Source organism: Mus caroli, unplaced genomic scaffold, assembly GCF_978045245.1.
Source record: "Mus caroli unplaced genomic scaffold, Mus_caroli_1 scaffold_17, whole genome shotgun sequence".
In the NCBI taxonomy this organism is placed as follows: domain Eukaryota; kingdom Metazoa; phylum Chordata; class Mammalia; order Rodentia; family Muridae; genus Mus; species Mus caroli.
The window spans coordinates 87,104,522-87,248,700 of NW_028227272.1; the positions used below are offsets into that span (position 1 = coordinate 87,104,522).

General features: G+C 44.3%; 2 protein-coding genes and 1 long non-coding RNA gene across 14 annotated transcripts; 1 reads left to right on the forward strand and 2 right to left on the reverse strand.

Annotated features, from left to right (window-relative positions):
* Positions 1-17,036: 17,036 nt before the first annotated feature.
* On the reverse strand, positions 17,037-44,614 carry LOC115029553 (uncharacterized). Of its 2 annotated transcripts, XR_003835115.2 has the most exons (5): positions 44,465-44,614; positions 37,138-37,229; positions 35,425-35,516; positions 25,300-25,450; positions 24,979-25,209 (listed from the first exon to the last, which is right to left on the reverse strand). It is a non-coding gene; the product is annotated as an uncharacterized LOC115029553 (long non-coding RNA). The 2 variants fall into 2 exon arrangements; XR_015045709.1 differs by lacking the exons at positions 24,979-25,209; positions 25,300-25,450 and adding an exon at positions 17,037-17,439.
* A 3,294-nt stretch (positions 44,615-47,908) lies between these two features.
* Sod1 (superoxide dismutase 1) lies at positions 47,909-53,650 on the forward strand. The gene is made up of 5 exons (XM_021185540.3): positions 47,909-48,122; positions 49,985-50,081; positions 51,597-51,666; positions 52,378-52,495; positions 53,448-53,650. Exons 1-5 carry the CDS (start codon positions 48,051-48,053, stop codon positions 53,553-53,555), a joined length of 465 nt encoding a protein of 154 aa, XP_021041199.1. The 5' UTR covers positions 47,909-48,050; the 3' UTR covers positions 53,556-53,650.
* Positions 52,491-111,107, reverse strand: Scaf4 (SR-related CTD associated factor 4). 11 transcript variants are annotated; one of them, XM_085832220.1, is made up of 21 exons: positions 110,633-111,107; positions 90,259-90,342; positions 89,162-89,206; positions 87,487-87,648; positions 86,110-86,245; positions 85,385-85,524; positions 84,671-84,820; positions 79,749-79,942; positions 79,367-79,475; positions 77,486-77,869; positions 77,057-77,142; positions 75,920-76,110; positions 75,069-75,169; positions 74,592-74,705; positions 72,563-72,719; positions 71,537-71,694; positions 70,391-70,556; positions 70,215-70,301; positions 69,871-70,062; positions 57,163-57,663; positions 52,491-53,028 (listed from the first exon to the last, which is right to left on the reverse strand). In XM_085832220.1, exons 1-21 carry the CDS (start codon positions 110,660-110,662, stop codon positions 52,976-52,978), a joined length of 3,240 nt encoding a protein of 1,079 aa, XP_085688346.1. In that variant the 5' UTR covers positions 110,663-111,107; the 3' UTR covers positions 52,491-52,975. The 11 variants fall into 11 exon arrangements, with proteins under 11 accessions (XP_085688346.1, XP_085688345.1, XP_021041192.1 ...); XM_085832219.1 differs by lacking the exon at positions 52,491-53,028 and having other exon boundaries at positions 56,353-57,663; positions 77,069-77,142; positions 77,489-77,869; positions 84,671-84,814; XM_021185533.3 differs by lacking the exon at positions 52,491-53,028 and having other exon boundaries at positions 56,353-57,663; positions 84,671-84,814.
* Positions 111,108-144,179: the final 33,072 nt, after the last annotated feature.

The following is a 144,179-nucleotide window of genomic DNA, read 5'->3' on the forward strand; positions in this document are numbered from 1 at the left end:
CAAACAAACAAACCCACGATAAAAGCAGTTTACGTTAAGCATTTACGTCGGTTTGGTTTGGGAAGTCGCAGCACTAGGACCCTGAGACAAGTGGTCACCTTGTCTCCACAGTCACCAAGCACTGCAGAATGAATGCTGGTGTTCAGCTTGCTGTTTCCTTTATACTGAGTGGGATAATCGGCCCTCGGAATGCTGCTGCCCAGATATAGGGTGAGCTTGCATTACCTAATTAATCTAATCCTGAAACTCCCTCACAGAGGTGCTGAGGTGTTTCCATGGTGATGCTAAATCCTGTCACGTGGACAATCCAGATTGCCCACCACATCTCTGTGGAGTCTGTGGGTACAAAGGGGGAGTCCAACAGTGTCTGCAGAGACACCTCAACTGCACTGATTGTATCTGGGCCCTTAGAAACTCGAATTTGAAGCTCTGCTTGCTTTCTTTCTTTCTTTCGTTCTTTCTTTCTTTCTTTCTTTCTTTCTTTCTTTCTTTCTTTTAGATATTTTCTTCATTTACATTTCAAATGCTATCCCAAAAGTCCCCTATACCCTCCCTCCGCTCTGCTCCCCTACCCACCCACTCCTGCTTCTTGGCCCTGGCATTCCCCTGTACTGGTGCATATAAAATTTGCAAGACCAAGGGGCCTCTCTTCCTAATGATGGTCAACTAGGCCATCTTCTGCTACATATGCAGCTAGAGACACGAGCTCTGGGGGGTACTGATTAGTTCATATTGTTGTTCTACCTATAGGGTTGCAGACCCCTTCAGCTCTTGGGTACTTTCTCTAGCTCCTACATTGGGGGCCCTGTGTTCCATCCTATAGATGACTGTGAGCATCCTCTTCTGTATTTTCCAGGCACTGGCATAGCCTCACAAGAGACAGCTATATCAGGGTCCTTTCAGCAAAATCTTGCTTGCGTATGCAATAGTGTCTGCGTTTGGTAGCTGATTATGGGATAGATCCCCAGGTGGGGCAGTCTCTGGATGGTCCATCCTTTTAGAAGTCAGTTGATATGCACTCACTGATAAGTGGATATTAGCCCAGAAACCTAGGATATCCAAGATACAACTTCCCAAATACAAGAAAATCAAGAAGGAAGACCAACACATGGATACTTCATTCCTCCTTAGAATTGAGAATAAAATATCCATGGAAGGAGTTGCAGAGACAAAGTTTGGAGCTAAGACAAAGCTCTGCTTTCAACTCCCAACCTCTGACTACAGACTCTGGGAAGCAGGTTTAGGAAGAGAATTCTTAAGTCAGAAGCCAAAATCATAAGAAGGATGGGTGCTGGGGTTACCCCGCACATCTGGAACCCGTCCTGGGCTCCTCTCATCCCTAGGTCTCTAGCAGAGGCACCAGCTCCACGGCGTTAGCCGAAGCACTATCCACCTCCATTGGCATTGTCTTCACTGAATGTTGGGATGCTTAGAGGAAATTAATACTTTCCTGGGTTGGATGACATCCTGACACTTGAGGCTAGTGGGCAAAATCTGATATTTGAAATTTTACCAGAATAAATGTAAAATCTATCAAGGGCAGGCAAACAGCTGATCTCAGGAAAAGCACCCACAACCGTTCAGTTTCCCACAGCCTCAACCTGCGCCTCCAGGACGGGTGCATCTGCTCCCCTCAAGGGCCCAAAGCTGCTACTCTGTGAGCTTTGACAGTTGGCCAGAGCAAGACAAAAAGAATCCACGCTGAGCTCTGTTCTGGCCGCAGCTGCATCGCAAGCAAGAATGAGAGGAAGCAAAGGCAGACAAGGTCAAGACTGCCAAGCAAACTCAGGTGAGTGTCCCTGGTGAGTGTCATGAGGGTAGATAAGAAAACCAAGGATTCAGGGCTGGAGAGATGAATAGAGATACCCAACAAAATTGCTCCTGAAATCAGGTAGTGAAATGAAGAAGTTAAGAAGAGTTGTATAAGAATATTAAAGAGTGGGCTGGAGAGATGGCTCAGCGGCTAAGAGCATTGACTCATCTTCCAGAGGTCGTGAGTTCAAATCCCAGCAACCACATGGCCCTCTTCTGGTGTGTCTGCAGACAGCTACAGTGTACTCATATAAATAAATAAATTAAAAAAAAAAGAATATTAGTGAGGAGCTGGGATGTAGCTTAGTGGAGTACTTGTTTGGTATGGACAAAGCTCTGGGTTCCACTGCAAATACCACATACACCGGGCAGACACCGTAGTAATCACAGCACTCGGAGGCGTGGGCAGGAGGATCAGCAGTTCAAGGCCAGCTTAGGCTACATGAGATACTGTTTCAGGGGGAGGCAGAGAAAACACACACACACACACACACACACACACTGGCTTGAACACAACTGTGAAATCAGAACACAGATTGAGAAACACATGTCAGAGTTGAGAAACAATTCTGCACAAACAAAACTGTGCAGCAAAAAGGAAAAAAAGGAGAAGGAGGAAGAGGAGGGAAGAAACAAACACACACACACACACACATAGAGAGAGAAACACTATATTTCTATAGCCAGATTTGCCCTTTATGTTGGCCACATGCACAGCTATCTATGGCCTCCCATAGCCACAGATTTGGACACATCCTGAGAGCACCACCATTATCAAGTGTCAGCTGTCCCCCATGGTGTCTGTGAAGGCACTTGTGTAGGGGCTTCTGAGTGATAACATTGTCCAGAGTGAGGCCTGGTTAGCTGCTACTCAAGCGTGGATGTTAAACTAGCAAGCTGCAATATTTAAACAGCCGTGCACTTTGAAGGTTCCTCTTCAACAAAAAGCAAAGTCAAATCCTGGAGGGAACAGAGAAAGACCCAGGAGAAAGAAACCCTGAGGTTCAGAGTGGAAGTCCAGAGGAGGAGTTACTTGTGCGAGTGGCCTGAGCCACAACTATCCCCACTACACAGGAGGGCAAGGAAGGACCTTGAAGGCACTGATAATGATGCTAATTTAGTTGTTCACATGGAAGACAGTGTTCTGGGGGAATTTTAGAGTCACTTGTGGTGTAAGAATTAGTCATGGGAAACCAAGGGTGCCAATTTTCAGTTGGGTTTTTTGGGTCAGGGTATTATAGGTAGATCAGGCTAGCTACCACCTCCTACGTGCTGGCATTACAGGTGTGCATCTCCATGCCTGGTTTCTGTGGTGCTGAGGGTCACACCCAGGACTTCATGTGTGCTAGACAAGTACTCTATCAACTGGACCACATCCCTAGCCCAAGGGTACCAGCTTGGATATAGGTCAAGATATAATAAAGACACTCCACTCTCCAGGAACCTTCAGGAAACCATTCCAGAGTGGCCCAGTGTTCAGTAGCAGCCTTTGAGACCAGACTGGCAGGGAGCTTTACCATTTCCCACACGTAGCTGCATCTGCGATCTAAGCAATTGGCCTACAAGCTCATTAAGATCTCAGAAAAGGGGGCTGGAGAGAGGGCTCAGGGGTTTAAAAGGAGTGCTGTTCTCAAAAGGGAGTAAGGTTCTGTTGCCAGAACGGCTGTCACATGACTCTGTAACTCCAACCTCCTCAAGGCCCCCTTACCCATGGGTACATACCCACACATACATATAATAAAAAAATACATCTTAAAATTAAAAGATCATGAAAGTAACAAAGCAAGATTACATAAGCACCCGTGCACTGACTGTCAGCGCAAACATAGTGTCACACTTCGGACAAGCCCTGGAGCATTGACTCAGTGACCACCCCCAAGGGCGCTCCAAGACCCCCAGAGATGGCTGACACAGAACAGGACTGAACTCCACACACACCGGTTTCTCCTATACATGCCTGAGGTAAATACTGCCTTTTTTTTTTTCCTAGAGGAAGAAATTTAAAGCTTTTCTTTGGCACATTCAATTGTCAGTCATGTGATCAGAATACGTGATGTGCGCGCAGGGAAAATTGTTGGCATGGTTGACCGTGCACTCTGGCGCGTGAGACAGTTCATTTTCAGTGTCACCTGGAAGTGAAAACCTTCAGCGCAGCTGTGTGGATGTTCCCAGAAAGGCTTAGTTGAGGAGGGGAGACTCACTGTGAATGTGGGTGACACCGTGCATGGGTTGGGGGTCCCCAGCTGACTGAAAAGGAGAAAACCAGCAATGTGCTGACATTCATGCCTTCCAGCCTCCTGGCTGTGCACCCACTACTTCCTACTTCTTTTAAGATTTATTTTATGTCTATGAGTACACGGTCACAGACACACCAGAAGAGGGCATCAGATCCCATGACAGATGGTTGTGAGCCACCATGTGGTTGCTGGGATTTGAACTCAGGATCTCTGGAAGAGTAGCCAGTGCTCTTCGCCTCGGAGCCATCTCTCCAGCCCCCTGCTTCCTACTCTTGCTGTCAGGAGTTCCTCATGGAGATGGGTAGCCTCAAACCGTGAGATCCCATGACAGATGGTTGTGAGCCACCATGTGGTTGCTGGGATTTGAACTCAGGATCTCTGGAAGAGTAGCCAGTGCTCTTCGCCTCGGAGCCATCTCTCCAGCCCCCTGCTTCCTACTCTTGCTGTCAGGAGTTCCTCATGGAGATGGGTAGCCTCAAACCGTGAGTCAAAATAAACAAAGTAGCCAGGGAAGGGCCGAAGCTGAGTGAATGGAGGTTACTTAAATGTAACACTCAGCCCCACAAAAGTCAGCCTACTAACAAAAATGCCCAGGTTTGGAGACCAGACACTAGGCAAAGGGATGTTTCCAGACCCCAGGTAGGACAAGGCGGAGTGGCCCAAGGCTTCTAAATGCTCTCAAGCACCGTGTGCTGTTAAGAGTTTGTTAGGAATTATTTACATATGGGCCTTTCCACTTAATACTTCCAGACTGTGGGTGACGATCGATATGAAACCATAGAAAAGGGGGACAAGGTCTTCATATTATAGAACAGTGCGTGAGCCGTCTGGATGAAGACACTGTTATCTAGAGGATTCTCAGGATAAGACACAAAAGGTGATGACAGGAATCACACAGTGCCCTTTGTCCAGAACTAACTAACACTGTAGCCACTTCTCCTGCTGACGTTATTGTGAGAGTAACCTGGGTAGGCTGTGAAACACATCCCAGTGCAGCTAAATGCCTCCTGTTCAACCTAACGCTAAGCCCTGGCTTGACTCTGTGCTAAGGACTTCATCTCCCTTAGAGAAGGTTCTGTGTGTCAAAGCAAAGCGTCCTTGTGAGCCACCGTCCTTTTCTGCTAATGCTTTTCAACGCAGCATCGCGGCATCGTGGAACGGAGTGCAAAGTTGGCTTCAGGAATCTTACTGTTGCCATGGGTAACGTGAATTCAAAAGAGGGATGGAACAAAACAGCCTGCCGATATCCGCCCTCAAGTGGGAAGCTAAATGAAGTGCTGCAACACCTTAGAAAACAGGAGACACCTGGCAAGGGATGGGGCGGTACGACTCAGCCTCCATGTGCTAACAGCTGCTAAAAATATTCTCTCTGTATAATGCGCACAAGTGCTGGCAAATACCCAGAGAAAGGGAAATGGATGTTTGAAACTTTAGCCTGCACTATCCAATATACCAGCTATGGCCATGGGTAGCCATTTGGTAGTATTTGGTAGTCGCATGGGTTAGTATTTGAACCTGCGCAAAGTTGAAATTAAGACACGGAATTGAGGATATAGCTCAGTGTCCCTGAGTTCAATTCCTGGTTCCGAATATGAACAAAAATGTCATTTAAAAGCCAGATGTGGGGGCTGGAGATGGCTCCATGGTTAAGAGTACTTGCTATTCTTGCAAAGGACTGAAGCTTGATTTCCAGTACCCACACCAGGACCTCACAACCCCCTGAGACTCTACTTATCCCTGGCTCTCCTGGAACTCACTATGTAGACCAGGCTGGTCTTGAACTCACAGAGATGGTACTGCCTCTGCCTCCCGAGTGCTGGGATTAGAGGCATGCGCCACTATTTCCCAATACCCCTGAGGACTTCTTACATATCAAGAGCCTGCTGAGGGGGCTTTGAGCCTGGGGAGATTCAAATTCTTCAGTACAGGAAGCTACAGAGACCTCAAGTGGTATTTCTAGGAGAGGGTGCGATGCCGGTTTGAAATGAGTGAAAAGGAAGACATTAGAGCTTACATAAGAGAGCCTTGGTTTCTAAGGAGGAGAATGCGAGCCAGGCAAACAACAGAGCTATTAACGGGATGATTTTAAGTAGGAGTGAACGGAGGAGAACTTCCCTATTGACTTAGTGGGTCTACCACACCCAAGTGTTTTAAGCGGCAGATCCAAACCACAGTTTGTCCACACGGGCAGAGCTGTTGACTCATGGTGGTCAGGAAAATAGATACCAGCCCTTGATCATATCCACTCTCCCTCACACTCCCTCACTCCCCAACACACCCTCTCTACGTTTCACATCCTCCTTTCTCTTTCTTATGCATACGGGTGCTTTGCCTGCATGCATGTCTGTGCTGCATGTATGTCTGTGTATCCCATTCATGTATGTCTGTGTAGCTATGAAGATGTCAGATCTCCCAGAACTGAAGTCACAGACAGTTATGAGCCATCATGTGAGTGCTAAAAATTGAAGCCAGGTCCTCTGGAAGAGCAGCCAGTGTTCTTACCCCACAAGCTATCTTTTCTGAGACAGGATCTCACTATGTAGCCCTGGCTGGCCTGGAACTTACTATATTATATCAGGCTAGTCTTAAATTCACAAAGACCCACCTACCTCTTGCCTCCTCCGTGCTGAAATTAAAAGTCTCACCACAACCAAATATATCACTGACTCCAGCTGTACAGCCCAAATGTACAGGAGTACATGGGTATAGGATTATCTGCTGGCGCACAGGCAACCTACCAGCAGCCATATCCCAGGAAAAAATGAAGTCTCCATCAACTGCCAATAGCTCCTTAGTTAGAAGTGGGTCTGTGTGAACCCAGCCGCCATCCATGCTGGAACAGTGAATGGTTTGATCTTGTGCAGGCAAGCAGAGCTGCTATAAGATCATGAGTATAACAGCCATGTCATGTCCAGAAGACAGCATTTCACAGCTCCCCATTCACACTTTCCCGCAGGCAAGTCTTTCTGTGTAGCCCTGGCTGTCCTGGAACTTACTCTGTAGACCAGGCTGGCCTGGAGCTCAGAGATCTGCCTGCCTCTGCCTCCTGAGTGCTTGGGCATCTCTCAACTCTTACATTCTTTCTGTCTCTTCTCCCACATGTGTCTTAAGCCTTGAGGGAAGGGATTAACTTTCCCACTTAGGACTGAGCACTCGACAGCCACCCTCCGCTCTTGGACCAGTTACGAGTCTCCCTCCTCCCCTACTGCCAACCCCCACACCCTCCCTGCCATGGGACTGATGCTTTTGATATAACTATTATGAGCTGAAGTGTTATTTCACTAATGTTTTTTTCTCTCCTCACTTTTGTTCTTGTGGGTCCTAGGGAGTTGGAGAGAAAAGGCTAGGGAAAAAAAACAAAAACAAAAACAAAAAACAGTGCCTCCATTTTACACCCTGAGTCCCCTCATTCTGTCATAGCAGTGATCTGGAAGCCTGAAGAGAACAGGGAGGTGTGGAGTCTGTCCACTGTTCCTCAGCAGATGTACGGGGTGAGAGCAAACGGCTTAGAGGGTAGAGCAAGAGTTAGAAGCAAAGAGTTAGAAGCATCAAAGCTATCCACCAAAGTCAGACAACAGAGAGCAGCTCCACGGGAGAGAGAAGGGTGTCGGAACAAAGCATCGGGGGCTCAGTGCCAAGAAGCAGCCCCGTGGGACAGAGGAGCTTCAAGTCCATGGACTCAGGCTCAGACAGAGGAGCTTCGAGTCCAGGGACTCAGGCTCAGACAGAGGAGCTTCGAGTCCAGGGACTCAGGCTCGGACAGAGGTGGCCAAGCCATGGAGTTACTGAACCTTCTCAAATCTGACAGTTTTATTTGCCTCTGGAGGCAGAGAGATTTTCCAGACCTGACCTTAGCAATCTCTCCACTCCGCATATGTTGCTTAGAGTAAAACAGTCACCTTCCTACAATAGGACCTGAACCTGAAGCTCTGTGAGGGTTTGGTGAAAGGAAAGTCAGACAAGGGAATGGGCAAACGTGGCAACACAGGTTGAATTCAGGGTATGGGGCAGGCTGTGGAGCGGAGATCTCTAGTTGAAGGAACTGGAGAACCTGCCATCTACGTACAGGTTGGGGTAGATAAGGGGCCAACAAGGGAAAGGGGGAGGGGCCTGAACATGTTCCTTTTGGGCCTGTGGTTGACTGTCATTAGGGGCTAAGAAAACATGGCGAGTGGAGAGTCAAATGTCAGTGGGTTGGGTAAGCATCTCTCCAGGCCAGCCACTGTTGCAGGTGAGGAAGAACCGGGGCAGGGATCTAGAGGAACAATTGACTTTAGTCAGCTTCAGGGCCTGACGTTTATTCAACCAAAACCAAGGAGCTTTAAAGTGGCACACATTTGTCTGGGTTGCATATGGGACTGTCCATGACTTCCAGGTCTCCAAGGGTGTGGCTCCTAGGACACTCCCCCTAGGAAGATGCCTGGCAGGATGTTCAGACCCCAAGAAGAGCTTTCAGGTAGGTTGTGCCCTCTGGTGTCCCCAGATGAGGGTCTAGAGCCACCCAGCATTCATTACAAGGACAGAAGGGTCTGAGCCTGTCCTTGTTCTCTGACTTGAGCCTCTCTAGCATTCTGACGCTCTCCGGGGACGGCTCCAGAAAGTGTGGAGCAGAGGTCAGGCTCCTCTAAACACCAGAGAAATTGCAAACACAAGGTCACTGTGATTTTATAGCTTTTATAGCCTGAGTGATCATATACTTGTAGATAAGTTGGTAGATATAACAAAAAAACGACTCCAAGAAGTGTAAGGAGCAGCCATGGAGACCACCTAATGTGATACTTAAATATGATCATCAAAATCCTAGAGGTCGGGGCTGGAGAGATGGCTCAGCAGTTAAGAGCACTGACTGCTCTTCCGAAGGTACTGAGTTCAAATCCCAGCAACCACATGGTGGCTCACAACCATTCATAATGAGATCTGATGCCCTCTTCTGGTGTGTCTGAAGACAGCTACAGTGTACTTACATATAATAAATAAATAAATAATCTTAAAAAAAAATCCTAGAGGTCATTACCGTAGCCCAGACCGGGGCTCCATGGAGCCCAACAGGGTAAATTCTCTCTGGCCTGGGTAGAGACTTAATATTACAAGCTACCAATGCATGCGTTATCCAGCTGGGCTGGCTGGTCACCTGGCCTAGGTGACTCAAGAAGGGGGAGTTTACTTTAAGCTGTGCTAAAGGGATAGGGGGAAAATTACCCCTTTAATGAGACATACTTTTCCATCCTGGAACCTCTGTCCTCAGAGCTTTGATGAGGTTCTGTTGAGCGAGTCTGTCCACCTTTCTGAGTTCTAACTTTCCCTACTGCTTCCTCTCCACCGTGGGCCGCTTGTCCACCACGTGGTTGGCCTGCAAGCCAGCTTAACTCAAATACCATGACTCATTCTCTTTCTTCCCCACCTTCCTCTTCTGCGTGTCTGTCAAGGCTCATAGCTTGCCATCTCAAGTTTTTCTTTTAAATTCTAATAAAATCATCCTCAAGTTTTCTTTTGAGTCTGCCCTTAAATTCTCTCACTGATGAGACAGAGAATCCTGAGAGAGTCCCGTTATCTCTCCCATAACGTAAATGGTAATAACTATCACAATTGTCACTGAAATGGAAAGGGCCATAATTGGCTAGCTTGTTGGTCTTGGTCTGATGATCTCCACTCTTCCTTCCATCTATCCCTCACTCTCCCGGGACACCGCAGTCTTTCCGCTGTAACAAACTCAGCCTATGCGAGCTGCACCCATTGTCTTCTACCCAGAGGCAGGTGGAGGTTAGCACAGGATGTACGCTTACGTTATACGGAGCCCTTCTAGCTCCCTGGCCAAGCCCCACCCCACTGCTTGGCATCGCGGACCATTCACATCTTTATTTTCTTGACTTTGAAAGACCGTTCCCTTTGATCTAGAGCTGACCTTAGAATTCTTCCGAAGGCTCTCTGTTAAACCAGGCAGAGTCTGCCCGTGGATTGAGGCCAGGTGGAGTTGGCACACTTGGTTGGCAGTGTAAATCCCTTATCTGGGCGCCTCCTTTTCCTTTTATTTTACCATGGCCAGTGGAAACCTGCCACCAACTGCCAAGCCTCGTCGTTGTCCCAACATGCTCCAGGTGCGGGGAGCAGAGGTTCTCCACCCTTTCTGCAGGTGTTAGGTAACAGTGCCTCTCCCTACCCTCTCTACCGTGTCTCTGGAATGAGGTCTCTCCTGTAAAACAGCTCGCTCCTGCAGGTTTTCATCCTCTCTGAATCGAATTGCTAAACAAACCCAGTAACAGAAGCAAGTCTAAGGTCAAGCAAGCCACAGCAATGCTGTAACCATGGGAAGGAATCACTGCAGTTCAATGGCCACTGGATTCACACCAGCAGAGCCAAGAAAGCTTCCTCTGATGGTGATGGTGATGGTGACAGCTACCCCGGGAAAGTGTCAGATCTGTATCATGACTGGGAAAGTGTGTTAACTAAATATGCCAAAGAAAACTCCAGGCGCTGCCCAGTGTTCTTCCTTGGCCGTTAGAGGCTTGAAAGGAAAACAGTGTATTTCTGGAGCGGGACACAGTTGTGGTACAAGTCAAAACACAGTCCTGACTGAACACAAGGCTTACAAAACCCTCCCGTGAGCCAGGCTCACGAGCATCTCCATCCTCCCAGTAACTACTGGGTAGGTAGATGCTTTGATGTTTTATTTTTAATTATTTATTTTATGTATATGAATAGTATACTGTTGCTGTCTTCAGACACACCAGAGTAAGGCATTGGATCCCATTACAGATGGTTGTGAGCCACCATGTGGTTGCTGGGACTTGAACTCAGGACCTCTGGAAGAGCAGTCAGTGCTCTTAACCGCTGAGCCATCTCTCCAGCCCAGAATACGACATTTTAACCACTGGCTTCCCCTGTGGCATGTCTGTCTCCTGTGGTATGCAACAGGTACCAGACATTGCCTTGCTGCAGATGGCACACAGAAAACAAAGCCCATTATCATACACAGAGCAGTGCTGAGGTTCCATTTCATACAAGGCACTGTCTGCTTCTGCAGAGAATAAGAAATGGTGGAGACACACAACTGTCCTTACTGGGAGGTAAAGAAGGCTATCAGTGGCCGGGAGAGGCCTCAAGTGGTTAAAGTACTTGCCATCTGAACATGAGGACCAGGGTTTGGATCACAGAAACTGATATCTCAGCAGCAACCAGCACTGGAAGACAGAGACAGAGAATCAATCCTTCAGCAAGCACACTGGCCGTATGACTGAGACCTTACCTCAGCAAATAAAGTGGAAGGGCCATTGAGGACACTGACATCAACTTCAGACTTGCACATGAACATGGGTGATCACATACATGAAACAGACATGCACACATGTACACATGTACACACACACACACACACACACACACACTGGAAGAAACAAAAGAAAGGCATATCACTCCTACCTTGTTTTAAATTCCTACATACAGCCAGGCATGAAGATCAGGTGACAGACTGCATACATGAATGCTTGCATAAACGAAGCATGGACTTCAATCCCTGACACCGCATAAACTGGGTTTGGTGTTACACCTATATTCCCAACCCTTAGGAAGATCATAAATTCAAGGTCATCCTTAGCTACATAGGAAGTTCAAGGCCAGCCTGGGTCACTGAGATCCTGTCCAATTTATTTATTTTTTCATTTTAAAGGCTCCTGTATGCAATGCTGTGGAAATTCCCCATTCCTATCCACCCAGAACTCTGAATCAGCTCAACATCTGGAATATTCCTTTACAGCCGGTATCTCATCCTCTCCTTTTGCCCACCCCAGCCATGGAAAGTGGAGCAGGGATCCCATACACCAGGTGTGCTAGTGCGTGCCTATAATCCCAGCACTGGGATGTGCAGCACTGGGATGTGCAGCAGACAGGAAGATCAGAAGGTCAAGGTTGTCCTCCTCATCTACACAGCAAGCTTGAGGGCAACCTGGGGTGCATGAGACTGCCTTAAACAAACAAGGAAACAGAGCAGAGAAAACAGCAAGGAATGAGGGAACGACGCAATTCATAGAACGAGCGAGGAAAGCAGAGGCTTCAGTGCATGCCAACATGGGCAGAAGAGACCAAGGGGCCACGGCCCAGCTCCATGCTTCAATTTAAGAAGTACACAACCTCCCTGCAAAGTGCAAAGGCATACGTAAGAAGGAGAGGGTCAAGCTGGAGAGATGACTTGGTGGTTAAGAGCACTGACTGCTGCTCTTCCAGAGGTCCTGAGTTCAATTCCCAGTAACCACATGGTGGCTCAGAATCATCTGCAAAGAGATCCAATGCCCTCTGACCTCTTCTGGAGTGTCTGAAGACAGTCACTCTGTACTCACATATATAAATAAATAAATCTTGTGGGGGAGAAGGGGTGGGGGGGGGTGGAGAAATGTTTTGTCTGACTTGTGGGTACCAGGGTTCCACACTCAGCTTATTTGTGGTCATTTACACAGACTGACATAAACTACTGTTTTATTTTCTCAAAGTAGATTTGATAGGTAATTAAGAAGCTCCAGGTCGGCTAGGCATGGTGGCACACACCTTTAATCCCAGCACGCAGGACAGCCAGAGCTGTTACCCAGAGAACACCCCTGTCTCCACCCCCCATCCACAAAAAGCTCCAGTTCCATAATTGCCATATTTAAGCTTTCAATTTTCCATTTCCCGAAAACATAACCTTTTGACTAAGACACATGAGCTCACACGATGGAACATGAAAGATTTAGGAGGTTTGGGCCTAATATCGTCTGGAAGATTTTACAGCTGTGACCACGAATCCATCTTGTTAGTATCTGAGACGCTGAGAAGGGAAGCCAGGCTTGCAGGTTGGAGTTGGGCAGTTCGTCCCCACTGCACGTACGCACACATGCACACACGCATGCACAGACGGTACTTACAGTTTAAGGCTTCAGCTGACCATTTGACTCGAGTTTGCATACACAATCATCTCAAATGCAAAGAAAAAAAGGAAGCAAACACCAGTGGTGTGGCCTGGCTCCTAGGTTCTCTAAAGCTCCCGTGGCACTTCGGAGAGGTGGTGGGAAGTTTAGGGGTCAGGCTTATTAAGGAAGGTCACTGACAGAGCACATGCCTGTGAAGAAGTTTGCTCACTCACAGTGAAGACACTCAGGGTGGCCAATTTGGAGCATCGCTGCAGGGCTGGGGATGTAGGTCAGTTGGCGTGCTTTCGAGCATGAAGCCTTGAGCTGCATCCCTGGGAACGTTCTTACCACACAGCGAGGTGGGAGCAAACCACTAAAGCATGGAGGCTGTAATAGGAGCGGGCGAATGGGTTAAGAGTGGTGCCTACGGCCTTGCCAGATCTTCTCGCCCCCCCCCACATCTAACAAACACAAAAATAATGCACGCATATAATAGGCATATATTAAATGTCAAGTGTGTGTCATTTTACACTTCAAAATGACTCAGTTGCATTTTGTCACATTTTATTACTCACCCAGGATAGACTACATTTCCTGTGAAAATTTTGTCACCAATAAGCTCCTGGTGAGAAAAGTTGACCGTTCCAGAAATCCGGTCAATGACTGAGTAAACAGTTCAAGAAAATCCAGAGGCTCACACCCTCACTGTTAGCAAGAAGACCTACCTGTTGGGTTGTTGTTGTTCTTGGTGTTTTGTTTTGTTTACCAGGGTCTCACTATGTAGCTCTGGCTGGTCTGGAATTTGCTATATAAATCTGGCTCGCCTCTAAGTCACAGACAGGCCCTGCCTTTGCCTCTGTTTTTTTTTTTTTTCCTATTGTAATGTAAAGGAGGCAATCGCAGCAAGTGTTCCCTCTCTAAAGGAGCCCTCACAGCAATATACATTATACAGAGTCTCTATACAGAGCCTGGCTATCCTGAAACTATGTAGACCAGGCTGGCCTTGAACTCGGAGATAGACCTGCCTCGGCCTCCTTGAGTCCTGGGATCAAAGGTGTGTGCCATCACACCCAGCAGTGTTTTGTTGTTAGAGATTCAAAGTTCAAGGAAAGCACACGTTTAGAGGCAGATATCCAGGCTAGTCATCTTTAAGATCCAACGCTAGGAAGGCTGGAGTGGAGGGGAGGAGTGACTGTCTCCATTGTGTCCTAGTGGATTCTGAAGGACCAATCAGCGAGTCGGGGGCTCAAGACAACAGTGAAACCTTACTGCCACCTGCTGGCTACTTAAGCCATCGTTCTGGGACCTTTGAGGATCGGGAGCTAGCTTTTCTGGTATTTTGGATAGCCCATCTTTTCTCAGCACTTTTATGCTTGGCAGTTTATCTGAGCATTCTGGGCACCTGTCAATAAGAAGATGTGATTTCTTATGTCAAATCTGTATTATCATATTTGGTCTATAGTCCTAGGAAAACCCAATAAAACCTGTTTTCATAAGGCAGTGGTTGAAGAAGGTGAGTATATTCAAGTGTATTCATGAAGTTCTAATGCCAGTACATTCACCGACTGGGTGGCTTTGCCAAATTACTTCACTGTTCATAGCCTCCCTGTTCTCTGATTTAAAACAGAGCTGCTCACCAGGTCTGCAGACACCAGGGACAACCTTTCAAACAGAAGGGAGGTGCTTGCTCAGTTGACTCTGTCCCCGTCCATGAAGCTGTTCTCAGCTCCTGGGCATCCACCATCCATCTGGCAAGGGGGGCACTGTGCCCCAAGGTACTCAGAGGCACTCCTGAGGAGCTACCGAATTTCTGCCATTTCCCACAGTCCTTTGCTGTTCCTCATATCCTCTCATCTTGGCCACACTCCGAGGATGGGAGTCACCCCTGTTCATTGTATGCATGAATGTCTGTGTGTGTGTGTGTGTGAGAGAGAGAGAGAGAGAGAGAGAGAGAGAGAGAGAGAGATCGTCACTCAGTTTCTCTCCTGAGCCCACACGTCATCCCTTTAAGGGCACTAGTGTGTGAACATTACACTTGCTAAATGTATGACATAAAATCTGAAGGGTCCTTTTCAATGGTGCCTCAATGAACAGAAAGCATTACCCTCCTAATGTCTGCTAGCTTAGCTAGCCACCCCACACACTTTGCTAAGCTTTGCTCCCAAACTACAAGTTTTGAGTAGAAAATTACTAACAGCCAAGCTTGCTGGCAAGGCCATGCCTCTAAGCATTAAAATAAAAAGGATGTAAGACATAGAGATGTACTAAGACATTGATTGATTATTAAAAGAGAGAGAGAGAGAGAGAGAGAGAGAGAGAGAGAGAGAGAAGGAAGACTAGGACTTAGATGGCGTGTAGGCAGGCTGTGCTCTCCTGATTACGGTAAGAGGGAGGAAGGGTCACGGGGTCAGAGTTCACAGACTGATCGCTCCACTCAGTCTGTGTCCACCTGCCGCTCGGGGCCTTGTAGCCTCATAAAAGGAGCGGCCTTGCTCCTACAAAGGCTCTAATTATGGATCATGGTGACCTGGGTAGGAATTTCCCAACAAGCTCAGTTGATGGCGCTGTTTGGTAGGTCAAGTGTGGCCTGGCTTGAGAAACTACCTAGGGTTAGCCTGGAGAATACACAGCCCCACCCACTTCTGATCCGCTCCCTCTATTCCAGGGATAAGAACTCACAGTTTCTGCTCTTGCTCCCATGCCTACTATTTGCTGCCACACCTCAATGCCGTGATGGACACTCATACACACACACACACACACACACCGAACCACAACCCAAAATAAGCCCCTTCCTCTATAAACTGCTTCTGGTGGGTCATGGTGTTTTATCCCAGCAAGGAAACAGTATCTAATATGTCAGGGTCATTTGTTTCCAACTGGTTTTGTTTTGTTTTGTTTTAAGATTTATTTATTTATTTATTTATTTATTTATTTCATGTATGCGGGTACACTGTCTCTGTTTTCAGATACCAGAAGACAGCATCGGATAACCATTACAGATGGTTGTGAGCCACCATGTGGTTGCTGGGAATTGAACTCTGGACCTCTGAAAGAGCAGGCAGTGCTCTTAACCGCTGAGCCATGTCTCCAGCCCCTCTCACACGGTTGTTTCCAGGTTAGCAAACACAGATGACAACCTACCTGAACTTGTTAGCAAGGCTTCCAAAGACATCTGTTCTCAGGAACCTGGTCTTCTGCAAAGCATGTGAAATACACATCAAAACAGCTAGCTCCTGGCCGGGCAGTGGTGGTGCACACCTTTAATCCCAGCACTTGGGAAGCAGAGGCAGGTGAATTTCTGAGTTCGAGGCCAGCCTGGTCTACAGAGGGAGTTCCAGGATAGCCAAGGCTATACAGAGAAACCCTGTCTTGATAACAAAACAACAACAACAACAACACACACACACACACACACAAACTCAGCTAGCTCACATTAATAAGGTATACATCCTAAGAGACTTTTTTTCTCTATATAAACATATGTGATAGTTTTATATGTAAACTAGGCATAGTAAGAGATTAACAAGATCCAAAAATAAAATAATTGTCACAATACACTGCAACAAAAATTATGTTATGAGAAAAATAAGATATGAGGTTATCTTTTAGGAATTTCCATTTAATATTTTCAAGCTTCAGATGACTGGAGTAATTGAAAACCAGAAAGTTAAAGCTTGGATGTGGAGACGACTGCTGTCCATCACTGGGAGGATCACTGTCCATCACTGGGAGGGCCACTGTTCGTCACTGGGAGGATCACTGTCCATCACTGGGAGGACTACTGCCCATCATTGGGAGAACCACTGTCCATCATTGGGAGGACCACTGTCCATCACTGGGAGGACCACTGTCCATCACTGGGAGGACCACTGTCCATCACTGGGAGGATCACTGTCCATCACTGGGAGGACCACTGTCCATCACTGGGAGGATCACTGTCCATCACTGGGAGGGCCACTGTCCATCACTGGGAGGACCACTGCCCATCACTGGGAGGACCACTGCCCATCACTGGGAGGACCACTGTCCATCACTGGGAGGGCCACTGTCCATCACTGGGAGGACCACTGTCCATCACTGGGAGGATCACTGTCCATCACTGGGAGGATCACTGTCCATCACTGGGAGGACTACTGTCCATCACTGGGAGGGCTACTGTCCATCACTGGTAGCTTTTCCGCATGCCTCTCCTTACCTTTCTGTCACCGTGCTTTGTTCCATAAGGGCTGACCTCCATGAGTGTTTTCTGAGTCCTTTCCCTTGGGCTTCTCTGGGTTTGCCTAATGAGAGGCAGTGAGAAGAAACCCGAGAAGGCAGGAGAGAGGTCAGTGTTTCTTTACAGTGGCAGGGTCTGAGTCTTTCTCCTGGTTTCAGCAGGCAGGTCACACCCCTTCCTCCCCTGGCTGCTATGGTTTCTGGAGGCCTGCATCCATTAGCCTTGACCAGCTTTATGACTTCTTTGCAGAATTCAATCTGATGCCACCTTCACCATCTTGCTTGGACGCTTTATCCTGTAGACCAACCAGAATTGTGATCACGCAAGGACAGTTCTGGCCATGGGCAAAGATTAGGAAGGGCCACAGACGTGTGCTCTAATTCCCCTGTCTTTGACTAATTGTTAATATTGCAAGCATGGGCAAATGAAGAAATTTAAGAGTGGGTCTGGAAAGAGCCCGAGTTCCTTGCAGGCATTCTGTTCCTGTCTCCATCTGCCAGGCGCATGGGGAACACAGGCTTCAAGGTGAGTCTGGGGAGGACGTCAGCTAAGAGGATGCATTCAACCAGGACAGGGGCAACGTAGGATGAGCTGGACTGAGCGAGAGGTCCTGGCTTCAAGCTACCCAGAGTGCTTGTGGTCTAGGAAATGTGGCCAGGTGGATTCCCTCACAAGAGCAGTAAACGCCTCATGTCCAGTCTTCCCATGCTCAGCCGGACTGTGATTGAGAGCTGTGCAGAGACTTCCACACATTCGTTCATTCCCTTCTTTATGTGGGTATGTGGGTATGTATGTATGTATGTATGTATGTATGTATGTATGTATGTGTTTTTAAAAGGACCCAGTTAGGTTAATGAGTAGAGTGTGGGTTCCCAGCAGCCTCCTCTGATCAGATGACTCCATGGAGTGTGACCCCAGAAGCACCCTCTCCAGGAAGGTTGGCTCACTCCTGCAGCCTCTAAAGAGGCTCTCACACCTCACACTCCAGCTCTCTCAGACTGGGGCTGGAGCTGCTGAGGGGACTGCCAGCCACATCTCTTGCCTCTGTTCTGTAGGCTTAGCATCTTCCCTGGGTACCTGGTTTCCAGTCCTCACTTTTGCTTCCAGTTCTAAAGCAGCAGCTACTGTCCACAGAGAGGGACTTAGAAGTCACTTCAGGGGAAATAGAGCAGACCAGAGATGATTAGCAGACACGGAAAACATACAAACACGAATGTGCGCGCGTGCGCACACATTTGAATCAAAAGTCTGTATATGGCAAAGCACTGGGCTTGTATAAACTCACTTTTCCCCACTCGGTTCCAGCCTCCCTTTCTCTCCTTCTGACCTTTTCTCAATACACAGGCACTAGATTTGGTGTACGCTGAACAGAAAAACAATGGTAAAGGCTATGGAGAAATGTAACTAGGCACAGTGCCACAGACTGTGGTGTGCTGTTACATGGCTTGCCTTTGCATTAAAAGACCTCTTCACTAGATCATAACAGGAGCTAATTTTATGTTATAAACACAACACATGGTTTAAAAAAAAATTGCTGGGCAGTGGTGGCTCACGCCTTTAATCCCAGCACTTGGGAGGCAGAGGCAGGCAGATTTCTGAGTTCGAGGCCAGCCTGGTATACAGAGTGAGTTCCAGGACAGCCAGGGCTATACAGAGAAACCCTGTCTAGAAAAACTTAAAAAAAAAAAAGTTTGAATTGTTTTATTTATCTGTCTGTGTCTATTGTATTAATATATCTATCTCTGTGTGTGTACAAGGGCATGTCACTGTGCACAGTGGAGGTCAAAGGTCAAAGGTCAGCTTGCAGGAGCTGGTTTTCTCTCTCTTTCTACCATGTGGGACCTGGGGACCAAACACAGGTAGTCAGGTTAGCACTGGGAGGGAGCCTTTACCCTCATTGCCATCTCCCCAGCTTGGTATGCCCGAGGTGAGGCATGCACATGACACAACATGAATATTTACCAGCAAGAACAGCTTCGCTCTTTGTAGCCTTGATTTCCAAAGTTAAAGAAGATTCCAAGTGTGGCTGTGTGCACACCAAGGACTCGAAAGTCCAGATGTGCCTGTTACATTATTCTTTGTTTCTAAGGTGGGCTTTGTTGTTTGTGCTTTCCTTTGAGAAACTTCAGGCTGGCCTGAGTTCTCCGCCTCTCTTCTCAGCTCCCCTAGTGATGGGATTCCACGTGTGTCTCAGTGGTGAGGGTTACGCCTCCTTTAGCTGTTTTACCAGTACTTCTGGGGCCTATCCAGGTTGAACTAATGGTGGTGTTTGTGTATGACTTTGGAACTGTGGTAGCTGGCTGCCAGAGCAGCGTCTGATAAACTCCGGCTCCTGATACCTTGTATGGTTCCCTTCCCACTCAAGTTGGGGCTGATCTGGGGACACTAGGACCCTGTGGAAGGGATGGTGTGTGGTCTCCAAGACTAGTCATAAAAGACACGCAGATTTTTCTGCCCTGCTTTCCTGGCTCTCACTCTGAGGAAGGCCAACAGCTAAGGAACCTGGGCACACCAGCAGCCCCAAGGCAGCCAGCTCCATCAGGCCAGCTGTACGAAGAGGCTCCTGAGAAACAGGCTCTCCAGCCACACTGGAGCCTTCAGCTAATGGTAGCTCACCCCAGCCAACATTTGGCAAAAGGGTCAAGACCGCCATTGACTGGGGTGCCCCTCCAGTCTAAAGTTATTGAACCATGTAAATTATGACAAAGGAACAATGAACACTGCTATTTTAAGTCATGATTTATGGAATGACTGTTTTCAGGATGTAATACTAAAACATTATATCCATCATGGTTAGTGAAAAAGAACCAGTGTTACTGTAACGGAATGATACAAGTAACTGCATGGCATCCACCCTGGTTGGCCATCCATTCACTGCCTTCACTTTTATCTTATTCTTCTTGGTTATCGTAGTGCCCAGATTCATTTCCAGATATTAAAAAAATAAGTATAATTATGGCTGGAGAGTCGGCTCAGAGGGAAAGAACACATATTGCTCTTGCAGAGGACCTGGGTTCAATTCTCAGCACCTACAACCATCCATAACTCCAGTCCCAAGGGACCCAACACCCTGTTTTGACTGCTGTGTACACAAGAAATGTATGTGGCGCACAGATGTATATGCAGGCAAAACTCTCATACACATAAAATTGTAAATGTTTAAAAGAAATAAGTACAATTATATTTCCAGTTCAAGGATTGAACGTGGAAATGAGAAACTCACAGCCATGATGCACTCATTCATCAGTGTCAGATCATGAGTCTTAGGGAATGTGGATCAATTCAGAGCTCCTTTGCTATTCAAGGTGAGTGATGTCTTTGAGGAGCAGAGTTCAGGTGATATACAAATCCTCATTTTAATGTCTAAATTCCATTCCCAACTCTAAGGATCTAGTCATCTTTGAGAAAGAAAAATGTCCAGGTCTTTGGAGGGAGTGGTTGAGGTGACAAACCTTCTCGAGAAGGCAAGACAACCAAAAAGACATCTGAGGTTCTCTCTCCTCTGAGGGTCCCAGTTCCAAATCTTCAGATGTGACTGTATAACTTGGGAGTAACCACAGAAGCCAAGAAAGTAAATAGAGACTGTAGGGGGTAGGGGAAGCACGCGAGAGGAACAGCAGAGCAGAAGTAATTTGAAGTGAGGAATGAAGAAAATGGATGGAGAGTAATCCTGAGAGGAAAAGGTTAAAAAAAAAAAAAGAGGAAAAAGAAGAGCCCAAACAACAGCAAGAATGTCTGAAAAGTTATAAGAAATCATATTATTATCTAGTCACCCAAAATTAAATGTAATAATATAAATATTTGTATATAGAGAGTTCAAATGAAAAGTTTCCACTTGAATTGGCAATGCTCCCTGAAAAAGACTATCTTAACAAAAATCCTACATCAGACATGAAAATTATCCTTCCATGTTGTTAGGAAAATCTAAGAGGCTCCCAAAACACACAGGCTATTGCTGTTGTCCCTAGCGGCCTCCCAGAAGTCGAAGATAAGCCACTATTGTTAAAGACACCACATATTTGGACACAGGACACGGAGGACCTGAGCTGGGTCTGACACTGAAAGTTTCCTTCCATGTTTTTCTTGCATGGTAGGTACCAGAAGATGCCACTTGGCTTCCAAGGGAAGCAGCCAATCGTCTTACCCAGCCACACCTCTTATGGACTACAATGACCAGCATGCCACGAGAACCTTAAGGGCACAGTAGCAGTGCTCATGTCTTGGTTGTAACCAAACAGCTCTCCAAATGAACTTAAGGTTTGCTCAACAAAACTAGTACTGAAAGCTTAGCAACTCTCTGAGGTTAGCGAGGTCATGATTTTGGAGGAGAACCTATAAGCCCCACTTCACTGAGCTAGCAAAATCCCTAACTATACTCTAAATATTTACTCTTATACATACATACATACAAGTGTAGTTTTCACTCCTCAATATAGAAACTCTTTGCAACAGAGAGAGACCATTTCAGAAAAATACATCCAATGAAAATGTAGAGAACAAGTGGTCATGTGGTGCTCAGAACACAAGGACAACACAGAGAACACAAGGACAACACAGAGAACACAAGGACAACACAGAGAACACAAGGACAACACAGAGAACACAGGACAGCACAGAGAACACAGGACAACACAGAGAACACAAGGACAACACAGAGAACACAAGGACAACACAGAGAACACAGGACAGCACAGAAAACACAGGACAACACAGAGAACACAAGGACAACACAGAGTACACAGGACAACACAGAGAACACAAGGACAACACAGAGTACACAGGACAACACAGAGAACACAAGGACAACACAGAGAACACAAGGACAGCACAGAGAACACAGGACAACACAGAGAACACAAGGACAACACAGAGAACACAAGGACAACACAGAGAACACAGGGACAGCACAGAGAACACAGGACAACACAGAGAACACAGGGACAACACAGAGAACACAGGACAACACAGAGAACACAGGGACAACACAGAGAACACAGGACAGCACAGAGAACACAAGGACAACACAGAGAACACAAGGACAACACAGAGAACACAAGGACAACACAGAGAACACAAGGACAACACAACACAGCTCCTGCACTATGGCTCAAGAAACACTGTGAAAGAATATGGGAGAGGTAGAAGAATGATTGTAAGAGCCAGAGGCATAGGATGTCTACCGTGAGATTTCACCTCCTAAAAATACCTGAAAAGCTACACACATGAAGTCTCCCCAACATGGCTGCCTAAACAAGACCCGAACAAGGATGGCATCAACAGAGATGCTAACCCGGAACAGGGAGATCCCATGGAGCCCCAACCCTAGACAAAGAACTACAGGCAACCTAACACACACCTTATACAGAAAAGGAGAGAATAAAGAGGAGAGAGGGTGGTGGCTCACCCCTTAGTCCCGGTACTTGGAAGGCTTTGGCATGAGGATTCCTGTGAGGCCAGCCTGGGCTACATAGTGAGTTCCAGGGCTATAAAGCAAGCTCACTGAACCATCTTGCCACCCCTTCATTCGTTTTTTGTAGTGATGTGGTACTCTACTGTGAGACATGCTATAATTTATTCAAAAGACATTTTTACATATGAACATGGTTTAAAGAATTTACAAATTACAGATAGTAGTTTATTCCAGGCTGATGTCTGCCTGTCCATCATCTATTGATCATTTTCATAGTTCCTAAGTACCTTGAAGCGAGAGTTCTGCTTTGTCATTCTGTTACGGATTCCTTGTCTCCTCTACAGACCTCATATTATTTTGTATTCTCACAGACTAAGCACACAATGGCATTACCATTCTGCTGGACAACAAGTGCAGAGTAATTGATCTAGCCTTGGGTGTTTTCTCATATGTGCAGAGCTGGCATTCACTGTGAAATTGCCCCCAAAGGCCTTAATTCCAACAAGGGGCTTTTTGTTGGGCTTTGAGTATTATTCTTCAGGGAATATTCAATTCCTTTTCTTCCCCCCAGACAAGAGAAATGGTTAGTCAGCTTACAGGAATGGGCTCTTCATGGCCACAGTCATCAAATGTGCCTCTACATAAGTGGGCAAGCAGTACCATGGAAAACCATGGCATCTGCATGGAGCTGGTCACTTCTGTCTCAGTCCCCACAGCACCTCTTCCTGGAGGCACACAGATAATGTCTTCCCAGTAAGGAGGAAATGAGGAGATTCAAAGAGAGCAAAAGGTTTACCTGGAAAGTGGAAAATCCAAGACTAGAATCACATGTTCAGAGTCCTAGTTCAAGACTAAAAACTTTGGGCATTGGTTCCCAAGATCACTCTCATGTCTCATAACAGTAAGGGCCAGGGTTTCACTACTACTTCTACATTCAGTAGTTCACTACATGGCAGCAATTATGTTTTCAGTTATGATTTTTTTTAAACAAAAGGACAAAGATTGACAGCATCCAAGGAGGGAAAAACAGTTTCATATGCAAAGCTTCCCTGTGTCCTTAATCAGCGAAGTCTTAGGTGATATTGAATGTTTTTGGAAAAAAATGTGTGACTGTGAGTGTGACACAGCGCAGGGCAGGAGTGTGCCACAGTGTGAGTGTGTGTGACAGAGCGCAGGGCAGGAGTGTGCCACAGTGTGAGTGTGTGTGACAGTGCAGGGCAGGAGTGTGTCACAGTGTGAGTGTGTGTGACAGAGTGCAGGGCAGGAATGTGCCACAGTGTGACTGTGAGTGTGACACAGCGCAGGACAGGAGTGTGCCACAGTGTGAGTGTGTGTGACAGAGTGCAGGGCAGGAATGTGCCACAGTGTGAGTGTGAGTGTGACACAGTGCAAGGCAGGAGTGTGCCACAGTGTGACTGTGAGTGTGACAGAGCACAGGACAGGAGTGTGCCACAGGGTGAGTGTGTGTGACAGAGTGCAGGGCAGGAGTGTGCCACAGGGTGAGTGTGTGTGACAGAGTGCAGGGCAGGAGTGTGCCACAGTATGAGTGAGTGTGACAGGGCACAGGGCAGGAGTGTGCCACAGTTGAGTCTTATGAACATGGCAGCTGACCCCTCGGTTGGTCTCCTCAGTTTGTAATCACTTCCGGGGTCAGGCTGATATTTCTTGTCCAAATCTCTCACCATAAATTAGACTATAGGGCATTGTGCAAGTGCGTACAGCTAACAGCACTCTTTATCAGACAGGTCATCCCAAGAGTCGAGAGATGGTTTCCCAGGCGCTGAGGACAAAGGTTTAGAATTCTTTATTGCACAATCTACTCTCTTCTGTTGTAAGTGTGTACCCTGCGGGCCATCACATTGGATTTATGTGAGTTTCTGTGCCCACAGAAAGGGAAATCCAATTCGACTACAAAACATGACTGGGAAATAGAATGTGAACATCCCAGACGGGGAAGACGAGGTACAGGGGACACATAGGTGAACTTTATGAAGACAGAAATGCAGTAAGTTCCAAGGGCAGAGAAGTCACGTCTGGAGTTTTTCTCTGTGCTGTCCATGTAGAAGCAAAGCGCTGGCTGGAGCCCATTGATTGCTGGTTCCACGCCTGTTCCTGACTGATTGCACAGAGGACACCTAGGGCGAGTTCGGGGGTGGGGGGCTGGGAGGAGTCTGAAAAGCCACCCCAACTCAGGTGTCACGTGAGGGAAGCTCACTCGGCTTGCAGCCTGTGCAGTCGGTGTGGGCTCACCCCTGTACTCCCTTTCTTATCTTTGCTATTGGTAGTGGGAAAGGACCGCACCACCACTAGGGCAAAGTTCAACAGGAAGGAAGCCAAGGCTTATCATCTGGAGGAGCAGGAACGGGGGCGGGGCGGGGTGGGGTGGGGCTGGGGGCGGGGTGGGGTGGGGCTGGGGGCGGGGCAGAGATCGGAGGAAATGCTGGGGCAATGTGGAGGGCTGGAGGAACTGGCAGTGGTGCGCTTTTGGACTGACCTTAGGGAGGACCTGGCACGTTTCTCTTCTCCCTAGTTCTGAGCCTACCCTCTGCCCCTCTAAGATTTCAGTTCGCCTCTAATCTTCCAGGGAAAATCGCTGGGCTGTGGACCGCCTCCCAAAGACGCCTGTGTTAGCAGCCTGGTCTCCAGAGGGTGGTGCTGTTGGGAGGGGAGAAGATTGAGAAGGGAGACTCAGCCCTCAACCAGGCCCCAGACAGTATGGTGGGGGGTAGAGCGGAGGATACTTACAGGGCAGAGCAGCATGCGACTTAGGGTATGGGGTAGGTGACTGGAGCTGCGTTAGTCATGGTCTGTGTGTCTGTAACCAAGCTCTGTGGTTTGCCATGAGATACACAAGGCCCAGCATGACGGCACACACCAGCAGTTCTAGCCCTTGGAGCTGGAGGTAGGAGGATCAACAGTTTGAGGCCAGCCTGGGCTACATGAGACAACAATACAAACAAACAAAACAAACAAACAAACTCCCTCTCCTCCAGCCAAGCAAGATGCCCAAAGGAAAGAAGGCCAAGGGAAGAAGGTGATCACCCCCCTCCCCCCCCCCCCCATCGTGAGGAAACAGAAGAGGTGGTCAATCCTTTGTTTGAGAAAAGGCCCAAGAACTTGGACAGGACATCCAGCCCAAAAGAGATCCAACACGCTTCACCAAATGGCCTCGCTACATCAGGCTGCAGTGGCAAAGAGCCATCTTCTATAAGCGGCTCAAAGTACCTCCTGCCCTTAACCAGTTCCCCCAGGCCCTGGACAGGTGCCCTACTGCATCATCAAGGGAAAGGCCAGGCTGGGGCATCTGGTCCACAGGAAGACATGCACCACTGTTGCCTTCACACAGGTTAACTTGGAAGACAAGGGTGCTCTGGCTAAGCTGGTGGAAGCTATTAAGACCAATTACAATGACAGATAGGATGAGATCTGCTGCCACTGGGGAGGCAACCAAATGTCCTGGGTCCTAAGTCTGTGGCTCGCATTGCCAAGTGGAAAAGGCAAAGGCTAAAGAATTCACCACTAAACTGGGTTAAATGTACACTAAGTTCTCTGTACATAAATATAATTACAAAATTATCTCTCACCCCCCCCAAAAAAGCCCAAAGAAAGAAAAGAAAGAAGAGGGAAGATAGAGGAAGAGGAAGAAACTACAGTATTATCAGCACCTAAAAATAGCATTTTCAGTCTCCTGACAATAAAAGGTCTCCCGCACGTACCAGGATGGACACAGACGAAAGTCAGCAGTTCCTATAAAAAGTCCTCCAAGCTCCTGAAAGGAACCTTAGGCGTAACTCCACCCTAAACCACGCGTCAGAGATCCCATCTACGGCAAGGCCAGCAGTGACTAATCAAATGCAAGCATGTAACCTCCAGAACGAGGGACTTCTACAGCCAGTGGAAAGCAAGTAACTGGGGTAGGGACCTGTACTGGCTATTTTTGTGTCAACTTGACACAGCTGGAGTTATCACAGAGAAAGGGGCTTCAGTTGAGGAAATGCCTCTATGAGATCCAGCTGTAAGGCATTTTCTCAATTAGTGATCAAGGGGGAAAGGCCCCTTGTGGGTGGGACCATCCCTGGGCTGGTAGTCTTGGGTTCTATAAGAGAGTAGGCTAAGCAAGCCAGGGGAGGCAAGCCAGTGAAGAACATCCCTCCATGGCTTCTGCATCAGCTCCTGCTTTCTGACCTGCTTGAGTTCCAGTCCTGACTTCCTTTGGTGATGAACAGCAGTATGGAAGTGTAAGGCGAATAAACCCTTTCCTCCCCAACTTGCTTCTTGGTCATGATGTTTGTGCAGGAATAGGAACCCTGACTAAGACAGGACCTGGGACTCAAAGTCAAAGTAATAAGGAGTTCAAAGCTGGGCTGGGCTGTGGCTCACAGCTAGGGCACTTTCCCAGCATGCTTGAAGCCCCAGCACACGAACACATCAGTTAGTTAGTAGGAAGAACACCAGGGTACGGGGCACATGCCTGTGGTTTTAATGCAGATGAAGAAGGATCAAGAGACCCAGACTATGAAATTAAAATGCTTTTGCACAGCAAAGAAAACAGCCAACCAAGTGAAAAGACAGCCTGCAGAATGGGGGAGAAAGTCTTTGCCAGCCACATATCTGACAGGGCATTGATACTTTGAATATACAAAGAACTAAATAGAAACAACAATAACAGCCCAAAAATGAGCAGCCAAAAACCAAATAACTCAATTTGTAAAATGGGCTATAGACTGGAACAGAGAGTTCTCAAAAGAAATAACATAGATTTAGTGTGTTCAGCACCCTTAGAGACTCCATCTCACCCTAGTAGAGAAGAGCAATAAGGGAAACAAATGGGGCAGGAGCTGGTGAGCAGATGGGAAGAGCAAGTTCGCTGTCGGCGGATGTGTGACGGATGCAGGCGCTGTGAAGATCAGTGTGGAGGTGGCTCAAAAAGCTAAAGCCCAAACCACCAGAGAGACCCAGCTATACCACTCCCAGGCAAGTACCAAAAGGACACCACACCCTGCGACAGAGACACCAGCACGCTCACGTTCACGGCTGCTGGCGACAGCACCTAGGAAATGAAATCAGCCTAGATATCCACCATGAATATTCATTCATGACTAATGAAACTGTGGAGCACACAACAGAGGTTCATTCGGTTGTATTATAATTATAAAATTATAAAAGTTGCAAGGAAATGGATGGAACTGAACAGTATTATACTAAGTGAAGTAGCCCAGCTCCGAACAATAGATGTTCTATGCTTTCTCTCAATTGAAGACCGTAGATTCAAATTTTTAGATTTCTGGGTTTAAGTTGATGTGATCTCTGTGGAGGCCAAAAAGGAAGAAAGGAGCCATGTGATGCAGGAGAGGTGAAGACGGAGGTGAGGGGATAGTAAATCATGAGTGATATGGAAAGAGAGATGGTGGAATTTTTTATAAATGAATGAATGGGCAACTATGTTAGTTGAGTAATTATCAAAATTAGACTTCCAACCTCTCAGGGTTCTGGAGACTGAGACCTTATTTCCTAAGAATGGCTCTCAGGTCCTTGAAAGATGCTTCAGGACACACAGTTGCAACTGTCAGCCCTTCTTTAGGCAAATGTCGGGGAGACAGATGTGGCCCATGGAGCAAGGACTGGGTTTGAGTGGACTGAGGAAGACCTGACTTGCCCCGGATGATGTGGAGTCAAGACTTTCTGTGTTTACTGAAGGTAGAGTTTCACACCCAGCAGAACGGTATTTGATGCAGAGATTAATTTCAGTTACACAAAAGTTAAGCAAGCTGTGGTTCTCAGGACAAGCAGCTGGCTCAGCTGTAAAATGCTTGCTATGCAAGCCTGAGAACATCAGTTTGCATCTCCAGCACCCATGTCAATGTTGGGTGTGATGGTGCATGCTTGCAATCCCACAGCTGAGGATATGGAAACAGGCAGAACTCACTGGCCAGCCAATCTAGTTGAATCAGCAAGCTCGAGATTCCCTGAGACATGATGTCTCAAAAAGGAAAAATAAAACAAAACAAAAACAGAAACAAAGCAAAAACGTGGAGAATGATTGGGGAAGATACCTGATCTCGGGCTTACACACACACACACACACACACACACACACACAAACCTGACATACAGAATCCAGTGGGTCTTGGCTGCAATCCTGAAACTCACAAAAAAGGCTCCACGAGTCTCCTCAGCAGACAGAGCTTGAGTCCTAGGTGTCCGACCTTAGGCACACACTTCGTGAGTTAGAGCCACAGTCTCCCCAGCCGCGGAAGCGGTGATGGGAATCTTTCTCCTCCACCACTGGGTAGACACAGAGAAAAGCATTTGCCACTCGAGCTTAATACCTCAGTCTGATCCCTGAAATCAATTGTGAAATGGGGAAGTGACTCCTGAAAGCTTTCTTCTGCCCTCCACATGTGCTCCTTGATACATATACCTCTGTACATGCTCGTGTCCGCACACGCACACACACATGCACACGCACCCACAGCCTTTCAGGGGAGACTGCAGGTCAAATGCAATGATGTGTGCAGAGCCAGGCACAAAGACTCCTGACACAAGGGGACTGCTGCCTGAACTACAAGTCCTCCTCTGTACAGAACAAAGCTGTGGTGGCCTCAGGTTTCAGAATGGAGGATGGAAACTTGCAGGACCTGGGGCGCAGTCTTCTAACCATCTCTTGTGGCAAGAGGCAATTGTACATTGTAGCGACTGTTATGTAACAGGTTACATAACCACTCAGGGAAGCTAACTCCACTTCAGAGCTGAGATTCAATGCCTTGGTCATTCAGAGGGAAACTACTTGCCTCTCAGTTCATTCTCCCTACTCACCGTGTGCCCTAGCCCAGCACGACCACCACTGGCGCTTACTGGAGGTGAATCCCCAGCCAGCACACTCTGAGTGGGCTGCAGCCAACGTCACTGTCAGAGCTCTGGGTGATTTAGTATATGTGTATGTATGTGTGTATGTATGTATGTATGCATGTATGTATGATATATGTATGTGTGAGAAGCACTGATGACATCTCTGGCTCTTTCCTTCCTAAATTAGGGGCCAAAGCAGTATTTAAACACATTGAACATAAACACAAGCCACTAATAACTTAAACGAGTGATACACGTTCAGAGTTAACCTGGTAGGAAGGTAAGCACGGCTTTCCCTTGTTTCTTGGGGAACAGATTTTATTATACACCCCAGGCTTGTGCCTCTGTCTCCAGGGTGCTGGGATTGCATGCAAGTGCCACCATGGACAGCTTAAGGTAACCAATTCTACGCATGTTCTAAGCAGGGTTCGAACAGCTTTGCTTTGTTGGGGGTTGTGTGGTAGGAAAACCCATTGCTCTGAGAACCCTAGACTACATCTTGTGCCTCTAGATACCATTCCTAGACGAGGAAAAAGCTCCTTGCACCTCCGATTCAGTAAATCTGCCTTCTTCAGGTAGACTTGGAAATGGAAGTGACACAGGAGCTCTGTGACAGGAGCCCTGTCACAGGGCTCCTGTGACAGACCTGGTTCACTTGGCACAGCGCTCACAAGGTTCATCTCTATTACTTTATATTGTAGAGTTTTGACTTTTTAAGAACATACTTGTGCGTGTGTTTGCTACCTTGTGGGGTCTAGAGGTGGACTCAGGTTGTCAGGCCCTGAAGCACGTACCTTGACCCTCTGAGCCACTTTGCTGGTCCTGAATTCTTTTAGAAGGTTGAGTGGCACTCCATTGTATGTACCCTTCCCACGGCCTTCGTCTCCTTGTCTTCTGAGAGGCTAAAGTCTCAGTTGTTGTGAGCAGTGCTGCCGTGAACAGGGAAGTGTGGACAGCTCTTCAACATTATAGTTCCAATGGTGGCCCAGGTCTGTAACCCTAGCACTCAGGTGAGGCAGGAATAGCCAAGTTCAAGGCCAGCCTGGGCAATACAGTGTGACCTTGTCTTAAATAAAGAAATAGACAGCATCCAGGACAGTGTCGGCTGGCTAGAACAGGGGCAGCTCCAGATGGTCCCTACCCGATTCCTCATCTGGTTTAAAGTCTTCTGATTTTCACCGCTGAGCTGGCTGTACGGACTGAGTACTTCCCTACTGTTCATAACCTCTTGAAAGTTTCTTTCCTTTGAAAAGTGGTTTTGTCAAATGCTTTTCCTGCATGCATTGCTATGATTGTGTTATTTTTGTCCTTTATTATAATTTCCATATTCTGAGGCCCCCTAATGATTATGGTGTGTGACCCTTTATGGGCAGTTAGTTGTATCTGAGTTGGGACTGTTTGTAGACATCATATTCTTTATGGATACTGGTCTATAATTTGGTTTTTTTTTTTTTCTTCAAATATCTTTGTCTGTCTTTGGTTCTGGCTAATATTGGTCCCATGAAATGAATCTGAAAGTTTTTTTTTTCTTCATGTTTCTTCTGGAAGAGATTACGAAAGATTAGCAGTAGATTAAAAAAAAATTTGGGAGTATTTAGCAATGACATGGTCTGGCTCTGATAACCAATCCTGTTAATCCAATCGCCATATTAGTTACAACTGTTCTGCCCTCCTTTGCCATTCTGGTGTTCTGCGGGGAGAGCACACGGATTTCCAAGTGTTGCGTCTTTCCAGGATACTGACATCGTTATCATTAAGTTACACCTCTGCCCATCTGAGTCTGACCCCAGCTCTATTTTGTTGATATAAAGATAGCCACCCTTGCTCTCTCGGAGGATATCTTCTCCTGTCCCTTTAGCTTCCTTGTGGCCTTAAATCCACAGCAATTCTTATAGAAAGCATATAATTTTGTCTTTTATTTCTAAATCCATTCAGTGATTATATGTCTTCTGATTGATGAATTTAAATCATTACATTTAAAATAATCACGAACAGGGAAGGCTTTGCTGTTTGGACTTTTATTAATGGTTTTCTCTTATTTTCATAGTTCTTCTGTATGGGTTTTCTTCTCTTTACTTTTGAATTTATGTCCTGAGGGTTCTCTCTCTCTCTCTCTCTCTCTCTCTCTCTTTCTCTCTCAACTTCCCTCAGAATCCTTAACTAAATGTGAAGTCTGTGTTGAGAAGAGAAAGGCAGGATGGCCAGGCAGTCTACTGGATGTGTCATCAGCTTGCCAATTTAAAAGAAGTCTTCTTATTTAGAAACAGGACAAGGAAGCAGACAGAGGCAGGCAGATCTCTGTGAGTTTGAGGTCAGCCTCATTACACAGTGAGTTCCAAGGAAGTCATCGCACCAGGCTACAGGCAGTGAGGGTCTCCTGGTGTCCACTCACACCAAGCCAAACAAATGAGGAGTATGGCAATGCAAACAGCAGCAGCAAGAAGCAATCCTGGGATGAAGTCTTTGGATGAAGTCTGGCCTTGCCTCACCAGAACTCTGCAGCAGAGTAAGGCAGTGGGCTGTCTCCAGGGAGCTCGCTTGCCCACCACAGCTCTTTCTGCATGGTACCCGCCAGCCAATCAACCAACCGACAATAAACAGAACGAATCAGGGCAAGAGATTTTTGTCTCCTCGAGATTTAAATAACGTCCGTTCCTGACATACTTCCAGCACACCTTATGTCCAGCGTCACTGTTCACACTTCTCTTCTGACTCTAGTGCTATGCTAGTCGCAGACATAAGGCATCGAGTGCTTCCCAGACTCAAAGCACAGCTGCGTCAGAGTTTTCCACGCTGTGGACCTAACACCCCTTCTCTATACGGATGGCATTTCACATAATCTGTCTCTGCAAGCCTATGTGAGGATCAGATTCCATTCACGTGAGAGGACAATGAGGAATAGTGACACACAAGGTAAGCATCTGAAATAGCTGACATGGGTTAAACAGAACAGACAGCAACCCAACTAGGAGTAGAAAACACCTTGCCCACCATCAGCAAACAAGTTAACATGAGCTCCGTCAGAAACGCCCGCCTCACACAGCTGATGCCCTGCAATGGCTCACCAGCAAGTGAATAATCAAAGATGAGGAAATGAAAACTGAAGCCGACATTCTCCTTAGCTCTCAGGCGGGGCTTAAGAGGGGAGGATGGGAAACAGACACCGACATTCCGAAGGACAGTTAGAAGGAACCTAGCCAGCACTGTATGTGCTTTTAGAAGTTTGCATTTTATTGAAAGAAAATATGCACAGTGCAGAAGAATATACACACAGATCTCTTTCTCTCTTTGTGTGTGTGTGTGTGTGTGTGTGTGTGTGTGAGAGAGAGAGAGAGAGAGAGAGAGAGAGAGAGAGAGAGAGAGCACATGATGCTTGGGTGGAGCTCAGAGAAAAGTTTGTGGGCGTCAGTTCACTTCTCCCGCAGGGCTCCAGGATAAACTCAGGTCTTTAGGCTTAGTGGCAAGTGCCTGTAGCAACTGAGCCATCTCGCCTGCGCAATGCATGGTCATTTCTCAGGACACAACTAGGAAACTCAAACATCAAGTTATTTATTATCTGAGAGAGAGAAACAGAGAGAGAGAGAGAGAGAATGAAACAAAACAAAACAAAACAAAACAAAACAAAAAAAAAAAAAAAAAAAAACAAAACACCAAAAAAACCTGAAACTTAAACTCATCAGTAGTGGAGAAGTAGGCTCCTGGTTAATCTCTTGAGCTCCTGGTTAACCTCGGGATTTTCATTTTCATTCTAAAACATGCACACAGAGAATTATAACACAAAAAAAGTTTCCCCTCAAAGAGTTGTTAGAGTTAAGACTCCTGGCACACTAAAAATATGTTCAACTCTTTAAAAGAACATTTCTAGAAGGTTCTCACTTTCAGAAATAAACAAGAAGGTACTCTAGGCTCATTCCCCAACCAACTCACTAAGAACCACTTTCTCACCTTGCCAGACCGGTCAGACTTGTCTCCTGCACTACAGCTGAACTGTAGCTTCCTCTCATATTTGGAGTCTGTACTCCAAAATAAAAATAAAAACAAAAACAGGAAATTCCCCCAAAAGGCAAAGCTGCCAATCACTTTGGTCCATGAAAAGTCAGAGGATCACAGTAATTGTCAAGAATTTAAAAAGATCACACTCACAATTGGTATAATTTAAGGGGGCGGGGGAACCCTATGCTATATAATCCGGCAAAGATTAACCATGGAAGAAACTGGAGAGGGAAAGAGAATGCCAGCCAGGTGGCATGGAAAGAAACATTATCTTGGTTAGTATGAAAACACAGACCTCACAAGGCAGCAGCATGGCTTCTTGCTGAATCAAGACCAGGGGGAATCTTATGATTTACTCAGACTCACTATGCAAAATAAGAGTAACTGCAGGCCAGTGGTGGCGCACGCCTTTAATCCCAGCAATTAGGGAGGCAGAGGCAGAGGCAGAGGCAGGTAGATCTCTGAAAGTTCGAGGGCAACCTGGTCTACAGAGGAAGCTCTAGGATAGCCAGGGCTACACAGAGAAACCCTTTCTTGAAAAACCAACCAACTAACCAACCAAGTAACCAGACCAAACAAGTAAGACCAGTGATTAGAGTTTGTTTTAGACTGAATTGGACCTCATTATGGACTTCAAAGAACACAGGCTTTCAGATAGGGGAAACCTGAGTCAGGCCTGGTCACTACCATTTCTAGGTGCTGATTATTTTTATGAGCCTGTCATTTTAACCCCCCCCCCCCAGTTTTAAAATGGGATCCTGACATCTGTCTGACCTGTGCCTGTGAAAACAACCTGAGGAGTGTGAAGATAACTCATGGGCTGAGAGTCAAGGAAAAGCCAGGTATGTGAAGGGGTGGGAGGTAAGCCAAAAGGAGACACTGGGATGGTTACCAGTACAGCGTGAAACACCTGTCTTCTCGCAAAGCAAAGCAAAGCAAAGCAAAGCAAAGCAAAGCAAAGCAAAGCAAAGCAAAGCAAAGCAAAGCAAAGCAAAGCCCTCTGTCCCAAACAAGCAGTTTCTTCTGCAAGTCCCCGCACCAAGTCAGCATCTTATTCCAGAAGCCATCCTTTCCATCCCCTGGCCAGTTAGACGTTGGCTGTCTTCGTCTACCGCCCCTATCTGTGATTTCTGACCCCCTCTTCATCTAGTTAAAACACTCAAGAACAGACAAGAATGACAGTCTCCCCTCTTACTTTATCTACCAACTGGGATGCTTTCACAAGCAAGTGAAGAGACCCTATTTCCAAGAGGCTGAACTGATGCAGGGTATGCTATCTCCTGAAAGCATCCGTAGGAACTCAGTCTTCGCCTTAGCTAATTAGTAGGCTGGAAAGACAGTGTCTTTCAGCTGCAACCTTCTTGGCTCGTTTTACTGAAGTTAATTTCTATCATGTCTCCAAGAACGTTGCCCTGGGGCACAAGGAGAAGCCAGTCTACCTCTTCATTTTGTTCATCTTCATTTAAGAAAGAGAACATTTCCTGGGAGCTTCAAAGTGGTCCTCCTTCTGTCTCGAGGACCAGAATTAGGTGGCTCGCAAGCTTATCGCTAAGTTCCTTACTGGGGATCAGAATGGGATGAGTTTTGGGTGTGTTTAGATGCACAAGATCTTCAGCCACAGAGGTAGGGCAGACAATAGAACAAAACCTGCCAGTGTGGGATAAGTGGAAAGACAGGAAAGCAACAGTGCCTGCTGGATGGGGAAGACCCTTTATACTCCAAGTATCTGTGGGAAATGTGCTTACCGTGAATGGGCAGGCCCACCATGGGCTTTTCAGAGACACTGAAAATCTAACTATATCCAAAATGAAACTCATTCTTCCCTCAACTTGTTCTACTTATGCCTTAACTACTAACAACCCCTTCTACTTTGCCAACATTCTGGAGTTAACTCCTTTCTTTTGAACCCTACAGCCAGTTAATCCTGTTTGTGTTGCCTCTAACTGCATCCCAGAAGACTGTGTGTTGAGCCGCAGAGAAGATGGCGGGCCTTCCCTGCAGAGTATAAAACCAGCCATGTTCTAGTACCAGAGAAGTGGAGAGCATCTGGAAGCAGCCTCGTGGCGTGGAATTAGCTGTCCTCACAATGGGCAGTGCCAAGGAACGGACTTCATGCAGCTCTGTGGATGATGGGTGGAACAAGAAACAAGACAGATGTGAACACAGATGTCCCTTGAGGCTTCAGCTGGCATTCTGGTTTCTGGGCACATGACAATATCTGCTGTGGGTTTGCCCATAAAAAGACATCTGGGGGTCTCGAGATGGCTCAGCGGTTAAGAGCACTGAGTGTTCTTCCAGAGGTCCTGAGTTCAGTTCTCAGCAACCACATGGTGGCTCATAACCATCTGTAATGGGATCCAATGCCCTCCTCTGGTGTGTCTGAGGATAGCAACAGTGTACTCACATAAAATAAATAAATTAAAAAAAAACAAAAAACAAACAAGCTGGGGAGATGGCTCAGCGAATAAGAGCACTGACTGCTCTTCCAAAGGTCCTGAATGCAAATCCCAGCAACCACATGGTGGCTCACAACCATGTAATGAAATCTGACGCCCTCTTCTGGTGTGTTTTCCTTGGGCAGGAGCAAGCAGGGTCTGAACGAGCAGGGTTGACCGGAGTGAGCAGAGTTCCTAAAATTTAATTCCCAACAACCACATGAAGACTCACAACCATCAGTAAATGAATAAATAAATAAATGAATCTTAAAAAAAAAAAAGACATCTGGGAATGCGGCACAGGGTAATTTCCAATAGAGACGGTGAGGGCTTCTGTCAAAAGAATGCAGACTGGCTTTATTCTGACTTCTGGTTAGTGAGGGTCTCTGGGCAATAATTAGAAAGCTCCAAATGAAACTTAGAATACCCAAGATAGAATTTGCAAAACACAAAAAAATCAAGAAGAACGAAGACCAAAGTGTGGATACTTCATTCCTCCTTAGAATAGGGAACAAAACATCCATGGAAGGAGTTACAGAGACAAAGTTTGGAGCTAAGACAAAAGGATGGACCATCCAGAGACTGCCATACCTGGGGATCCATCCCATAATCATCCACCAAACCCAGACACTATTGCATATGCCAGCAAGATTTTGCTGAAGGGACTCTATTATAGCTGTTTCGTGTGAGGCTTTGCCAGTGCCTGGCAAATACAGAAGTAGATGCTCAGAGTCATCTATAAGATGGGCCAGCTGACTGTGACAGAACTACATACCCAGGCCATGGCTCCTTCTGGGGCCTGGCCTCTGACAGCAGTGGGAAAGGAGAAAGCAGCAGGTAGCTGGGCACAGAACTGCCCACAGTTTGAGGACAGCAGTGGAGAGAAAGGCTCTGAGAGTAACAGGAACAGGGAGATCCTACACGCATGGAACTCCTACCCCTATCAGATTCTCTCATCCACTGCTCCATGGTTACAATATTTACTAACACATCCCTGAGGACGCTGCCAGTCAGCCTGTGCCCTGGAAACCCTAAAAAGCCAGCCTAGCCATCTTTGATTGGCCACTTAAGTAATAGTGAAATTAAAAAGTAAAATCAAAAGCCGGGCGTGGTGGCGCCCGCCTTTAATCCCAGCACTCGGGAGGCAGAGGCAGGCGGATTTCTGAGTTCGAGGCCAGCCTGGTCTACAAAGTGAGTTCCAGGACAGCCAGGGCTATGCAGAGCGACCCTGTCTCAAAAAACAAACAAACAAACAAACAAACACCACATTCAAGTCAGAGGTAAGAGAAGTGTTTGAGGCCTTAACTGTTTCCACCTGCCTCCAGCCATTGGGAGATTTTCCAGGACACGCAAGCCGCGAGGATCTTTAGAAGGGGCAGGTCTCGAGTTGCCTGGGACCTGGGAAGGGAGAATGGATTAAGCATGAAAAAACTTGTTGAGATGGTTGTGTGGTTTATTTTGGTTTTTGTTTCAAGACAGGGTTCTCTGTGTAGCCCTGGCTGTCTTGGAACTCACTCTGTAGACCAGGCTGGCCTCGTTCGAACTCATAGAGATCCCAGTCTGTGCCTCCCGGTGCTGGGATTAAAGGCGTGCACTAGCACCACCCTGCTGAGCTGGTGAACACACTTTAAAAGTACCATTTTAGTAGGAGACAGCTGTTTGAATTTACTCAACAAGAACAACAAAACTAAAAAACCCTACACTGACAACAGTGAATTTTATGATAGGTCAATTATATGTTAACAGAACTTCTAAAACATGAATTCCTCTGGGGGTGGAACTTCACGCCACATACTCATCTGTGTTATTATACATGTGCATGTGTATATATATGTAATATAAAATCACACACAAAAAAATCAACAATTTCCTGCTCTATAAAATAGCAGTTATAACCATGAGCTTCCGTGCTAAGCCCCCTTTAGTGACTCATCCTCTCAATTACTAGGAGTTGCTTTGTCCGCATATAATGGAAATCTGGTTACACTTGTTCAATCAACACACATATATAATATGTTAATATATAATTAATATATGTGTATATAGTAATTATACATAAGTACACTGAAGCTGACTTCAGATGCGCCAGAAGAGGGCGTCAGATCTCATTACAGATGGTTGTGAGCCACCATGTGGTTGCTGGGATTTGAACTCAGGACCTTTGGAAGAGCAGCCAGTGTGCTCTTACCCTCTGAGCCATCTCACCAGCACTTTGGTTTGCTTTTCTTTTGAAGCCATGCCATAAGAACTACTTTTGTGTTAGGGACTGAACTCAGGACCTTGTTAATCGTACACTGCACCCCGACCTCACCAGCAGCCAGCGGTGTCGGCGGCATCTTGTGAGAGAGGACCTGACCACATCAGTCACCCTGATTTGCAGTTTGCTTCCTGAGGTTCCAGTTACTCTTGGCCAAGCGAAGTCTAGAACGCTAATTCCAGCAATCACTGTTCTTAAGCAATCACATGCATGCCTCATTCTGCCCCACAGGGGCAGGAATCGCCGTCTTGTCCAGTCCATGTGTGTGGAATCTGCGGTATTAGTCACTTAGGAGCTGTCACTGCTAACAGAGCCCTGTGGAGGTCTGCCAGTGACTGCCTTCAGTTAACTCCTGAACAGTGAAGCTGGGGCTCTGCATGTGCCAGAGAAAAGGCACAGAGCCTGCGGGGCTGCCGTGGCTCTAGTTGCAGCATGTGCTGCAAGGTCAGGGTTTGAGATCAAACACTGGAGGGAAAAAAGTAAACAGGAGAAGTCACCAAGTGATTCTTAGCTCAAAAGAAGAAAGTACAAGATATTCTGGGGAAAGGAGAGACCTTATTCACATATCATTTATTATAATCAAAATTTCTAATTTATACTTAGTAACTGTTAACCTCTTTCTGTGCCTATTTTATAAATTAAATCTTATTATATGTATAGAAAAAAAAAAAAAACACATAGAGTTTTACCCATGACCTCAACTCTCCGTCCACTGAGGAGCCTGGAGTATAGCCTTAGGAAGTTAGAGGGGATCACTGCATCTGAAGAAGCACGTGGTCTGATTGACCTTGGGGTAATGTAATGATACCAAACAGAATGTATCTCTATTAGCTCCCTTCCTGTTACTGTGATAGGAGTCCATGAGACTTTACCTTGTTCATGGTTCTAGAGGGATAGGAGTCCCTGATGAAGGGGAGGCTTGACAGCAAGCAGCAGGCCTACAGAGAGCACCCACCTTCTAGTGGTGGGCGAGCGATCCAATCTCAAAGCCCATCCATGATATATATAATTCCCCCACAGAGCCATCACCTAAATCTAAACATCCCCAAACAGAACCAACTGGGAACCAAGGATTCAAACGCCTGATTCTACTGTGGTACGTTTCTCATTCAAAAATACCAGTTCCTTTTTTAGACCCTTTGTCTCAACCTGACCAACAGTTTTGAGACAATTTGTAAAACTGTCAGTGATGAGACTTTGGAAGCATTAATCTCAGTACTTATGTTATCAGTCTTATCTTAGTGACAGCCCTGTTCGACCAAAAGTCCAAGATGTGCCCTTTAGCCCACATCCCTCTTCCCTGACGACATACCTGGGATTCAGCAAACCCGGCAGCCACTGCTCTGGTCTTCCTGTGGGGTTCAGCAGACCAGGCAGCCACTGCTCTGGTCTTCCTCTGGGGTTCAGCAGACCAGGCAGCCACTGCTCTGGTCTTCCTCTACCCCTTTGACTACTTGTTTGTTAACATTTTCTTTTATTTAGATCTTGAGGCAGAGTCTTACTCAGTGGCGGAGGCCACCCTGGAACTCAGAATTCTCCTGCCTCAGCCTCTTGAATGCTGGGATCAAAAATACACACCACCCCATACTGACTTTGTTTTTGGATTGCACATATGACTAAGAGCATCAAGTTATTTTTCTTTTGTTGTGTGGCCACTTTCACTTAGCACAGTGTCCTGTGGGCTGACTGCACTGTCTAGTATTGCCGTATTTTCCTTCCTCTGACGGAGCCGCATTCTAGGTGAGGGGGCAGGGAGAGGGAGATCTCTACCAGAAGTTCTTTATCCCTTCGTCCATCCCCTATGGACATGCAGGTTGTCTCAGTATCTCGGCTGTTGTGCCTCAAACCCAGGAGCACAGATATCTCCATGAGAAACTAAGTTAAATTCCATCAAGAACATACCAGCAGAGGGATTGCTGGGCAATAGGGTAAAACTGCAAAGTTTTTTTTTTTTATGTTTTTAAATGACTTTTTTAAAAAAAAAATGTACATTTGTGTCCTGCCTGTATGAAGATGTTAGATCCCCTGGAACTGGAATTACAGACAGTTGTGCGCTGCCATGTGGGTACTAGGACTTGAACCTGGGTTCTTTGGAAGAACAGTCAGTGTTCTTAACCATTGAGCCATCTCTCCAGCCCCCAATACTGCAACGTTTCAATATTTTTTTTCCTATCATCATTCCCACCAACAGTGTAGGAAAGTTCTCCTTTCCTACAGTTCCAATAACTGGTAATGGCTGGTCCTCCCAGAACAACCATCCCAACAGGTGTGAAGGGATTGCTTATTGTGGAATGACTGTGTGTGTAGGCATTGCTTATTATGGAATGATTGTGTGTGCAGGCATATAAGCCAGAGTGTGTGTGTAAGGGTTAGAGGACAGCTTGCATTCCATCAGGAATTGAACTCAGGTCCTCAGGCTTGACTACAAGCACTTTCACCCACTGACCTGTCTCACTGGCCCTCCACCTGAGACTCCACCTGATGTACATCAAAGTTGGTGAATCACTGCTCTAGAGAGACCACTTAAACTATTAAACAGGTAACATAATGGACACTCTGTTGGCTCCTGATACCTATGTGGCAGACCACGAAGCAAATAATGTCCCCTAAAGGGGATGGCAGACATGGTATCCCTATATAGCCCAGACTTAGAAATAACCTGGGGCTCAGAGGAGTGTCCAAATGGACTTTTCTAGCTTGATGGGTTTATGCACCAGAAATGCATATTCTAAATTAAACCTGGGTTCCTCATACTCTTGATGGTAAACGGCACGTCTCTCTCGCCCTGCATATCCAAAGGTTGTTACAGTGAGGTTCCAGTTTCATTATCTCCACCTTTCTCCCAGTAACGGTTTCAGGCCAGGCCCTAACTTATCATGTTTCCCCAAAGGCTTCTCTGCCTACAGTCTCACCCGTCTCTATTCTATGCACACATGCAGATACAGAGTGACCACCCTCACAGGTAATCATATTCACGCTGTCTCTGCTAAACTGACCACCGTGCCTTACCTCTCAGGAAGGAACTGCCTTTGAGCACTTGTGACAGAATCTGTGCTGTGCTTGCTTCATCATATAAAAGCTTTCTTTTCATGTGTGACAAACAATGCCTGTTGACTTGAGTTCCAGCCCCACAAATCTTGTAAAGGTGAAAGAGAACCGACTCCACAAAGCTGCCCTGTGCCCTCCATAGGCAAGCTGTGGCATGTGTGCACCCTGACATGCATCCTACATACACAAAGTGCCAGAGTGGCAACCACATCCAGTGATAACGGTTGGTAACTTCTTTTTGTTGTTTCCGTTCCCATTGGTAGCTTATCTATCTTACAGCAATGTAATGTGCATTTATAATACAAATACACTCATCCAAGTTTTAATTTAGTGAGGCCTAAGTTCCTACAGTGACTCTGATGTGCAGGCAGGCTGACACCAGCTCTACCCAGGTGCCTTTAACTAACAGCTTGATTCAAGGTGATGCAAGGGCTCTCGACGATCTGAAACCAAGCTAGGACTTCCCAACAGAGAACTTATGATATGTTTCATTGTCAAGATGCCTAACTACATGTCTAAATCTCAATTCACTTGTAAATTGCTAGTCCAGGGTGTTTACTCCTGCTTAACAATGTGAAGTCATTTTGTTGTGCCCTGTTCTGTCCCATCCTGTCCCCATTCCTCACCTATCTCCCTGCCCCAACCCCCTCATTGCTAACTTTCAAAAAAATGTCTCAGATACTTTGAGCCTCTCTGGTTTAATCTTAGCATTTATGCTTTTTTTTTTCTTTGCGCGCGCGCGCGTGTGTGTGTGTGTGTGTGTGTGTGTGTGTGCATTGGAGGGCTAGAGACAAGGTTTCTCTGTGTAGCCTTAGATGTTCTAGAACTCACTTTGTAGAACAGACTGGCCTTAAACTCAGAGATTCTCCTGCCGCTGTCTCCCCGGTACTGCAATTAAAGGCGTGTGCCACCACTGCCCAGATATTTAGGGTTTTTTTTTTAAACATTTATCTACATTTTAATGCATGCAGGTAGGACTAATGGCACTTTTGACTGTCTCATTGTGCTCTAGTTCTGAGTATATTTGTCCCTTAGCTGTAGAAGATTGTAGTGAGAATGTCTTGTGTATGTATGGATACATTACCTGTCAATAAAAAAACCTACACCTTATAGGAAAAGTAAGAAGGTGGGGCATCTAGTGGGCAGAAAGGATTCTGGGATAGAGTCAAGTGTGGGGAGATTCAGCCCAGACACAGAGGAAGATGGGCGCATGTAACTAAAGACCGGGTAAACAGCCATGTTACAGAACGCAGAATAGGATAAAGGGGATATTAAGTTATGAAATAGTCGGGGAACATGCCTAGCTATATGGTCTAGGTATTTGTAAATATATTTGAGTTTCAGAGTCATTATTTATGAAAGCCCGGGGCTGGGAGGAAAAACACGTGCTTACAGAAAACTCTTTACAACAGAAGATATCAATATCCATGCACATCATTTCGTCTTTGTAGTTTCGATGTTGTCCTACAGTTCATATAAAAGAATGTCCTTACCAAGGGCGTTGAGGCAAAGGCCTGGGTGACAAGCCTTCTGTGGCTTGTGATCTGTAGATTACAGACAATCCACAAATGACTGAGAAGTCTTAGACAGAAATGTTTTGAGTCACGGGAGGAAGGTACTTTAAGGAAGGAGAAAGGCGAAACAAAAGGGGATGTGGAAGAATTATCTCCACAAAAGTAGGAGGAAAAACCGGAAATGTAAGCGTGAGTTGCTGGTCTACCTCTGCCTACCCCTTCCTCAGCAGAGATCCCTCAAGGCCACTCTCAGGACACACAGAAGCCTGCAGAGTCAAGCCAGGAGTAGGTCTGTAATCCAGCCATTCTGGAGGCTAAAGCAAGAGCATCACAGACCAGGGCCTGTTTGGACTATAGCTCAGTTAAAGCCTGGACTGGGTAAATCAATAAAAAGTGAGAACAGAGTAGAGGATGTAGCTCACGGCAGTCCTGGCCCTGGGACCAATGTACCACCAAAGACCCCTGTCCATCATTCCTGAGGAGACCAGTGTTTCTGGATAACCCCCTACCCTGGTTGTCAGGGCCACAAACCAGCATACAATAAACAGCGTGGGAGCTTAAACTGCTCCAGGATTCTGTGATTTCAGGAGATGATGGCTCTCAGTGGAAGCAATTTGGAACAAGGGCAAGCATTTCATGCTATGTCCCATACTCCCTCCCAACCCCAGCTCAAAATAACTGGACTCTGACTAGAGTAAGAATCAGGGTAGCTGGCTGGTGAGATAGCTCAGTGGATAAGAGCACTAACTGCTGTTCCGAAGGTCCTGAGTTCAAATCTCAGAAACCATGTGGTGGCTCACAACCATCCGTAATGAAATCTGATACCCTCTTCTGGTGTGTCTGAAGTCAGCTACAGTGTACTTATTATATATAATAATAAATGAATCTTTGGGCCAGAGCAAGCAGGGACTCAGTGAGCGGGGCCAACCGGAGCGAGCAAGCAAAGGTCCTAAAAATTCAATTCCCAACAACCACATGAAGGCTCACAACCATCTGTACAGCTACAGTGTACTCACATACATAAAATAAACAAATAAATCTTAAAAAAAAAGTCAGGGTAGCTCAAAGCCATAGGACTTTGGAATACCAAATTTGGGATAAATTGTCTGATACAATACATTAAACATTTAGATGACATATGCCCTCCCCCAAACCTATGTCATGTTGTCAAAATTACATCCTAGCATCCTGTCTTAACAAATATACTTTTACAAGGTCCCAAAGGGCAAGTTCAAGTGTGGAATTCTTGGACTTTGAGTTCTGTGTAGGAGAGTGTAGCAGGGCGGAGCTTACTGCCCACTCCTGGCTTTTTCTCTTACCCCTATTCCTGGCTCTCTGTCACACTGAGAGGCCTATGACCAGCTCAGCTGTGTATCTTTAGTGACACTCTCTTTTTTGTCTGTTTAGGCCCTGGAAACCATGCAAGGCAATGCTTTTGGCATTCACTTAGTGTTCTAGGACAGGCATTCTCAGCCTGGGGTTAGATCAGTGGTAGAACCCATGGCTACTATTTGCAAGGACCCAGGTCTAACCCCTGGGCACCCAGCTCTGATAAGGAAGACTTGGTAATGTCTGGAGACATTTTTTAGTTGTCACAAAATGGGAGTGAAGGGAAGGATGCTTCTTGTATGTAGTGAGAAGTGGGCAGTGAGGGTACTAACCATCCTGCAATGTATAGGACAGTTGCCACAGATTATCTAGCTAAAAACGTCAACAGCGCAGAGGTTAGATAACACAAACACTATTAAATATCTAACTAGGAAAGTTCTGAAATCCTGTTTGAGGAGGAGAGGTGAGGTTCTAGGTGGAGGTACCTTTTGGGGCTTCATATAGCAGATGTTGCCTGAGGAAGGGTACAAGACTTCTTCTATAGCTCTGCTGGGGATCCCATTGTGCAGGCCCTGGGAAGGCTGCTCAACTCCTCCAATCCTGAAGCCCTTGCCTGGCTTTCCAGCGTCTAAACAAGAGACCACTACAGCTCTATTTGAGTGTTTCAAGAGTGGTAATCATTGTTTAAGGAAGGCCCTTTGTACCCGTGGCCTGCTTTCTCGGCAGGTTGACAATGAACTGAAATCTAACTCTAACTTCCTGGAACCCAAAGAAAGTCTGGCTTTGGACAAAGGCCCTTTGGCTGGGATTTGTGCTTATGTAATTCTCCAGTATGCATGCAAGTTATCTGGAGAATACTAGTCAGAAGAACATCATAATCACAGATATATATATATATAAAATCCTTTTACCTTACAATGGTTTAGTATAGTTTTTTTTTGTTTTTTGTTTTTTGTTTTTTTGTTTTTGTTTTTGTTTTGTTTTGTTTTTCTGAGACAGGGTTTCTCTGTGTAGCCCTGACTGTCCTGGAACTCACTCTGTAGACCAGGCCGGCCTGGAACTCAGAAATCCTCTTGCCTCTACCTCCCAACGGCTGAGATTAAAGGCGTGAGCAACCACTGCCTGGCAGTTTAGTATAGTTTTAAGCATGACTATTAAGGGGCAGGGTGTGTATCTGCAGGATGACGGAGGCATGCCTGGAGTGCCTCAGGAGAAAAATGTGAACTGTGTATCTCTCACAGAAGATGCATCAGCAGGGCTAGCTGTGTGCCTGTTTCCTTCAGCTGCCTTTAGAGTAGTAGCTGTGACTTCTACTCCCAGGCCCTCACAGCAACTAACATTTACCTGTGGTAGAAGGGGAAAGCTCGTGAGGCCCCACCCTCTCTGAAGCGATACACGTGGCTGGCAGAGGCTCTTCTGCAGTGTAGTGTCTGGGTCCACCCAAAGTAAGTAACCCAAATAAACTGGTTTGTTCACACTGGATTTGGGCAGAATTACTGTTTCTTCAGTTTGCTATGGACTTTTTCTATCTGTGGTAAACAGAAAAAAGACTCAGCAGGAATAGTCATAGAGCAGAGACCAGGGAACTACATAAATAAGCATATCCCATCCCTATGTGGCCAAATCAACTTCTCCTCTTGTTTCTCTGGCCTGGAGTTAGGTTTCAATATTCTGCCACCTTCAGAACTAAATCCTGCCTCCTGAGTGTAGCAGAACATGAGGTTGTATGCCTGAGCTCTTGGGAGACCACAGAGATTTCAACCTTAAGAAGACACCATGTTCTTTTTAGTTAAGAATTTCCTTTGTCAGCCGGGCAGTGGTGGTACATACCTTTAATTCCAGCACTTGGGAGGCAGAGGCAGGCAGCTTTCTGAGTTTGAGGCTAGTCTGATCTACAGAGTGAGTTCCAGGACAGTCAGGGCTACACAGAGAAACCCTGTCTCGGAAAAAAAAAAAAAAATCCCTTTCTCGGGCTACAGAGATGGTTCAGTGGTTAAGAGCACTGACTGCTCTGCCAGAGGTCCTGAGTTCAAATCCCAGCTACCATCTGTAATGGGATCTAATGCACTCTTCTAGTGTGTGTCTGAAGACAGCTGTAGTGTACTCATATAAATAAAAAATAAATCCTAAAAAAAAAAAAGAATTCCCATCCTCTTATTGATACCCTTTCTTGTCTCTAAGGACCCCCCATATATCTTTCTAGACATTTCTGAGAACTCACGTAAATACATGCTGAGCCCCCCCTTTGTAGTTTGTACCCTTTGCTCATTCCATACCATTTTAGCAAATTTTTTCCTTGAAACACTATTTCTCACCCATTGCATGGAGGTGTCACATAGGACTTTATTAGGCATCCTGTTCTCCAATGCATGGCTTAGAGCCAGCGTAATGCACGGCGTGTCTGAGAACCACTTCACACAGGGAAGAGAATACAGATTTTTACTCAGCAAGTAACACCAGCTGGGTTGCAGACAAGCAATCCTAGTTACTAGGGATGCTGAGGCAGGAGGATCTTAAATTCAAGTTTAGTCCCTATCTCAAAAATTAAAAAAAGAACGCCTCTAACCCTAGCAACTGAGAGGCAGAGAGGCCAGGGAGATCTCTGTGAGTTCAAGGTCAGCCTGCCTGTTCGACACAATGAGTTCCATGAGAGCCAAAGGTACACAGTGTGATATTTTTAAAAAGGTGTTTCTTTTTTTTTCAAATTTTTATTATTTTCTTCATTTACATTTCAAATGCTATCCCGAAAGTCCCCTATACCACCTCCCCCGCCCCTGCTCCCCTCCCCCGCCCCTGCTCCCCTCCCCACCCACTCCCACTTCTTGGCCCTGGCGTTCCACTGTACTGGGGCATATAAAGTTTGCAAGACCAAGGGCCTCTCCTCCCAGTGATGGCTGACTAGGACATCTTTTGATACATATGCAGCTAGAGACAAGAGCTCCAGGGTACTGGTTAGTTCATATTGTTGTTCCACCTATAGGGTTGCAGACCCCTTCAGTTCCTTGGGTACTTTCTCTAGCTCGTCCATTGGGGGCCCTGTGTTCCATCCAATAGATGCCTGTATCCACTTCTGTATTTGCCAGGCACTGGCTTAGCCTCACACGAGACAGCTATATCAGGGTCCTTTCAGCAAAATCTTTCTGGCATATGCAATAGTGTCTGCATTTGGTGGCTGATTATGGGATGGATCCCCTGGTGGGGCAGTCTCTGGATGGTCCATCCTTTTGTCTCAGCTCCAAACTGCGTCTCTGTAACTCCTTCCATGGGTATTTTGTTCGCTATTCTAAGGAGGAATGAAGTATCTACACGTTGGTCTTCCTTCCTCTTGATCTTCTTGTGTTTGCGCGCGCGCGCGCGCGCGTGTGTGTGTGTGTGTGTGTGTGTGTGTGTGTGTGTGTCTTAACTGGCAGAGCACTTGTCTTTCATGCAGGGGGCGGGGTGGGGGATGGGGACTGTCTAATCTCCAGCTCTAGTAACAAAAATGAAATAAGTAAAAAATAAGTAAAAAACGGGGGTGTGTCTGGAGATAGAACATGGGCTTTACACATTTTAAACATCATGAGAAAATAAAGCTGGAAATGACACTGGGCATCCATCTTGGCGCATCTCAACTTTCACACAGCAACTGAGGCGCGCTGTGCAAAGTCAGTCACAATCCGCATTTCCAGACACCGTGGGTTCAGACCTTCCAGGCGCGCACGCGGGCCTCGTGTTCTCGGTTTCCGCGGCGACTCGGCCGACGTCACAGTTAGAAGACAATAGCGACTCTCCCCACCCGGCTCCTCGGGAACTTTCTCAGGCCGCAGGCTCCGGGAGCCCGAGCTACCCTCGGCCCCGCCCCCAGCGTGCCCCGCGGCCCGGGAGCTCCACGAAGGGCGGGCGGAGGCCGCGGGTAGCGATTGGTCCCGTGCCAAGGTGGGCGTGGCCAGACTCAGGCCTATAAAGGCTCCGCGGCGCCCGGGCCTCGTTTTTTTGCGCCGTCCTTTCCTGCGGCGTCTTCCGTCCGTCGCCTTCTCGTCTTGCTCTCTCAGGTCCCTCCGGAGGAGGCCGCCGCGCGTCTCCCGGGGAAGCATGGCGATGAAAGCGGTGTGCGTGCTGAAGGGCGACGGTCCGGTGCAGGGAACCATCCACTTCGAGCAGAAGGCAAGGCCCGGGGCGCGGGGCGCAGGCCGCGGTGACGCGACGCACCTGTGCGGGAGCACGCCACGCCCCCGCCACGGCCTGAGCCCGCTAAGTGCTGAGTCACCGTGGCCTGGGGCAGGGGCTGGGCGCGGGGAAGCGAGGCCCGGGGCGCCGCGGGGCTTTCCGGGCGGGCGGTGGCCTCCCCGCGCCCCCGAGCGGCCGGGCCTGCCCGGGAGAGCCGGCTTGGCATCCGTTATCTTTCTGGGGCTGCTGCTTTTCCGGTGTCCCTGTCCCACGGGCTCAGAGTCCCGTGGCCACCGGCTGCGATTGTTGTAAGAATATTTGAACCCGGTGGTGCCAAACCGGACTAAGGCCGCAGGACGCGTTTGCGGCACTTGAAAGCAAAGTCCTGGGCTGTTCTGTACTAGGTCAGGGTCGTGTCGCAAGGGGGAAAGAAAGAGATGGCCTTGGACAGCCGTCCCTTGCTTTGCGCTCCAGAAAGAGACCCGGCTGTGGGTGTTTTCTACCACAGCGAGTTTCTGAGCACATTTTGGAAAAGTACATAGAAATATTTTCGAAAATACTGTGATCCTGCAAAAACACATGCGTCACAGGGAAGATGTGTGTGGTAAGGTTGTGTCCAGAGCCTTAGGGAGGTTACCGTTGTTGTACTCACCTTAATCCCGAGAGAATATTTGATAAATGAGCGTTACGTGCTCACTGAAGTGGTGGACATACGTGTGAGAAGGCAGACACCATAGTGAATCCCAAGTGTTTGTTTGGTTTACACGAGAACTGATAACGGCAATTTAGAGTTTTTCGTAACTAGCCTCGTTTCCAGCAGTTTCTTGGCATTAAAATGCGTTTTGTTGTTTTCCTGTGGAAGTTTTTTGTTTGTTTTTGTCTTTTTCTCCTCCCCACGTAATTCACTGTGAGAAAGACGAAGTTCGGCTGGGTCTTACCCCTGTGTCTGGGTTTCTGTCATCTTCCACCATGCCATGCCAGAGCAGCTCGCAGTATTTTTGTGACGCTGCAAACTACACATCGCTGGTGCCCTTTGTACCCAATGAAACGATAGTTAAGCATTCCAGATTGGCAGTTGTAATCAAAGCTGGTTGATTTAACCTGTTGCCAACTTCTCAGAATCAGATATTCTACCCAAAGTTCATATTCTCTTATTCTGTTGAAAAAGTTGGACATTAAAAAAAAAAAAAAACCCTAAAAAGAAATGATTGTCCTTGCTTGTTGGTCGGTTGCTTTTATATTTTCTCCCTATTGCTACACTTTCTGGAGCAGTACTAATTTGAATTTTGGGTGTTCTTTTCATTGTTGTTAAGTGGCAAAATTTCTAGATTTGGATACCTAATGAGATTTTTTTTTTTAAGGGAGCTCTGGTTAGACCCAAATGGATCTCCACAGGCAGTAGGACAAAGGCATTTTCTGACGACTAAATAAAAATAGGGGAACTGATAAAATCACTGAATGTGGAGAACAGGGTTCTGGGCAGCCAGTGTTCTGTAAGAGTCAAGTCTGACCATGCAGTAGCCATCTCTTCCCCAGGCCTGGCATTCATTAGCCCCTCTTTGTTCCACCTGGTGCTTTCTAAATGCTGTTCAGTCCAGGTGTCTGCACACATGGCATCTGGCAGCAAGTGTTAGGAGAAGTGTGACAGGGAGAGAGAGGCCTAGAGCTGAGCGTCTCCAGAGCCACCCTGTAGGAAGTGGGTCTACTTGGATCTGGACATAGGTTTGATTTTCACTGTTGTGTTTTTTGACTTGGGCTTTTTACTGTGAGTGGTAAAGGTGTAAACCAGCAACAGCCCTGGTGCAGGAGTATTTACACTCAAACTTGATGTCTTAATTTTTGTATTTTTTTAAATAAAGGCAAGCGGTGAACCAGTTGTGTTGTCAGGACAAATTACAGGATTAACTGAAGGCCAGCATGGGTTCCACGTCCATCAGTATGGGGATAATACACAAGGTAGGTCCTGCACTGGTTGGTGACCAGCTATCGGTACCTGGCTGACCAGTGACTAAAGGAACCGAGTCAGGACCCAATTACTAACCATTTAAAACAAACCATCACGTGTTTGTTTCCTTTTTCTTTTAGATAAAGTTAAAATGACCACTTAGGTCAACCTTGGAAAGTAGCCACAAAAGTATTTTATTTAGTATCAAGTATTGCTTGGTTCCTTAAGTGTGGGATGGTAAAGAAGGTGATTTTTCTTCATTGTAATTATGGCTTGACTTTAAACTACAGAAACAACAAATTAAGGTGTTTAATGGGTGCTTATTTGGGTGTTTGGAGCTGGGGGTTGAGGGTGGATGCATTAGGCACAGTGTCTAAGGACAACCATGCCTTAGCATGAGAGGCATAGTGGGACAGAAGTGACAAAAACTGAAGATTCAATATAAATGCTTAGAGTAGGATTTATTTTCTCTATTTGGGATTAGAATCAAGTCAGCAAAAAGTAGTGGCTTAAATTGCATTTAGTGAACCTTTACCATATTGGAGTAATGATCTGAATTTGCTTACAGTCATTTAAGAGCCTCATCCATGTTGCCAGAGCCTTTTCCTTTCCTCTCCCTTCTCCCCTGCTTTCTTCCCTTCTCCACATAGCTCTCGGTGGCCTAGAATTTAGTCTTACGTGTGCTGTGTTAAAGGCATGTACCATCAACCTGTGTGTTATGTGCCATAATTTGTTGTATAGTTATTTAGGATTGGGTTTGACCCATTTGATAATTACTAAAGTTACCCGGAGTTGCTTTGCCTCTGGCCTGGTAGCTTTGATTTGTTACGCTCCTTCCAGAATCCTGCCCAGTTCCTATTTTCTTGGTCTGAGTAAACAGTGGAAGTCCTGCATATAAAAGGACTTGCTGCATTGTTGAGTTGTACCTTAGCCCACATGAGTAGTGCTGGTACACCTCCTGGAGTTGAGGACATCAGCCCTGGCTGGCCCTTGGCAACAAGCCATCTAACAGTCTGCCTGCCCCAAGTAAAAGCCAGACAGGTGAGCTGTTGGTGGCATATGGTCTAGAAAGATAAGTATTTTTATCATGAAGGTATGCTCCCGTCTTAAAAGCCAAGATCTTTAAATGTGGGACTTTAACTTTAGAAGTGCCATTAAAGATCATATCTGTTCCAGTTACAAGGAAGGAACAAGAGCCAGGCATGCTGTCCTGACACTGCCATAGCCGTAAGGCTAAGGTGGGAGGGTCATAGGTCGCAGATATCCTGAGCTGTAGTAGTGAAACACTGTCTCAAAACTCAAAAGCAAACAAACAAAAAGAAAAATGTGACAGTCTAGAAAAAAAAAGGTAGCCTGAGAATGTAAGGCTATACAGCGCAGCTACTTACACCAGGGTGCTGCTGCCTGTTTTTATCGCCCCAGCACATACCAGGTCAGTGTTTGCTATGTTAGGGGTTGTAAGAATGCCTATGTTGTTACATATAGGGGTTTACTTCATAATCTGACTGCTTGTTTCTGGTAAATAGGATGTACCAGTGCAGGACCTCATTTTAATCCTCACTCTAAGAAACATGGCGGCCCGGCGGATGAAGAGAGGTGAGCAGCACGCTCTGTATGCATGGTGGTGGAGAGGGGTCTGTGGAGGATACCTGTAAGACAGAACTCCTACCTCTGCTTTTGTGTTTGTTGTTTCCATTCACCCAACTCCCACAACCCCAAGTGCTGGAATAGTTTCTATTGGGTGAAGGAGCTGACAAATGTGGACTCTTAAAGTGATTTGGTTTTGTAGCATTTATTGAAGATGAACTAATACAAGTGCCAAAAGGAACCAATACAGAAAATATCATGGATAACAGTACTGTCAGTCACTAGCAAAGTAAATCATTGTATAATAGGATACTAATGCAGATAATGAAAACTAGTTGAGACTCCATTTGTTTGTGAAACCTTAGGAAAGTCCAAAATTTAAAGAAGGGCTAGCCTGTTTTTAGAATGGAGGCCTGGGAGCAAACCTTTGCTAACTCAGGAGCTGACATACTTTGCTAAAGTCCCAGATTATGACTCTTCTCCGAGCACTACCTTTAAACTTGAAGAACTGTCTGTCAGGGTATCCTATAGCTACCTGTTTTGAACTTTGTGTTTCCAGACCCTTGCCGGTCTGGAAAAGCCATCATAGTTAATGATGTATGTGCACTTTTTCATCCACTCATACGTATTTGACTTAGTCAGATGTTAACTTGGCTATTGAACTCTGGTGATGTGAAGTAGACATCATTGTTCATCCACCTGATGCTGTTTTAATGTTAGGCATGTTGGAGACCTGGGCAATGTGACTGCTGGAAAGGACGGTGTGGCCAATGTGTCCATTGAAGATCGTGTGATCTCACTCTCAGGAGAGCATTCCATCATTGGCCGTACAATGGTGGTAAGTTTTTCATATAAGGATATATACATAGGATTTCTTCTAACATAGTTATGTACCTTCCCATGACTTTATGGTGGTTAAACTAGTTTCTAAAGAGTCACATAAATTGTTAAGAGTTCAGGATAGGAAAAAAGTTCTTTTATTGGATGTGATAGTAAAGAATTAATTTGCCTAGGTCAGTTAAGAACACTGTTGTGCTGAAATGCGGTAGAAAGCAGGTTACATTTGATCAGACTGGATCTGAGTTGAGGATACAATAGTCTTTAATCTAAAACAGCTGGATTTTCTTGCCATGATTGCCCCCCCTTACAACATTTCGTTGAGTCTAAAATCTGCGATGGATGGCAGTATTCAAGTCTGTAGGTTATCGCTTGGTTACCATATGGGAGCCGTCTTCCCAAGTTACCCTCAGGAGATGAATCTGGTTCATGCAGAACACCAAGTAGTAAAGGCTCTTGCCCACCTCGGGCAGCTAACTTTTCAGTAGGCACTTCCTTTCAGTTGACCCTTTATCCTTAGAATTTTCTTCAGCCCTATTGGTGAAGCAGAACAATCATTCATAAATGTTCTAAAAATAAAATTTTAAAGTCTTGTTGCTAAGTAAAGATATTTAGAATTGCCTCTTATGTGTAGGCCTATCTATAGTTCATTCAACATGAGATTTTGATAGAGAAATTTGTAAGAATGACTACTATATATTTGGGGAGGAGCGAAGATCGGCATGTACCTGGTAGTTACTTGGGTCCTTAGTATTTCATCTAGAAATAGCCACTAGCAAGGGGAAATCTTAGTAGTCTGCTCTTAACTGCTAGTATAAAAACTAGCTTATTAATTTACTAATAGATTTGAACATTTTCTAATGTAACTGGACCTTTTAAGTCTGTAGTATTGCTGGGAAGAAGTACTAATTACTTGATTGCTCAAACCTAAATGTTCTTAATTCTTTTCAAAGGTCCACGAGAAACAAGATGACTTGGGCAAAGGTGGAAATGAAGAAAGTACAAAGACTGGAAATGCTGGGAGCCGCTTGGCCTGTGGAGTGATTGGGATTGCCCAGTAAACATTCCCTGTGTGGTCGAGTCTCAGACTCATCTGCTACCCTGCTAAATTGTAGAAAAAACCCAAACCATTAAACTGTAATCTTAAGAGTTGTAACTGTGTGACTCCTTTGACTGGGCTAAGGACAGCAATGACAACTGATGGAGAATGTGTATCTTACTGAATGTACAACTCAAATCTGTGAATTCAAATCTGTTTCTGTGCCTTTCCGTATTTTGCCAGACTACATGGGTGATAAGCTGAAATTCTCATTTGAGCCTGTGAGTAAATATGTGTGGCACTTATTTTGAGCCTATTAATGTATACAAAAAAAATATAAGTTAGCTCTATACATTGAGCATCAATAACAGACTCAATGATGCTAACTCATAGTATTTCATTTAGAAAGTGTTTTATGTGATACCATCAAAATGGTGGGTGGTAGCCCAAACAAAATTTGAGCAGAAAATTTTCTGCCCCTTATCAGAGAAATTATTGAAAGCTCTCAAGATTCAGAGTACTTAATCTTATATTTTAAAATTGTATTAGAATTAGATGTCATGATTTAAGAAAAAGCCCGTTAGTAAACTTTTATCAAACTCATAGAAAGCAAACATGGAGCCTCAGCTAGCTCTACTGGCCAAGTGAAGTTGGTACCACCCATTTTTAAGGTTGGCACTCAGGGAAAACACAATAGCTAGGGGAATGAAACCAAGTTTGACTGGAGGTTCTGGCTAAATCAACTTTTAAAGCCCCAGGTAATGAAATTGAGTGCCTTAATAAATACATACCCAAGAAAAAGTGCCTTTGAAAGGAAATATTAACAGGCTTGTGACTATCTGAAATAGTTCAATTGAAGTATTTTCGACAAATTGGGTGTAAGCCATAGTTCTCACTGATCTACAAGTCACTGAAGAAGAGACAACTAAATTGGAAAAGCACATAATTTGGTGTTTCCAGCCTTAAAATTTTTAAGTTTAGATTTCCAATCTAAGATTGCTCATAATGCATTTGCAAGTAGTTATGTTGGAGTTCCAGGTAAATCCTTAATGCAGTTTTGATGTGGGGGATGACTCAATGTGGACTAACTTGGTGTGATCACAAACCATTTAGTGGCTCACGTCTCAGTATTAGTTGGGAAGACAAGCTGCAAGTCTGTCCTTGGAATCCGACGTTGGCTCGTCACTGTCAGGTGCATGTTTTATGATACTCTAGTAAGGACTTAAAAGCCTAAGTAGGGTCACCAGAAAGCCAAAGCCTGGCACAGCTACAGGCACATTCCTTCCATCATTAGGAAGATCTCAAGATCGAAATGTCAAATGGGAGCATACAAAAAGGAACTTCAGTATGATAAAGCTAAGTTAGTTTGACAAATTTTTTGTTTGTTTAACCTAGCACCTTGTAGTTTTAAAAATCATTTTTAGGGTGTGTGCACTAAGAGGAAAACAAGTTCATGTTCTTCCACCTTTTATTGTCCCTGGGATCAAATAGGCCATCAGGGTTGGCAGAAAGTGTCTACTGGCTAGGTCTTTTAATGTAATTTGATGAAAAGAACTTTGACTGTAAGAGGTTCTCAACCTGTGGGCTGTGATCCAAGTCAGCTTGTTTTAATGTTATTTGAATGAAAACTTCCAGACTGTAAATAAGGTTCTCAACCTGTGGGTCTTGTACCTTTGGGGTTGCATTATCATCTATTCTGCCAATCAGATATTTATATTACAATTCATAACAGTAGCCAAAATTAGTTATAGCAACAAAAATAATTTCATGGTTGGGGGTCAGCACATGAACTATATTAGAAGGTCACAGTATTAGGAAGGTTGAGATCCACTGCTGTAAATAAATACCTAACATTTAAGTCCTTGACTCTAGACAACACCCACCACCACCTTTCTTTTTGGTTTTTGAGGACAGGGTTTCTCTGTGTGTAGCTTTGGCTGTCCTGGAATTCACTCTGTAGATCAGGCTGGGCTCGAACTCACAAGAGATCCACTTGCCTGAGGACTGGAACTACAGGTGTGTGCCACCACCGCCTGGCAAAAATCATTTGGGTAAACTTCTTTTGGTTTCTTGAGAGAGGGTTTGTTGTAACCCTGGCTGTCCCAAACTTGTTCTGTAGACCAGGCTGGTCTTGAATTCAGAGATCCACCTGCCTTTGACATTGCTGGGATTAAAGGTGCACTGCCCGCTGGGCTTGGACAACACACTTTTATGTCAGTGCTTTTTAATACTATTAGGAGTCTTGGTTTGGCTTCAGATGTAGTAGCAAAGGTTTGGTGTACTTCTTAGGCTATTGAAGATGGTAAAGACAACAGGCAAAGCTTACAAGAAATGGTATACTGTACCTAGTCTATAAAAAGGTTTCTCGTTGCATATGTTAACCTCGTTTTACACCTTGGAAATTCCAATGGGATGATTATAAACAACACATTCAGCCTTCTAAATAAGTAATGCTCAAGCAATTAGGTAATCAGTAGTATAATGCATAATACTGGGGATCCAATTATTTCCCTAACAAATCTCTCTTTTACAAATTAATTAGGGCAACATTACCACAAAGCCAATAGGAAAAAAATAAAAACCCTGACCTGCAAACCCAAATTTCTTAGTTGAACATTAAGACTACTAACCTTTACCTTAGGATCAAAATGTTAAGTCAAAAGAATAAAACTCCAAGTATTGGCAAATACTACATAAGTGTTTTTTTCCCCCATCAAAGAAGTCTAATTTAGACTCCAACAATTATTAACAGCTCAGTTTTTGATGGTTAACATCCGTTCCATCTCACTGCAGTGTATGAAGAATAGCACACATTAACGTTTGTTACGAAAATAGAGTTTATTAAAAACATCCCTATGGTTTGAGGGGCTGTTCACCGTTACCTTATCTTAAATTAAAAAAAAAAAAAATAGAGAGCACTTCTAATTAGGATTTGTAAACTTTTAAAAGTCAAAACTTTTAAAAAGTTACAGCAAAAAAAGGGTAATATATCTTCAGTATTTTTTGTTATTTTTTTGGCTATTTTTAAATAGAAGGAAAGCAATCAAATTGCTTACAATCCCCACCAACTACTGTGGGATGATGTAGCAGGAGCGGATATTATACAGCATCTGTACACCTCACGTTCTACACCCAAGTGTCACTGTCACATTCTGTCACATCCAGTCTCTAGCGAGGAGGCTCTGCTGCTGAGCCAGGATCCTTCTCGGGTCCAGCGGGTGAGGTAGCCTCAGCAGGCGACTCTTCAGGCTTTACCACCGTGGCCATGGCCTCCCCCTTATTAAGTTCTGAGACAGTGTCTATGGTTCCTACTTGGCTAAGGGGAGGTTCCACAGCTTTGTTACCACCTGCCCTGTCTGCCACCTCGTGCTTCTCCTTTCCTCGATTTTCTTCCTTCTCTCTACGGGACTCTCTATCTCTAGAATCCCTGTCTCTGTCCCGATGCCCACTAGAGCGTCTACTTCTCTCTTCCAAGTCTCTGTGTCTGTCCCGGTCAGGGCTCCTTCTTCCCCACTCTCTCCTTTCACGGTTACTATTATCTCTATCGTCATTACGGCTCCCATACCGTTCCCGGTCATTTTCCACCCTACTTCCAAAAGATCTTCTTCCAAACCTTTCTTGGTCTCTACCTGAGTTGAACTGCTGCCTGCTATCATTTCTAAACTGCGGTGGCTGCTGCTGAGCTGGCGCTGGCTGCTGTGACGGTGCTGGCTGCTGTGACTGTGACTGCTGCGGTGGCTGCTGCTGCGGAGGCTGCTGCTGCTGCTGCTGCGGAGGCTGCTGCTGTGGTTGTTGCTGCCTTCCATCTCTGTCTTCTGATCCTCCCGGGCCTGGTCCTGGGCCCCCCAGTCCTGGCATCCCACCAGGCCTAACAAAGGGGCCATGTGGTGGGAAGGGCCCTTTCATTCCATGAGGTGGGGGCATGGCAAAGCCCCCTGGTCCTGGTGGCGGCCCCCTGTGCATCATGTGAGGTGGCATGGGCCGAGGTGGCATCATAGGGAACCGTTGCAAATGTGGTGGAGGCATCCCTGGGGGGCGCTGGAGTGGGATCAGGCCAGGTCTGGCACCAAGAAGACCGGTAGAGGGTGCCTGGAGCCCAATTACAGGACCCGGCGCAACTCCTTGAGTGCCTGAAAGAGAAGCCAAATGGAAAATGTGAATGCAGTTTACTTTTAGCTGTCTCCTGTGGGCTTGTAAAGAAAAATAAAATTCAGTCCTAAGTCAATTTCACTCTGAATTCATGCCGACCTAACCCTGTGTTAGCCAGTAACTAAGGCTCACTGTTCATGCAGCCATTACAGGCAGAGGACAACGAATACTGAGACACTTGTGATCTTGCAATTTCTGTCAGTTGTCTTCTCTAGCAGAATCTCCTCAGAAGCTGTCTTACCAACACTGAAGGCATCTAAGAATGTCTCACTGTGCTATGTTCAGTGAGATAAAGGAAGGCCTGCATCCACTGTCAGCTATTTAAGACAGCAGAAGAGTATGTCCAGTGTTCTCTCAGCCCATGTTTACAATCTGATTTCATGTCTTAATGTGGCTACTGTGAAGAGGCCAATGACTTCACGCATGTAGTCAAGACCTTCTGTTAGACTGCTCCATGTAGTTACTATGCAATATGCACCATTAAACTAGAATAGACAATAAAACAATCCACACACACACACAAAGCTTATTTCTTCATTGTTTTCTAAGCACCGTGGAAAGTGTAAACCAACAAGACTGCTGGGTCACATGGGATCCACAGCCACACAGCTCCTCTTCTTCCAAAGGAAGTAAGAGTGACAAACTGGCCCGGTTTATAAAGTCACACTGGCTCACTGCCTTTTGTTCTGGTTTGCAAGAGAGCCTGCTCATTTGGGCTCAAGAACCATGTAAGCCCAACAACCTTACAGTAGTAGGGTAAAGGAAGGATTTGTTTTGGTCCCAATCAGTAGGCATTAAATCTCTCTCCAAATACAAAGAACAAATGGTGCTGTCATCAAGAGTGAGTCTGAAAATGTCAGGGTTCAGATGTAAAGGGCAGTAGTTCTAGCAGTAGCCCATGTACCACACAACAGTCTCAGTCTCTGAGAAAGTTAGTTTATGACCACCAGCTGACAATGGCCACAAGTGCCTGTGTGACAGAAACATGTTAGATTTACAAGTTGAGTCAACTTACATCTACTCATTGTAGAGAATTAGTGCAGTAAGTCCTGTAAGTCCCTACATTTTCTGTATGGACAGTCAATACTAAGGGGGAACCAGAATTCCCATTCTGCTTCCCACTCCTCAGTGTCTGGGCCAATGTCTGACTAGACTAAATTACTCAGCGGACAGAACACCAGCTTACAATACTGTAGACTCAGACTCAGAGCCACAGGATTTACTTAAGCAACAGAGTCCCACGAGGGCACAAAGACGAGCACTCCTCAGGAATTACCTTTGGCATCTACCTGAGCACTCCAGGAAGGAGAAGGAACCACCTGCCACTTTAAATGGTAACACTCAGTGCCTGCTCAGTACCTGTGGACACTATTACTCCACACAGCCTGTTAGAAAGGTGATATTCTACGACTAAGCAGAACGTTTAAAAGTACATTATCAATTCTGCTTTATAGCTGTTTAGTAGCTGAGAAGAACTTACAGCCAATCAAACTCCTAATGGGCCGCTTGCGAAGCCCTGAGAGATGGGTAAGCGTGGCAAGGGTTTTCACAATGTCCTGAGAAAATCCCAGCCAACACACTAGACCACCAGCCTGACGAAGGCCAAAATACTCAAGTGGCAAACCAAGTCAGTACTTCCAGTACACTGAGAACAGGTCACACAAAAGCCCCTAAGGGTAACAGGGTCCCCTTACACAAAAGGTGCCCAGCACTGGCTAGAGGCCTAAGGCATGGGCTAGAGGAACCAAAACACCATCACACTTGACTTTGCTGGCATCTGTAATTAGAAAGGTTTTTTGCAAGGAGTTAAGGACTGATGCTTACTGTTAGGTTGATATGGCATCTTCCAGTGTTCACTGTAGGTTCACTGGAACAATCTCTAAACACTCTAACCATTCAGACAAGTCAGAGCAAGCACAACTATTCCCGCAGGGCAATGGGGAGGTCCTGAACCACCAACCTGACTGTGGATGGAAATGCAACACCAACCCCACACCACAGAGAAGAGACGGGGAAAATCTTTATTAACGTAAGCCAGTCCCCAGGATTACTCATAAATCCTCCACAGGATGGATCTGAAGATGCGCAGGAATAAACTGGGTAATCACGCCCTTAAACCTCTCATAACGTGAAATTAAGGGGAGAACAAGAAACCTGCCCCATCTACTGTATAGGTGTGAATGTTTCTATTTGGCATCCGCTTTAAATATTATACAACCAAATTCTCGTCGCGTTAGCAATGCTGAGAAGACATGTCAGATGGGATTATGTCCTTTTAAGATGTTTAAAGCCCCCCCCCCCGGCCCCCGCAGCACAGTACCTCTGTAATAAAGGATATAATTAAAATGTGTAAGGTGAATCCTGTAATAGGCATACAGGCAGACAAATGCTAACTTTTCCCAGGGAATCTTTAAGCCAGAGTTACACACCAGTGAAATATAGAAAAGATCTGTAAACTAAAAGACACACAAACAGCAATGACGTTCACCTAGAGTAAGCTGTGCAGCATCGCAAAGCTCTGTGGTTATAAACTTTTCCAAAAGCAACTACTTAATGTACCAAAACTTCACTAAGAACTCACTTAGGCCTTCCTCTCAACGTCAACTGCTACAGATGCCACAGCAAGATGGGAACGGGACAGAAAGGTGGAGTTGGCAGACGATGGAGACTTAGATGGGAACACAGAAGAGGTCTGCGTTGCTACAAGACCAGTGTGGGTAATGTGAAATGGGCAGAGGGAACAACTTTACAAAAGATTAGTACTCCACTGGGGCAGTGGGTCCTCTCACTGCTCAAGAGAACTGCAGGATGGTGACCTTGGGTGCAGAGAGGAGACCCTCTCTACAGACAAGGCTTATGAAGCTGACCAGGTGGGCCAAGGCAATGGAGGGACCTTGAATGTCATGATAAATAACCCGGCCTTTGCCTAATTAATAGAAGAAATCAGAGTGGGACCCTAAGCAGATGAATAACCCACCTTTCTGGTAAGTGGTGTACAGTAAGCAAAGAGGGCCATGGTGCTGGAGTAGTGGCTAAGTTACCCCCAAGCATCTCAGAATGACAACAGGCTAGACTCAGGAGCGTAGGAGACACACTGGGAAAAGCTAGTGAGCAGGACTGAGTCTGGGGTTAAGACACACAGACCTCTGCATGAATGGAGGTGTCAATGCAAGAACAATGAGAGGAGATTAATGAGAAAGGTCTCATCTTGGCACCAACACTTGGACAGCCTTGCATGTAGGCAGCAGATCATGTTTGCACTCAGGGTTCAGCAGGGCAGAATCACAGCATTAATACTGGCCAAACAGAGAAAGATCTTAGACCTGAAGAGACTAGACATCACACACACTAAATTTCTAGTAAAACCATGTTTGGGACAGATTGAGGGGGAAAAAAAAAAAAAAAGGAAAAACAAAATCCAAATGCCTTCCTGTAATCCCAGAACTCAATGTGGAGGCAGGATGGTAGGCTCCAGGTTAGACAGGGTTAGAAAGCAAGACTGGGGTAAGGTGGAGGTGGTGACAGCAAAACAAAAACTGAAGTTAAGCTCAAAATAACCGCATTTCCTAATCATCTCCAAAATGGCTGCCTCTGTTAAATCAGACACTGCCATGGCAGAAGAGATCTGGGGAAGGGCTCAGGGGCAGGTGGCAGGCTGCCATTTCTGAGGGTGAAAAGGACACCTGAGCACAAGGGCTTTCAGCAGAAGCCCACCGAGGGCGCAGTTTAAATAGATCTTTAAAGAGCAGTGTGCAGAGGCAAGGGCCACAAGCAGGAAAAGAATGTGATCCTCCATCTCCACTTGGCCAACCCAGTCTTCCACTTTCCTGGGAAACCAGGCATTTCCAGCCACTGCCTCGCCTCCAGCAGGGAAGGAAGGCTTCATCACTAGGAATTACTCAACTCACATTCAGGCCACCCTGCCCACGCTCCTCTCAACAACCCCAACCCTGCCCGCCAAGCCTACACCTCAGTGTCCCCCTCAGTTCCCTCCTCATAGCGACCCAGAAAAGCCCCAGCACCAGTTTCCTATTTTAAACATTTTTGTGGCATTTGGGACTGATCCCAGGCCCTCCACTGAGCTGCACTTTGATTCATTTTAAATGTGGGTCTAAGCATGGCTGCAAGTCACTTCAACCCCAAGTATACTGACTGGCCTCCTCAACAGACTACTTAAATACAAGAACGTGTGTTCTCTGCCCAGCAACCTCACATTTCCCCAACACACACTCCCACACCCAGGGAATCTACTGTTTCTTTTGTCAGTTCAGTTCTAGTTGATCCACTTTATAACTTTAGTAAGATAATATTTCCATATTCTCTAATGTGCCCATACAAAAGCTTATAGAGCCAATGGTTTTTGCATGTATCCTGGGAAGAAAGCCTGCTCCATTGACCGTCATCTCCCTCCCCAGCCCAGCCCACTCAGCTACTGTTTATGTGAACTTGCCTCTTAACCAACATCTCATAAAATGGACTCACACAAGGTCTCCTTCCACTTGGCTTTTTTCCAAGGTCCATCCACGTCATGTAGCACGAACAAGTACTTCACTTATCAAACAATCTCCCATTATGTGAACACACCATTTTCTATTTTTATTGTACTTGGTTTTGTCCTTGTTTTCGTGCCCCTGTGACAGCTGGGTCCATCCACTCCCCTCTCCTTATTAACCTACTGCACCCTTCTTTCTTGTTCCTATAAAAAACTCTCCCCAGGGATTTAAACCCAACCTCGTCTACCTCTCATCACCCCATTCTTCTGTCCCTAGATGACCAAACTCATCATTCCAGGGAAACTAACTCACCAAGAGTCTTCATTTTCTTGGCAAATGCCAAGGGCTCACACACTGTTTTCTGGGACAGCATCTTGCTACTTGTTACAGGTTGGCCTAAAACTTAGGAACCTCCTGCTTCTATGTCCTGGGCTTGGGGATTGCAGCCCTAAGCCACCACAGCAAAACTTAGGAGTTCTGAGCCAGCGGCGGAACGTGGTAGCTCATCTCTTCCCCTCTGCCCTGGCATGGCCTCCTGAGTACTTCGCTGTGTTCAGCCCACTGGCTCCATGTTTTCACCACCCTCTGCTGGACAACAGTGCAAGAGTGGCTCGAGAGAGAACAGGTTTCCACTGGAGCGAGCTTACCTTGACTTTAACCCTAACAAGTACAGCTATGGGACCTTAGCTTACTTCTCCAGCAACTGATTAAACTTCTAACAACTGCTTAGAGCTGCTGTCAGCACCTTATTTTCAACTGTGAAATGTTTAAACATTCTACAGCAATGCCCGTTTACCAATTCTGTTTCTGTAACTCTACAGGATCTGTGACATTATCTTCATGGCATATGAATGCAACTCTCTAGAATTTATCCGGTGCACTTGTAAACCCTCATCCCCACACACAATGGCCACCACCTCCTCTTTCAAATCTGATCATCTCAAGAATAGTCACAGCACCAACTGCTCACAGACATGTCACACACACACACACACACACACACAATTTCTTTTCACATGGCATACTTAAGAAGTGGGACAGTCCTGAAGGGCCTACCTTCAAAATGCATCCAGATCACAAACTGCAGTACCTTCCACATGGGGCTGCTGCTCTCTTACCAGCTCCCAGTCTGCTCCTTAAACAGTTTAGAACCCAGCACTACTCCATTGCACCCCCGATGGCCACAACATCCCTACATTCCTCTGTCAGTCTCTCTGAGACTGCTCTACCAGTCCTTGTGGTTTCTCCAGGCATATAAAGTTGCTTCTTAATCCAGGTGCCTTTGCTGGTGTTGCCTGGAATGCCAGACCTCAGTACTTACGTGGCTTTTTTTTCCATGTATTCTCTACTTGGGTTTCTTTCTCAAAGCCACTTCCTCCAAATGCCCACTCAGGCCATCTTATTGACAATGGCACATTTCAGTATCGTCACCCACTAGCACGCCTCTCCTTTCTTCTCTTCAATGCAAGGGCTTCATGTGAGATTACTTATTTTCCATAGGGATAGACACACTAGGAAGACAGGTCTCATGTCGCCCTCCCTGCTCTCTTTAGTACCTGGGAGGTTACTTGGTAGGGAACAGGTGTCCCCAGTAGACATGGACCCACGAGTAACACTCACATTTGGATGGTGGCTACAGAGGTGGTGAACAATCTTATCGACAAGGTATTTCCCCCGATGAGAGTGGAGGCTACAGGTACCAAAGTGGTGAGACTCTTTTCAACAGAAATCCTAGAGCTCCTGAACTTAGAAGACACTGCACTTTCCCCCTTATCTTCTTTTTCTATTCCTAACTGCATTTTGCTTTTAACTGTGACCGACAGAATGGTCACTGTAGTATTTTCCATTGGGCAGGGTGAGTAGGTGGGTGGTGTTCCTTACACAGAGGTAATATTTACCAGCCGCTCATTTCTTCTTTATTTGTACTGCTGGGAATCCAACCCGGGAAACAGTTCACAAGATCCAAGTGTACTGAATCTTGTCTCCCTCCAGCCCACTACCAATGACCCTTAATTTCTCAACCAATTCCTGCTGATCTGTAGGTAAATATACACACCTGTATTTATTGAATCAAGCAATCAACAGAAGTCATTTTCTGATGTGCTATCCTACCTTCAGAGAGCTGGCAGGAGACTATAATCAAAATGTGGGCTTCCCACCCTAGGTTCACCAGTTCACAGTACCTGGGGCTTTTCCTCTGACAACACCCCAGGCAATGCTTGCAGTGGACTGTGCTGAAAGCTGGTAAAAACCTGAGCTAATTTTCAAGAATGAGAGAGATGGTACATCTCATTCCCTGTTATAAGCAGGACCTTACATGCCACTGCAGGCTCTTCCAGAGGAACTGGAAGAAGGCACACACATGTCTCATCGACTTTAGCAAGAGGCATGCTAGATACTGATGCAAGAATTTTAAATGAAATGTGAGTGTCAGCAATCTTTCTAAATAAGACATTGTATGGCTAATTAGCCGACACCATTTATAACTAATTTAAAAAATTAATCCATGTGCTACTTGCTAGGTACCTCACCAATAGCTACAATAATAAGTTTCACTCCTGGGTAGTAAACTTGATACAAGTTAATTTAACCTTCCATTATACAGCTCCCTGGCAGCAGTTGTATTTTCAGTGGTAGCTAGAGTCAGCTCTGTCTATGAAATCCTCTCTAGATTCCCAAGTTTCTGCCCTCCCACTCCCAAAGTGTCCCTCAGAAAGAAGGTGCAAGGCCTACTCACTTCAGGCTAGTTAACACCAGGTAGGCAATGACAGCCTCAGGGGACACGGAGACAATGTAGCACCTGGAGGTTTCATGTAAGATTTTTCTCATGTTCTGTTCGACATGCTTTGCCTTTGAGATAACATGTTGTATTATGTACAAAATTTCATATTTTCATAGGCAAATCTCTGTTGCAGAGTAACATTACTTTTGTATCACTCACTGAACAACACTGTGTGTGTTAAGTGGAGGCACTGTAATGAATACTTCCAAGCCACTAGTGGAACAACATTTACGTAGGTACTTTAAGGCTTTCAGTGGTATATTCTCCTAGCTTGTAATTTAGTATAACCATATTAAGGTTTAGTTTAAAAAGTATTAAAATGCAGACATTGTTTTTAAAACCTACGTTTAAAAATATATAGTTTCTCTAATTTTCTCTTGATAGTCTGTTCTTTAATATTAATGACTGGTAGACAACAGATTGGTGCTTTAATGTCCTAATTTAAATATTGTTTAAAATTGCTAGTTATAAAAATTATAAAGTTCAAGACGAGCCTGAAAAGAGAAATCCACAGCTAAACGATCAGAAATCAAATACCCATTTTCAAACAATACCAAAATATAGGTAAAACTTAATCTCCTAGGTTCATTTTAGAGCTCTTAATATAAAATCAAACATATTTTATATAATTTACAAACCAATTGAATCCTCACTTTTTCTTGAGAAGCCCTAGTCTGAGATGAGCTCAATGCCTGCTGCAGCTACATAGGGTCTGAAGTGTGCCGGTCCACACACCAACAACTCAGCTAACAAGCCATCCTTCGAGTCCTGCTTTAAAACCTCCTCGACTTCCAGCAAAGGAAGAGTGACCTTACATTTGTAAGAGTACTCTCAGAGGTGAGATGTCATTTATAAAGGTCACCATCTGCACTTGGGTGACAAAAGCAGGAAGGGTGAGAAACGAGAGTCGGTTTGTAACAGGAATGGACAAGCGATGTGTCTGTCAGGAGAAGCTGTACTGTCCCACCAAAGGAATCAATTCCAGCTGGCAGAGGTTGTGTCTCGAAACATATTCCTTGTAACACAGGACAGATAGGTAACACAAACACATTTTTTGTGTACTTTTTTTTATTGTTTGGAACACCAAAGTAACCCAAACTTTACATTTACAATTAACTTTTTAATAAATATGCTGTACATCATGTTAGCAGTACATATCATACAAAGGTTCCGAAAGGCAAACAGATGTTTATACAATCAAAAGAAGACTGCAACTGCCACCGTCCGTCTTCTCTCCTAGGTGACTGACCACTGCAGATGCCATCCTTAGCTTTGACAAAGCACTATGGGTTTCAGCTACTTTGGCCCATGAGATACTAAATCTAGTAATCTTTAAAATCTAATAATGAATAATGGTGCCATGCCATTTTTACTTTCAAATGATCAGTACTATTAAAAGGGATCAAAATGCTCTAAAGATATGATGGAAACTTGGGTCCTTCCACATTCAGAGTTGTTTTGTATGTTTGTTTTTGGGAGGGGGCACCTAAGCTCAGCTCGAGCAGCAGGCTGTTGTCTCTAAACTAACATTCAAACTCAAGTCTGATGACAGAAAGTTCTCAATAGCAAATAATCCCAAGGCACTCCACTATCTTCCCCATTACAGTTAGGCCTCAACATGAAGTTTTGGTCTGCTTACCATCTAGTAAGCCTGTGCTGCTTCAAAACTGCTGGCACACATTAGAAATGATGTTGTCAATAATCATGGCAAGAGCACTGTTGGAAAGACTGCAGAAAGACCACTGCAGAAAGATGTGCAATACCGAGTTGTGTTACGAAATAAAATGCTGCTATGACTTAACATATTTTCTGAGTATGTCAAATAGTGGAGCTTCAATACTTGTGATCTAGTCTTATATACCTTAAAATGCACAAGCAACTATACAAAGATAGACTTGTTCACAGCGTGCCTTCTACTTGAGAACACACAAGGAGCTTATGAGTCAGAGCCCAGCAGAGTCAGCAGGCTGCGGAGATATCGCTTGTCTCTAGATGTCCTCAGTCCTCAGTGCGACTACAGTTTCTTACCTGTGACAGCTAAGTGCCTCCCAGGTGGCAGGCATTCTGTGTGTTAGCCACTGAATCGTCACCACTCCCTGGTGTATCCATGTATTCCCCTTTCCAGACGAGGAAATGGGACTTCGGCATTAGCCGTTAGGTTTAGTGTTCTGGTCAACACAACATCTCTTTTTACAGACTTATGGAAACATCAGAGCACCAAGGAAAGGGGGAACACCTGGTCCCTAAGTTCCCACAGGGGGATTAACACCACCTGCACCCAGCTCGTGGTCCACTGGTACTGTGACACCATAGTGGGATTCTTGCGTTCCTCAGTCAAAGTGGTGCAACTGTGATGCTTCTGAGTAAATTCTCCTTTATTTGAATGCACATGGAAACAACAACAACAACAACAAAAAACACCTCACTTAAAAAAAAAAAAAACAAAAAACCAACAAAAAACCCAACTCACCCCTGTCAGGCAGGAGGAGGTATGGGTGAGTACTTTGACATTCACTGGTGACAGGGATGTCCAAGGATCAGCTTCCTTTTTGATTCTTGTGACAGATGACAATGTGAATGGCAAATGAAGGCCAGAAAAGAGTGCTGGGATGGAGTGGGAGGGACTAATCCTACCATACCAGAAGCCCTGGGAGGAGTGCAGTGGCAGTTCAGGGTGGACACCCACTCACCTCTTCAAAGGGCTGCTCTACTACAGTGTGAAAATCAGGTCAAGAATGTTAAACTTTCGATTAAACCTTTGGAATAGTAAGAAAACCAAAGCTTATTTCTCTGAAAGGTCAAGATTTATGCGACTATCTTTGTTGTTTCAAGATTTCTTTCTTAGAGACAGGGGCTTGCTATGTAGCTCAGGCTAATCTCCAACTCAAGATCCTTGGACCGCAGCCTCCCGAGTTCTGGGTGCACAGTGCCACACACAAAGCCCAGCATGTTTCCAGATTTCTGACTGAAGGCATGCACAAGATTTTCCTTCTGTTAACGGAAACTAGACTATAAGTGTTAGTTTAAAGTACTTATTTTAATAAAAGTTTCCATTTTTACCTTATATCAAATTTTAAACCTTCCAGGATTTGAAACTACCTTCAAATTTCAAATTTTGTCTTAAAAGTTACAGACAAAGAGGATGGACAGGAAAGAGCCCTGCATTGTCAAGTCCCTTATTCACCTACCCCCCCTTATTCATGGGAACCAGGGGCCTCTAGCATGACCTACCATCCTGTGAGGGAGGACACACACAGGTCAACAGGCAATGACACCCATGGAGGGAGTCGGTGTTCTTTAGCCATGCTGTGCTTACCACATTAAAATTTTAAGCTTACAGATTTTTTGTTTTATTTCATGTTGGTTGCAAAGGTTAAGCTGTCTGCTCAGTGGTGGCATGAAACAAAGGGTGGGGTCTCAGGATGCAGGGGTAGAGAGGCAGGCACTCACTTCAAACAAGAGTAGTGCTTATAAGCAGCGGCTAGCACACTCTTGGAGAAGATAAAATCTCTCTACTCATTCAGTGAAGTTACGAAGTCCAAAGAAAATCACAAATATACACAACTTTGTAAGTTAAGGGCAGCCTGACAACTTCGGACCTTAGACAAGATTGTTTTCCAAGTCAGAGATGTGCACAGGTGGAAAGGATGTGGAGGAAGGGCTGACTAGAAAGCTGCATCTGATTCAGATTCTCAGATTCTCATACAAGCACATTAGAAATATGAAAAAGTCCTATCCACATGAGGCCAGGCAATGCTGGTGCCCCATGGTGCCTCTCTGCCATTCCCAGCCAGGACAAGAGTCAGAGCCCTTCATTAACAAACACCTTCCCAGATCCTTCTCTCACATTTTTCCCCCTGCTTACTAAGGAAATTCAAAGTAAAGTTAGTATTACAAGCCCTAAAGTGTAGCCTGAACAAGGATGATATAGCCATTTGAAAAGAAATCGGCATGTTTATCACAAATGAGCTTCATGCAACAACAACAAGAAACTTTAATGCAGAAGCTCTTGGTGAAGAGGAAAGTGCTTTATCTGAAATCAGCATCCCAGTCACGCATCTCAGGCTGCCAATCAATTCTCCTCTAAAGCTACATAAGGTTCTGAGAGCAAATGGGCAGCACGTGTGCATGCACCCACACGCACGCACTCTCTCTCTCTCTCTCTCTCTCTCTCTCTCTCTCTCTCTCTCTCACACACACACACACACACATACACACACACACACACACCTCTGAAAATAAAACAGACTCAAACTCACAAGAACTAACTTCCCATTAAGAGAATCAGATGTTAATTATTCTTGGCAATACACTTCAAGTATGATTTATTACCTTAAAAGATGGTCTGTTATAAAAACTACGTGATGTGAAGCAGGTCAGTACCACAAGGAAGCTTTAACGCCTGCCTCTAGGCTGTGCCTCTCCTGCCTGCAGTGGTGAGACTGTGGAAAGAAGCAACTCCAGCAGAAGAAAACCAAGGAGCCAGTCAGAAAGGCCTCAGCTCCACCGTAACTGTACAGCCGTCACTCAGAAAACTCCATTCTGCTAGAATTATCCTAGGGATGTATCTGTCAGAACTTTAAAAGCTCTCGACAGGGAAGACGAGAAATGTCTACAAGGAACCAGCTGCTGGAGATGCAAGTGTGGAATGATATCCATCAAGAACAGGACTGTAGCAATGCTTCCACAGAAGTTAATTAGTGTATACACCAAATTAGCATGCAGACGGGAATGTTTTATTCAGGACACCTAGGCATCAGGCCACCTAGTGAAGAACAACTGCACAAGCCATTTAAGATCTTCCTTAAAGGAACACTGCACGGGGGATAGTACTTTGCCAAAATTCACAGTATTTTTAAAAAGCAAACATGAAGGGGGGAAAAAAAGTAACAATAAAAGAATAATTAACTTACCAAGCAGTGACACGGGCTGGGTTACAGGAGGGGTGGGCAGACTCGTGGGTGCAGCAGGTGGCCCAGCAGAACCATACATTTTCGCACTGTCACCAGACTCGGCATTTCCTCTAGCCCCAGACACCACTGTTGGAATGGGATTTCCAATAGATAAGTCTTTTGTAGTGTCTTCACTTATACCAGCGATAGTAGCTAAGGAACAACCACATTGACATGTGAAGCTGAGTGATTAGTCATGCTCCCGGTCAACCATCTCAACCAGACTACAGACCCTCCTGTTTGTTCACTTTCCCTCCTACCCAACTCCAAGACGTCAAGTCAGCACAGAGGAAAGACATGCTTACAGTTTGGGATGCTTATTGGTGGAGTGTGAGGTGGAGGAATGGATACTGGTGGAGTTATAGGAGGTGGGGGTCCAGGAGGAAGGAAACCTAGATAGAGTAAGAAAAACCATGTCAACTCCTGCTACATGACTTCATCTCAGGGCCTAAGAAGGGTATTCTCAGGCAAGCCAGTGTACCTGGTGGTAAATGCATTGGGTTGAATCCTGGGCGCAAAAATGGTGGAGGAGGAGGGGGAGGAGGAACGCCAGGGCCAAAGCCTGGAGGGGGCATTCCTAAGGGAGGGGTGAAAGCGGGCGGCTGGAGAGCACCGACAACAGGAGGGCCCGGCTGATGGGGCGGGACCTGCAAGAAAAATGAAAACATACTTAGTTGCTTCCAAATACAGTATATGTGTGCTGAGAAAATAAAAGCAGGCGCTCTTCAGTTTTCATTATACCACTACATTGACTAGAATAAAAAGATAGTAACTAGGCAACCTGTGCCTACCTAAATGCTATAACCCTAAGCTCTGCTCTCTCCGGTAAGATGGCCATTCTGACTGGCATCAATTAGTGTTCTGATGGCATACAATATGTCTAATAATACTCTAAGGCTGGAATTTTAAAAAATTGGAAATGTATGTCTAAGAAAGGATAGCTGGCAATTTATGTATTAGGCGAAGATAAATGATCCTAGAGTCAAATGGTCTGTAGTGCTTTCCTGGTTATTTAAGCTTTCTAAAGTGGAAACGTAATCTGAAGTAAGTATGAGATTACATGAGTTAATACACATTTAGTAATGGTGTCTGACACTTACCAAACCCCTAACAAATGCAACCTGTAGTTTATCAATAAGCCAGGTAGATATATTGGGTCATGCAGTTCTAGCACTTGGGAAACTGAGACAGAAAAATGCAAGCTTGAGGGTAGCCTGGGCTACATGGCAAGACCCTGTCTTGAAAAAACCAACCAACCAATTCCAACAACAAAACAGTAAACAAACATGAAATGATTCCATCTTCCTCCCACAAAGCAGCTGGGGCTTGGGTATGTGTGTCTGAGTTCAGAACACAGGAACTCCCTGAAGAACGAAGGCCTAACATCTCCATAGGAGTTTTGGATTTCATCTCTAGGCCAACGTAAATCAAGGGCACTGAGTGATCCACACACTTGAAAAAATCTAAATTTAATCGGGTTTTATTGACATTTACGGAAAAAAGCTGGAGTTTCCAAAGAGATTTAATACCAAAGTCGGGAAACTCCTACGCCTATCTACTCACTTTTAGACAGAAGAGTAAGATTTCAAAAGTCGTCCTTCAGACCTTTGAAGGGTTAATCCCTTACCTGTGGAGGTGGCACTGTTATAGGCGCAGGAACAGGAATGGGAGGCACAGGCACAGGCACAGGCTTAGGTATGGGGGACACTGGCTCTGTGTGGGAGGCTTCTGCACCTCCATTCTGGGCAACTTCATTTTCAGGCTTCTTGGGGATGCCTTTCCAATCTGTGAATTAAAGAAATGTAACAATAAATGGTTACCATTTTCATGTATAGCTTTAAATATATAAAGTTGAAAACTAAAGATTAGAAAATATTAGCTTCACTGAACAAACTCATGTTATTATTTTTAGTAATTATTTAAATCAACAAGTAACCACAGAAATATGGGTGAACATATGGATCCAGCAGACATTCTCAGCTCTAAGGCTATCCTCTCAGTCACTCCCGATTATTAAAAACTGAGAGCCCCTTCCACCTCTTTTGGTATCTTCGAAGGAAGAAAATCCAGAAAGTTATCTTTCCATTCTGTATCCCAGGGCTTTACTGATCGTCCTTGCTTTTGTTGTCAACACGCTACACACCTTTTACCCCCACAGCAAGCTTACTACTAACTTGACACTCGTAATATTTGTGTCCACAAATAGACTTCCTGGTCTAATATGCAAGCGTGCCTGTGCGCGTGAGTGTGTGTGTGTCTTCTCTGGGTATTTAAAGAAATAATTTTAAGAAATTATTTCTGAAGCATGGATTAAAACATAATACAGAGTTGTGCCACCATATCTTATTAGTACAGCATCTCTAATCAAAGAGCCCAAACCTAAGATGCTCCTGTGTTCAAAGTGTTCTGATGAGGAGGCACTGTGCATTAGCCAGGCAGCTTGTACAGATGATGCGCAATGGGGACTCAGTAGTCTGTTTTCAGTGCACAGTCCTGCTTAACCACAAGCCTCACAATATCTAGAGTGTCTGTACTTCTCCACTGACCACACTACACAGAGAAAGATCACAGTGTCTCCTGACTGGGACTTAAGCCAAGCATAAACTTACATTTGGTTACATGACTGTGACCTATCAGTGACAGGTCTGCTTACCTGGGTTAAGTGTGTCACTGTCCAGCATGCCTCCTTCACAGAAACTCTCCAGCTCCTCAGCTTTGACTTTGTCCCACGGAATGTAAGTGACACCAAGTTCAACATCCCAATACTGTTTATAATCCGCCTTTATTCCTTTGTTCAAGGCCCAGGCAATCTACAATTGGTGGAAATACACGAAGAACCTTCAATTGACCACTCCCCACCACCCTCCTCCTCTGGACAGGGCAGCAGAAGCAGCCTGGCCGAACTGGGCCTGCACACTTAAGACTCCTCCTCACTAAGCAGACTAACGCCTCTGCTGTCTCCCACATGCACAGTCAGCACACAGCAGAGGGATGGGCTCAGCAAGGAGAAGCCCAGCACACTGGAGACCACTTTTCAGAGTCGACAGAGAGGGCAACATCCTTTTCCAGTCCACATTAGAGTAGAACCAGGCAGTAACTACAACAGCACCGAATCCCGACTCCTCAGAGGGTGGCTGTCTAATTTTAAGAGGATGCACTTCTAACTTTCTTTACCTTTGTTAATTTTGTTTTCACAGTTAATTCTAAGATGGGGTGGTAAACCTTAGGTTGTGGAATATCCACATTTTTATACAAGAATATTTGACTAGAAAACATCTTTAAAGCACCAATTAGAGCTAGACAGATGTGGTACTCTGCAAGTGATAGGAAATAACAGAGACCCAACATCCTAAATGGGCTACCTTCTTTAAACCCTCCCCACAGGGTTCAGGGAACTTATGTGCAAAGGGCCTGGGTAACTCCAATTGTACTGATACACCTATGAAATCAGAGAGGGAGGTGGGGGGGAGCCGGGTGTGGTGGCGCACACCTTTTATCCCAGCACTCGGGAGGCAGAGGCAGGTGGATTTCTGAGTTTGAGTCCAGCCTGGTCTACAAAGCGAGTTCCAGGACAGCCAGGACTATACAGAGAAACCCTGTCTCGAAAACAAAACAAAACAAACAAACAAAAATCAGAGATGGCTTCTACAGGTCCTGCCTGGGATCAAGCCAGATAAGGCACCAGCTCAGAAATGGGAGAAGCCAGCACAGGCTCCCACCTCTAACCAAGAGGTTCCTGAAACTAACATTTGCTTGCCAAAGAAACATGAGTTTTTCCCAATTAGTTTTCCCTGCATTTATTTCCCTCAGAGCAGGCCCATGCTCAGTAGTGCACGGACAACTCAAAACAAACTCTTTGTTGGGAGTTTTGTTGGACTTTTTCTCCAGCTGCTTTGGGCATTTTTGTCTCAGTGACTTTTTGCCTATGTGTTTTGGTTTCTGATTTTGAAGAGGATGTGATGTTTTCTGTGCTTTTCTGCCCTCGTTTTATTGCTTGTTTTCCAGACCCCAGTGGTGGTGGTGGGGAGTGAGGGGGTGGGATGAAGGGACATGGAGAGTTAGGGAGGGAGGTGGGATCTGGAAGAGCTGGGGGAGAAGAAAAGCTTGGTTAAAAACAAATAAACAGGGCTCAGTGGTTAAGAGCGCCGACTGCTCTTCCAAAGGTCCCGAGTTCAATTCCCAGCAACCACATGGTGGCTCACAACCATCCGTAACGAAATCTGATGCCCTCTTCTGGAGTGTCTGAGGGCAGCTACAGTGTACTTACATATAATAAATAAATAAATCTTTAAAAAACAAACAAACAAACAAAGAGGGCTGGAGAAATGGCTCAGAAGTTAAGAGACTGACTGCTCTTCCAGAGGTCCTGAATTCAAATCCCAGCAAGCACATGGTGGCTCACAACCATCTGTAATGGGATCTGATGCCCTCTAATGTGGGTCTGAAGACGGTGTACTCATATAAATAAAATTAAATAAAGAAATAAATGCCCTAAGAAAATTGTTACATAAAATTTTATGTCAACTAGTAACGTTATTGCTTTGTTATTGTTGTTATCGTATTTTTACAGGGTAGCTTTTATGTCTCAAGCCATTCCCAAGCAGTAAAATTATAGTTGAAGAGAAAACCCCCAACAACAGTATATTTACATATCAAACCCTTTTGTAAATGATGAAATGTACCTTTATGGATTTCTGGTTCACTTTGTAGTTTCCTCGGCTCAGTTTCTGCAGGGCACGGTATGCATCTTGTCTATGAACCATGACAATGTAGGCACAGCCCCTGGGAGGAATCATCTGACAGAAGCAAACCACAGGTCAGAGCACTCACCCCTTCCTTCTCAGCAGCGCTTTGAGTCCACAGAAGAGCTCAAGCACTGTGAGCAAGCACAACCTCGCAGCCCCCAGCACCACCACCAAACAGCTAAGTAAGAACCTGTGGGGTCAGACCGTGGCAATTCAAGTCTGCTCTTAATTAAACCGTGCACATTTTGTTACTTTCCTAGAAAGGTATTTCAACGTAAGCACCATTGTCCAAGAGGAATCTACTGCACAGAATGTTAAGGGAGCCTGCAGCTGAGAGCTCAAGGCCTCAGTCTCAAAACAACTGAGCACTTCTTGCTTAGTTAGCACCGCATCCTAAAGGCAATAAATACTCACATTAATTGATTCAATTGGGCCAAACTCTTCTAAGAGACTGGCAACATCCTGCTGAGTAGTCCTTTTGTCCAGTTGTCCCACCCACAGTGTGGTACTACAAACTGAAAGTAAATTAGTCATTAAAACACACACTTCACCCAGCAGCACTGCACATTAATAAGTGTCATGACTATGTCACATCACAATGCCAAAAGTTTAAATAGGAAATCCCATTCATTAAAGTACATATAAACTTAAAAGTTTAAAAGTAGTTATTTAGAAATTAAACTAGCACACAAGACTTGGAAAAGCACTTAGTCCCTCTGTGACTAGACCTAACAATACCTATGAAGCCTCAGGCCCTAACAGCAGTGACCATCCGTCAGCCAGAACAAAACCAGGCTGGAACCTCAGGCTCTTACCAACCACCTAGCCTTAAGCAGCAGCCACCCACTTGTAGCTTCAGTGCATAGTTTCTTTGTATGGTGTCTCCTAAGCATGAGCCTCATTTTAAATACCTACTGGTCACTATTATGATGTAAACTGTAGTAGTTAATGATTTACAAGAATATGCCTACTATGTATGTTCTAAAAATGATGACAACCAAGCTAACACAGCCTACAAATTACTGAATATTCATCAAAGAGGGAAGCAGTTGTGCTGGTGGAAAGATACACTAGCTCATGTACAGAAGTACTAGAAAGCCCGTGTAGTACATAAGTCAGACATACACACAGAAGCCCTACTCAGAATAAAACTCGACCACAATGATAACGTATCATTTATGGCTTTGCCAACAGTCATAAAACATCTTAAACCCACAACGGGGGTGGGGGTGGGGAGAGAGTATGAAGACAGGTTCACTATTTACCACTGGCAGTTTCTGACTTGATCTGAGGGAGGCCTTTCTGCCGCCGTTCCCTCTCTTTTTCTCGATCCCGTCTTTCTTGAGATCGAGAGCGAGGTGAGTGTCGGCGCCTATCCCTGGACCGAGACCGAGAGCGACGGTGGCGGGATCTCCGAGACCTAGAGCCAGACCTAGATCTTCTCCTTTTTGGTGACCTAATACGTTTCCAATAAGGAGATGGATAGCACACGAGAAAGAAGGGAAAGATGCATATATTAAGTTTAAGAAAAACCACAAGTATGTATGTGAACATTTGGATCTGTAAGAACTTGGTAACAGGGAATGCAGGGTAAAATTTAAACAAAATAAATAAAGCTGATGGCTTATAACTGTCTTCTCCGTGTAGCATCTCTAACACTCCCCGCAATTCCATCTTCATGGTCTAAGAAGTCCATGCTCACGGCTGGGAACATTGCTGCTCCTAACCCTTTCTTCTTTGAAGAACACAGTGGACGGTGACTTCAATATGCTATGCCCACTTCTGTTGTCAGTGTAGAACTTAAAACTCCTAGAACTCCCCCCCACCACCACCACCACTAAGTCACTCAAACAAAATGTGGGTAAGGTGACTTAAATTTGAAAACAATTTTACTTGGCTGGCTGGCTTGCTTATTTGTTTGTTTGTTTATTCTGATCTTTTCAAGGCAAGGTCTCATGTATATCAAGCTGGCCTGAAACCTCTGATCCCCAGTGCTGGGGTTATAGGTGTGCAATAGCAGACCTAGTTCAAGCAGTGCTCAGGACTGAGCTCAGAGCCTTAGGTACATGAGGCAAGCACTCTGACTTAGCTCCAACCCCAGATTTGACTAAAAAACAAAATGAAAATCTGTTATTTTTGATACCTTCTCCTTATGTACCAACTGTTAATGTTAACATTTTGAATATCAGAAAAACCTAAAGCTGGATATGGTTAGGTGGATTGCTCTGAATTCAAGGCCAGCCAAGTCTACACACGGAGTCCCTTGCCAGTCAGGGTTATATAGTATACTACACCCTATTTAACAACAACAACAACAACAACAACAACAAGCAGCAGCGGCAGTGTAATGAGGTTTCCCAGTGTCCTCAGATCACAGAGCCACAGCTCATCCTCTAAGTTACCTGGATGCTGACCTGGATCTCGACTTTCTGCTCTCGGGCACATGCCGCTTAACCTCTGTAACACAAGGCTGCTCTACTTCCATTTCCTTTAAAAACAAAACAAACAAACCCAGAAAAATCAGAAATCTAGAAACTGAAAGATATATATACATACTAATTTTTTGTTTCTTGGATCAAATGAGTACTAGCCACCATTAAACAAAACAAAACCTTTCACAGTATTTGCAAACTAAGGGGAGAGTTCACTACTTGTGGAAGTTACTTTGTATAAATCACATACAAACACTGTAATCTAGGCACTGACTGAACCTCTTCCCTCTAGCTCAGCCCCACACTTGTATGGACTCTCTACTAAACTCCTGGAGCACCCTGAAACAAAATCAGCAAAGGAACAACAAGGAATGTGTGTAAATCAACCTAAGAAACTACTACCTGCTGATGTGGTTTTTGTGAATGGGGTTCATTTTGTGGCTGAAAAGTTGATTGGAAAGTTGGCTGTACTGGTGGAGCTGGAGAAACCCCAGGCTGAGCCATCCCTGGCTGAGGCATGGCAGGCTGAGGCATCCCAGGCTGAGCCATCCCCGGCTGTGCCAATCCTGGCTGAGCCATCCCAGGCTGAGGCACCCCTGGCTGCGGCATCCCTGGCTGTGGCATCCCTGGCTGTGGCATTGTAGGCTGAGGCATCCCAGGCTGTGCCAATCCCGGCTGAGCCATCCCAGGCTGCGGCATCCCCGGCTGAGGCATGGGAGGAAATGGAGGTGGTGCAGAAAGAAGCCCAAATCCTGGCATCTGTCCGTTAGGAGGAAGCGGAACCTTTCATTTTAAAGAAGAGTTAAATCTATTAAGTACCAGCAACAAAAAATAGCTTTGAAAAACTTCAATACATTTTAATTGAGAAAAGCTACCCGGTTTCTATACCATTATTACATACTCAAATATGACATATTTGAAAGTTCTGCAACTCATCCAGAATTCTGAACAGTGATTTAAGGTGCAGTTTTATGTACAAGGTGACAATGACAAGCTAACCTCAGCCAAGGAGGTGCTTGATTGCAAATGGTCTTCCTTCAACTTTTTAACAGTAATTACGATTTTAGAAGGAAAAATGGCTGCAAGAAGTGGCTTTTTGATTCCTTAAAAAAAAAAAAAACCTGTGTTTGCTAGGCATGATGGTGTACACCAGAGTTGTCAGGCTGGTCTACAAATGGAGACAGATCCACACACAAGACTTCATCTCAGAAACAAGTGCAAAAGAAAAAAACAATGGTTTTCGATTCATAGCAAAGTGAAGCTACAGAATCTCCTGTAACCTCTGGTGTACATACACACTAGCAACACAACTGACACTAAGAATGGAAAGCTCTCCATAGTATCCAATCATCACAGCATGCAGGAGAGAGACTCTAGCAAGGGAAACATTCTGTGACGAGGAGGTTTCTTTACAAGGTCAATGCTATTAAATTATTTTAACGAAAACATGTATTATTAGTAGATGAGATGTCATGTTTATAACCCTGTAACTGAAATCAAAAGCAACTCAAGACAGTAGCCACTCCACAGCCTCCACTGGAGCTGCAGCTCGCCTCACAAACTGTGTAGTAACAGCAGTGCTTAGAAGTACAAAAAGGTCAGTACAAGAAAAATGGCCGAGGATGGCCTTGTCAGTCATCAATGGGAGGAGAGGCTCTTGGTCCTGTGAAGGTTCTATGCACCAGTGTAGGGGAATGCCAGCGCCAGGAAGCAGGAGTTTGGTGAGCAGGGGGAGGGGAGAGGGGATAGGGGGTTTTCGGAGGGGAAACCAGGAAAGGGGATAACATTTGAAATGTAAATAAAGAAAATATCTAATAAAAATAAAAGAGGGGGCTGGTGAGATTGGCTCAGTGGGTAAGAGCACTCGACTGCTCTTCCGAAGGTCCGGAGTTCAAATCCCAGCAACCACATGGTGGCTCACAACCATCTATAATGAGATCTGACTCCCTCTTCTGGTGTGTCTGAAGACAGCTACAGTGTACTTACATATAATAAATAAATAAATCTTTAAAAAAATAAATAAATAAAAAAAATAAAAGAGGAAGCTGGGCAGTGGTGGCGCATGCCTTTAATCCCAGCACTTGGGAGGCAGAGGCAGGTGGATTTCTGAGTTCGAGGCCAGCCTGGTCTACAAAGTGAGTTCCAGGACAGCTGGGGCTACACAGAGAAACCCTGTCTCAAAAAACAAACAAACAAACAAACAAACAAACAAACAAATAAAGGAGGAATAAAATATAAACATGGAAAAAAAATAGAAAAGAAAAAGAAAAATGCTGGTACCTGATGGTGCATCGTATCCTGCTGTATTGGCAGCATTCGAGGCTGAAACTGGTCCATACTTTGATGCTGTGTGTATGCTGGCTGTTGCACACCATCTCCAGGGTACCCACTAAAATGAGGTGAGCACTTTCATTACTCACTCAAAGCACTGAATGCCCTAAGTTACATTTATATTGCAGAATGTCACTCTGGAGTAACAGGCAATCAACATATTTAGTACAACATAAATGCCACATTTTAAAATTCTAACTCTGATAAGGACAATATTCCCAATAGGAATTTCTTTAATATAATTTTTTAAAACAAAGACTGTACTGGAATGTGTTTTTATCCTAACTGTTGCTTAGATTATACAACTTTCAAGGCATTAGGAAGAACTCACAATGGGGCCTGTGGAGGAGGGGGAGAGGTAGCAGAGGGCACAGGCACAGCCGCGGCAACAGCAGGTGTGGCTGCAGTGGGTGCAGGAGGCGCAGCCGTGGCAAGGGCTGCGGTGCTGATAGCTGCAGCATCCTCTTTCTTTGAGTCTTCCACAGCTTCTGGCTCGTCATCATAATCGAATCTATCAAGCAGCTTCTGCAATATGTATGGCAATATTCCATTTTAAAACAAAGACTGAGTCACTAAAAAAGAAACTACAGAAATAACACATTTGCACTAGCCATACCCCTACCATGCTGTATACACAATTTCTTTTTCTCCTGCATGTTCTGGGGGCCTTGGTCTAAAGACAGTCAATTTTGACTAAGTGCACGTTAGAAAAAAATACAACTTTAAATTCTATTTTCCTTTTCCAATGATGAAAGCAGTGTTCTTTTTTGCTTATTTCATAGTAAGTTTATGAGTACACTTATGTAAAATACCCACTTGTTTAGGCTAACCTTCTGGAGCTCTGTGCACAGGCTAATAGGTGGATGCTTTCAGGCCGCTACAGTGCAGACTTTACCCTATCCCTATAAACGCATATGCCCGTGTGCTGCCCAGTTGAGAATATACTAATATAGTCAAAGAAAAAAATATATATGGGGTAGGACAGGGCCAACAGTCATTTCAGCAGTTTTACTATAAAATTTCTTTCTCAAAACTTCAGCACTCACACATATTTTCCCAAACTTTTCTTAAAACAAACAACAAAAAACCTAACACATATAATCTGTAAGTTCATGGGTTGGCAGATAAGCTGCCTGTCTTGCAAGCCTTTTGAATTCCATCCTTAGAACCCTAGCAAAGGTGGAAGGGGAAAAAAAGACTATTCAAAATTGTTCTGACCTCCACGTGAACCATGCCATACATAAATCACACCCATCATAACTTTAAAAAATTAAGCTTATTTTAAGAAGGGAATGTAATACACTGAACAGTTACTGTGGCTTCCTTTAAAGAGATTATACACTTTGTAATCATAATAAAATGATCCAGCTATGCCTACTAAGCTCATGGGTTTCCACCTCAGGCTCCTAACTCACATTTCTTGTGCTGTTCTGCCTTCCAACTCCAGTGTACATTATGAAAAAATTTCTAAGTCACAAGAGGAAGGGCTTTCCTAGACAACACTTTACACAGAACTACACCGAGGGTAAAGAGTGTTTGGTGGCACAGTAAAACTCTTTGTCTGACAGAGGGTTTCTCTGTGTAACAATCCAGGCTGGCCTGGCACTCTTTGTAGAGTGAGCTGGCCTCGAACTCAAATCTACCTGCTTCTGCCTCTGCCTCTCAAGTACTGGGATTAAAGATGTGCATCATCAGAGCAGTAAACTTCTTTATAAAAGAGCAATTAGTATTTTCTGATCATAATCTGTATTTCTGGTACTAATTTGTGGTAACAACAAGATACATTTTTTTTCAGTTTTAATATCCATGTATATTATCTGGAAAAAGATTTGAAACAAAAAAATCTCTAGTTTAAAAAATAATAATTTCTGGTGGTTTAGAGGAAGATGTAGAGAGATCTGAGTAAGTGTTCCCAGTGTCTAGTGTAAAACAGGCCTCACTGCAATGAGGAGCACAGAGCACACAGCATACACACCCCATGCCATTACCCCCAGCATACAATGTCTTTGTGCAAAGGACTCCTTCAGGTAAAACCACTGCCGGGGTCTTACTCAGCATTTCCACTGCTGTATGTAAGAGGGAAAGTAATAGCAGCAGATGCTGCATGCAGAGAATGACAAACAGTACTACCCAGCAATTCCAAAAGACTAGAAACGCAAGTATGAATGAAACAAAGAAATCCATTCACTAAAGTAAGTGAGCTCTCTGCAGGAGAAACTCTCAGCACACCTGAGAGCTGAAGGGATGCGTTTATAGTACTGTCTACTCGACAGGTACATCGTGAATACCTGGATATCTAATATAGGCACCAGTTGTCAGGTCCACCCTAATAAAGACATTATTGTGATTAATCGGAGGTAAAATACTTTAGATCACGTCATTTAATCAAAAGACCAGGAATGCAGCAGATCGACCTGTCAAGTAAGTGGGCCCTGGACATGATCTTTCCCCACGAACTGTTTCCTGAAGAAGCCCCCTGAGGAGCACAGCACAGAAAGCCTGCCCAAGTTTCTAGTCCGCTGCCCTTTGGGATGTTCCCAGGAAGGTCTACATTGCTGACATTATATGGGCTTACAGGCTGCTCATCTACCTGAAAAAAAATTTTTTACATTTGCTGGTTTTCTACAAGTACACAAATGAATTCTTTAAGAAAAAAAAAACTCATACAGCTACAGAGACAGCTCAGTAGTTGAAAGCACTGACAGCTCTTACAGAGGACCCAATTCAGTTTCCAGCACCCACGTGGTGGCTCAAAAGCATTTGTAACTCCAGTTGCAGAGACGTTGATGCCTTTTCTGACCCTCATAGGAACCAGGCATGCACATATATACATACATACAGGCAAAACATTCACACACATAAAGTAAATCTAAGAAAAATCTTCCCATCCAATCAATTATCTACTGTCCACGGATGCCACTTGTAGTTTATTTGTAGAATCCATTCGTAAGGACTTAAGAAAGATCAAGCAGAGGTGCATTAGGAAATAAGTGTATATTTATGTCTTGGGTGGTCAGGTATTTGCATATGCTAAGATTTTGAGTTTAATCCCCAACACCAGATACACGTTACTTCAACCTTACTAAGATGCAGAAATAAACATTGGTGTGACAAAGCAGTGTCCAAAAAACAAGCCAACAAAGAAGCACCCAACATGAACACAAGTAAGACATTATAATAAATCAATAACACATGAAGTATAAATTAGTTATTTTAATACATAAAATACATACGCTTAACAAAACCTTCAACAAGGCTAGAGAGTTGGCTCAGTGGTTAAGAGCACTGACTGCTCTTCCAGAGGTCCTGAGTTCAAATCCCAGCAACCACACAGTGGCTCACAACCACCTGTAATGAGATCTGATGCCCTCTTCTGGTGCGTCTGAAGACAGCTACAGTGTACTCATACATAATAAAATAAATCTTAAAAAAAAAAAAAAAAAAAAAACATAAAAAACCAAAACCTTAAACCATATTGTAGAATAGACTCCACTCCAAAAGGAGTGGACAAACATAAGATACAGAGAGCCTTCCAAATGATACCAAGGGATTAATTCTTCTGTTCACATGTGTGCACACATCCAAACACATCTTTTCAAACCAGTCTAGCATAGCTTCTTTTTGTTTTAGAACTCTGTATTCTGTTTCCCCTTCAACCACAGATTCGGGGGGCAGGTGTGAAATGTGTGTGTTGTTGTCCAGCTCTACGCTGAGTATGTTTATTATGTCCTTGGTCTTACTCTGGGTCTCACAGACTTGGCTAGACTGGGTGACAGCAAGTTCCATGGAGCACTGGGGATGTGACCTCAGGTCATGATGCTTACAATGCAAGCACTTACTAGCTAAACAATCTCCCTAGTCTTGTTTGTTATTTTTTTTCCACTCAAAATTTAACCCAGTCTTTCTTAAAGTCAGCAGTAACTCATTAATCACTGAGATAAAATAATGAAAAACTGGAATTTATCTACCTCATCATTACTAATTACTGGTGATAAAATTTTTCTTATGTTAGGCAAAATCACAAATTTTAGAGACCATGATATTGAACATGTCATTTAATGCTATGATTTTCAAATTATATATATTTTATATTTCTTTTTACTGTGAAACTAGAATAAGAATTTTAAGACCGGGCTGGAGAGATGGCTCAGTGGTTAAGAGCACCGACTGCTCTTCTGAAGATCCAGAGTTCAAATCCCAGTAACCAGATGGTGGCTCACAACCATCTGTAATGAGATCTGATGCCCTCTTCTGGTGCATCTGAAGACAGCTACAGTGTACTTAGATATAATAATAAATAAATCTTTCAAAAAAAAAGAACTTTTAAAGCATAACCCTAACAAAAACCCACGAGACAGAAGAAGAGCCTTGTGGTATCCACACAGCCCAGGGATACCATAAACATGCTTGACACATTTCACTTTCAGATGCTCCCCACAGGCCCATGCTCAACATTTACTTGCTCCCTAGCTGGTGGCATGTTCCTTTTTTTGGCGGTGTGTGTGTGTGTTGGGGGTGGAAAAAAATTTTGGAAGATGGTGCATGGTTGTAAGAAGGCCACCAGGGGCATAGTTCTCAAAGATTCACCTGGTCCAGGTCCTCTTCCCTCCCCTTTAAACTGAAGAGGCTCATCTGCCACACAGTCCTCCTGCAACCATGGATTCAATTCTCTGACACCAAGAACCAAAATACACCCTCCCTCAATTTTGTTCTCTTGGGTATTTGGTCACAGCCACATAGAAACAGAATGTCTAAGGATGGCAAGGCCCCCTGAGTAAGCAGAAAGATGCTGAAGTCCTCCTAGAACTCCCCTCACAGACATGGTAACTATGGGTATCACGGCAACAGCAAATGTCTATCAGTAGCAAGACAGGTAACCTCGGATGCCTTGCCTATTGGAATCTTAAGGACCATTCAAGCTGAATGTAGAGAGACCTAACAATAAAGATCAAAACAAAGGCACAGGCCCACAGTACATTACTTCTGGAGAAAACGTACAACAGAACACTGAGCATCGTTGTGAGGCGAGTGGGCCAGTCAGTGAACAATTTCCTTCTGCTCACTTTTCTTTATTCTGGAAACTTTTTATAGCGAGCCTGCATCACACACCAGGAAAAATATACATTTTGATGTTGAGGAGAAAAAGATCACCAAACCACAAACAAAAGAACAACCCAGAGAAGCTACAGAAGAGAGAAGTCTCACAAGGTGCTCTGAGTAAGACAGACAGTGGGTGATGTGAGAGAAGCGTACCTTGTCAAATGCAGTTTTTTGCTCGGGTGGCTGTGTAGGAGCTGTCTTTAACTGAGCTGTGATAGCCTGAACCTGAGCCATCACAGCACTGTCAAGGGCGGGAGACTGTGGTTGTGGAGGTTGTTGAAAAGTCTGAAGGATCTGCTGAAGCTTAAAGAATGGGAAAACTGATAAACCACACGACAAAGCAACATCATCAAAGTTAATTTACTGAAAAGAAACGAATCTTCAGTGACTGAGAACAGACAGGTGTAAGTAACAGGAAAGCACCCAGCTCTGACTAATGTACGCTGGGTTGGTGAGTGAACACATTACAGTGCGCATTGCTTACGGTCAGAAATGGATGTTGACCATCCCAAAAATACAAACAAGGCTCAGAGAGAGAAAACACGTGGAATTGTGACAGGAGGTTTTCTAGAAATACAGCAAAGTTCACTCCATATCGTCTTGAATCACTCAGCAGTACTAGGATTGTTAGCAACAACACCTGCCACTCCAACAGCTCTCAAGCTCTTTCAAAGAGGTCTTCTCGATTGATCGCTTCCTTCTTTCTCAAGCTCACACTTCCTCAGCAGCCCTAACTCCTCACGTTAGCTCCCTGGTAAAGGCTACTCTGACGGAAGCCATTTTCTCCGGTGAGGTGCATATGGAGGAGGACGGGAAGCGAGCACAGTGGCATCTGCTCTGCCAGCACCTGGTCATCAAGCTGCTTACCTGCTGGCCTTGAGTCGTCTGGAACAGCTGAGCCACAGCAGCAAAGGCATCGGAGCTGGGCAGCTGGGCTACAGTAGGCATGGAGTTTGTGGGAGCTTGTGCAAGTTCAGAAGAGACTTTTACTGGGGGTGGAGGTGAGCCTGAAAAAGCAAAGGGCAGCAGGCCTCACAAGTCAACATACTTTCCCTTTAAGATGCCTTTCAAGTTTTGCTGCTAAAACAAAATCCTGTCTAGTTTTACATAGGAAAATGAATAGATAGTGGTTCCTAAGACATATTCTAGATAGAGAGAGAGATGAAGCAACAAAGGGCATATTCTCATTTGAAGTAAAAATACAGAAAGAAAAACTGTACCTTCCAAATGCAAATCAAGTCTTCTTCCACAGGAATTTCTACCAGCATAGAAACAAAGCCTTTCACATACAGAAATTCTAGTCTTTCTTTGTTTCTGTTTGCTTGCTTGCTTTTGCTAACTTTTGTTAAATGCTGACAAGCTACACTATGTTCTGATCATGGTTTTCCTCCCCAGCTCCTCTGAGATCCTCCCTCTTATCTGAACCCACACCCTATGAAAACAAACAGGCAGCTAAAGAACAATAAGAGAAAATAAGATATAAAACAAAGGCAAACACACTGGGACAGGACAACACAGACACACACACAGAAAAGCAGACAGACGCCAGTGCACTTGCAGGACCTTCTGTCACTAGCAGATATGCACTGTACCTTCATTGTTGGTGACGTTTTCTGCTACTGGAGCAGCATTACTGGTTCCTGCTGCCATGTCCAAAAGAGGCTGAATAATTTCAATTTTGAACACTCCATTTTTTTGCCAAAGATTTAGCACACGAACTATTTTACTCTGTTATATGCAAGAAAATGAACATACAATAAATATTTATAGAAATAATGTGTCATATCTGATTTTAAAGAGAATTACTGTTTCATAAGGGAGAAAATCCATCAGAATTATTCCCCAGTTACTCAAATTAGCCTTTTCTCGGTGGTATGATCCAATGAAAGGAACATAAACAGAATACACGCCTAGCAAATAAAAAGGAAGGTAAACACTTCAAGAACCATTTCTAATGTTCTTACACAGACTCTGCAAAACCCACAATGCCTCTCCTAATGCAAAATGTCTCTACTCTCAGAAACGGGCATTTCTCCTCTCTCTCTGGTTTGAGCAAACCAAGTTTCCTTTTCTGTTACATAACTTCTTTAAGAATTAAGAGAAACTAAAGCAGCAGGTTAAGTTAGCGTTAGTGATGTTTACTGTGAATTCCCACCTATTTAGCGTGCAGGTATCGTTCATGTTCGTTCCTTCTTTCTTTCAGTGAAACTGTGTATGTGTGTGTGTGTTTGTGGTGTTTGTGGTATGTGTGTGTATGTGTGTGTGTTGCAGTCTTATTGCAGATTGATCACTTGCATGTGTGAATGTTGGGGAAGAACAAATCTGGGTCTTCTAGAGTAGGCAAAACCCTGGTGAGAATTTTCTCTCACACAGAGTTGTTTGTCTTCCTTCTGTAGCTTCAGCTTGCTGTTATTAGCAATCTGCCCACTAAGTGCTGAGATCAAAGGATATGTGTCTCCATGCCCACTAGCAATATGTTCTTTAAGGAAAGATAATGCTTCCCGAACAACCTTTGTTAGTTTCTTTTAACTGCAGGATATGTAACATGAAATGTATCTTCTCTAGAAATGTGTAGTGTACAGCACCTAGCTGTTGGCTGTTGTTACCATGCTGTTTAGCAGAGGCTTCCCATGCACGGAGGTAAGGCACTCCTTCCTCATACCCACTCGCCAGCAGCAGGCTCTGCTCAGCTCAGCTCAGGATCTCTAACTCTGGCTCCTTCTACAATTCAACATTATACAAGTCCTTGTACAGAGGCCAAGTGACTCCTCCATTTCACATATAAGCAAGAATAGGAAATGAGCACTGTAGAAAGAACTGAACTTACAATTCAAGACCAGAACATGAAGATCCAGTCACATAAACAACAAGCTTCAACAGCGTGAACGTAAGCAGTGTGTAAGAAATATAGAGAGGAAAGAAGCTCAACAAATGCAAAATGTTATTAGCTTGTTAGGTTTTAACCATACCTTATCTTCAGATGGACAAAGATATAAATACTGGAATGTAGCAGTTATATTTTTAGAGAATCTTGGCCCAAAAACATCTTTATCAGTTCCAAACTGGTGCCGAGACTGTCTCACGATGGAGTCGATGACATACAGGCCTGGAACCTTGTATTCTGGCTTACACTGCAAAGGGGAGGAGACAAGCTTAGACCAAGGAAAGTGGAATCGGAGGTGCAATGGTGTACGCCTCCACGCTCAGCATTCCAGAGGTGAACCTGACCCAATCTGGTCTACTTAGTGAGTTCCTGCCCATCCAGGGCTACAGAGTAAAACTGTCTGGAATTAGCAAGGGAGAAAGAAAAGAAAGAGGGAAAGGGAAGGAAAGGAAAAGTAACGAAAAAGCCCAAACACATCCACCACCCACTATGTCACACATCAGCTTGCAGCTTGCCACATGCATTGCACACTGTGCAGCAGCTGCTCACGTACTCCAGCCATCTCTCTATCTGTGTCACATCTGTCAACAGTGACACTCTTTGTTACTTCAAAGTCGCTCTCAGGACTTTGTTTCCCCAAATCCTTGACTTCACTTCCAAAACTTTCCAGGGCCACTTTACCAACCCACTTTCCTACAATTCAGTTATTCTGAGTCTTGAATAACTTTCTGAAGTTACTAAAACATACTTTTAAACATGCTAGTTTTACTTCTGTTAAAATATGTACCAGAGAGTTTGAGGCCAGTCTGGTCTACAGAATGAGTTCCAGGACAGCCAGGGCTATACAGAGAAACCCTGTCTCAAAACAACAACAATAAAACCAAAACCAAACAAATAAAAAAACCTAAGACCATTCTCAGTTCGCTCCTGAAAAAGACATGCTAATTATTCACACACACACACACACACACACACACTTACTTTAAGACAACATACTACTAAAAACAGCTTAATGATGATGGTAACAGAAAAGTCAGGGAAAATAAAAGTAACTTCATCTGAAAAACGCACCTGAAAATCAAATGTCAACAGAGCAGATGAGGCAGAGGATAGAATGGCAGGCTCTTAGGGCTGGGAACCAACACTATTCTCAGCTATGACAGAACCCAGCACCAACCTTCTCACCAATACTCAATGAACGGCAGAAATATGAAAAAAAAAATACCTTTTAAAACTTCTCAGTGCTTAAAAAGAAATTCAGTAAATATTTTTAAAAAACATTTACTGTGGACTGGAGAAATGGCTCAGCAGTAAAGAGCACTGACTGCTCTTCCAGAGGTCCGGAGTTCAAGTCCCAGCAACCACATGGTGGCTCACAACCATCTGTAATGGGATCTGATGGCCTCTTCTGGTGTGCCTGAAGACAGTGACAGTGTACTCACATATATAAACAAATAAATCTTAAAAATAAAACATGTATCATATATGCGTGTTTTGTCTGCTTATGTATATATGTGTACCAAGTGCACTCCCGGAGCCTGCAGTTCTGGAAGGACGAGTGTTAGCAGCCCACGTGTGTGGTGGGCACGGAACCCAGGTCTTCTGGAAGAGATTGCACTGCTCTCACCTGGTTGAGCCGTGGCTCCAACCCCAATGACTGCTTTTTTTTTCTAGAGTGTTTTTTAGACGCATGCATTCAAATTTCAATTCACATATAAAAATAATTGCTTATCATAAACATGCAGGAATGCAATAGTTACCTTTTTGATGAACTTTTCTACTATTTGAACAACGTGCTTATAAAGCTGAAAAAGAACATAAAATTAGTTTCTGTATTTTCTACAATTCAAAACACTGAAAATTGTCAACTTAAAAAAATTAACAATTAACTCAAAGAGCTATCAGAAATAGTTCACAATCAACAACTTTAAAAAATCTTGGGCTGGAGAGATGGCTCAGCGGTTTAGAGCACTGACTGCTCTTCCAAAGGTCCTGAGTTCAATTCCCAGCAACCACATAGTGGCTCACAACCATCTGCAATGGGATCTAACGTCCTCTTCAGGTGTGTCTGAAGACAGCTACAGTGTACTTACATACATAAATAAAACATCTTGAGAAAGAAATTCATCTAAACAAAACTACCCACTCTTCTCCAAGGCCAATGTCCTTTCTTAACTGATCGGTCTCCATGTATGAAGACATGAGGTTATTTCACCAGGGACAGAAACAGAGCCAAAACTAAGCAATGCTATTTTTAAACTGTGCCATTGACTAAAACATGGTCTTCAGTAACATAGCTTTCCCCCATAGCTGGCTTATGAGGACTGAAATATAGAAAAGCGCTGTGAATGCATGTCACAATGCAAATGCACAATATTACCAAAAACTTTCAGTTTGGTAATTTATCACAAGATAAATTCTCCTGTTTAACAATACTTAAAAAGAATTCAAAAGCAGAGCTGGCAAGATAGCTCAATGGGTAGGGATGTTTGTTACATAAGCCTGGCAAACTAAGCTAGATCCCACTAAAGGTGGAAGAGAACTGACTTTCAAAGTGGTTTTCTTTTTTTTTAAAAAAAAAAAGATTTATTTATTTATTATATGTAAGTACACTATAGCTGTCTTCAGACACTCCAGAAGAGGGAGTCAGATCTTGTTACGGGTGGTTGTGAGCCACCATGTGGTTGCTGGGATTTGAACTCCGGACCTTTGGAAGAGCAGTCGGGTGCTCTTACCCATCTCTCTCCAGCCCTCAAAGTGGTTTTCTAACCTTCACATATGCACCATGGCATACCCTTCCCTGCCACTAATAATAATAAACAATTAAAAGTATTCCTAAATTAAATATTTTTCTTACCTTAATAGCTTTGATAGCAGCTTTAGTAATGAGAATCATCTTGGCTCTAGAGATGGGAGGCTTCATATCCATAAGTGAGAAGAGCTTAAAAAACAAGAAACAAAATAACTCAAAAGACAAGCTCAATTCCCATTGTTTTACAAAGACCTTTCTACTTATCAGCCAAGAGAACAGCAAACATTTGTAACTACAATGTGTCCACTGGGCTGTGTTCCAGTATCACTAACAATTCTACATGCCTGCATCATCGCTTAGGAAATCAGCAGAGATCACAGCAAAGAAAGAAACCTATGAATGCAGAGTCAAAAGTATTAAACATGCTACAGAACTAACCAACAGTATATCAAAGTCATGACCAGGAAGGAAAACAGCCCACCTCCCCACTGACTATGTAAAGTGGGCGACAGTGCGATTTTACCGATGTTTAAAGTAATTTCAGTTCCAGATCTGAATGAGACGTCGGAGAACTTCCATAACCTTAAGGCTCATTCAGATAAGTATGTAAAAAGTTGAACAATAAATTTAAAATGCTTTTATAAAGTTCCAAGTATCTATGATGCTAGTATGAGAATTCAAAATTTCTTCTCTTAAAACCTAGTCCACCTCTGAGAATCAGAACTAAGTTTAATTCATCTTTATAGCAATCATGGAATCCCATGATGACAAAAACACAATATTCTTTACCCCAAAGACTAAATGCAGCTAAGACATTAATAATCAGAATAAAAGGGTTATAAGCATAAATCCTTGAGACTAAGTGCAGTTTAAGGTCTGGGAGATCAGTGCTGCTGTGGTAGTGCACGCCTTTAATCTCCTTGGCAGAGGCAGACAGATCATTGTGAGCTCCAGGGCAGACAAGGATCGAGTCCCTGTTTCGAAACAAGAACGCCCAGGCAGGGAGATGGTCCAGTGGCACTGCTCTGAGTTTGATCTCTAGAACACACATAGAAAATGGGTGTGTGGTGGCTTGTTCTCGTAACCTCACAGCTGGGAGAAGTCAGATAAACTGGACGTGCATGACACCTGAAGTTGTCCTTTCTCTCTACATACATACACACACACACACACACACACACACACACACACACACACACACACACACACGGTTCTTAAGACTCTAAAAAATAAAAATGCTGTAGTGATGGGTGAAATCAATGAACAAATTTAACTATTTCAAGTTAAAAATCTCTAAGAATGACTCATAAACACACAGCACACGTCTACTATCTTTTCTGGCTTCAGAAAAGTCAATGTATGTAAGGGGTCAAGAGTACATTTTATTGAAGCCTAAGCCAGTTATTTGTCTAATGCTGAGATTGTACATAATAAGTAATTTCAATAGTAAGCAAGTCCAATGAGCATACAAGATTGCTACTGCTTCCAAATAAAAAGAAACTGTCATAATCATTTTAAAAATTAAAGCATAGCCGGGCGTGGTGGAGCACGCCTTTAATCCCAGCACTGGTGGGGGGGGCGGTGGGGGTGGGCAGAGGCAGATGGATTTCTGAGTTCGAGGCCAGCCTGATCTACAAAGTGAGTTCCAGGAGAGCCAGGGGTATACAGAGAAACCCTGTCTCAAAAACCAAATAAATACATAAATAAATAAATAATAAAAATAAAAACAAAAAAATAAAAGCATAGACTATCACACAGCAATAGTCAATATTTGGGAAAAGATTAACAAGAGATGTGGAAGGTAGCAAGGTGACCTCATCACCTCTAAGATTTGCTTTCACTAAAAAAGATATGCTAAAAGGGAACCTAGAGCCTACTAAAGCTAGGGATGGGGATGCAGAAAAAAAAAAAAAAAAAGTCCACTACAGCAGAGAAAAGAACTGCATGAAAGAGCACCAGAGCCAAGTGACACCCTAACCCAGAAAGGCACATAGCACTTTCAAACACTCCAAAACTAAAACTAAACTAAACTAAACTAAACAACAGCCTGATCATCACCACCAAAGGACAGGCCTCTTAGTGACCTGGAATTGACTAAGCTAGACCCTGAACAGCAACCCCCTGGATTCTTATCTACTCAATTCTGGACTTACAATCACATGCTAACAGGTCTGGCTTTTTACATAAATCCTGAAGATTCAACCCAGGTCCTTCCCTGCAAATATTTTACTAACTGAGCTAAGTCCTCGGTACTTAATGCCAATTTTTTTGATGCATAAATGGTTCCACAATTTAATGTCTATGCAATGTAACAAGACAAAAAGAAGGTTAGTCTTTGGCTGGAAGAAGAGGAGGACCATTGGGGTGGGCCTGTGGAGGCTGAACCTGACCCTACCTGTGCTCCACTGTGATGTGACATGTCCACATTGCTATGAATGCCTCATGCCTCTGCTGCCATAGTGGACTAAAACCTTCTGGAATCTGAGTCCTGGAAAGTACTGCCACAGTGACAAGGAATGCAAACCAGTACAGAGTGGCTGGAAACACTGCTTAGAGTAGGGCACTTGTTTCCCAAGTAGTACACATCCCTAAAAAAAGCAAAACCCAGAAGCTTGTCCACGGTGTTCAGGGGATCAGAGTGAGGGCTACTCAGAACGGTTTAATGTCAAATGATACATGACAAGTACTCTGGTTTTAAGCTCTTCAGTTATGTGAGCACAGCAGAGCTCTCAATCCCTAGCTAGCCTTCTGTTCTATACACTGACTATACTTCTAAGCACAGACTCATACAAGCATGCCTAGGTTCGTTGCCCCCACTGCAACTGTTTCCGGATTTGATCCCGGGTCTTTAAAAACAATACTGTATTACTGTCCTGGTCTTTAAAAACAATACTGTATTACTGTCCTATGAATTATTAATTCAGATTCCAAATGGAATTATCTTAAATGAGTCTGTAGTAGTTGTCTTGACTTTTTCTTTTCATGGTCTCCATGCCTACTCTTCCTCACATGTATCAACTCTAACTATTTCCTTAGTTAAATCAGTTATGTTAGGCTATGGTTATATTAAATCAGTTATGTTGGGCCCAATACAAAGGTTCATGACAGCAGCTATAAGAGAAGCTATGAAGAGTTTGCAAGTTTAAGGCCAACACAGGCAACTTAGTAAGATCTTGTTTCAAAATAGAAAGTAAAAATAAGTGCCACATACACTTTTAATCTGTCTTTTATCTATGAGTAGTTTCTCTCATTCTAAAGTAAGTAATTTACTATCTAGTCCTTCCTTGACTCATCGAGAGACAAACTGCAATTGAATAATCTTAAACAACAACAACAAACCTGTCAAGGCCACCAGTGTTGGTGGGAATCTCTCAGATTTATAAAGGCTGATTTTGTGATAATTCAAAATTCTGATTACAGTTACTGAATTTTCATAATCCCTATTCTTAATTAGAACACAGACCCAATAATCACCTAACTGCCCACTAGGTTTGACTCTGCCACTGGCTAATACTGAGACCAGGTCATCAGCACAATAGACATCATACAAGTGTGGAGTATAAGCATCTCAGAGCACTAATGCAGCACCTAGCAGAGCGAGTGTCTAAGGGGTGTCAGATAACTGCAGTACCTCGGAACAGTTCCGAGCAGTACTTCCCAAGCTACAGATGCAAGTCACAACTAAAAACCGTTAAATACACTTGCCCTGTGGCACTGACTCCCCACCAAAGTGGTATAAAATATGCACATTCTGTAGTACACTTTCAATCATCTCTAGACCACTTATAAAATCTATTAAGTATCAAGTACTGTGTAAAAACAAGCACTCTGATATACTGCTTAGGGAATATGACAAGAAAAAAAAGACTGTATGCAAGGTATACAAATGAGATAACAATTTTCAAGCAAGTGCTAGTGGGAGCAAGGACTCTGCACTAAGGGGGAGTCCGAGGACACCACTCACAGAACTCCAAGCACTGCTCAGCAGTCACCTCAAGTCTAACCTCTTGAAACTGTCTAAGTTTCACCCCAATATTTTTTTACTGATTTTTTTACATACATTTATTTATTTATTTATTTATTTATTTATATGAAGACACTAGCTGTCTTCAGACACACCAGAAGAGGGCATCAAATCCCATTACAGATGGTTGTGAGCCACCATGTGGATGCTGGGAATTGAACTTAGGACCACTGGAAGAGTGGTCAGTGTCTTAGCTGCTGAGTCATCTCTCTAGCTCTTACTCCCAGTATCTTTAAGCCAACATTAGTGATTTTTGTGGATAGCAGTGTGTCAACTATACTGTTTCATAAAACTTTGTAGCTTTGCTTGTGGGCAAATAACACTTACACACCTAAATCATAGGACTGTGGTTAAAGAGTAGAAAAGCGAGGGGCAGATCTCACTTTAGAATGAGAAAAATAAAGGCGAGAATGGAGAGAAAGGGAGGAGGGTGGGGAAGGGCTATTCTCAACCAACATCTAATCTCAGCCAACACACCTCAAGGGGAAAGCAAAACAAAACTCTTAACAACTCAAACACCAAAGTATGAAAACCATAAAAACTGTTATTCCAACACTGTCTCAAAAAACCCACACCAGACACTGAGCTATTGGAGTCAGAGAACTGATTGTAAATCACGTCAATCCGCCTCCCAACCTGCAGTAAGTATTCCTATCCTACAGAGGTGTGATGCTATCTACCAGTGTGTACACATCCCCATGAAGCAATCCTTTGGTGCAGGTCCACCCCACATGACAGCCTGCATTTCCATTCATTTCTCAATGGGAAACCCCATCAGAGAGCAGCATGGTGAGCCATGGACTCCTCTTACATAGATTATTAGCATCAGGCTCTGGATCTCAAAAGTACAAGGCCTCATTGGGCATTGCATACATTAGAAAGTCGGTTCATGGCACCAGTCTGAGTTAGGATCTGTAGTATGTAAGTGGGGGACGATTTGTAAGAAAGCCTATCCTCGACCCTGTCCTCTCTCATGCTGGCTTGAGCTGCAACGTACTTTAAACACAAAGACTCATGCTCATCCTTTAGTAAAAAGACTTAAGATAACACTCTACTAACTGCAAATGCCTTAGTTTTGTGAAAAGTTACAGAATACTACACACTAGGCAATTTAAAAAAGTATGTGGGCAGGGCGGTGGTGGAGCATACCCTTGATCCCAGCACTCGGGAGGCAGAGGCAGGTGGATTTCTGAGTTTGAGGTCAGCCTGGTCTACAGAATAAGTTCTAGGACAGCCAGAGCTACACAGAGAAACCCTGTCTTAAAAAACAAACAAGAGCCGGGCGTGGTGGCGCACGCCTTTAATCCCAGCACTCGGGAGGCAGAGGCAGGCGGATTTCTGAGTTCGAGGCCAGCCTGGTCTACAAAGAGAGTTCCAGGACAGCCAGGGCTACACAGAGAAACCCTGTCTCGAAAAACCAAAAAAAAAAAAAAAAAAAAAAAAAAAAAAACAAACAAACAAACAAAAAAGTATGTGGGACAACTACATTCTCAGCCCACTATGTGAATTTTTAAGGAACTTTTATTTGTTTTTAAATGGAGTCTTACTCAAACTGAAGGCAATTCTCATACTGTAGTCTCCCAAATGCTGGAAGAAATGTCTTACAGTTCTATAGGCTGGAAGGGTGTTGCTATCTGGAGAGAGCATCTCATGACAAAGGCAGAGGTTAACAGATGACAAGGAGAGAAGAGGAGAGGAAGGACCAAGCCTACATCTTAATAACCTGCTTTTCTTAGTAAAAGCTTCCTGGTATTGCAGCCATCTCTGATTAAGTCTCATCTGCCAACACACTTGCATAAACAACATGAACATGATCCCATGCATGAATCTAATCATTCACACATGTCAATAATTCTAGATAACCTTTCCAAACTACAAGATTTTTTTCAATTTGAAAAAACAAACAAACATGTTAATGGTTCTTATCTCGATCTGCAAGGTAGTTGAAATTAAATAAGGCAATGCACATATCTCAAGCCTAATACCTGCGCCGCCCCCCCCCCCCCCCGTAAATGAGCAATATAATGCTCTGGAAATCTTTTTTTAAATCTTTATAAATTATAATTTATAATCTTTATAAATTATTCCCTTTGTCTGTGTACTATGGTATGTGTACAGACAGAGCACAAGGTCATAGAACACTGTTCTACCACTCACTTATTCCCCTGAAACAGGATGTCTCAGTGAAGCTGCAGCTAAGCTCCAGCAACATGCCAGTCTGCACTCAGTACAGCAATGGGGTTACAAGCATGCTCATACAAAACCCCACCAGTGTTTGGCATGGGTGCTGAGGTCAGGTCCGCAAGCTTGCAAAGCCAAGTGCTCTTCACTTTTGTACCAATGTAAAGCCACCAAATGCTACACTCAAAGAATCACGACTTTCGTAACTGCTAGTCAGTCATTTACAAAGGTTGCAGCTTCACTGTCTGTACAGACTCACAATTTAGCCCAAGGCAGAATATGTGAAGTTGACTACCATGCCTTGCCCTTTATAACTTAACTACTATAATGCCAAATGATGTGACTTCTAGATCTAACTATCCCCGTTAGTTTGTAAGTGTGACACCCTAAAATTCCAGAGTTCAGATGTACTCTAAAATACTTCAAGAGTGAATTAGCTTGACTGCTTTTCTACTGGTACAATAAAAGTTTACAATGTACCCTAAAAAGGCTTTAAGTGATGCATCTTATACTCCACAAGGCAGACTTTTATTTATTAGTCAAGCATCAACATGGTAGTAGGGCTGAACCTGGCTGAACTCTGGGAGACTGTATGTCAGCTTCCACAGGCTGACACATGCTGATGGTGCCTGGCCTGCCTCTCCCTCTCTGAGCTCTGCTTGGAGCATCTTTATCACTGTCTCGCCATTCTTGGATAAGGACCCTGGTGATTATACAGGGCCTTCTCAGGTAATTCAGGTCTCCATGTGGAGACCATTAAACCTTCAAGTTTTTGGTATATAAGAACACAGTCCCAGGTTCAAGGAAACCACACTATTGGTACCTATCCATACAGGAGAGGGGTATTTATCACTTTAAATAAAAGTGTTCATTCACCTTGTTAAAATCTGTAATCATCCAGGCGTGGTGGCGCACGCCTTTAATCCCAGCACTCGGGAGGCAGAGGCAGGTGGATTTCTGAGTTCGAGGCCAGCCTGGTCTACAGAGTGAGTTCCAGGACAGCCAGGGCTACACAGAGAAACCCTGTCTCGAAAAGCAAAACAAAACAATCTGCAATCAACTTAAACCCCAACTGTTTTCCATCATCTCTAACAAAACTACACCTCCATAGTGACTATGATGGTTTTAATGGTCTTTCCAGTCTATTTAGATAGTTTGGAAATCACTTAAAGCAACTTCCATTTCACTTCATAAACTCACTTCATATGCCCTGTCCAAGTCACATGGTGGCTTCGAATAAAAAAAAGAGGGAGAACAACTAACTTCTAGGATGACCTCGACTGAGTCTTAATATTATTAAAATTACTTGATAACCTTATCTGACCCCTATTTTTCTAAATGGATTCAGAATAAAGTTACACCTAATATCTTTCTGAGAAAAATTGTTATACAGTTTTCACTTGACAAAACATTTTTTGTTATAAACTGTTAGCAAACATGTTCTGTCTATTGATAATTAGCAGACTAGATATTCCTAAGAGAAACAGAACAAGAAGAGATAAAAGGGAACTGATATAGACTCTACAACTTCTAGAATATGTCTTACTCTAATCTTGAAATTAAGCTATCAAGGAAATGAAAATAAATTACAAAGTGGTCTTAGTTTTTAAGCTATTTTATGAGTGTCATTCTGCCTGTAATATGCACTCTAGAACCAGTTATGGACATCTGTGAACCACCACTGTGACTCTTTATTGCAGAGCTGCCTTCTACTCCCAGTCTTAATGTTTTAAAGAAAGGAATGTATGGTACATGTTTGTGTATGTGTGTACGAGACAAGAGGTCAAAGTCAGATGTCCTCTACCTTGTTTGAGACAGGGTCTCTCACTGCATTTGATGAACATTAAATGGCCAGACTGACTAGCCAGGACCTGTCTCTGCTCTCCCAGTGCTGGGTTTCCAGGATGTCTTGCCACAGCAAGCACCTAGCCATGGAGCCATCTCTCCAGCACCTTAAACATTCTTTATAATGGTACTTAGCCCAACCTTTCTTTTCCTTAAACTTGAAAATTGTTTTTCTCAAATTTACTTCCCAATAGATTATAAGTATGCCTACCATTCTCTTCTTTGCTAATATTATATAAATTCCAAGATGACAAAGTATTTTTCCTTTAAGTCTTATTATTCCTGTTTAATTGCAAAGTTTAAGGAAACAGACAAAAACCCAAGGTTAGACAGTGGGACAGACAGCAAAGACAGGTGCCATCAAGACTGAGCTGGCTTCTCAAATCCATATGGAAGAGAGAACTGATTCCTGAAAGGTGTCCTCTGACCCCACATTCACATGTGGCACAAAAGAAAGAAAGAAAGAAAGAAAGAAAGAAAGAAAGAAAGAAAGAAAGAAAGAAAGAAAGAGGGCTGGGTGTGGTGGCGCACGCCTTTAATCCCAGCACATGGGGGGCAGAGGCAGGCGGATTTCTGAGTTTGAGGCCAGCCTGGTCTACAGCGTGAGAAGATAAATTCTCAACAAAAGAGAACTGTCAGGGGGGAGGCAGGGCACAGGAATGCTTATCTAGCTAATTATAGCCTAAAGTTAACTCCAAAAAACATTACTAAAACAGGTCAGGGGTGACTTAAAGTACCTTCTGACGTAGCATTTCATTTTAGGTCTTTAAAATGTTATTTACTGGGCTGGAGAGATGACTCAAAGGTTAAGAGCACTGGCTGCTCTTCCAGAGGTCCTGAGTTCAAATCCCAGCACCCACATGGTGACTCACAACCATCTGCAATGGGATCTGATGCCCTCTTCTGGTGCGTCTGAAGACAGCTACTCATCAATATCAAGTATGACTTGTCCACGAAGTAAGTTCTATTTGATTGCAGTCTGTGCTGCTTGCAAATTTTAGAACCTAGTAGTACTGGCATACTCAACTTAGATATATATTATTTATATGTCTAATATATATAATACTATATATATCCACCTTTTAAATAAAAATTTTTAATTACAAAAATAGTATTTAAAAACTTTTCCTCCTTAAATTCTTAGCAGTGCATGCTGAATAGAAAATGCAAATCTGGAAAACTATGGTTGTATGTGTATTTGTAAATGACATCTGTGCATTAAAGGATTAAAGGGTCCTTTTAAAAATGTGTTATTTCCACATAAATTCTATTTTGGGGGGGGGGGTGCCAAATCCTTTGAAGCCTAAATGTTTAACCAACACTTTTCAGTTGCTTATATGTAGACAGGCCTACCATCGACAGAAAAATACTTTAACTTCAAAAAAGTTGTTTTAAAAACAAACAGGGGAAAGGTACTGTGTTGCTTCACTGCTCCCATGAGCAGTGTCTTGAATTCTTCTTCCCAGCCCCTTTTCTCTATCCTCTTTGGTACTGGGGACCAACCCTTGGGTGTCTATGTTAAGCAAGTGCTCTCTACACTCCAACCCAAGGTCTTTAGTTTGATGTAAGTAGCACATTTCCCCACCTACTTCTTTATAAAACCTACTCAGATTTCTACACGTTTCAAACCAGACACAGTTCAAACCAATTTTCCCCTAATTTTCTTTTTTTTTTTTTTTTTTTTTTTTTAAGATTTATTTATTGATTATATGTAAGTACACTGTAGCTGTCTTCAGACACACCAGAAGAAGGAGTCAGATCTCGTTACAGATGGTTGTGAGCCACCATGTGGTTGCTGGGATTTGATCTCTGGACCTTTGGAAGAGCAGTCGGGTGCTCTTACCCACTGAGCCATCTCACCAGCCCCCCTAATTTTCTATTTATCACATTTTCCCACAAATGTATCAAATTTTCTAATTCCAGAATTTAGAGAAACATTGTACAAAGTAAACAAACACATGTAAATGTAAAAATTGTAGCTATTAACCATAAAACCGTGTGATCTTAAGAGCATGTGTTTCCCATGAAAGACAGCACAGTAATACAGCAAGCGACTCACTTGCTTTACTCCTACTCTAATCTCATTACTAAGTCCAAACTCGGTTACACTTACTGTTGGTACAAGAAATTTTCAAAGTAGTTTTTAATGATCTGCCCTAAAATATAACCCAATTTATGTTTCATTTTAGAGAACTCTGCCTACAATTTCAAGTTTTTCACTTCAGAACCAAGTGGCGCTTCCCTCACCGTTTGTTTTGTTTTGTGTTGTTTTGTAAGCTGTTCGGCTCCTGTTTCCAACACCAGGTCTTTCCCATCCTTACCTCCACTCTGGTTCACAGAACTGCAGTCAATCTAAAACTCCCTTTCATTTGCTCAAGAAATGCACCAGAAGGTGATGCTAAAGACATGCTGGTGCTGGCAGGGTGGTTAAGTGGATAAAGGTGCTTGTCACCAAGCCTAATCACCTGAGTTCAACCCCCAGGACCCATGCAAAGGTAGCACTAACTCCATACGGTTATCCCGACCTCCACAAGCACACTGTGGTGTGTACACACACCCACCACACACACAGCAATATTCTAGACTGTCCATGCTTTATCTCTGCCATTGCTCTAGTTCATTAACACAGAGCCAGTTTCAAGAACAATTATTATTCTTATTAATATTACTATGCTTCACTAGTGAACTTGAACATTAGTATCTCATTGAAATCACCTGTGAAGAATCTTTTTCAGTATTTCCTCCTAGATATCAACAAAGAACAAAAGAGCTTGTTTCAAAAGTGTTAAGTCATTTTATTGGAAAATAATTAGAAAAAGTTTTAGCATTTAGACAGATACATAATATTAGCTATAGCACCTGGTTGTTATCAATGAGCAAACACAGAATTTCTACCCTCTCCTGGCTTTTCCTAGAATTGTCTCTTCTAGCTAATTTCTTAAAAATATCACATCAAAAACAAATATACCGGCCGGGCAGTAGTGGCACAAGCCTTTAATTCTAGCACTTGGAAGGCAGAGGCAGGAGGAATTCTGAGTTCAAGGCCAGCCTGGTCTACAGAGTGAGTTCCAGGACAGCCAGGGCTATACAGAGAAACCCTGTCTTGGAAGACAAAAGAAAAGAAAAGAAAAGAAAAGAAAAGAAAAGAAAAGAAAAGAAAAGAAAAGAAAAGAAGGGCTGGTGAGATGGCTCAGTGGGTAAGAGCACCCGACTGCTCTTCCGAAGGTCCAGAGTTCAAATCCCAGCAACCACATGGTGGCTCACAACCATCCGTAACGAGATCTGGTGCCCTCTTCTGGAGTGTCTGAAGACGGCTACAGTATACTTACATATAATAAATAAATAAATCTTAAAAAAAAAAAAAAAAAGAATGTTTAAAAAAAAAAAAAAAAGAAAAGAAAAGAAAAGAAGAGAAAAGAAGACAAACAAACAAACACCCCCACAAATATACCTTCTGAATAAAATTCAGAAATCAACAAAATAATTTTTTCTTTAAGGTTTTCAAGACAAGGTTTCTCTGAAGTCTTGGTTGTCGTTCGCTTTATAGACCAAGTTTGGCTTCAAAAATCAAGAATTCCTCCTGCCTCTCCCTCTACCTGCCACATGCGTTTTGCCACCACTGCCCCGCTCAACACAATAATTTACAAAGCCATGTAGTTGGCTAACAGATTTTGTTTTCAATCTGACAAAAAAACAAATCGAGCAAGAAATAGTAAAATGGTTTGTCATAATGTAACATTTGAGTTTTAAGAAGTTTTAAAAAAAATATAATGAAACTATACTCTAAAACTGTACAATTCACTGGTTTTTAGAATACTGGACAACAATGAAGGGTCTTTATATAAATTTGGACAACCGCCATAATGGCACATACCTGTTATCCTACCACTCCGAAGAGCCAGGCACTGCTGCACACTCAGAAGTAGTCTGGGCTACAGTGTTACCTGCTAGTCAGAATTACAAAGAAAGACCCTGTTCTCAGGAAAGAGAAAGACTTGCATGTGACAACCACCATGGTTTAGCTATCCTTTGTTTGGTGGACTTAACTATTGTTTGTCAAATCTTAGGAATTAGATGATACATACACATTTTTAAAAATGTGTGGTGGCACCTGCACAAAGCCTTTAATCCCAGCACTTGGGAGGCAGAGGCAGGTAGATCTGTTTGAGTAGGAGGCCAGCCTGACCTACAAAGGAAGTTGGCAGAACTTCAAGTGCTATACAGAGAAACTTGTGGCGCTCACCCGTTCAGTAAGGTTAGCTGCCCAGGGATCCCCAAGCCTGTCTCCTCAGTGCTAGAGTTAGAGCCACAGATCAACAAGCCCAGACTTTTAAGTGGATGCTGGGATCCACAATCAGGACCTTATGCTGACACAACAAACACTACAGAAATGAGCCACATCCTCACTCTAGGCGTTCATTTGTAAGGGACACCATGTTACCTAAGGAGTTACAAGGCTCAATGGAGCACCTGCTGCTCTTGCACAACAACAGGTTCAGTTCCCTGTACCCACATGGTGGCTTTACAACCACCTATAACTGCAATTCTCAGAAATCTAACACCCCCTTCTGGCCTCTGCTGGCAGTGTGCACCTGATGCAGAGGCAAAATGCTCCTACAAATAAAATAAAACCTATAAAAACTTAGATACATTATAATAATAATGTAGTTATACCCTATGTAGGTAGGGTTTTATTGCTTCAGTTAAAAATTAGTGCTAACCAAGAACAGGGAGAGGACAAAATAGAAATCTCATTATTAAGTACATGAAAACACTGGAGATCTTTCAGAGGTAGATTTTATACTACAAAGTTGGTCAACTGCTTTAACACAATAGCTTATAGAGAGAGGCAACTCCACCAGTAGACTAGTAGCCTAGGGAATAGGATAAATAAGATCCGGTCTAAACACAACACATGCTCTGTTTATTCTTTACTTACCATTAAGTATTTGTAATATAAATACCATCAGGAATAAAATATCCCACCATCCTAGTATCTTGTTGGTTTAGACTCTTAAGTCCTAAAGGAGTACAGTGGCTCCTGCTGGGATTAACCAACATTCCACTGCCAAGCCTACATATAACCTAGAGCGTAAGTTCATCAGGAAATACCCATTTCCCCACCTCAAGTTGTCAGTTCCAAATAGTCAGTGTAAACTTTGGGTCAGTGTCTCCAGTCTTGTGATACACCTGTGCATATCCCTGTGTTTGAGCAATATTACTACTCAACTCTGCTGGTTATGTCAATGCCTTCTCCTCGCTGAGATTATGTTTCTAATATACTTGCAAAGAGCTAGAATAAGTGTCAAACATACAGTGAATATGGAGCTTTAAAACTGAAGCCTCATGAACAAAAACTATGCAGAATGTCATTACTAAATGACAAATGGGAAATGGGAATTCATACAGTAGTTTACAGTGGTATAAACAGGTAAAAATCAGACATGGGCTTTTGGGGTAAAAAGCATGACTGAATTAAAGACAGATGTCTGTGGTGTGTGGGAGCGTATGTGGAGGCCAGGTGACAACTTGACGGGGTGGTTTCACTCCTTTCGCCTTAGCTAAGGTTCCAGGGACTGAACTCAGGTGGTGAGACTCTCTCAGCGAGTACTTTCACTTGCCTCTCCGTGGGGTAGTTTTTGATTAAGATGATAACTGACACTAAAATCAATGCCGCACACATGGCCGGTATGAGGAGTTCTCAGTCTTATTGTCAGCCAGGCTTTTTATGTTCCTACCAGTCTCCCAGGGACTTCCTGCCTATAAACATGCTGCCTCATGTACAACTTTGTAATTAAAAGATTATTTTTTCTTCTTCAGTTAAGGGTATCTAGTCATTTAACTGTCTACTGAACAAAATTGTGAAGATTAAGTTTAGTAGCCACTGACAAAACAATTTACAGGTTGACGAATTGGCTCAGTGGTTAATAAGAGCACTGACTGCTCTTCCAGAGGTCCTGAGTGCAATTCTCAGCACCCACATGGTGGCTCACAACCATCTGTAATGGAATCTGATGCCCTCTTCTGGTGTGTCTGAAGAGAGGAACAGTGTACTCATATACATAAAATAAATAAATAAATAAATAAACCTTAAAAAAAAAAAACCACCAAAATTTTACTATTATTTGCCACTGTGACAGATGAATACAGTTTTAAAAGAAGTTGTATCAGGTACTGACTAGCTACACTTTTCTGCTGTGATACTTACTTGCAACTGGTATGAGTCTATGTATGTGTATACAATTCAAATGTCTTTTTTGGCCCTTTTTTAAACCTAATTACTGATTCTGTTTGTGAAAATAAGTGTCTGTGAAGAAAACCCAGCACTGTCAACTCTTCTGCCCATCTCGAGTCTGTTGGGGGGGGGGGACTAATCACATGGCTTAGACTATGGCACTCCAATTATCCAAACAAATGACAATTTTTGAGAGCTAACTGCATGGCTGCCCATTTTTAGTGGGTCTACTGTCCACTCACCTCTGATAAAACATAACAAGTGGAAAAACAAAAACAAAAAACCCAAAACAACAACAACAAAAAACCTAGTTTCTAATTCTTAACTGCTTCCCAGAGTTTCCCCTGGTTTTCAGATTAATCTAACCCAGCTACATGGTAAGGCGTCAGTTCATATACATCAGTAAAGAGCTCTACCTATGCTAGGCAGTGGTGGCGCACGCCTTTGATCCCAGCACTCGGGAGGCAGAGGCAGGCGGATTTCTGAGTTCCAGGCCAGCCTGGTCTACAGAGTTTGTTCCAGGACAGCCAAGACTAAACAGAGAAATCCTGTCCCGGGGAAAAAACAACAACAAACAAACAAACAAAACGTTCTAACTATAAAGTAAGGAATGTAACCAACAAGCCACACAAATGCTGAACATAATGGTCATTGTCAGGGGATATAATACTGTGTTATCAAGGTAATTTAAAATGTGATTTCAATGTGTACAGACATCCATACAAAGTAACTTGAAAATACTTAAACTGTGTCTTCTTCTAGCCCGTGGCCAAAAACCTACAACTTATTTCTGGCTGTAAACAAAGAAAACCATCATTTTGTCATCTTTCTAAAAAAAAAAAAAGGTATAGATTATCCCCAATTCTGTTTAACCATATGTAAAAACTAAATCTTTCTATTACTCATATTTATCTTTAAATGAATCTATTATTTATATAGGTAAGTTTTTCTGGAGCTAAATACTTGACAAAAATGTTAAAGAGGAACACATTTTTATCAACATTAGGGATAAGTGCTGTTGGAATGCCCTTCCATTATCACTGTAACTAGACTTCAAACCCTGGCAGAGACAGACTTGGGAATAGAAGAACTCGGTAACTAACAGAACCCACACTCTCCTGGAATCAGAGCACTGCACAGGCAAATCCTGTAAAGCTGCTAACACATTAGTACATCCCTTTTACAAAATAAGAGCATCCCAAAACCTTTTCCCACTCAGACCTCTCAATAAGGATCGATTTAAACAGTATAACATTGCAGGTTAAAAAACAGGCATAGTCTCAACAGAGATCTAAGTCCCATCGAACAATCGTCAACATCAAGGCACTTACAGTGTAAGCAGGGACAGCAAGCTCCCAGCTGACAGACTTCTCCTTTCAGGGTAAGTGCTGAGTCAAGAGCGGCCGCAGAGCATCAGCTTATAACCAAGTCCTCACAGCTTAATCTGTGTGACTTTAAAGGTAGCTGGGTCTTAAAAACTACTTCTCTTTCTTCCCCTCACTGCAAAGCAGCACTGTGTGCTGCCACACCTCAGTGCTAACACTCTCAGAAAGCTTCTTTGGTGCCGTAGTCATGTCAAGACTCTAGATGCTTCCTCTCCTTTTTCATTTTCTCACAAGCACAATAGTGCGACAGTGCTTGCCAGGGGCTGTTCCTGCATGGAACTTCTCCCAGCCCCCAAATACTTTGAGTTTAAACTTCTAATTAATATATATATATAAATACAGTTTGCTATTGCCTTTAACATTGAGAATCTAAAGGCGTCAAAGCGCAATGTGAGTACAACTGTCAGCTCAGAGGGATGTGCACAGGAATACATTTGACAAAGTTCATTGCAGTTTATCAGCAAAAATGGAAGAATTTAAGCACATTTAATGTGCACAAAAAGCAACATATGTACAAACACAGACTGTCTTTATTGGTCACAGGCCTCAATTCGCCATCTGATTGTCTGTTGGAAGCAACAGCTTAGGAGAGGACAAAAACAAAAAGAGCTATTTTTAAATAAATAAAAAAAATAGCTCATTTTCATTTAAAAAATTTACAGTCTTTTTATACATTCAAGATTTTAAAATTAGAGATATATGGGAGGGGTAGGATATATTCTTTGAAAGCCTAAAAATATAATTATAGGGGTTAAAAAATCTATAACGTTCTACCTTCCAAGTGCTGGGATTAAAGGCACCCACCACCCAGCTCAAAAATTCTGTAATTTTTACTCATTCCATAAACTTCAGCGAAATTTTAAACTTTCACACTGAGGAAAACCACACAGAAGAGTACAAAGTATTGGCCAACATGGACCTGCCTTAGTCCACCATCAAGACTTATTTATCAGTGTCTTTGAGAGAATAGTGCACCCAAATAGCAAGTTAATGAGTGCCTTTCTTTCTTCTTCTGTACCAAGCAGACGTCAGTGACATCATTCCTAATCTGTCTTCCTTTTACTATGCCCAACCTTCTCCTGCTGCTTTAAACTCACCTCTTCACATTCCTTCCCTGAACCTGCTTAATTCTCTCCTTTCAAGTTTATTTCATGTATATGGATGTTCTGTCTGAATGTATGTCTGTGCACAAGAAGAGGGCATCAGATTCCCTGAACCTGGAGTTACAGACTGGTGTGTGAGCAGCCAGGTCTCCAGCAAGAGCAGTCAGCACTCTTAAGCAGAGCAATGCCTCCAGCCCCAAAGCCTCTTCCTACTGCATAGACTAGGGTTTATGCCATATCACCCCAACAGCCCAATCGCATCTGATAGTCCCACCTCCTACCAAGACTAAACCTTATAGTGTAACACGCATAAACACATGGCCTGCCGTTCAGCAGTGCTAGTACACTGCTAGCTGGCTTCCCATCACCCATAAGGCAGCCTTTTCCTCTAACTACTCAAAACCAAACAACCAAAGAGTGCACTTGACCTCTTATTTCCTTATGCATTCAACCCCAAACTTCAAATTCTATTACCCTTAAAAGGCTCAGTGGCCATAAGTCTGTTGGCCAGTCCCTTAGTACTCTACAAAGCATATCAATTAAGCAAAGACGTTTACATTCAAACCCTGGCTCTGCCAATATTTAGAAATGGGCCCTTTCTTCGGTGAATTTTTATTTAACTTCTTTGAAAATCTGCCTCTCTCTATGTAACTGGATGTCTGTGCAAGGCTGTAGGAATACATACCTGTTAAAGCAGACATAAAGTGCCCAACAAGCCAAAGCATACTCTCTCTCTCCCCTGCACTCTGGAATTTGCACCAGCACCCATCTGAGAGTGACCCTGTCCCTGTTTTGGCTACTTCCAACTTTAAATACTACATTCCCTATGGCTTGCCAAAAACATCCATGTGACCGTTCCACACAACAGCTACTTAACCTATTTCACAACCAAACACACTTTCTTCTCCACCAAGCTTAATTTTGAAGACTGGCTTGCACTGATGGCACCACCACCATCTTGGCATCTAGAATACAGTGGCAAAAACCATTTATGGAACTGCTGGGCACCAAGTTCCCTGAATTACTTTGGCTCACATCCCTTCATGCCTCTCCCACATGACACCAATACAAACTGAACACAATCTTGCCATCTTACTACTTAAAACCTTTCATGTTTACCCACAGCCAAAAATGACATCAAGTCCTTTAGATGGGAAACATCACACCACACACTACCATCCACTGGTTCCCAGAATCAAACTGCTACCCACTTCTCAGCCCTGCTGCCCCTTCAAACTACCTCCTCTGAAATCCTAAAACTGAACCTTTTCTTCTGAGTCTTCACCGACACCTCATGGACGCCGCACAACCCACAGAGGAAAAACTCTTCTTTTCCTATCAGACCTGAGTGACAGAGTCTTCTGATGCTGGGCGTGGGGGCGCACGCCTTTGATCTCAGCACTTAGGAGGCAGAGGCAGGTGGATTTCTGAGTTCGAGGCCAGCCTGATCTACAGAGTGAGTTCCAGGACAGTCAGGGCTACACAGAGAAACCCTGTCTCAAAAACAAAACAAAACAACAACAAAAAGGACACTCAACATTTTTAAGCCTCCCGCAGACTTAGGAGATTCAATGTTACTGACAAGCACCTGACCTCCTCAGTGAGGTTGTTCTGAATGGGGGAGGAGAAAGAATGAGCACAAGACCTTAGGTTTTAGTTTGCAACTTAGCAGAGAGTTGGCAATGGCAGCATTCACCTAACAAGTGTAACTTCAAGTTCATAGACTAGGATGAAAGGGAAATCTATGAGAAAAGCCCTGTATGCCATTTAAAGGTCAAAATGCTATTTCCCCTTCTTAAAGAGCCACACACACAAGTTTCATATTTCAAAGCAATCAAACGGACTGCAATTTTAGGCTATTTTTCCTCATCCATTCAACCAGAAGCTTCAAATTTTATTATCCTTAAAAGGTTCGATGGCCTTAAGTCTTTAATCTGTTGCCCACTTCCTTAGTAATCTAAAAATCCTAATTCTGTGGAATGGTTAACACTAGATACCTCCACAATACCTTAAATAAGGAGTGAATGTTTCTGGTCTTTAAAAACACACGAAAAATTCTCCTTGTTCATTAAACCTTCAGGTTAGCTTTCACCTCAAGAGGTGTGTCTGAAATCTTAAGACCGGCATTTGTGTAAGTTCACCTCTATTCAAGAACCATTTGCCAGGCACCTGCTATGAGCACCTGCTAGGAGTGCAATTCTACCAAGTCAACGTCCAACTTGAGTAGTTCGTGAATTATCACTGACTTCTGGGATCCCACATTATTTTACTGCTTTGAAAATCATCTCTAGTCAACTCTTCTTTGTTATTGTTGTTGTTGTTTTGTTTTGTTTTGTTTTTTCGACACAGGGTTTCTCTGTATAGCCCTGGCTGTCCTGGAACTCACTTTGTAGACCAGGTTGGCCTAGAACTCAGAAATCTGCCTGCCTCTGCCTCCCAAGTGCCGGGATTAAAGGCGTGCGCCACCACCGCCAGGCCTCTAGTCAACTCTTTCATCTCACTTCCCATCACCAAGTGCCAACTACGGCTGTCTGGGAAGACATGGACTCCTCAGCTGAGGAAAAGTATTTTAAGGGGGTAATCTGTACAGCAATAAATATTCTCAACTGCAGGATTAATTGGAGGGTCCCCTTCTGCAGCGCTACGAATAGAAAGAGAAGTAACAACCTAATATTACTGCGAACTGAGCCACAGAAATCTCATTGTGAGATGAAGTAAGTTCTGACACCACATCAACACGTGTCAAACTATGACATCAGATTCCCTCAGTGGTAGTTTATCTTTAGTATTTGAAACGGGAAACATAATCCAACTTAATTCACAATAGTTTCCACTCTGTAACTGCGTTTTAAAGCATCAGTGGTCGTCTCCTCCTCCCACATCCATTCAGATAAATAAGACAGTATGGACTTTATGCCCCCCAAAGCAGCACCTGGAACGATCAGAGATACAACTCGAGAGAGCTTTAAGGCGGCAGGCAGCTTTGTTCCTGGTTTGGGGAGGTTTTCACATGTAAATGTCCCTGAGGAAGGGAGCTGAGGATTAAGTACCCCGAAGGGCGGTGCGAGGGTGAGCAGGTGGAGACCCAAGCAGCCTTTCTAGCGGACTAAATGGGGCGTACACTCGGCTCTCCCATTCAACTTTTTAGGTGTCACGATGTACAGAAAGGGCACGTTCTAGATAGAAAGCCCAAGGGAACTACCGCTCTGTGTTCATTTGTGAGCATGTCAATCCAGGAGGCGGGAGGGCAGACACCCTCTCTAAGTCTCCGCCAACCGGGATCAGAGTCCAGCGGCCGCCGCGTAGCGCCGCGGCCTGAGCAACAGGAGAGCCGAGGCGGCTGCTACGCCGGCTCCGGGACTCGCGGGAACTCCCGCCCCTGAGTCGGCCCGCCCGCGCTCCGTTGCAGCCCCTGGCGGGATCCCGGCCCCGTAAAGCCGATAACCCGGCCGGGAGCAGCATAAGGGCCACGTTGAAGAAGCGGGAGTCGGCACAGGCCGGAAGGGGGCGAAGGGGCACTGGCGGGGGAGGGGCGCGGGGTCAGCCCCCGGCGGTGGCCGCGACCTCTCCCCGGCTCCAGGCCCGCTGTCCCGGAACCCGGGGCAGGAAGCGTCCCCGCCCGGACTCGGTTCTCGAAAGCCCTCGGGCAGCGAGAGAAGCGGCCCCGGCGTGGCCCGCACCAGCCCTAACCCCAAGCACTCCTCACCTCCTGGTTGAAGGCGTTGACGGCGTCCATGTTCGCGCGCGTTGCGGCGGCGGCTGCTCCGGGCCCGCCGGTCACATAGACCTGGAGCGGCGGCTGAGTAGGGCCGGGTGCCGGCAGGGCCCTTGGGCGTGGAGGGGGAGGAGGACGGGAGGCGACGAGCGGCGGAGGCCGAGCAGGAAGGGGCTGCGGCCGAGGCGGCGAGGCTGGGCCGGTCGAACGCAGGCAGAGGCGGCGGGCCCCTGCTCAGTCCCGTGCGCCGGAGGAGGGATGGGAGGCGGCGGCAGCGCGGGGCTCCAACATGTCCGTTTGGCGGCGGCGGCTGCGCTCTGCGTCGCGCTGACACGGCCCCCCGCGCCCTCCCTCACGCACTGGCCCACACTGGCCGGGCCGGCGAGCGGGCGGGCCTCTCTGTCTCTCTCCTCTCTTTCGCCAGCAGGATGGCGGCAGCGACCCGAGTGCACGCCGCGCGAAGCACCCTGGGACAGCTCGGGCCTCCAAGCGCTTCCTGCGCCCGGCTCCGCCCCGCTCGTGCTTGGCTCCGCCCACGCCCCGCCCCGCCGCGCGGAGCCGCGAGCGTGTGACCGCGCGTTGTCGCGCGCTTTCCCGCCGGTTGCGGCTGCGGAGAGTTCCCGTCTTCTGGGCTCAGGATCCAGACGATGGCTCCAGGGGTGCATTGTGCCCGGGCAGGACTACGCCCTGCTGCTGCGACAAACAAAGCGCGGAGGGTGAGCGTCTGCAGTCTCCAAGTCCCCTGCTTCGACTTGCGTGCGGACCTGGTGGACGCCCTGAGCAACTTCCGAGGACTGGGCTCCCGAACCCCTAACGCTAATTTCCCCAAACCCCGTTGGGTCGCTCTCGGTAGAAGTGCTGTTCTGATTCACTTTCCTTGAGTTCTCACCGCCTGCCGCGCGCTGCGACCGCTGTCTGTTGGGTGTGTGAAAAATGAAAGTTTTTCTGTAGAAACCTCACTTTTGTGGAGCATGAGTATAAAAGCAAGAGGGCCTGACTCGTACTGGAAGTTGGGGACTACTTCCCGTAGAAAAGGGCGAGCATCCTAAAAGAATTCGAGAAAGGAGGGGCCCTCAGGACCTTGCGCGGTACGCCATCACCTCTCCTTGGAGGACAACCTGCTGTTACTTAGGGAAAGCAACTGGCCCTACCGAGACCAGATCCTAGCAGAGTTAGGATTTTGTTCTTAAGGGGGCATCGTGCAGGTTGACATCCTGCAAAGTATGCATGCGAAAGAAAGTGGGTCCCGGAACACCATGGCTTCGGGCCCTGGAGATGATGAGGCTGAAGGTATCAGCCACTGGAGGAAAGACACAGAATGGTGTTCCGGAGGGAAAATGCACACTGCTTCTTGAAGGACATGAGTGCTGGGTTTGCGTCAACTTGGTAATAATTTCAGGAAGGAATGAGTTTGAGGGAGTAATGGCTAATCTTCTTTGTCAATGCCTATGAACAGTGCCCTCATTTAAGTCAGTCTAGTTCAGTTAACCACCATGCCCAAGGTTATCTGGCTGGATGGTTATCTTTGTGGGCTCTAGCCATCCGAGCTGTCCCTGGGATAGTTAACTGAGGGCTTCTGCGATATGGGTAACGTCCAGGAAAATGGCTGAGAGGAGGTAGATACCTGGGATTCAATACTGCACAGCTAACAGGAGCTGAAAGGGCAGACAGACAAGGAGCAGAGGTGTTTAAGAACAAGATGTTTGGCCGGGCACACGCCATTAATCCCAGTACTCAGTACTCGGGAGGCAGAAGCAGGTGAATTTCTGAGTTCGAGGCCAGCCTGGTCTACAGAGTGAGTTCCAGGACAGCCAGGGCTACACAGAGAAACCCTGTCTCGGAAAAAAAAAAAAAAGAAAAGAAAATCTCAGCCCTATCCAAGGCTGTAGGTTCAACTTGGACAGGGTAAGGATCAGGAAATACCTCTCCATAGGATAGCTGTGGTTAACAAGAATTAATAAAGTTCAAAGTAACCATTAGAGAGGACCCTGAATATATCCCACACACAGAAGTAATAAGACAGTCGGTGGTGGCACACACCTTAAATCCATTGCTCTGGGGTTAGAGGCAGGTGGATCTCAGAGATCAAAGCCAGCCTGGTCTACAGAGCAAATTCTAGAACAGAAAAAACAAAACAAAACCTCATTTAAAAGACAAAAATAAATAAATAATAAAATTTTGCTTTAATGGCTGTCTCACCCTGAGCTAACCATTACTCATTGTTTTTGTTTGTTTGTTTGTTTGTTTGTTTTATTTTTTGAGACAGGGTTTCTCTGTGTAGCCCTGGCTGTCCTGGAACTCACTCTGTAGACCAGGCTGGCCTCGAACTCAGAAATTCGCCTGCCTCTGCCTCCCTAGTGCTGGGATTAAAGGTGTGCACCACCACTGCCCGGCTATAGTACACTTTCTGTTCCACACTGTACCCGGTAAATACGTCTAACTATTACATAGCAATTAAAAATTAAATCAAGCCGGGCGTGGTGGCGCACGCCTTTAATCCCAGCACTCGGGAGGCAGAGGCAGGCGAATTTCTGAGTTCGAGGCCAGCCTGGTCTACAGAGTGAGTTCCAGGACAGCCAGGGCTATACAGAGAAACCCTGTCTCGAAAAACCAAAAAAAAAAAAAAAAAAAAAAAAATCACTGCTCAGTGGTTAAAAGCACAGACTGCTCTTCTGAAGGTCCTGAGTTCAAATCCCAGCAACCACATGGTGGCTCACAACCATCTGTAATGAGATCTGATGCCCTCTTCTGGTGTGTCTGAAGACAGCTACAGTGTACTTACATATAATAAATAAATAAATCTTTAAAAAAAAATGTGCTGGGGATGTCGGTTTAGTATCCAGAAACTTATCTTACACGTTGGCCAGCGTGCTGAGGACAAACCCCAAACAGTGCCCAAGATAGAAGTCAAAGGCCGGTAAAGAGAGATTGACAGGCAAGTTGAGAAGATATCCGGGACTGTGGGATAAGGGAACAGTTTGTATGAAGGTGAGAGAAGCGTGCTCACTTGTTTGCTGTATTCTTGGCTGAATCCTGTATCAGTCATTTTTTTTTTTTTTTATTAAATTGTGTAGCCGGGCGTGGTGGCGCACGCCTTTAATCCCAGCACTCGGGAGGCAGAGGCAGGCGGATTTCTGAGTTCTAGGCCAGCCTGGTCTACAAAGTGAGTTCCAGGACAGCCAGGACTATACAGAGAAACCCTGTCTCGAAAAAACAAAAAACAAAAAAAAAAAACAAATTGTGTGACCACAGGCACCCTCCTGCCAAAGCACGCATGTACGTGGTAGGTAGAGGACAATCGCCAAGCAGTTCTCTCCTTCTTCGTGACAGAACCCAGGATAACATTGAACAGTACCATCTTGCCAGTCTTTTTGTTTATTCTTCTAAAAGATCCCATCCATTAAGGGCTGCCCTTAATGTGTAGCTGATGCGTAAGTTGCCTGGTCCTCCTGCCACCCCCTCCCTCATGGGCCACCTCAAGTGATTTTAGTTAATTTCTTGTTGCTTTGATCAAATTCTTGACAAGAGACTTTTTTTTTTTTTTTTTGGTATTGTTATTTTCGTTGTCGTTTTGTTTTTCAAGAGAAACAAACAGGGTTTCTCTGGGTGTAGCCCTGGCTGTACTGGAATTTGATCTGTAGACCAGGCTGTCCTCAAACTCAAAAGATCTGCCCATCTCTGCTTCCAGAACACGGAGACTAAAGGCATCCATCACCACTGCCCAGCTGAAAAGAAGTGACTTAAGTGAGGAAGGAGTTATTTTGGCTTAGAGCAGTGGTCTTCAGCCTTCCTGATGTTTCCACCCTTTTTAAAGACCCTTTACTACAGTTCCTCAGGGTGTGCCAACCTTCAACCATAAAATTATTTTGTCGCTACTTCATAACTAACTTTTGCCACTGTTATGAATCATAATGTAAATAACTGTTTTCCGATGGTTTTAGGTGGCCCCTGTGGAAAGGTTCATTGCCCCCTCCCCCGCATACAGGTTAAAAGCCACTGGCTTAAAAGTCTTAAAGGGCTGTGTTTGTCAAGTAGGGAAAGGCGCAGCAATATGGCTCATGGTGGCAAGAGTGCAGGTAGAACCCCTCGCTCCCTCACATCTTGATGGAGCAGGAAGAAGAGACTGGGTAGGAAGTAGGGCAGGGCTCACTCAATAATCCGCTTTCTCCAGCAAGGCTCCACCTCTCTTAAGTGTTCCACAGCCTTTGAGAAGCAGTGAGGAAGCAGGGGAAACATTTGTTCTGTGATCTGGGGAGTGATCTACAGTAACCACATAGACTGAGTGAGTGAATTTATTAAGATATAACTAGCTGAAGTTAGAAAAGAAAAGAAATAACAGATAAGCTTTCTCTCCAGATGACTTTCCCAAGATGGAACGTCTGGCTTCTCTTTCCCGCTGCAGCCATTTTTATATCGTGAGAAAAGCAATAACAACCCCTGTTGGGAATGTATTTGCAGAGTTAAGGGCCCAGCCCAGGCCTGGATGGGGACCTGAAGGACACTTTTAAGGTCTGAAATGGAAATGGGGACCCTGTTTCCACAGCCAGATTCCCAGTGAGTTCAAGTATAGAGCATCGTCCAGTATCTTCTACACTGCATTGTTTTATACCCAAACCACAACAGATCCCCGGTTTTATTTTCAGGTTTACCCATTCTCTATCACTTCATGTCTCCTCTCTCACTCTGCATTTTCCAAATCCATTTGCTTCCGTGAGAGCTGTCACCTGTAGAACAACTAACAATGCATTAGAAATTTCAGGAGTTCCCAAAAACTTAGGATACCCAAGATATAAGATACAATTTGTTAAACGCATGAAACTCAAGAAGAACGAAGACCAAAGTGTGGACACTGTGCCCCTTCTTGGAATTGGGAACAAAACACCCATGGAAAGAGTTACAGAGATAAAGTTTGGAGCTGTGAAGAAAGGATGGACCATCTAAAGACTGCCATATCCAGGGATCCATCCCATAATCAGCTTCCAAACGCTGACACCATTGCATACACTAGCAAGATTTTGCTGAAAGGACCCAGATATAGCTGTCTCTTGTGAGACAATGCCGGGGCCTAGCAAACAAAGAAGTGGATGCTCACAGTCAGCTATTGAATGGATCACAGGGCCCCCAATGGAGGAGCTAGAGAAAGTACTCAAGGAGCTAAAGGGAACTGCAACCCCATAGGTGGATCATTATTATGAACTAACCAGTACCCCAGAGCTCCTGTCTCTAGCTGCATTTGTATCAAAAGATGGCCTAGTAGGCCATCACTGGAAAGAGAGGCCCATTGGACTTGCCAACTTTATATGCCCCAGTTCAGGGGAATGCCAGGGCCAAGGGGTGGGGATGGGTGGGTGGGGGACTGGGGGGGGAGTGTATTGGGGACTTTTTGGATAGCATTGGAAATGTAATTGAGGAAATTACCTAATTAAAAAAAAAAAGAAATTTCAGGAGTTAGTTGATCTCTAGACTTCTACCCTTGCCTTTCAAGACCCTCGTTATCTGCCATCGCCTAAAAGGTGGGGCAGACTAGAAGGCCTCCGTGTGGGGAAGAAGCAAGGCTTTTAAGGAGGAAGCTTTCAGTGGCATGAGCGGTTGGGATTTTAGGGAATGTCTGTTTTCATATTTTTTTTTCAAAACTATACAGAAGCCTTACACAAGGCATGTAGAATGTGTGTGTTGCGGGGACATGACACATATGGAGGTTAGAGGACAACTTTGTGGAGTCAATCCTGCCCCGAGTTCTAGGGTTCAAACTCAAGCCTTTCCCCACGGAGACATCTCGCTGGCCTCCATGATACAAGATTTTCAAGGAATCCTAGTGCCATCTGGCTCAAAGGTACATATATGCAGTCTATCAGCCCAGCAGATATGCACATGTCTACAAGCAAAAAAGAGGAGAGAAGAGAAAACGATGAATGAAAGGCAGATCTAAAGGAGTTACAATTGAACAAATGAATAAGTGCAGCCCCTCAGTATCACCAAGTATGACAGAGCCTGGGGTTACTTGAGTGCTTTACTCAGAGTGCCACACTCTCTGCATGCAACCTAGCGCAGTCAGTACTGGGCAAGGAGCTGTTATCCTGCATCATTCAGGGAATAATGAGAAGGAAATGGCCATATATTTTCTTTCTAAATGTGTCTGATCTGTGGTGGTTAAACCTCAAAATACAGAGGGCTGATTGTAAAGAGGCCGTTGTCTAAGCAGCCAACCTGAATCGCTTTGGTTCTCTAGTAAGAACACCCATGCCACCTGCCGAGTCGCCAATCAACACTTGCTGCGGGTATTGCCCTATTGCCCGACAATTCTAATATTCCAGTCTTTGTTCTTGAAAACCCAAGCTCACTAGAAGCAGCACTCTGTCAACTGAACTATGTCTCCAGGACAGGCTCAGCATGCTTTACACACTTCTGCTCACACTCAGTTCACGACGCTAATGTGTCAACCACCACCGTTACAAAGCGTGACAAGGCAAGGCGCCCCATAACTTCCCCTAACTTTGAGATAATGACCACAAGAGGTTGGGATAGTAAGAGAAACCACTGACCAGGACGGAAGGAGACACACAATGAAAGATTTAGAAACAGTGGTTTTCTGTCTCTGGCTCTCACTCCTCTCTTATTGGGAGTGAAGCCAGGACTTGCTTTGGCTTGGATTTGAAATGTCCCTTCTAGGCACCTGGTTGAAGTCTCCTCGATACCCAGTTGGTGGTACCGTTTTGCCCTCTGTGCTTCTGCAATCTCATTTTGGGCAGTGCCGTGTGTTGAGCCCCTGGCTTCCTTTACACACTGGGTCACCTCTGCAGTCCCTGGTGGCACTCTTTGGGGAGGAGGTAGACGCCTTTAGGAAGAAGTAGGACACTGAGAGAGTGGAGTCAGTCCTCTGTTTTGTCCTAGCTGCTTCCTGCCACTTTTGCTTCAAGAAATGAGCAGCTTGGCTCTCCATCATGAACCACCACCTCACTGTAGGCCCACAGCGATGGGGCTGAAGAACTGTACACCAAAATTTCTGAAACCATAAGGCAAAAATCAACCCACCTCTTTAAGTGACTTGTCACGGCCACGAAAAAAAGAAGCCACACAGGAATGTGGGATTTCTTCTAGTCCAAGGTTCGGCTTTTATTTGATCATAGTTTCCATAAAAAACAGTATTTATTTATTATTTTTATTTTCCTGAGACGGGATAATTCTGGGGGAGTTGGCTCTCTCCTTCTACTCTTTTGGTCCCAGCTGTGGAACTCAGGTGTCAGGCTTGTCAGCAAAGCACCCTTCTTTGCTGAGCCAGTCTTGCCGGTCTACACCTCTTCTGTCACCTAATATCCATGAAGTTTCAAAAATTAATCTCATCCCAAAAGGTGGCCCAAGATTTCTCCAAGTGATCTTTAACAATATAACTGATATGTTAAAAAAAAAAAAAAAAAACAAGAAAATGTCTTGTAGAGAGAGCTCAGTATGGTAGCCTAGGAGGAAGAACCTCAGAGGGCCCGTGCTGAGGCATCCATCCCTCCCTCCCTCCCAAGGTACCAGCCACACAACAGGTGTACTATAGAATCCTTTATTTCCGGGCAGAGGAGAAGGTATTGAGAAAGGAGTAGAGGCAGGGAGAGAGAGGGGGCAGAGAAGATCACTTGTAGAGAGAACTGGGTGGGGAGGTGGGGTGGGAGAGAGGGGAGTCAGCCAGGAAGACATGAAGGCAGGGAAGGAGGGAGGGAAGAGGGAGAAAGAGGTCAGAGAGAGAGAGAGAGAGAGAGAGAGAGAGAGAGAGAGAGAGAGAGAGAGAGGAGAGGCCAAACAGTCCCTTTTATAGCAAGCCAGACCTACCTGGCTGTTGCTAGATAACTGTTGGGCGGAGCCTAACAGGAGTGTTAACCGGAACCCCTTTGCCAGTGACTTGTTCAGAAAATTAGACATCGCGTAGTTCATGCTGTTCCTCTGAGCACAGACCTTGGCTCAGGGATGGGTATCTGCTACATTTGGTCTAAAGAGCAATAAGATCACCTATTCTGTGGGTCCCGGGGAAACCTTGTTCCTATTCTAGAGAGCTCGTGAGAGACATCAGCAGCGCATTCCACGCGTGGTATTTGCCAGCATCTGGACACCAGTGTGAGAATGAAGCTGACACAGGACAGTGGGGGGACACCGCACTAAGGACACCAGAGTCGATCCACTGTTCTAAGGCAACTCCGAAGCCTGATTTAATTGCAAATCTGCAATTATGAGAGCCAGTGCAATTGTGGTTGCTCACACCAGCTTGAATTGTTTATTTTTCTGGGTTTTGTCATTGAGGATATCTTGATTGAACCAATGTACAATCATCTATGAATATTTATAGATTTCCTCCGCTGAAAAAAGATAAGCCAATTAAAAGTTAAGAAGGAAGGTTTAAGCCGGGTGTGGGGGCCCACGCCTTTAATCCCAGCACTTGGGAGGCAGAGGCAGGTGGATTTCTGAGTTCGAGGCCAGCCTGGTCTACAAAGTGAGTTCCAGGACAGCCAGGACTACACAGAGAAACCCTGTTTCGAAAAAACCAAAAAAAAAAAAAAAAAGAAGGAAGGTTTATTTGGGAATGGGTGCCCGGGCAAGTCCCTCAGTCAGTCTTAGAGACAAAAGCAGAAAATGTCACAGGCAGACTATGGAGTGGAAGTTTATTTTTCTAGACTGTAGGTAAAGGAAAATGACTTGTTTGCCACTTGCTGGGCTTATGGGGTGGGGTGTCTCCAGGTGGCTGGTGACTTCAGGTGAAGGGGGCTGGGACAGGTTTCAAGAATGTCAGGAATGTGGGATCTGGATTTTTGTCACCTTTTCTGTTAGGAGGCTTTCTGGGTGTGCGGGGCTGAAGAGGGGGAGGAATGAGATTCACTGGGCCGTGTTAGGGTGGGGTGCAAGCTGGGAGCTCCAACTCTTAATGATATTCTCCAAAACTGGAGTTCTTTTATAGTAACCACTGTTGTCTTGTACAATGAAAGCAGCGTGAATATGGATTAGATGACAACATGACAATTATAGATACTGATATAAAATAAATTAGTAGTAATTGATGAAAGAATGAAACATAGTTTTTAGTGTAAGAGAGGAACTTTAATTTTATGCAGTATTTTAATACTTCATATCATTTAGATGAATAAGGCACTGTCAAATATTAAGAAAATGCTTGTACAAGTGAAAGACAAGCGGCCTCTCCACCTTTCTCTCCCATTGAGCTGCTGTATTATTATTATTATTATTATTATTATTGTTGTTGTTGTTATTAGGCACAGGAGCCCCTGGGGAATTGGTTTGTAATACAACTTTAGATAACATGAATCTGTTTTTCTCAATATTAAGCTTCTAGTGCAACAATTTTTATTATCTTTTAAAAAAAAGTATCTATTTATTGTATGTATATGAGTATACTGTGGCTGTCTTCACACACATCAGAAGAGGGTATCAGATCCCATTACAGATGGTAGTGAACCTCCATGTGGTTGCTGGGAATTGAACTCAGGACCTTCAGAAAAGCAGTCAGTGCTCTTACCTGCTGAGCCATCTCACCAGCCCTGAGACAGCTTTTATATTCATCTATGTGGTGGTCAGCTTTCTGGTACTGTCGTAATATGTGTGAAAGATCTCATTTTATAGAGATAGATCTATTTTGGCTCCCAGGTATCTCCATACCAATTTCAGCCTGTCACCCGTATTGCTTTAGACCTGTGGCAGTCCACCAGGTTGGGAGTGTGCGGCAGAGCAAAGCCACTCAACACAAGGCCAGGAAGCAGAAGGGAAAGAGGGATGGTGACCATCCCTCGCCTCTTTCCAGGGCTCACTTGGCTATAAGGCCCACCACTTCCTAGCAGTATCTTTCTTGGGACCAAGCCTTTACCATGGAGATCATAGGTCACTTGAAGGGTCACACTGACTCTGAACTGTAGCCATCTCAATCCCAGAGGACTGAGATGGCTCCACTCACCATGAACAGATTAGAATTCTACTATAAATGCTTCATTTCCTGTGTGCTGATTTTCTTAATTAAAACAAACAAACAAACAAGCAAACAAATCGAAACAACAAAACAAAGCAAAAACCAAAACTAGCAAATGAGCTATGTTTCTCTTCGAGGCCCACGGCCTTGTGATTGGTAGTCTCCCTCTCTATTCAATAGATGCTAATAACTGTGAAGACAAAAGCTGTACACTATAGCTGTCTTCAGAAACTCCAGAAGAGGGCGTCAGATCTCCTTACAGATGGTTGTGAGCCACCATGTGGTTGCTGGGATTTGAACTCAGGACCTTCGGAAGAGCAGTCTGTGCTCTTACTCACTGAGCCATCTCACCAGCCCCAAAGGCAAGTGACAAAGCATCTCCACGTGCACAATATGAAATATAAATATAAATTCACAGCCAGCTGCAAGGGTGTCAGGACCACAGCTTGTACACGGACCTGACTTAGGAACTAAGAACCAAGACTTTAGGTAGCCTTCTCCACCTCTCTGTGCCTTCCTTTTCTTTTCCGTACAATGGGAATTGCATTTGTGGTGTTGTAGGTTTTATGACTTTGCCACTGAGCAGCTAGCTCTCGTCCACATCAGCTGTCTGTAGGCTTTTGCGTGTGGTAATGGGGACCTAGGTTATCATAGTACAAGGCTTGTTCGCCAGAACTTTATCCTCGGTACCTTTTCTGGACAAAGGTACCCAAAGATGATATGCACCATTCCTTCTTCCTTTGGCCCACATGGCTCTGTTGAGCCTGGTATCCGTGCATGCTAGGAGTCCCCACCTCCTTGGTAGAAAGTCCAAATTTTTATGAAAGGGAAGTGGAATGTGCCTTTTATTTGCCTGAGGTAATTGTTGCTAACCTAGGCCTAGTCCTAGAAGCATCTAGCTGCCGCTCGTTCAATCTAATCTAGGCCTAGAATGTTTTCAGCCCCTGAGACTGACTGCTGAATACGTTTTTCCCTTTCTAGTTCTTTCTGATCTGTGGATGGCTGGTTCACCTCAGCTCTTCTGGCTCAAACCTTAAAGGCTGACTGATTCAATCTTGTTCTCTCTTGGCCTCTCCTGAATTTCTGTGCTTGGCCTCAAACTAACGCTAGCAATCTGTTCTGATCTTCTGGCTCTTTCTCATTCTCTGGCTCCTTCTGCCTTCACCTGTGTCTAGCTTGTTCTCTCTCCGTAACCTGTCTCTCTATAACTGAGATTATAAACTTAGTAAAACTCGGTAAAACTGCCTCTCTTTTTGCACTGCCTCTCTTCTCTCTGCACTGCTCCCTTAAGTAGTGTCCCTTTCCTTTTCCCTCATGAGAATTGGGCATATCCTATTTTCCTGCCAAATCTCTCTCTGATTCATCACTTTGTCGGCCACTCAATGAGACATCACTTTCAAACATGGCTGTTTCCTTCTCCAAACTAATTGCATCTTCTTTGGGATTTTGGTATGTACTAAGGGAGTGCCTGTATTCCAGCTAGAAGGATTAAAGGTGTGTGCTAAGAGCCAAGCCACACTGGAAAGCAATCTCAAGTTTCATGATATGATCAAATATCCCACAAGAGCAGGTCTAGCTCCCGAAGCCCAGTCCATGGGAGTGCTTATGGACAGTGGTGGTGCAATCTCAGGTCACCGTCTCATTGATGGCAGAATGGCCCTTCTTCCTTCTACCTTTCTTTCCAGGAGCTTTTTGGTTGGTTTGTTTGATTGTTTGTTTGTTTGCTTTTGAGAAAGACATGAGCTAGTATTTATAAATGTTTGTCTTATAATCTGGCCTTTAGTTTTTTTGTTTTTGTTTTTTTGTTTTTGTTTTTGTTTTTTTTTTGTTTTTGTTTTTTTGAGACAGGGTTTCTCTGTGTAGCCCTGGCTGTCCTGGCACTCACTTTGTAGACCAGGCTGGCCTCGAACTCAGAAATCTGCCTGCCTATGCCTCCCGAGTGCTGGGATTAAAGGCGTGGGCCACCATGCCCAGCTAATCTGGCCTTTAGTAAGCCATATGCTTTTAAACAATAAGGAACTGTATCTGGCCCCTGCTATTATCACCACCACTGAAGGTAATTCTCTTTCAAGTATTTCCCCTCTAATGTTTGTTTGTGTCATCTTGACCTTGCTTGTCTCTGCCTATTATGCATGAACGCAAGTTTAATGTCAGGGTATAGCATTTCTTTCTTTTTTTTCTTTCTTTCTTTCTTTCTTTCTTTCTTTCTTTCTTTCTTTCTTTCTTTCTTCTTTCTTTCTTTCTTTCTTTCTTTCTTTCTTTCTTTCTTTCTTTCTTTCTTCCTTCCTTCCTTCCTTCCTTCCTTCCTTCCTTCCTTCCTTCCTTTCTTTCTTTCTTTCTTTTTTTTTCCTTCGAGACAGGGTTTCTCTGTATAGCTCTGGCTGTCCTGGAACTCACTCTGTAGACCAGGCTGGCCTCGAACTCAGAAATCCACCTGCCTCTGCCTCCCAAGTGCTGGGACTAAAGGTGTGCACCACCACTGCCCGGCCTAACTTATTTTTAATTTTCACATTTGTACCGAATCTACACCATTTGTCCTTCATTCTTCTCCCTTCAGCCTCTCCCATCCCCCTCTCAGATTAGAAGCCTCATTTTCTCTAATTATTATGGTTACATATGTGTGCTGTCTAGTTTTTATGTCAACTTGACACATTTTAGAAGAGGGAATCTCAGTTGAGAAAGTGTTCCCACCGGTGAGCAAGCCCATGGTGCATTGATGACTGAGTGAGAAGGGCCAGCTCACAGTGGGTAGTGACCTTTCGACTGCTTGCTGGTCCTGGGTACTATAAAAAGGCAAACAAGTGTTTGTCTGTATATGTTTTAAGGGCCGATAACTTGAATAATCAATTAGGGGGCTCATTTCTGGGGAACACTGACTTTTTCTCTCTCATCAGTCATTGACTGTCGATTTCACCTAGGGGCGGGGCCCCGAAAGATTTCTCTCATCCATGTCAACTGGTATCGTTATTGTTCAAGTCTTGTTTGGGCAACCTCGGGGTTCCAGGTCAGATCCAGCACGATTTTTCCAAGTCCTAATGTCTCAAGTATATGGTATCTTCAGCGACGGGGACTGCGTAGTAGATGCGAATTCATACCTGGTACTATACCTATTGTGTTTTATACAAAGAAAAGGAAGCCCGGAAACCCAGCAGTGGTGGTGCACACCTTTAATCCCAGCACTTGGGAGGCAGAGGCAGGTCGATTTCTGAGTTCGAGGCCAGCTTGGTCTACAAAGTGAGTTCTAGGATAGCGAGGGCTATACAGAGAAGCCCTGTCTCAAAAAACCAAACCCAAAAAGAAAAAGAAAAAAAAAAAAAACGAAAAGAAAAAGAAACCAGGAATATGTTTGGCGGAGGAGCGGTATGGTGTGGAGGAAGAGGGCACCTCTGCGGGTCCATGCTGAGGCATCCTTTCCCTCTGAGGGACCGGCCACATGTATAATATAGAATAGAGGTTATTTAGGGCATGGGGAGGGGAGTTGAGGGGGTAGTGGAGAGAGAGAGAGAGAGAAGGAGGAGGAGGAGGAGGAGGAGGAGGAGGCGGCCATGAGCATGTGGAGAGAAAGGGGGAGGGGAGAGGAGAATAGGGAGAGAGGGGTTAGAGGATAAGGGAACAAGAGCAAGAGGAGAGGGCAGCAGAAAGACACACCAGGCTATTGCCAGGTAACTGTGGGGCGGAGCCTCGATGAGATGGCAGTAATACCTAGCCAATAACCCATGGCCAGTGAGGCTAAGGAACCTAGAGGAGAGAATACTTTGCCACTTTCTCCAACTAGTGGAAACTTTTAACATTCAAACACGATACATATTTCTTTCTCATTTCTATTGGATAACTAAAGCTGAAATGATTCCAACAGAACTGCTCACCCAGCTTAACCACATCACTGATAAGCTCCAGTTATGATAAATCCGTCATTACAAGTTATAGGTTGCAGTGGCTCAGCCCGCGCCTTCTGAGAAGCCGTGGATCCGCCTGTTTTTGGTATCTGAGGTTTCTTTCCCTCCTCAAACTAGGCTTAGGCTCTCCTTTGCATAAAAAGAGTGACTCATCCCCCTTTGGGTAACAAAGGATCCAGGTCTTGCGCTGGGCTCTCCTCCAGCGCATCGATGTTTCCAAGTTCGACCCAGGCGTCTACTGGGCCGCTTTTTATACAGTTTCATTCCTGAAGATGGCCACTCAATCCTGAACTGTTTTGTTTTCTAAATATGTACTTATAAAAATGTCAAGGGGAAGAATCCATCGGATTCTTCCATCCAGCTAAAAACCTATCACGTTTTTCCCCTGGGGAGATAATTCGAGGTACAAGACAAGAGCTGGCTCATAAACAGAATGAGTAAATATTTGGCGTGTGGCTGCATCTCTGTGCGTCTTCCGTGATCCGGCATGTTATGGGTGAGGATGATCTATTAGCCTCTGACTGCCTCTATTACATCACACCTCCTTGTAGTGAATTGCTTTCCTTAGGGCCCGCGTGAAGACAGATCATTTTAGGCAATTTGTCTTTAACGCATCTTCTTAAAATTATCCAAGGTTTCTCCCATAATTCTTGCCACTGTACGAGTCTGTCTCCCCCCTACATGGAACGCCTATCATTTTATAACGCCGTGACATCTGTTCATAAATCTTTAACGTGGGTGCTACCCTTCAGATCGACAGATTCTGTTCTTACTACCTGTGACATTTTCATTGACTTCTTTTGCAAAGTGACAGTATCTCCATCCCAGCCCGAGGAGGATTTAATAGCTGACATTTCCCACATCCATTTATCAGAATCATTCAGGGCTCCCCCTCCCCCGCTGGAAGTGTAAATCCCAAGGCTTCTTTTCTCTTGAATCTACTTCCTAGAAACCTGTTCTCTAGCAATCATTTCATTAATGAGCTGTTACCCGAAGCCCAGGAGCTGCTCTGCTACATCCTGCCTTAGTGAAAGAGTGAACTCTTTACCATTAAACTGTAAAGGGAATGCCCAAAAATCTGTTACTAAGGAAACAGGACCTTTTCTTTCCCCCTGAGACTGACTTATAGTACAGATCCTGAAACAAAGAGTAGTAATAGGATGTACATGGTCAATTATGCTAATTTTACTAATTATTTTTTATTGATTTAACCAATTTACATGATTATTACCTCATTTATTTGATGAGTGTCAGGTTCTTGTTTTGTTTTGTTTTTGTCAGCTCCACACAAGCTAGAATCATTTTGGAAGGGGGAACTGAATGAAGAGAGAGAGAGAGAGAGAGAGAGAGAGAGAGATGAAAAGGAAAGGAAAGGACATGCCTGTTTCTAGGTATTTCGGAGGTGAAAGTTTATTAAAGAGATGTGAGAGAGCTTAGCCAGGGGCAGACATCTGGAAGATCCCAGAGAGGTCATGACCCTAAACTATGTAGGGAGAGCATGAGAGGAAGGGAGAGAGGAGAACCAAGTGTGGCAGCCAGGAGGCCCAAGATACAAAACAGGGGCAAGTAACCAAAATGTCTGACTTACAGAGGGAAGAGCCTCAGGGGACAGGCAGCTTAACCCCTGGTCTGGAAAGTTCAGGGTAGAGGGGAGCATAAGTCAGCCAGACCCTGTGACAGGTAGGGACTGAAGGATGCTGGGAGAACCTGGAGCCCAGGTCTGCTTTGATATGTTAAATAGGCACCTCAGCTATTAGCCTAGGATTTGAAACTTAACAGAAACCTCCATTGAGAAAAATACCTCTATCAGATTAGCCTGTATGCAAGTCTGGGGTCCATTCTATGTAGTAATGATTTTGGGAGAGGCCCCAATCCACTGTTGGGGGTACAACTCCTAGGAAGGTGGCCCTGAGTTGCATAAGGTTGGGGGTGGGGGGTGGCTGGAGAGATGGCTCAGTGGTTAAGAGCACTGACTGCTCTTCGAGGTCCTGAGTGCAATTCCCAGCAACCACATAGTGGCTCATGACCATCTGTAATGGGATGTGACGCCTTCTTCTGGTGTGTCTGAAGAGATCAATGGTGTACTCATATACATACAATAAATAAATTTTTTTTTTCCGAGACAGGGTTTCTCTGTGTAGCCCTGGCTGTCCTGGAACTCACTCTGTAGACCAGGCTGGCCTCGAACTCAGAAATCCGCCTGCCTCTGCCTCCCAAGTGCTGAGATTAAAGGTGTGCGCCACCATGCCCGACTTGAATAAATAAATCTTTAAAAAAAATGCAGGCTGAGCAGACCACGGGGAGCAAGCCAGTAAGCAGCACCCCTCCTAGGCCTCTGCCTCAGTTCTTTTCCTCCACATTCCTACCTTGAGTGAAGTGTGACCCTTTTCTCCCTAACTTGCTTTTGGCCACAGTGCTACTGTGGTTCTCATAGCAATAGACTGCAAACAAGACCACTCCAGCAGCGCCATTGTAAGTGAGCTCCAGGACAGCCAGGGTTATACAGAGAAACCCTGTCTCGAAAAACCAAAAAAAGAAAAAAAAAAGAAAGAAAGAAAGAAAGAAAAAAGAGTGGAGATATGGGTGAAGCAGATTCTATGCGGTCACAGGACTTTGGTTAAACTGGCACAGGAGATATGGGTGAAGCAGATTCTAGGCGGTCACAGGACTTTGGTGAAGCTGGCACAGAAGAACAACTGCGGTTTTACAAATGACTGCTCCCTTCCAATATCCGTCGTCTCACGGAGAAGTCTGTATGAGAACTGAGAGTTGCCAAATCTGAGTAGAAGACTTTTGACAAGCACCTGCTGAAATTTTCATGCTCTCAGTCACATGATAGACCTTCCTATGTCAAGTGTTCAACTTTCTCTTTGACTTCAGTGCAGCAACTTTGACCAAGTTTCTGTTCCTCAAATCAGTTTCGTAATCTCAATCAAGTAGGAATGTTTCTTTTTTTTTTCTTCTCACTCCGGCCCAAAGATTTATTTATTTATTATACGTACGTACACTGTAGCTGTCTTCAGACATACCAGAAGACAGCATCAGATCCTGTCACGGATGGGATTTGAACTCAGGACCTCTGGAAGAGCAGTCTATGCTCTTAACCACTGAGCCATCTTTTCAGCACACTCCCTCCCCCCTTTATAAAGATTTGTTTATTGTATTTCTTTTCTTTTCTTTCTCTCTTTCTTTCTTTCTTTCTTTCTTTCTTTCTTTCTTTCTTTCTTCTTCTTCTTCTTTTAAAGATTTATTTATTTATTATATGTAAGTACACTGTAGCTGTCTTCAGACACACCAGAAGAGGGAGTCAGATCTTGTTATGGATGGTTGTGGGCCACCATGTGGTTGCTGGGATTTGAACTAAGGACCTTTGGAAGAGCAGTCGGGTGCTCTTACCTGCTGAGCCATCTCACCAGCCCCCCTTCTTCTTCTTTTTTGTTGTTGCTGTTGTTTTTGTGAGACAGGGTTTCTCTGTATAGCTCTGGCTGTCCTGTAACTCACTTTGTAGACCAGGCTGGCCTCGAAATTTGCCTGCCTCTGCCTCCCGAGTGCTGGGTTTAAAGGCGTGTGCCACCACGCACCGGCTTATTTATTCTATTTCTATAAGTTCACTATAACTGTCTTCAGACACACCAGAAGAGGGCATCAGATCCCATTACAGATGGTTGTGAGCCACTACGTGGTTGTTGGGAATTAAACTCAGGACCTCTGGAAGAGCAGTCAGTACTCTAAGCCACTGAGCTATCTCTACAGCTCCGCTCCCTATTGTGTGGCTTTATGTGAATCTTTGCTGACTGCGGGCAGGTTGAAAGAGACCTTGGTTGATTGCCAGGAGCTCTGAGGTGGAGCCTTACCCTGGTGCTCAGCAGCTGTGGGACCTTGCGTGAACCACTTCACCTCCTCCTTCTCAGACCTTCGAGTGAGCAGTGATCTAGTGGAACTCTCGTGGGGATTCCCTTCGTGGATGTCGTAGAGATGACTGTAAAAGGCTGGGCTGTTGCCCACGGGTGGAGTGTATGCTTACCGATTGTCCGGTCTGTCCCACGGTGTCTTGCTGAGGATGAGAACCACCCCTTGGCCCCGCGTATCCGTGCTGTGTACACTACCAAGTCATCAGTGAGCAGCTATCTCAGTTACCATAACAACCATCCCGGGTTCCCAGTGCCTCCATTCAAGTAACTCCTGTTTTACTTAGGAGCAGCCCCCACATGCAAGAATAGTGGCCCTGGGCCGGGCATGGTGGCACACGCCTTTAATCCCAGCACTTGGGAGGCAGAGGCAAGTGGATTTCTTAGTTCGAGGACAGCCTGGTATACAAAGTGAGTTCTAGGACAGCCAGGGCTACACAGAGAAACCCTGTCTCGAAAAAAAAAAAAAAAAAAAAAAAAAAAAAAAGAATAATGGCCCTGGTAATTTTGTTATCTATTATAATATGCCATCATCATTGTTCTATTTTATTATGAGTTCTCTTTTATTATGAGTGTCTTTTTTGTTTGTTTGTTACTATATCTATATTTTTTTTACGATGTATTTATTTATTTTATATATGTAAGTATGCTGTTGCTGTGTTCAGATACATCAGAAGAGGGCATCAGATCTCATTACAGATGGTTGTGAGCTACCATGTGGTTGCTGGGATTTGAACTCAGGACCTCTGGAAGAGCAGTCTATGCTCTTAGCCACTGAGCCATCTCTCCAGCTGTAGGTGTTAAATTTTGTTGAGGTGTGGGCGCATGGTGAAAGATATGCAGTATCCAAAGCAGTTGGTACTGATTATACTTTCAAGCATTTGCAGGTGCATATACTTGAACACTGGAACATATCTCCTGCTGACAGGGACCTGTCAGTCAGATTTCTACTACTATGATAAGTCACAGGACATAATTAGCTTTCTAAGAGTAACGTTTGCTTTGGCTCCTAGATCTAGAGGAATTTCCGGTTCATAGCTGGCTAGCCCTGTTGCTTTGGGTCTGTGGCAAGGTGTCAGTCATAATAGTGCAAGCTTGGACTGGAACAAATCTACCTATGTCATTGCCAAAAAAGCTGAAGAGGAAGAGGAAGGGGCTATGATTCTATAATCCCCTTTGTGGGCACGTTCCTAAGGCCTCCCCATCAGAACTCTCACCCTACATATCCAAACACCTCTCAGTAGTGTCATCTTTGGGACCTTTTGTGACACTCAAGGTCCAGACAGCTACAGGACTAGTGCAACAGCAGTGCTCATCCCCAAGGGGTGCGGGAGGATGCATTCCGGGAAGGACTGATGTCAAGCTTGTCCATCAGAGCAGAGACACAGCTGGTCTTCTGTGTTTTCCTTCCTCTCAGCTGAGGCCAGAATAATGTAGTGACACCCCAAACTTGGACTTCCAGTCTCTAAGAGGCATGAAGAGGGGAGTGTGCAGAGAGCAGAATTTCTCCAGGCAGGGAAGGAAGGGCTTGCTGGTGTGATATCACCACACTGGACAGCCATGTGAAAGAGCTTACGTGTGTGTGTGTGTGTGTGTGTGCGTGTGTGCGCACGCGCACATACACTTGGCCACGGGTGACCTCATCTGTGACTCAGCGGTTGCAATTGTTATATGGAATTCTACCCCACGATGCAATGCACTCCATATGTGGATTCATCTAGTGATGTTCTCGGACTCTGAAGGGGGTGAGCACAGCTGCTGCACTCCCATTAACCCGGCTCTCCTCATGCACAACACGATGACAGGGCGCTGGGGAATGAATGTGTGACCCTCCTCCTGAGTTCAGATGTTGCAACTGAACCCCTTCCTCAGATGGCATGAGGAGGTGAGGAGGGCATGAAAGAGAAGCCCTTGTGAGTATGAATGAGATGCGTGTCCCTATAAAAGGGCCTCGGGGAGTACTCTCAGTCCTCTCCCACCATGTGTAGATATTCTTAGAAGCCAGCTGTCATCAGAACTGAATGCTCCACCACCCTGAACTAGGACTTCTAGTCTCTAGAGTTACGAGAGATAAGTCTTTGGTATTGCGGTGGTGTGTGTGTGTGTTCATATGTGCTTGTGTGGAGTTCAGAGGTCAACCCTGGGTATTTTTCCACCATATATATATATATATATATATATATACACACACACATATATATAATATACAATATATATTTTCCCACTATATATATTATATATATACACATATATATACACTGAGGGTCCATCTTTCTGTGTGTGCATATATATATATATATATATATATATATACATATGTATATATATATACACACATATATATACACTGAGGGTCCATATTTCTGTGTATATATATATGCATATATATATATAATGGGAAATATATATTCTCCACACATATATATGGTGGAATATATATATATATATATATATATATATATATATATATATATATATATATACATACACACACATACATAGACATATATATATATGTTTTTTGTTTTTGTTTTTGTTTTTTTGAGACAAGGTCTCTCAGTGGCCTGGAATTCACCAAGTAGGCTGGACATGACTCTCGGCCTCCCCAGTGACAGGATTACAAATGTGCTTGCATACCCAGTACTCAGCTCTTTGGGAATGGCATTCAGATCCTCATGCTTTTAAGGTGAGGACTTTACCAACTGAATATTTGCCCCATCCCAGCTCCTACTCTTTTTAATTTTTTAAGGTTTATTTATGCATATAAGTACACTGTTGCTGTCATCAGACACCAGAAGAGGGCATTGATCCCATTACAGGTGGTTGTGAGCCACCATGTGGTTGCTGGAAATTGAACTCAGGACCTTTGAGAAGAGCAGTCAGTGCCTTAACCTCTGAGCCAACTCTTGCTCCACCCCCACCCCCCAGTTCCTACTCCTTTTTTTTTATTAATCGATGGATTTTATTTTATTTTAAATATTTTAATAGGTATTTTCCTTATTTACATTTCCAATGCTATCTCAAAAGTCCCCCATACCCTCCCCCCACTCCCCTACACACCCACTCCCACTTTTTGGCCCTGGCGTTCCCCTATACTGGGGCATATAAAGTTTACATGTCCAATGGGCCTCTCTTTCCAGTGATGGCCGACTAGGCCATCTTTTGATACATATGCAGCTAGAGTCAAGAGCTACGGGGTACTGGTTAGTTCATAATGTTGTTCCACCTATAGGGTTGCAGATCCCTTTAGCTCCTTGGGTACTTTCTCTAGCTCCTCCATTGGGGGCCCTGTGATCCATCCAATAGCTGACTGTGAGCATCCACTTCTGTGTTTTCTAGGCCCTGGCATAGTCTCACAAGAGACAGCTATATCAGGGTCCTTTTAGCAAAATCTTGCTAGTGTATGCAATGGTGTCAGCGTTTGGAAGCTGATTATGGGATGGATCCCTGGATATGGCAGTCTGTAGATGGTCCATCCTTTTGTCTCAGCTCCAAACTTTGTCTCTGTAACTCCTTAGAATTGTTTCCAATTCTAAGAAGGGGCAAAGGGTCCACACTTCGGTCTTCATTCTTCTTGAGTTTCATGTGTTTCGTAAACTGTATCTTATATCTTGGGTATTCTAAGTTTCTGGGCTAATATCCACTTATCAGTGAGTATATATCATTTTATTTCTTTTGTGATTGGGTTACCTCACTCAGGATGATGCCCTCCAGGTCCAACCATTTCCCTAGGTGTTTTCATAAATTCACTCTTTTTAATAGCTGAGTAGTACTCCATTGTGTAAATGTACCACATTTTTTGTATCCATTCCTCTGTTGAGGGGCATCTGGGTTCTTTCCAGCTTCTGGCTATTATAAATAAGGCTGCTATGAACATAGTGGAGCATGCGTCTTTCTTACCAGTTGGAACATCTTCTGGATATATGCCCAGGAGAGGTATTGTGGGATCCTCCAGTAGTACTATGTCCAATTTTCTGAGGAACCTCCAGACTGATTTCCAGAGTGGTTGTACAAGCTTGCAATCCCACCAACAATGGAGGAGTGTTCCTCTTTCTCCACATCCTCGCCAGCATCTGCTATCACCTGAATTTTTTATCTTAGCCATTCTGACTGGTGTGAGATGGAATCTCAGGGTTGTTTTGATTTGCATTTCCCTGATGATTAAGGATGCTGAACATTTTTTTCAGGTGCTTCTCAGCCATTCGGTATTCCTCAGGTGAGAATTCTTTGTTTAGCTCTGAGCCCCATTTTTAATGGGGTTATTTGATTTTCTGGAGTCCACCTTCTTGAGTTCTTTATATATATTGGATATTAGTCCCCTATCTGATTTAGTATAGGTAAAGATCCTTTCCCAATCTGTTGGTGGACTTTTTGTCTTATTGACTGTGTCTTTTGCCTTACAGAAGCTTTGCAGTTTTATGAGGTCTCATTTGTCAATTCTCGATCTTCCAGCACAAGTCATTATTGTTCTATTTAGGAATTTTCCCCCTGTGCCCATATCTTTGAGTCTTTTCCCTACTTTCTCCTCTATAAGTTTCAGTGTGTCTGGTTTTATGTGGAGTTCCTTGATCCACTTAGATTTGACCTTAGTACCAGGAGATAGGAATGGATCAATTCGCATTCTTCTACATGATAACCACCAGTTGTGCCAGCACCATTTGTTGAAAATGCTGTCTTTTTTCCACTGGATGGTTTTAGCTCCCTTGTCGAAGATCAAGTGACCATAGATGTGTGGGTTCATTTCTGGGTCTTCAATTCTATTCCATTGGTGTACTTGTCTGTTGCTATACCAGTACCATGCAGTTTTTATCACAATTGCTCTGTAGTACAGCTTTAGGTCCGGCATGGTGATTCCATCAGAGGTTCTTTTATCCTTGAGAAGAGTTTTTTGCTATCCTAGGTTTTTTGTTATTCTAGATGAATTTGCAGATTGCTCTTTCTAATTCGTTGAAGAATTGAGTTGGAATTTTGATGGGGATTGCATTGAATCTGTAGATTGCTTTTGGCAAGATAGCCATTTTTACAATGTTGATCCTGCCAATCCATGAGCATGGGAGATCTTTCCATCTTCTGAGATCTTCTTTAATTTCTTTCTTCAGAGACTTGAAGTTCTTATCATACAGATTTTTCACTTCCTTAGTTAGAGTCACGCCAATGTATTTTATATTATTTGTGACTATTGAGAAGGGTGTTGTTTCTCTAATTTCTTTCTCAGCCTGTTTATTCTTTGTGTAGAGAAAGGCCATTGACTTGTTTGAGTTAATTTTATATCCAGCTACTTCACTGAAGTTGTTTATCAGGTTTAGGAGTTCTCTGGTGGAATTTTTAGGGTCACTTATATATACTATCATATCATCTGCAGAAAGTGATATTTTGACTTCTTCTTTTCCAATTTGTATCCCCTTGATCTCCTTTTGTTGTCGAATTGCTCTGGCTAGGACTTTAAGTACAATATTGAAAAGAAGGGAGAAAGTGGGCAGCCTTGTCTAGTCCTTGATTTTAGTGGGATTGCTTCCAGCTTCTCACCATTTACTTTGATGTTGGCTACTGGTTTGCTGTAGATTGCTTTTATCATGTTTAGGTATGGGCCTTGAATTCCTGATCTTTCCAAGACTTTTATCATGAATGGGTGTTGGATTTTGTCGAATGCTTTCTCCACGTCTAAGGAGATGATCATGTGGTTTTTGTCTTTGAGTTTGTTTATATAATGGATTACGTTGATGGATTTCCGTATATTAAACCATCCCTGCATCCCTGGAATAAAACCTACTTGGTCAGGATGGATGATTGTTTTAATGTGTTCTTTGATTCGGTTAGCGAGAATTTTATTGAGTATTTTTGCATCGATATTCATAAGGGAAATTGGTCTGAAGTTCTCTATCTTTGTTGGATCTTTCTGTGGTTTAGGTATCAGAGTAATTGTGGCTTTATAGAATGAGTTGGGTAGAGTACCTTCTACTTCTATTTTGTGGAATAGTTTATGCAGAACTGGAATTAGATCTTCTTTGAAGGTCTGATAGAACTCTGCACTAAACTCATCTGGTCCTGGACTTTTTTTGGTTGGGAGACTATTGATGACTGCTTCTATTTCTTTAGGGGATATGGGACTGTTTAGATCCTGATTTAACTTTGGTACCTGGTATCTGTCTAGAAATTTGTCCATTTCGTCCAGGTTCTCCAGTTTTGTTGAGTATAGCCTTTTGTAGAAGGATCTGATGGTGTTTTGAATTTCTTCAGGATCTGTTGTTATGTCTCCCTTTTCCTTTTTGAGTTTGTTAATTAGGATGCTGTCCCTGTGCCCTCTAGTGAGTCTGGCTAAGGGTTTATCTATCTTGTTGATTTTCTCAAAGAACCAGCTCCTTGACTGGTTGATTCTTTGAATAGTTTTTCTTGTTTCCACTTGGTTGATTTCGCCCCTGAGTTTGATTATTTCTTGCCGTCTACTCCTCTTGGGTGAATTTGCTTCCTTTTTTTCTAGAGCTTTTAGGTGTGTTGTCAAGCTGCTAGTGTGTGCTCTCTCTAGTTTCTTTTTGGAGGCACTCAGAGCTATGAGTTTTCCTGTTAGAAATGCTTTCATTGTGTCCCATAAGTTTGGGTATGTTGTGGCTTCATTTTCATTAAACTCTAAAAAGTCTTTAATTTCTTTCTTTATTCCTTCCTTGACCAAGGTATCATTGAGTGTTGTTCATTTTCCACGTGAATGTTGGCTTTCCATTATTTATGTTGTTATTGAAGATCAGTCCATGGTGGTCTGATAGGATGCATGGGACAATTTCAATATTTTTGTATCTGTTGAGGCCTGTTTTGTGACCAATTATATGGTCAATTTTGGAGAAGGTACCATGAGGTGCTGAAAAGAAGGTATATCCTTTTGTTTTAGGATAAAATGTTCTGTAGATATCTGCTAAGTCCATTTGTTTCATAACTTTCGTTAGTTTCACTGTGTCCCTGTTTAGTTTCTGTTTCCACGACCTGTCCATTGATGAAAGTGGTGTGTGGAAGTCACCCACTATTATTGTGTGAGATGCAATGTTTGCTTTGAGCTTTACTAAAGTTTCTTTAATGAATGTGGCTGCTCTTGCATTTGGAGCATAGATATTCAGAATTGATAGTTCTCTTGGGGGATTTTACCTTTGATGAGTATGAAGTGTCCCTCCTTGTCTTTTTTGATAACTTTGGGTTGGAAGTCGATTTTATTCGATCTTAGAATGGCAGAATGTTTCTTCAGACCATTTGCTTGGAAAATTGTTTTCCAGCCTTTCACTCTGAGATAGTGTCTGCCTTTTTCCCTGAGATGGGTTTCCTGTAAGCAGCAGAATGTTGGTCCTGTTTGTGTAGCCAGTCTTTTAGTCTATGTCTTTTTATTGGGGAATTGAGTCCATTGATATTAAGAGATATTAAGGAAAAGTAATTGTTGCTTCCTATTATTTTTTTGTTAGAGTTGGCATTCTGTTCTTGTGGCTGTCTTCTTTTTGGTTTGTTGAGGCATTACTTTTTTGCTTTTTCTAGGGTGTGGTTTCCGTCCTTGTTCTTTTTTTTTTTTTTTTTTTTTCTGTTATTATCCTTTGAAGGGCTGGATTCGTAGAAAGATAATGTGTGAATTTGGTTTTGTTGTGGAATACTTTGGTTTCTCCATCTATGGTAATTGAGAGTTTGGCTGGGTATAGTAGCCTGGGCTGGCATTTGTGTTCTCTTAGTGTCTGTATAACATCTGTGCTGGATCTTCTGGCTTTCATAGTCTCTGGTGAAAAGTCTGGTGTAATTCTGATAGGCCTGCCTTTATATGTTACTTGACATTTTTCCCTTACTGCTTTTAATATTCTATCTTTATTTAGTGCATTTGTTGTTCTGATTATTATGTGTCGGGAGGAATTTCTTTTCTGGTCCAGTCTATTTGGAGTTCTGTAGGCTTCTTGTATGTTCATGGGCATGTCTTTCTTTAGGTTTGGGAAGTTTTCTTCTATAATTTTGTTGAAGATATTTTCTGGCCCTTTAAGTTGAAAATCTTCATTTTCATCTATTCCTATTATCCGTAGATTTGGTCTTCTCATTGTGTCCTGGATTTCCTGGATGTTTTGAGTTAGGATCTTTTTGCAGTTTGTATTTTCTTTGATTGTTTTGCCGATGTTCTCTATGGAATTTCTGCACCTGAGATTCTCTCTTCCATCTCTTTTTTTTTTTTTTTTTTAAAGATTTATTTATTTATTATATGTAAGTACACTGTAGCTGTCTTCAGATACTCCAGAAGAGGGCGCCAGATCTCATTACGGATGGTTGTGAGCCACCATGTGGTTGCTGGGATTTGAACTCTGGACCTTCGGAAGAGCAGTCGGGTGCTCTTACCCACTGAGCCATCTCACCAGCCCCCTCTCTTCCATCTCTTGTATTCTGTTGCTAATGCTCGCATCTATGGTTCCAGATTTCTTTCCTAGGGTTTCTATCTCCAGCGTTGCCTCATTTTGGGTTTTCTTTATTGTGTCTACTTCCCTTTTTAGGTCTTGGATGGTTTTATTAAATTCCATCACCTGTTTGGTCATGTTTTCCTCCAATTCTTTAAGGGATTTTTGTGTTTCCTCTTTAAGGTCTTCTACCTGTTTAGCAGTGTTCTCCTGTATTTCTTTAAGTGAGTTGTTAAAGTCCTTCTTGATGTCCTCTACCATCATCATGAGATATGCTTTTAAATCTGGGTCTAGTTTTTCAGGTGTGTTGAAGTGCCCAGGACTAGGTGGGGTGGGAGTTTTGCGTTCTGATGATGGTGAGTGGTCTTGGTTTCTGTTAGTAAGATTCTTACATTTGCCTTTCACCATCTGGTAATCTCTGGAGTTAGTTGTTATAGTTGTCTCTGGTTAGAGCTTGTTCCTCGGGTGATTATGTTAGCCTCTATAAGCAGACCTGGGAGACTAGCTCTCTCCTGAGTTCAGTGTTCAGATTACTCTCTGCAGGCAAGCTCTCCTCTTGCAGGGAAGGTGCCCAGATATCTGGTGTTCGAACCTGCCTCCTGGCAGAAGTTGTGATCCACTTACCAGAGGTCCTAAAATCCCAAGGAGTCCTGTGGGGACCTTGGGGGTGTCCGCAGACTTCGCACCCAAAGTGCCCATGTGCTGGTGTGGACCGGAAGGGACTTGTGACCCTGATCAGGCCGGGTTTTCTGCTTCCCTAATTTTTTTTTTGTTTTTGTTTTTGTTTTTCTAGACAGGGTTTCTCTGTAGAGCCTTGGCTGTCCTGGAACTCACTTTGTAGACCAGGCTGGCCTCGAACTAGAAACGGCCTGCTTCTGCCTCCCAAGTGCTGGGATTAAAGGTGTGAGCCACCACACCCGGCTCTGCTTCCCTAATTAATGCAGTCTCAGATCCCGCGAGAATTATTGGAGCAGAAGTTGTGTTCCACTCACCAGAGGTCTTAAGATCCCGTGGGGGGTTCTGTGGGAACCTTGGGGGTGTCTGCAGACTCTGCGCCTAAGGTGCCTAGGTGCTGGCATGGACAAGAAGGGCTTTTTTTTTTTTTTTTTTTTTTTTTTTTTTTTTTAAGAGAAGTAAGCCTTTATTTCCATCTTAAGCAAGACTGTGGTATTTTATGATTGCAGCTGGAGCCTCCTAAAAGGGAAGGTCCTATGATCACATCTCTTGGTCTTGTTTATGTTCTGCAGTTATCACAAATTAAACACTCTCTGCTGAGACACTAAGGAAAGCCATGCTATGCTATCAGTATCCTCGGAGACAGGTTGAGCTGCACCATCAATATCCTCAGAGACAGGCCGTGCCTTACCATCAGCATCTGCCAGCTGACACATCTGTGCCATAACATCAACATAATCTGTATTTGGCCCCCCAGTGTCTTGTGAGTGTTTTTCCTCTCTTAATTAGTGGGGACATGGTAATGATTCATGATATTACCCATTACTGGGGGTCCATATTTCTGGGTTTTTTTGTTTTGTTTTTGTTTTTGTTTTTGAGACAGGATTTCTCTGTATAGCCCTGGCTCTCCTGGAACTCACTTTGTAGACCAGGCTGGCCTCAAACTCAGAAATCTGCCTGCCTCTGCCTCCCAAGTGCTGGGATTAAAGGTGTGCACCACCACTGCCCAGCGGGTCCATATTTCTTCCAAGGCAGTTGGACCAGCTACAAGGTAGCCAGAGAGAGAGGCTCCTGCCCCTGTCACCCCAGTCCTTGGTTAAACGAGATACCATGGCTGCTGAGGATGAGGCCGTGCTGTGTGCACAGTGGATGTCCTCACAGGAAGCTGCTCCCCTCAGGAATCCTGCCCGTGCTTCCTGCTCTTCCTGTCTTCCTCCTCAGCTGCCCTCCACCTTGTTCTGCTGTGTATGAAGTGTAGAAAGCCCATGGTTTGGGGAAAGTCCTGTTGCTTCAAAACCAACTGTTTTCAGTCTAAGAAGACTCACGTGGTCACCAGGAAGCACCATATGGTCTAGTCATGTCACCTGTTCTTACTTGTAAACAGAATTCAACATATTAGTCTAGTTTCATAGGTTCCTGTCAGTTATCTGCTGTGCCGTAGGATCCTGTGGAGTGTATCGGGATGCCTGAGTATCAGACAACTGCAGCCAGGTTTGAAGATGCATGACACCGTTTCTGTAGCCAGATCCTTTCAATAGAGCAGGGACAGGCATTGGCTCTCCCAAGTCTTTCTTTTTTTTTTTTTCCTCTTCCACAGCTGTGCATGCTGTCAGTTGCATCAGTGGGTAATTCGTATCCAGGAGCAAAACTGTGGGCATTCTGCCTCAAAAGGATTGAGCATCTTGCTAGATCTGAGACCCTTTCTGGGGCGGCCCCTAACGGTGTCCTCTGCTCGCCTGCTCGTCTTACCTAGCAAGGCCCTTCTCTTCACAGCCTCACATAGGTTGAATGAGTGCCCTACTACTGAGCTCAGCCCTTGGCCCTAGCTCCACATGTGCTAGAGACAATACACAAATAAAGAACCCATCCACACATTCACAGACCAAAGAATACGTGAAACTGAGCTCACAAAACAGAATTAAGACCAATGAGTAGATAGCGTGCTCAGACCTCCCTTCAGGAGGCTCTTTAGGACCTGAACTTGAACAACAACAACAAAGTCTCAGAAAAACAAGTTTATAACACTATTTATATGATGTCTTTATATGGTGCCTTTAATCCCAGCCAGCACTTGGGAGACAGAGGCAGGAGGATCTCTGAATTCGAGGCCAGCCTGGTCTACAAAGTAAGTTATAGGACAGCCAGGGCTACACAGAGAAACCCTGTCTCGAAAAACCAATAAATAAATAAATGAATAAATAAATAAATAAACAAAAAATTAGAACGAAAGAAAGAAAAAGAAATAATCGAATCAGGAGTTCATATAGGGAAGCATGCAGATATACTAAATAACCACAATAAAGAGTGACCAATCAGGTAGGGCAGTTCCCTTTGAACTTATGAGGGAGAGGGATGGAGGGTAACCAGGGTGGGATTACAGGGAATTCAGCTATATAGGTGATATACTGCATGAGTGATGTTCGGTTCCTTAGTTAATAAGACTATAAAGGATTTACCACCTCCTAAAACAATTCTCCTTCTCTCTTTGCTGTACTTGGGATGGATTGAGGGCCTTGCACATACTAAGCAAGTGCTCTATCCTTAAGCTACACCCCAAATGCGGTTTCATTATTATTTCAGTCCTTCACATAAGAGAATACTTATGTATTCGTTATATATTTATAATAGAACTATGTATGTCTGTATACATATTCTTTACTTGGAATGATATATTTAGCAATAGAAAAATGAACAAATAAGCCACCTCTTACGAGACTTGAGATTTTCCCTAGAACACCCACATCTCTGTGTCTAAGTTAAAGGCTCTTTACATTCTGCAAACTCTGCACATCCCCTAGATGTTCAACATTTCCCTCACACCCCTGCTTCATTGTCCAAGGGACTGCACAAAGTGCTTTGCACAGCATTATCATTTTAATTCTGATGACAACATTGCAGGGCAGGAACAGCATCATCCATAGATAAAGTAGTGTGTGTGAGAAAACAGATGCCCCAGAGCTAAAGCAACTAGCTCAGGTTGACAAGGTTGGGAGAGGGCAGAAGTTTATCTTAAGCCTATGTCGGCTGATGGAAGAGTAGGGACGCTGAGGGGCTTCTCCCCTTTGGCCCTCTCTTCTCTCAGCAGTGCCTTTCCTCTTCTTCATGAGCATCCACACCTTCTCTGTACTTCCATGTGCACAGTTCTCTTTGATGGTTGTAGTCCTTCCCAAGATAGACTGTACAGCAGCATCAGGACCATGGAATATGTTTAAAAAGGGGGCCCACTGGATGCAGCAGATACTGACTGATGAACTCCCTCTCTGAGAGCTGGAGTTTCTTTCTCTAAGTCCCTTAGCCCGTCCCGTTTGAACTAAGAATCAGAGTGTGCTTAATACTGGACTGATTTCCAGTCAGGCTTTCTCTGGGAAACAATTTTATTTATTTATTTGTTTGTGTATGTATGTATGTATGTATGTATGTATGTATGTATGTATGTATGTATGGTTTTTTAGAGACAGGGTTTCTCTGTATAGCCCTGGCTGTCCTGGAACTCACTCTGTAGACCAGGCTGGCCTCAAACTCAGAAATCCACCTGCCTCTGCCTCCCATGTGCTGGGATTAAAGGCATGCACCACCACTGCCTAGCTTGGGGAACAATTTTAAAAGGAAGTGTTACTTTGTGTGCTAGTACTGTGTTCATCGAGAAGATGTTGGCTTCCTGGTGGGCAAGGGTGGAATATTAGGAGGAACCACCAGTATGGATACAGTTCCTGGTTCTTGGTGGTACACACCTTTAATCCCAGTACTTTGGAAGCAGAGGCTAGCAGATCTCTATGACTTTAAGGCCTACTGCTTACTCTACATAGTGAGTTTCAGGCCATCAAGGACTATATAGTGAGTCAGTCTCTCTCTCTCTCTCTCTCTCTCTCTCTCTCTCTCTCTCTCTCTCTCTCTCTCTCACACACACACACACACACACACACACTTCCACCCAAAACATAGAACAGAGAGGGGATGGAGTTTACATAGAAAAGAAGCCCGGAAATCACAAGAGATACACTTACTATTGGAAAACTGACTTGTTTCAAAGCATGTGTGACAGTTTCTGAAGTGGATCAATCTTTCTAGTCAACCTTCCTCTTTTCTTATCCAATCCTCTCAATATTGTTTGTTGCTTTCCTTGTCATTGCAGTGACATTATCTGGGACCTGGTGTCTGTGCATGGGTTGTTAGAGGTCCTTTGGACTTTTCTTCATCCTTCAGGTGAACCATACATGCCTTTTGGGGCATCCTTGGAGCTCAGATCTGATCACACAACTAAGTCAGCATCCAGTTAGAGAGTCTTTAGGGGACCCCACTGCCAGCCCAGCCCCAAACTCTGTGAATTCCTACCTCTCAGGTATACCCTCTGCCATCTCTACTTTCTCCATTTACCAAGAAAAAGAGTAAGTTTTAAATGTCAAAGCACCTGATTTCTTCCACTCAATGATGCTTTCTTGAAAAATAGAGGATTTGCTGCATTTTCTGAGTCACAGGTTGTAGGCAAAACCTCACAGGTTATAAAAACCAAATGGAATGTAGACTCGGACCCAGAACTTTATTTTTGGAATCTGCATCTACTTTTTAAAAAAAGTATTTGAAGAGTAATTTCTTTTTTAAAAAAAAATATTTATTTTTATCTTATGTACATTGATAATTTGACTACATGTATGTCTGTGTGAGGGTGTCGGATCCCCTAGAACAGGAGTTAAAGACAGTTGAGAGCTGCCATGCGGGTGCTGGGAATTGAACCCAGGTCTTCTGGTAGAGCAGCCAGTGCTCTTAACTGCTGAGCCATCTCTCCAGCCCCAAAGAGTAATTTCTTAAATAACAACAAAGGAATTCCAAATTTACTTGGAGATGACCATATTTATCTTGTTACATTAAATATGTCAACCCTGTGCACTGGTGAGCTGTCTTATATTCTTAACATCATGTAGAGAAGACGAAGAGCCAGTTTCAATGGTAACTGAGAACCAAAAATGTAGTCTTTCTAAGCGGTTTAGCCTACTAACTGTGTCTATAGATGGCTGTTTTCTTAGAAAGTATCTTCCTTCTCTTTTTGCTGAGGTTTGGTCTGTTGCTATGTATTGTAATGCTAAATTCTGTATTCCAAGGTCTAGTTGCCTCAAGAGGAGGGAATTCTCCAGTATGGCAGCTTTTGTTGTGCAAACCTCGTTCCTTATTTTACACTGGTGTTTGAATAAAGATGACTACAACCTGTAGCTTGGTGGAAGAGAGGTGGGCGGGGCTTCAGTTCCAGAGCTTGGAGTCTGAGTCAGAGACAAGGAGGGAGAGAGGAGGAAGACAGAACAAGGCACCATGGGGTAGGTAGATTGTGAGACTGGCCTGATGGAGTAGGAGTGGCTCAGATGGAACATGGCAAGTGATATCTTGGGATTACTGACAGAGAAGTAGGCAAAACAGCATAGGGGGTTGATATCTGCCCAGTTTCGATGCTTTAAAGCTTATTATAAACATAAAGGTTTTGGGTCTTTTATTTGGAAACTAGATGATTAAAGGTGGGGTAGAAACCCTCCAAATAATATTTACTGGAATATTTTCCTTCCTGAGATGGTATTGCATACACTCGGGCAAGTCAAGGATAATGGCTTGCTAAGTAAGAGTTAAGGGAACTAGGAGTAAGTACATTTCTTCCATTTCTGATGCAAGTGATGTACTCCTTTAGCCCTTAGCCATGGACCATCTGAGGAAGACTGAGCAAAGGGGAAGATTGACAGATAAGCAACTAGGCGGACAGCTCGTGAACATAAGCCGTGTTAACCCTGACAGTGACCAGGACGGATACGACTTAGAGCCAAGTTTTCCCTTCAGAAAACCACAGCACACTAACATTTAAAATTGGGGTCATTTAGGCTTTCCAGCGTTTATTGGGAGTATTCAAGGTGACCTATAGTCAGCCAATAGTAAGTCTGAAACCCCAGAGCCCTGCAGCACCTTGAAGACTCTCAGTGTTTTACTCCGTGGCTTGGCTCCTCCTTTCTAACTGGGTTTGGGATCCAGCTTATGCCCACTGGGTACACACTGAATTGCTTTCTCTTTGCCAGTGTCCCTCAACATACCAGAGGGGAAAGGGCTGAGTGAGGTTGGGTTTATTTCTGTTCATCCTCTCACTCCTGGGCCCATCCTAGTGACCACACAGGAAGCCAGATGTTAAACAGTTCTCACACAGAGGCCTTACTATTTTATACATAAGTGAATTTATTTCTAAGGTTTTTCTATTTCAGGGAAATATATTTTTGGAGAGTATCCCTTAATTTAATGGTACATTCTTTTATGAAGTTTTATCTCATATCTTTTAAAAGGAGAAAGGCGGGCTGGAGAGGTGGCTCAGCAGTTAAAGAGCACTGACTGCTTTTCTGGAGGTCCTGAGTTCAATTCCCAGCACCCACATGGTGGCTCACAACCATCCGTAATGGGATCTGATGCCCTCTTCTGGTGTGTCTGAAGATAGCTACAGTGTACTTATGTACATAAAATAAATAAATAATGTTTTTTAAAAAAGAAGAAAGCCGTGCGTGGTGGCGCACGCCTTTAATCCCAGCACTCGGGAGGCAGAGGCGGATTTCTGAGTTCGAGGCCAGCCTGGTCTACAGAGTGAGTTCCAGGACAGCCAGGGCTACACAGAGAAACCCTGTCTCGAAAAACCAAAAAAAGAAGAAGAAGAAGAAGAAGAAGAAGAAGAAGAAGAAGAAGAAGAAGAAGAAG

Excerpts from the sequence above, each read along its gene's own strand:
- Sod1 (XM_021185540.3), top strand. The coding sequence starts at position 48,051 with ATGGCGATGAAAGCGGTGTGCGTGCTGAAGGGCGACGGTCCGGTGCAG. Across the intron at positions 48,123-49,984 it reads CCATCCACTTCGAGCAGAAG|GCAAGCGGTGAACCAGTTGT; the intron begins GCAAGGCCCGGG and ends TTTTAAATAAAG. Across the intron at positions 51,667-52,377 it reads GGCCCGGCGGATGAAGAGAG|GCATGTTGGAGACCTGGGCA; the intron begins GTGAGCAGCACG and ends TTTTAATGTTAG.
- Scaf4 (XM_021185531.3), bottom strand. The coding sequence starts at position 110,662 with ATGGACGCCGTCAACGCCTTCAACCAGGAG. Across the intron at positions 86,246-87,486 it reads TTTGTCCATCTGAAGATAAG|AGTAAAATAGTTCGTGTGCT; the intron begins GTATGGTTAAAA and ends TGCATATAACAG. Across the intron at positions 84,821-85,384 it reads AGACGACTCAAGGCCAGCAG|CTTCAGCAGATCCTTCAGAC; the intron begins GTAAGCAGCTTG and ends CCATTCTTTAAG.